Genomic DNA, 144,179 nt, shown 5'->3' with positions numbered 1-144,179 from the left:
ACTAGAAAGTGACTGTCAGTGCCCTTTACCTACAACTCACTGGTCCAAAATGAAGAAAAAACATCAGAAGGGCTGACACTAAATGCTTTTAAAGCTCCATTAGCTCCTGCATACACACATCACGTCTGCAGTCACAAAAATGTCATTTCTACTACGATACAGGTATTTATTAAACTCCACAGTCTTTTTCACCCCTTGCATTAAATGTTTTTAGAGGAAAGGTAATAACATTCCTTTAAAAAAAAAAAAATAAAATCAAGGAAACTGTGGATGCATAGGCAATTGAGAAGGCTACTCGGAGTAGCCAAGTGAATGGAAGAACACATGTGGTCACAGAATCAGCCCCTCGCTCCCCACTGCTTTACATTAACAAAGCACTACCCTGCAAGCCCGGCAGTGTTTTAGTCTCCCTTTGCAGAAGCCCAAGTGATTACTCGAGATTCAAAGCTGCACTCCACAGCTTCTAGAACTGGAACTTAAAACCAGCAGTTTTAGCCCACATGATTAAAATTGCTTCAATAAAATAACAACCAAGACACAATAACTCCAGTCAATAAGACTCCTTTGGGGGAGCCCACAGAAAGCCAGAGCTTACCTGCTCTGCAACTCCACAGCAAGAGGAAAGTAAAGCACCTCTGCAACCTGCAGTGTCTTCATCCACCCCATGTTTTTCTAATGATTTCCCAGCTAACTCAAACATCCATAAACTTTTAAAAGCAATTTACTTATCATCAAAGCATCGCTTTCCAAGTCATGCATGCCACTGTAAAAAACATACTAAGATGACAGTACGTGGAGCTGACACTGCATGGAGAGAGTCTCTGTCTGGGAAGGCTAAGTTCTTCTTTGGAGAAGGGACAGAGTCTGTACAAGTACGTTTGTGGTATGGTGATACAGCCACAGAGAAAGTCCGAATTGGAATGGTATATTTATACGAACTAACCCTGAAGTGAATGCAAAATATATGTTATTGGATCTGACCTGCAGTCTGATTTCGTATCAAGAAAGATCCCCAGCACAACAGCTTTTTATATGTAAGAAATAAATACGCATTTGTGAGCTGAAATCAGTGGCAAAGGTGTAGTAGCAAACATCCCTATGGCGAGCTTGCGAGAAAGAGCCGTTCTCAGACAACAAAGACCGAATGCGAGAGGGTACATCAATTATTGCTGCACAAACCAGATCAAAAGAACAGCACACAGCTGATGCGTTCATAGTTGTTCATGCAGCATGACAATGAGAAGGGCTGAGACAATATTAGACAATACAACAGCATGCATTCAATTTTTAACAGATTCATGCACACACTATTTTATTTTTTTTTTCTCACAACCAAGGGAAGTTGCAATGCTACTGACACTGCACAGTTGACTGCTGTTGTTCAATGTGTTAAAAAAAATCTGCTATAATTAAGAAATTGCTTGGCCTCTGTCCATTTTGTTCCACACTGCTGCCTCACACTTGTTTAAAGAACTGAGAAAATTTGTTGAAAATGTGGCAGATAGTGGGAAAAAAAACATGTTAAGCTTGACTGGTTCAAATTGGGCGGTATTTGTACAGATGGAGCACCTGCCGTGACTGGCAAGAAGAACAGTCACGTCGCTTTGCAAGAAAAGTTCTTGGATCAAAAGTTATTGAAATACCATTTGTATCCATCAGGAATCTTTTCTGAGCCAAAGATTTAGGTTTCCTACATGTCTAAATGCTGTCATCTCCTACTCTAGTAAAATAAGTATTTATGCATGAGAGCTGCCAATAAGCATACCATGTAATTGATGAAACTGATGAGCAGAATACATATACAATGTCTTCCGTCAAAGGGCAAAACCCACGAAAGATTCTGGAAAAAGAGAATGACCGACACATTTTCTTAACAGAAATTACTAACCCTTCAATGACAGTCTGCTTAAAACCACGAATGGGATCAGAAATCTGGTCTGTAGGGACATGACATCTCAGCTTTGCAATATGTACCTACTGGGAAGGGATTGCCTGTTCACTGCGTGCTGTCATCCACGTGCTGCTTTTAAGCCAAAGCTGAGATGCTCTTACTCTACTTGAATTGGTGTGCTTCAGTTATTTGCAGTGTGCGAGAAGTGACAGCTGAACTTCTGAGAAATACTGTGATCTGATGTTTTGGAAGTTGTTTTGCTCTAGGTTTGAAAGTCCTAGAAAACAACAATTTCCCATTCATATCCCATTTTATAACGTGATGTAGACCATTTTCTTGGAAACACTTTGGAATCTCTCAGCTTTGAAAAAGAGGAGATATTCTTGCAGCAGCAGAGTGAAGATCGATACTCTTATCTACAGAAAATAGACCAGGCACAACTAGAGAACAGCAAAACCCAAAAATGAGTACTTAAAAGTAGTCCTCCTCCGATACATGCCTTCCCTTTGAGTGCTCGTGCAGATTGGGGCCAATACTATTCATGAACAGTAATACTCTATTATAAACTTTGTTAAAAATAGGCTTTTCAAAAGTCACCAATTCTCATCTCAATGACTTGGTGTCAACAAAGCTGAAAGCAAGGGCAAAAAGGATGTTTAGAAACAGTATCAGACTATTTGAAGGTTGCAATGGCAGTTGTACCCTGTTAACTTCATTTCAGCAGAAAAGAACTAAGGGTTATTCTCTCTTTTGACACTAATAACAATAAATTATGCTTAATAATACAGAGGAATCAAGACAAATTTTAAAGACACAGATGCAGCACATCTAGGAAAAAAACCCAACAACAAAACTCTAGCCACACTTGCTATAAAGACTGTTTCCTGGATTTACAGATTCCCGGTCTTGTGAACAGCCTCCTGCCTTTGAGTACTTTCTCTCTTCTGGAACACCTACATTTGCACATATTGATTTAAGATTTTTGTTCTTGGCAAATACCATTTTTGCCTAGATGGAGGAAAGTATAACAGAACACCACCATTTCAAAATAAAACTTCAGACTAAAAAAAGCATTACAGAATCTGTTTTTAGAAGTGTATGAAAAGGTTTTTTGGTGGGTTGTTTTTTGGGTTTCTTTAAGGTATGTGTATATTGAAAATAATACACAAATGCCACTACCTGAAGAATTCAAAAATAATTTAAAAGGAAGTCTAAATAGACTGTGCCAATTTTCATTACCCAACACAAAATGAAAAGGCATAAAAAAGTCAAGAACTAAAATATCAATACCTTAAACTTATTTTGGTTTTAATGTTCATAAGCTGAAGTTTCATCAATAAGATACATAATCATCGCTTGCTTAACGACATATGACCTCGCAAGCAACTTCATATAAAATTTTGGTGTAGTTCCTCTTATAAGAGGAAGAAGTACTGGCTTCTGTTCTTAAAGAAAGAGCACTTGTGTGAACTCAACGCTGTACACACACTGCTTTTGTTTCTTTTTAATTATAATGCTTTTACAATAGCAAACGGCATAGATTCATTTGAATGTCAAAAGGCTTCAACCTTTTGCTGCTAATTACTCACATGCACATGAAAATGTATACTTTGTAAGTATTAAAAAAATACTTTGTATGAAGCAAAATCTGCCAAAGTGATACACAATTGTAATCTAGATGAGGGAAACAACCCTCACGTGCTTTTTACATGTCCCACTAACTCCCAGTGCAAGCATATTAAATACTCAGTAGTTCAAGGACCCCAATGAAATGTTGAATACTCACAATCTTTATGTATGAAATAGCTTTAGCTAGTATAGTTGCAAAAGTATATAACCCAGTTTTGGTAAACTGAAAAAAAAACACGTCCCTTTAAAATAAATGCTATTATTTATTGGAGGAAGGAGGTAACTTTTAGTGCAACTTTGACAGAAGAGAAAATGATAATGCCATTAAAACTAACAACATCCACAAAGGATACCTCTTAAGACAGCCTGTCACTAAGGCGTTCCACCTTTAAAAACACGTCCTATTAATTGAAGTTGTGCAGGATGAAGCAGGAACATGAAGTGACCCCCCAGGAGGACACTCTGTGTCAGATTTCCACAATTTGAGTAAAATACAGGGTGTTATGTAAGCACTGCGATATGCAGATTTATACAGATAATATTTTCTAATTGAAAACTCCACAGAAATTTTAAATCCATCCCCTACCTCATTTGATCCCTTCCTGTCCGCCTTCTATTTTCTTTATGCATTGTTTCCCTTTCCCAACTTTCTTTTTATTCCGTTTGTCTCTCCTTTTACCGTCACTTTATAAGCAGACTTTTCATTTATTGTTCCTTGAATAATTAAATAGTCTCCATTTGCTTTCCTGCTTCCAAGCCAGAGTAACATCCCATTCATGCGCTATCACACGCTTCTGTCACCTTTCACTTTCTCTTGTTATCTTTAAGGTACTATTTGGCAGGCAGAGATCAACTTTTTTCTTCTTCTTAAAGGGTAAGTCAGCAACTTTATGAAACTGATATGAATGTAGGACAAAATTCATTTAAAACACACACTAAATAATTGAACTGACCCTGAAAAGTGGAGGTAAACATTAACCAAGTATATCAAGATCTGTAGTGCTAATTTTCATCTCTGTTTAAGTAAAAATTCCAATTATCCAGTTCAATGTATCTCTGAAAAGGCCTTTTATCAGCCCCGTTTACTCGAGAGGCATTTTTATCTCCTTTCTATCTGTGGAGCTGAGACACAAAAAGCCAAGTTCAATCCCTCAACAAGACTTCTAGTCCCACTGAAATCAACCAAAACATCTTTCCTCAAGTCCCGTGGCAAGCCCATGGCACAGCAGGGAGCTGAGCCAGAGGGCTATGGTGCAACCCCACCAACCTCTCCATCCTTCAGGAAGTCAAAATCCCCAGTTCAGCCACTACCTTTCTCCTTGCTGTCTTTTACTTCCCCCTATTTCGAGGGCATCTGGCTGTCTTCATCCCTTTCAGTTTCTCTCGCGCGCTTTTTTTCATCCCTATACAAGTTCACACCTTCCAGAAAGAGAAAACCCATTTTAATTCAGCTTTTCCTTGCCGATGGAAAGCAGGACTCGGGAGCTGCGCCGATCCTTACCGCAAAAGGCTTTTCCCATGTCCAGTGTTGAAGTCAGCGCAGAAAGGAGCTAATTTAGGAAAAAAACAAATCTGCTTGCTGAAGGTACTCAACAGAGCACTTAAATATCCATGGGGGAGAGGAAGAAAAGATACTTTCTTGTTCAGTAGCAGTAAGCATTGCGTTTGTTCTTCAAACTAAGTCTCTGTGTAAAACAAGCCAGCGACTGCTACAAATGCTGCTCAGTCTATAGGGGTAAGCAGTGCAAGTCATCAATGGCAAGTATGGACACAGACACCAATTACCCACACAAATCTTCATGAAGCAGGAGCATACGTCTTTAATTGCGAAATAACGAGATCCTCCTCCACAGTGGGTTTGGCAATTGTTCATCTAAACCATGAGCTCAGATGGAGCAGCGAGTAAAACTGACACCACATCATACTGCTTTTTCCCTGGGATGCACCCACATGTCCGTTGTTCATCCAGAAGAACAAACTGCACCGCAACAAGGGAAGCACAGAAACTACTGTATGAAAAGTGCTAGATTAAAACCAGAAGCAGGGATTTAAATTCTCCAGAAAAGAACTCTAAATTTGATGCTACTTCACCCATAGCACATTTGATTTAAGAATAGAAGGCACACCTTGTTCATGCATGTATTTACAGACTGTAATCCATTTTAAAATACTGACTGAATATGCTAAGAAATTCCCATATCCTTATACTGCTTGTAGTTTCTGTAGACATACTGACAATTTGATTCATACCACCACAGAGGTGTTCTCCCAAATCTGTACTTTCTGGAGGTTACTTTTAGAAAATAAAATAGTATTTTTAAAAGGCTGGGCCACACAAGCCAAGGTATATTCTACATATTGCATGAACTCAAAGAATTTATTCTAGGCTCAAAATACCACCATTTTAAAATAAGGTTCCATTTAGCATTATTGTAAGCTTCTGAATTTCATAGCTGCATAAGAGTTCTCTCTATATTTACTAACAAATTTTACTGGATGACAAAAACTATAAAGATTATTTTGCCAGCAACTGAACACTAATCTGCATTCTCAAGTGATCCAAAGACTATTCATGCAGATGACAAGGACGGTAGTTACGTATAAATCCTAGAAGTGAGTGCAGATGCAATATTCTACGCTGAGAAAAAGTACCTTCCTTACTCCGTCTTCTAATGAACTGAAATTGGAACAACAAATATTTCTACACGTTTTCCTGCTTTCTTATTCATTTCATTAAAAAGTTTAAAATCTTCCTGCCAGTGAGCCACATATCCCATGTGTTATCCTCATAAATATTCCTAGTGAAGTGACAGGAAATATCCTTAAAAGCTAAATTCAGAAGTGCCTTATTATTAAACTGAACATCTAAATGTGATTTTGTTATAAAGCAATACATTTTCTCTGGGGTTAGACACCCAGGTCTGCAGTTCTGAGTACGGCTGAATTTTACAAATTTCAGTTCTACAGCTTGGAGGTTATTTCTTGAGCGGAGGGATTATGTGTTGCTCTGAAGTTACTCTGTTTCTAACACGGCTTCAGTGTGTGCAGGAAAAGATTTGTGCCGCACAAAAGATTTGAAATATGGACCCCATAAAACACACGGCAGAGACAAACTACAAATGTACCCTCAGAAATCTTGCTATTCTGTTTTTCTGTGGCAAAGCTCTCATGGAGTTTACTAGCACAGGACTGGATCCAGAGCACGAACATATATCCCTATTAAATGATACTCCTTTTTGGATTAATCTCTCGTTTGCAGCAAAACATGTTGATTCTTGATAGTTTCAGATACAATCCTCCTCCTCATTCTCTCAGGCCATGATCTCCAAGATACTCAGCAGCTTCAACTCACCCTAAGGCAATGGAAAACTCATCTTAATTGGACAGAAGTCCACGCAAATTTTACAGCAGACCTCAGGGACAGCAAGATCAGGGCTCAGTGACCCAACCAGCAATAGCTGGACTTAACCCCAAGTTCTTCTCCTATCAAAGTCAAAGACTTTGTGCCAACAGGCGCATCCCCACATAGTGCCGTACGCTGGAACTAGCTGAAAATGGGCCCAATCCTGCTATCTGGAGTTGTCAGAACATTACATGTAGGAGTAATCCCATAGAAACCCACAGCAACTTGCACAAGTCAGGGCTGCAGAATCAGCCAAGCAATCACAGTTATAATTAATTCCAAGCAATTTTACTATTTAAACTAGAAAATTAGACTCTGAACATAGCAAAGGTTTTACAAATGAGTTCGTCTACAGCTTAAATACTTTCTTTCTCTCTACATCAAACTAGAAGCCCACAGCGCGCCTGTCCTTTTTAATTAAATTACTAAGAATCATATCTACGGGTAAGCCATATGAACACTGTGGTGCTCTATATCAAAGCCTTTAAGCTACTGCTTTCAGTAGGGCGTGACGCACACCTTGCAATTTCAATGTACAAACTATTAGACGGATTACCACAAGCAGAAATTGTTGCCAGTTATTTTTCACCATTCAGAAAAGGCTATCCCAGTCACAGCTTTCAGCTCTAAAAGTACTCATTTCCCTTTCCTTGCCAAATCCGTAACATTTTCTCACGGTTATTCTTTTTTTTAAATAATTGCAACCATCTCAAAAACATTAGCTTATTTTGTCATTTTCATACATAAATACCTCTGTGCTCACTTTTTTGAAAGGAACACTAAATGTTGTTTGCCTGGTTTTCATTCTGACTCTTGAAGTAGTTAGTTTATTCATGCTTCCCAAGTTATTTCGCTGTTTTATTCTGTAATTGCACTAGTTTTGCTGTCTAGGGACATTCAGAAAGATGGGGTGATAAGCTGCAGCCTGAATAACTCGGGGATTTTCTAACAGATACTCCAAAATTTTCTAATTTCTGAAGGCAGATGCCAAGAAGGAAAGGAGAATTCCCGCTGGCGCATCCGAGACGCTTTCCGAATTTTCGGAGGGGGGAATTCTGGACGCGCAGATTGCCAGAAAGGCCAGAGAAGAGCCTGCAGCTTCCACACACGCACTGAGTATCCAGCACCCCGCTCCCTGCAAGCGATCATGCCGTTTTTCCGTGCGGGCTCTGAGGTCGCGGCCGTGCCCTGCTCGGGGCTCGGGGCCGCCGCGGAGCCTCCCGCCGCCGCGGGGACCCCCCAGACTCCCCGCCAAGGCTGCGCCCGCCCAGCTCGCCTCGGGGGGGGGGCTGCACCTGCCACCCGGGGAGCCCCCAGCTCCCCCCGCTACGGTGCCGCTGGGGCAGCGGGGGCGGGCGGCTCGGCTCGGTGCAGCTCACCTGGGCGCAGCAGGCACCGCCGCTGCCCCTGCACGCCCGGCTGCCGCCCGCTGCCATTTGTTGCTGGCGTTCAGAGGGAGCTGCCCTCTCCTCGCCATCACAGCCACCGCCGCCGGCACCGTAGCAACTGGTCCTGGTAGGTCTCAACGTGGAAAAATCCCCCGGCAACGCGCACACACGCGGCGCCTTCCCCGCCGCTCCCTGCCCGCCGCCGCCTCCCGTCTCCCGCCTCCCCCTTCCCCCTTCCCCTGCCAGCCCCGCTCCGCTCCGCGCCCCGGCCACCGCCTGCCTGCTGAGCAGCGCGACCTCCGGGAAATAAGAGACATTTGGGCGGGCGGCTGGCATTTCCCCCCCCCCCCTTCCCCTTTTCTGATGCTTCTCCGGTACGGGATGGTGGGGCGCCGGGCTCAAACCCCTCGCTTGCTCCCAAGCCGGGGGGAGCGGGAGGAGGGAGTGTGTGGCCGCCCCCTCCGCCCCTCGCCACCCGCCCCCTCCGCCTCGTCGGAACCCCGACCCCGTCACCCCCCCCCTCCCCCCCCGCAGCACTCACGGGGCGCCGGGGGCTCCCCAACACGGGCCGGAGGAAGGGGAGTATCCCCCGCTCAGCGCTGGGCAAGGTGGCACGGCACGGCGGTAGCCCCTCGGCAGCGCTGCTCGCCTCCCTCCCTCCCCGTCGAGTTTCCTCCCGTCGCGACGCCCCCCCGCCCCCCTCCGCCGTAGCGCGGCCGCCGTCCCCCTGCAACTCACATGGCGGAGCGGCGCCTTCCCGCAAAACTTCGCGGCGCGTCGGCTCGGCTCGGCGCGGCTCGCCTGGGCTCGGCGCGGCCCCAGCGGCGCAACAGGCAGCGCAGCCTCACCTGGCGCGGGGCCGCCGCGCCATGGGAGCGACGGGCGGAGCCTGGCGGCGGCGCGGCCGGGGCCGGGGCCGGGGCGGCGGGGCCCGGGCGCAGCCACCGCCCGCCCGCCCGCTCGCTCGCTCGCTCGCCCGCCAGCCAGCCAGCCCTGCTGTCTCCGCCGGGCGGCTCTGCTTGCCGCGCCGCCTCTCCCCCCTGCCCCTGCGCTGCGGCTGCGGGCAGGGAGGGAGGAGAGAGCGGGGCGGGGAGGGAAGGAGGGAAGGAGGAGACTCCCCTCTCGCTCTCACGGCACAGCGGGGAGCTGCCTCCCCACCCCCCCCCGGTAGGGGTGATGGTGGCCGTCCCTTCCCCGGGACTGATTTTGGCTGTAGGGGCGGAGGGGGAGCGCTTGCTGCGGGGAGCACCGCCGGACCGCGGTCGGAGGGTGCTGCTGCTCCCTCTCCCCAGTGCCTTCCAGGTCCCCCAGAGAAACATGCGTAAGGTTAATTGTTTTGCCAATCTGAATGAAAAGCTGTTATTGGCAGCGGACAATATTTGATTTGGCAAACTTGCTACTGCACAGGTGGTTTTTTTTTTGCTACGATAGGCGAACTTAACTCTGCACCCAACCTAACCAACCCTTTGAACTGATCTTGCGTAGAACTGCCCTTAGGGTTTACTGTGATTCTCGCCAGGATGACTTTCTTCTCTGAGAGGTGCTTCTGTGAAACGTGCGATGTTGCAGCAATACAGGCTTGAAGGAACGGCACCGGTTGGTTGCCTCTCTCACTCAAACGTGTCTTCTCTGTTGTGCACTTTTCTACTCTGGCTCTGCAAAGTAAACTTTCTATTTACCTCGTGCAGCAGAGGATTCTGTTGCGTGTCTCCAGTTGAGTGCACCAAGGTAGAAGGGTTTTAGAAAGATGCATCTTTGCTTGGTAGCTGGTTTGCTTTAAGGTGAAAGCCACCTAAGATGCTACGTGGAACAGAAAATGAATTGGTTTGTGTTTCTTCAAGGCTTTTTTTTGCATTCTAACTATACAAAACTCATCTCCATATAGGCCATTGTTAAAAAGAAACTGCTGGGTCAGAGGGACCACTACTAGATAGGTGGTCTTGGGGAAGAGGGGGGGGAGCAGAGAAGGAAAAACGTGCAACTAATACACTGCTAAATGCCATTCTCTCATTAAACCTCAGTCCTGGGAGTCTTTACCCAAGTAAATACTTACCTCCCTGAGTAATCTCCCTGAATCATATTAGCAAGATGTGATATATATACCAGGCCTTTGTATTAGATCAAAACTAGCTTTTTTGCTCCTAAGAATATTTGCAGATTGGCTCATGAACACTTTTTTGTAGGCCTATAATTTTAAATTCTTATTAGTATAAGAGGAAATAGCAAATATGAAGAAACTTGATAAAAATCACTTTCGTCAATTCCTTACACGTTCTTCACGCTGCCTGACTCAACCCAGCTTTGAAGACATGATCAGTTAAAAAATAAAAACTTAGTACATGAGCATGCATTCCTGTTTACAAGGTGTTGGATCGTGTCACAAAGTCAGTGACCAGAAGCAGCCATGGCTGGACCGCCAGCCCTGTATTATTTGCAATGGGAAATGATTTTCAGGCTTTGTGAGTTTTATTCCTTTAACTGAAACCGACTCAGATTCATTTTAAGGCAGTAGAAAGATATTAATCATTGCTGAGAACCCAAAATCTAACGTGCGGGAGCTATTTCTTCAAATTCAGCTTGTGTTTATATTTTCACTGTTCAGTATATAGGTATCTGACAACTGAGTACAGCACCCAGGATGGATGCACTTGGTTGCTCATACCCACAATACTAATATTCATATGATAAGCATTGCAAACCTCTTTGGAGTGACTTGCTGCTGTTAAATATTTTTTTTAACAAAAAAGAGTAGCAGATCTGCTTTTCATCTGGCTCAACAGTAAAAGAAAAAAAAAGTTTATTGGATTAGATAAAAATGGATGTCTTTCATGCAGTAATTTCCCTTTAAAATTGAACCCCTAGTTGTACTTTGTGGAATGACCCATTTGCATAGTTAAATATCAAAATGATATAAGGGAAGACTGATCTTACCTTGCATAACTGAACTTACCGCATTATCCATGATGTTATTCATCCTATTGATTTAAATGTGATTGTTTGTGTTAAGGAAAAAAGAACGTCACAAAAAATAGAAATACTTATTTTTGTTGTTGCAATTGCAGCTTATAAAAAGTTTTTTGACCATCTGCACATGAGTAGCTGGTTTGCGGGTTTGTATTCAAAGACTCACTCCTGAGAGCATCTAGGCATTTATAACTTCGGTTGAAATTAATGGATGTTTAGTATATCTTTGAAAAAGAGAAGAAAGTAATTTTTCTGGGGAAGATCACTGCGAAGGGATGCACAGCTACTTGCTGTTAAAAAGGTCACGGATTTTTAAGAACTGAAATACAGCTGATGTCATGCCCTTCCTCAGTTGGCTGCATGTGAAGTAGAAAGAATATATTATTATTCTAGGTGAAAGAAACTTCTTAGCTTCGTGAACAAACACACTAGCAGATTTGCTCAGTAGCTTATTGGCGTTGCATGTCCATTTTACATGATAAGTGGAAGTGAAAGGATTAGTCCTCTGTTAGGAAAGAGTATAAGTTTAAAGGGTAAGGAGAAGGTCATTTGGCTGCCCTCAGATAAGAAAGGAACTGCTAATACTTGCTGACTTCTACATATAGTTATGAAAATTAGGGAGCATAAAATAATAGGTGACACCAGATGGTTCTTAGGTTTACCTCATAAAATAATTTTGGTAAGTCTTTATAAATACTTAAGGGCCCAGTACTACCAACCTTTACACAAATTATTCTTTCTAATGCAAAAAATGCTACATAATTCAGCGAGACTGTTTTTGAGTAAGGGTTATTCGTACGAATAAGACTTTACAGGATTGGATCCTTAAAAATTTATAAACATTAACAAAGTATTTCAATGGCTAAATTAAAGAATCATCTGGTACCATCTATTCCTTTAAGCTTCCCAGATATTCATAACTTTGTACAAAAATCAGCAAAGAATATGGCTTTTTCCAGTGCTGAGATAAATTGAGTGACCACCTTCTTATCCATTTACTAGTATTCCTTTTATTAGAGGATTAATTCTTTTCATAGCCAACAATGGTATGAAATCCATATTCTAGATGGAGATACATTAAAGAACTAAATCTCACTATGGTCTTACCTTTAGCGACACATGCTTAGGAGTTTAGAGGGAATATTTCTCCTGTTTGTGGGCCAGAGTTTGATTTTCTTTTGTAGAGGAAAGTGCAAAGATGTGTCAGTAGCACATTCTCCTTGGGATTACTCCATGCTCAAAGGGAGGACACGCACAGAGCAGTAGTCTGCACTGAGTCCCAAGAGCAGCAAAAAGCATGAAATGTCACATCCTGGGAACACTAAAAGCAACACAAACTATAGTGTTCACAGTATGGCTGTAGTACTAAACTGGACAGCTGCTCCTGCTCTCTCCCTAGGTTGATGATGCCGAGAGTCTTCATGCTCCTCTCAGCCCATGGGCACTGCCACTGCATTTATAGGTGCTGAGGTTTTGCCCCATGAACATTAGTAATGGAGGAAAGCCATCTTTGCAGAGGGCTAGTCCAAATCTTTTGTGTTCTTTAATCTCACTTAAACCCTGTGCTGGCAATGGGCATACTTCTGGAAACCATCTTGATTTCTAAGCACTGCTACTCTCTCAAGGATTTGAGGACTGGGCCTGAAACCATCTCTTCAAGAAATACCAGTAGCTTCTGTTTTCTTGTATTTGGCAGGGTCTGTCATTTTGAAAGATCTCGCTAGTTTTGCACGTACTCCCTTTTCTGCATACGAGGAGTTGCACTGTTTTATGGAAGAGAGTTTCTGTTTTAAATAACAGAAAATCCTTAGCCTGTCAATAATTCATTAGCTCTGAAAGAGAAACAGCAGTTGTAAATAAGCTCAACTCGTTCAGCTCATACTCCACCTAGCTCTGATTTAGAGAAAAATTGAAGAAGGGAAGTATATTTTTCTGTTATGTGACATCCATTACTTGAAATTGGTGGTTTGGGCTGCTCACAAAATAGCCTGCATTTCTGAGATACTTAAATATTAGAAAAAGAACTGGAGAACAAATATATTTAATGCTAGTCAAAATAGGTTAGCGGAAGCTAGGTCCTGTCAGACGCACTTGCAGAATTTTTGGTTATTTAGAAGCTTTCTGTAAAAGATTACAGGTCTGCATGAGAACAGCAGCTGTATTGATAGGATGTAGTTGGATTTCTGCAAGGCAGTTGACTTAATGCCACATGACATTTTGATTTCAAGTCTTACATTACACAGAATTAACAGGTCACCCATTACGAGGATTAAGAAGTGTCTCACTGACAAATTTCAAAATGTAGTCTTTTAACGGGGAGGTTTTGTTCAATATGGGGAGCTTTCCCAGCAGAATCAGAAACAGTCTTCACCTAATACTATTTAATACTGTTTTCAGCAGTCCAGGCCATGAGATAAAATCTTTGCTTTAAAGGCTTGCGTATGACACAAGGTATTTTAGCACAGTAAATAAAGAAGATATATTACTTCTGCAGTGATTTGATTTGGCTAAATGATCACTGTCCAGCAAGCAGCACACTAAATTCATTTTACTACAGTCAAATGCAAATTAATACCTCTGGGAACCAAAAGCTTGTAGGAATGGACACTGTCTCAGAGAGCGGAGACTCAGGGAATGATAAAAAGCGATTACCCTAGATAATCACCCCGAACATGAGATCTCAGTGCAATGCTGTGGAAAGGACTCAGCACAGTCCTTGCGTGTTTCCAAAATATCAAGCACAGTTCTGGTGCCTGCACTTTAAAGAAGATGAGAAAACATTGGAGAAAATCCAAATATTTTGCGAGTCAAGTACAAGTCTTGAGATGGGAGGCTTAAGGAGCCAGAAGTATTCCACTTACTCAAGAAAAAGTTGAGAGGATACAGGAAAAGATAACAGATAGCAGTGAGCTTTTCCACTCTTGCTGACAAAAGCACAACTAAATCCAGTGACTGGAAGTTTAAGGTTAGATGTAATCAACCTTGAAATCAGATGCAATTTCCTAGCGGTAAAGGTAATTAAACTCTGTAAGAGCTTACAAAGGGAGGTGGTGCACTCACCATTGCTTGATCTTGTCCTAAAAACTGGCTGTCTTTCTTAAATACGGGCTTTGCTTTGGCTTCTGGGAGAACTTCTAATGGACAGAGCAGCCTCAAACCGGGAGGGAAGGAGGGTCACGTCAGTCCAGATCCCCTGGTGATTGCTCTAACCCTACATCCATTAGAATGCTGCGTCTGTGCGACTTCTTCCATTATGGCTGAAACAAGATGGCTTGAATTACACCCTGCCCGCTCAGACGTTTGCAGGTTGGCATTAAGGTAATGAGTATAATCAAATCCCATACTTGAGAGCTCCAGTTGGCTGCCTACAGCAGAGAGGAAGAATCCCTTCTCCACTCTTCCCAGAGGATATTTGGCCTCATATACTCTGCAGTAGAAGTTTTTGCTTCCCCTTGAAGCATGTATTATTTATTTTGCCAGGAAGAGAGTAAACCAGTGCAGAAAATTCTTTTAGACATCTGATGCTTGGGTCTGAATTAAGCCGAGTCCAGCAGCCCTAGAGATTTTTCTAGCACACATTGGCAAGGATGGGGGATTTTTTTCTGTGGATTGTTTCTGTGATTGTCTGGGCATGTCATGCCTTATCAGTTCTCAAGTATTGCAGAGATCTCAGGTACTGCTTTAGAGACATAACAGCTTGGTTTCTCAAGGACTGAAATACCATGGGCTAATGAAAGTAGTTGTCTCAGGCTTGAGGTACATGTACCATATTTAATAGCCACCAATATACAGGATATCAGACTAGACAATCTGATGATCTCTCTTGGCCTTAAATCATGAGAAAATGTAAATCTTGAACATAATGTAATAACAGCCTCTACTTTTCCAGGGCTTCCAGGAGTGCAGGTGGTTATGCCATGAGTTAGGAGCACCTAACAGTCTCCAGTACCACTGGTCAGGGAGCAACAAATTCATGGAGAATTCAAAAACAAAGCAACTCACGCCAAAATTTCACAAAATTTGTGTGCCAACACAAAATATTGTCATTTGCTTGCAGGTCTTTGCCTTGCACACGTGGGAAGAGCTTCTCAGAGGTACCTGCCTTTAGTAGGAGAGATCTGGCCTCGGAGCTTCCACCATCTGTAGTCCCTCCCTGCTTGCACTCGTAGGACAGGACTGCAGGACATCCAGACAGCTTGGTCATGGAGAATCCCTGTTCAAAGCAGGTTTCAGAAGGCTTCCAGCCCAAAGCTGTGAGATGTTTCATCTTTGTGACAGATGAGGGTGCTCAGCGTCCCTGCATGACAACTCAGATATTTAACACCCTCTCTGGCAAAACATTCACAAAGGCACCATGGTGTTTTACCGGGGTTGCAAGGCACAAGTGGCTCCATTTGGAAAGCCGTTACTGAATAAACATAGATTAGCTGTTCCTCTATGTAGACTAACATTACTAACGGTAACTTGTTTTTAACCTCTTACCCAGAGAGTCAGCGAAAGGAACGAAAGAAACCCAACTCTGACTGGTGAAACAAGACAGAAAACAAATGTACTTGTGTCGTACCAGTACCGATGCACATCTCCATGACTTATTGCCTCTGAATAATATACTTAGAAAATGCGAGTGTTGTATTAATCACTAATAAGTATAATGAATAGTGTGACAGTGCAAATGATCCATAAACAAAATGAATAAACCATGGTATTATAGATCCCTCAAATGTTTGCATCTGGCAGCCTGCAAGAGCACAGTAGGCATAACTTCATATAATGCTTATCATCGCAAAACTGTGGATACTTTTTGTTGCTGGCGGATGGGAGGAAAGGACACATTATAGCTTCAGCTCATCAAGATATTCTCGGTTTAGATTTATCACAGGCTTCTCTTAAAACTACAGTTTTATTTAAGAAATGACCTTGTCTCGTTGACTGTATGTACAGATTGCAAATGAGGTTTTCCAAACAAATCCGCTATTGCACAATTCTTGTTGTCATGTTTAATAGCTAGATGGAAAAAAAAAAAGTTAGCATAAAGAATCATTGTTTATGATGGGACATATAAGAAGCAAACAGCACTGTCCCAGAAGCAGTTTGAAGGGTATCTGGGCAGAAAATGAGAAACTTTGGTGGATTTATTATGTTTCTGAAACAGAAGAAAAAGAGATTTTAAAAAAACCATCCAGCAACAACTAACAATAACATAAAAGGTATCCATTCCAGACATCTGAGACTTGGACATCTGAGACACTGTTCAGAGGATATTGAAGATGTTTCTTACTTTATAGACAGAATTGTGAGGACTTACAAAAACTTGATTGTTCTGGAAGAACTACATGGTATCCAAGGTCTGTTATCTTGAGTTTTTCAAAATAATCAGTGCGATTAAATTTTCTGTTGATTTGTTTTAATTATGTCTATTTTTGTTATGTAGAAAACCATTAGCCAAATTCATAGAATCGTTATGGCTGGAAAAGACCTTTGAGATCATCAAGTCCAACCGTTATCTAACTCTACCGGGCCCACTTCTAAACCATGTCCCTGAGCACCATATCTTCACGGCTTTTAAATACATCCAAAGATGGTGATTCAACCACTTCCCTGGCCAGCCTGGTCCAGCCTTTGATAACCCTTTCAGTGTAGAATTTTTTCCTAGTATCTAAACTAAACCTCCCCTGGCATGACTTGACACCATTTCCTCTTGTCCTATTGGTTGTAACTTGTGAGAAGAGTCCAACACCTTTCAGGTTTCAGCCTCCTTTCAGGTAGTTGTAGAGAGCAAAAAGGTCTCCCCTCAGCCTCCTTTTCTTCAAACTAAACAACCCCAAGTCCCTCAGCTGCTCCTCATAAGACTTATTCTCAAGACCCTTCACCAGCTTCATTGCCCTTCTCTGGACCCTCTCCAGCACATGAATGTCCTTCTTACACTGCAGTGCCCAAAACTCAACGCAATACTCAAGGTGCGGCCTCACCAGTGCCGAGTACAGTGTGACAATCACTTCTCTAACCCTGCTGGCTACACTATTCCTGACGCAGGCCAGGATGCTGTTGGCCTTCTTGGCCACCTGGGCACACTACTGGCTCATGTTCAGCCGGCTGTCAATCAACACTCCCAGGTCCTTTTCTGCTGGGCAGCTTTCCAGCCGCCCCTCCCCAAGCCTGTAGTGTTGCATGGGGTAAATTAATTGGCGTAGTGTGCGTATTTACTGAACACGTATATTTTGCCACAAATTAACATGGTATTTTACATTAAAAAATGAGAACTATGATGTGCCCCAGAGAAGGTGCCAATATAAGATCCTGATCCTGCAGGATCTTATGCAGGAGTAGATTATATATCTATTCAATATTATACACCGAGAGTACTGCCATTGACTGAGCCTTTTAGAGGATTTAAAGTTAACTACGTGTTTAATTTTTCTGCTGACTGACACTTTTAACAATACCTGTGGACAAACCAGGAGAACAAAATATATAGGTTAAATAATCCCTCATGCTTAGACAGTTTCCACCTAGATAAACCAGAAAGGTATATGCAATTTACTTGCAAAGTAAATCTTGCTCATAACATGAAAAGTGCTATATAAAAGCTGTTATTTCTATAAAATCACTGTTTTTTTCCTGCAGCCAGTTTGTTAAAAAAATGTACTTACATCTTCCATGCAAGGCAATTATGTTATGGTGTAGTAACAGATATGTTATGTTATGATCATATATTATGGTGTCATGACAGGTATTACAGGGGAGATTACGTGATCTGTAGTACCGTATATACACATATATTTTCTATGTGTGAAGATTTCCTTCTCTTCACATATATCAGATATCAGATGTCCCTTGTTATTACTGTTCTTCAGTCCTGGACATCAGGGAGGACCAAGATTGAAATACTAAGATGTGCATTTTTCCCCCCTCATATATTAAGCTCTGAAGAGAAGCTGACAGAGATTTAACATACTCTGGGATTCTTATAACTGTTCTTCAACATTCTCCTTTTCAGGAAAATTCCATAGAAGACAGTCCAATGTGAACCCCAGGCTGAATTAAGCTTTGCCAGTGCAACCTGGATGGAGAAGCACCATGAAGGAACCAGAGGTCCTGGGAAAAAGAGAAGCGCGAACAGTGTCTCTGTGGTTTTTATGAATTAAGACAAGTATGACCTTCAGCAAAGCAGTCCACTAAGGGATTTTGTTACAAGGCACTGATATTAGGCAAATTGCCAAAGCTGAAGTTACAGACTCTTGATAGATACAGAATGATCCACAAGAACGACTATAAAACAAAAGAAAAGAAGAGGATCGACTAAGCAGAAACATTGGAAGCATAATTGCCTCCTTTCTTCTGGCTGTCAATAAAACAAGACTTTTTTTGCTCTTGTTTAACTAGTTGAGTGCACAAATTCTGACTCTTGTTAGCTGTTGTGCTGAAAGGCACTAATGGCTGTCATTCAAACAGTGTTTAACCTGAGTAAACATTAAACTCCACTTAAAATCAGTGGTCTGCTAAGAACTCTTTCTGGCTCAGTAGAGTATCTGAAACTGATCACTAATCAGAGGGGAGTAGTAGCCCCAGATGCCAACAAACCAGAGCAAATTCATCATGGGTGCGGGATTTTTCTGGTTGCAGGGAATGAGCCTGGTCACAGGCTTTGTTGCTGGAAGGACCAAATGATCCACGTTGTCTCCCTCTCTGAAAAACAGCTTGGAGCTCAGACCTTCTTTATTTTGGTATTGTATTTTAAGGGACCCAATTATCCTGTGGCATATTCATTTAAATTAATTTAAATTGTAAATAAGTACACAGGATTAGACCAAGGATTTGGCCTGACTCTTTTCAGCTTGGAGGAAACAATGAGATGAGGTCCCCAAATAATACTGCTGCCAGCTAACGACTTGGTTCACTGAGAGAACAGTCTTGTGGTGGTAATCATACTAAAAGCGCCTAAAATAATTAGAATTCATTTTAAAATGGTCTCTGGGAAGCAGCTGAGCAGGGAGTTAGAGGAAGAGAACGAAAAACAGAAAAGTGAGGACATTAAAATGGACTGATTAATAAAATATGAATGCAGACAAAGGTGTGCAGCTGGGGTTTTACACTAGCTTTTAAAAATAGCTATACATATTATTCTGCCTCTGGACCCCTATCACTTTAAATCTTTTAGAAACATATTAAAATTACTCAAAGAGAGACCATTTTGAAAAGCTCCCTAGAGTTAACACATGATAATTAAAAAGCGGTTCATTGTAAATCCTTCTGTCTACTTCAACAGTATTATCTGCTTACAGACAACCCTCAGAGAGCAAAGTTGCAGCCTTGATCTGGCAAAATTATTGTCCAGTGATGATGCATTGTTTGTGCTTACAGAAATGCAGCATGAGCACAGTAACAACAGATCTTATGTGTGGATGCTACAGTGTCAGGAGACAAACATCAACTACATCATTATTTATACTAATGAGACATTTATGAAACAGCATTATTTGTCTAAAACTGAAAACAGATCAATCTCAAAAGTCAAGGAGAACAGGAAAGGGAAGAGTCACCTGTACTTCAATTTGCCATTTTAGGACAAATATCATTCCCTAGATCATACAGAAGCATTGTGAAAATAAGCGTAAAAATTAATTTGAGGGAGATGAGTGGTTGAAAACATTTGCTTGGTAGGATCTCTGAATGCATATGAGTTCAGAAGATCATAATCTTAGAAATAATATGATTCAGGAAAAAACAATGTGGAAAGAAATCATTTGATTCATCTGGGACTGTATACTGGAAAAAAAAAAAAAAGAGAACTGAATTTGAAATTCTTATTAGTCATCACTGAGGCAAGAAGTGTATCTGTATCTGACCTACAAAGAAGCACATTTTTTAAGCAGCGTACCACTTTTCCTTGTTGGACATGCAAAACTGCACTGAATTTTGGAGTAGTATCTGCCCTGATGCAGAGGGTTGGGACAGGCCTCTGCAATTTTCTTCCATTTAATCCTTCAAGACAGAACTGAAGTGAGATCTTGACCTTTTCTTCACCCTAAAGTCAAGGAGCAATTTTCATCCTATTCCTTTTTTCCTTGTTCCGTATATTCACGTGCAAGAAGGGGTTGGGCAGCGCTTCCAAAAAATCTCTTTGTGGAGAGGCTGTGTACACAGATATCGTGCGCGCTTTCAGGGGTGAGTACAAATGCGACCTCTGTTACCACAGAACAGTAATGAAACAACATATTCATTTTTGTGAGAAATGCATAGGCACTTCCATGCTTCTTACAGTTTAGTTTGAATTGTTGCTTTCATTATGAACCTATTAGTTCAGGGTTTTAACAGCGCCAAGCAGCTCTGCTTCAGGCTACTATTTGGCACACAACACCACCAGTAGAGGAATAATGGTTTATTTGGACAGTTTAATAAAATTCAATATCTCAACTATTGCTGGGCTCGAAGACAAGCAAAAATGCATGTGGAGGTTTTCAGATTTTACAAACCCTATTCAGATCCTACAAGGCACCTTAGCCTTTAAAAACTAACTACACAAAAAGATGGGAGTTCCTAATTTGAGGTAACTGCCTTAAGCCAAATTAGGCAAAAAACGTATTACAATATTGGCTGACATACTAATAGGCAAAAATAACGTTCAGAGATAGCACAGTAAACAATTGAAATTCCATGGAATTTGGTTTTAAATATTTGTTGATGAATGAATTACAACAATGTGAGTCATGGTGGGTGATGACTTGCACGCTGTGCTCCTTTGTAAGGTGTTTTGAGATGTGTCAAAGAACACATACTTCACTCCTAAGTACGTGTAACTGTTATTGATTAAAAAAGATGTAATTCAGTAACAAACTAAATATTTTTTGGTCATTACAGATCTTCAAAACCAAACCTTCTAAAGTACTAATTAAGTCTAAAATTATTTCAAGAAAGAAGAGTTTGAAAACTGTTGCAATACATATGTAAGAAGCATCACATATTGCATACACTTGGTTGGAAATGCATTTTCCCTTCTTTTTTTTTTTTTTTTTTTTTTTTTTTCCTGTGCCAGTTATTCCCTACATTTTCAGAAGTGAGAATGAAGTATATTGGGAGTTGTAATGCTAAAAGCCTTGCAACTGAAAATTTTAGAGTCTTTGAATCAAATGAATGGATGACTCGGGCAGCTGGCAACAGGCTGTATAATCCTTAACCACAAGATCGCTTGTTCAGAGTTGGTCTGGGCCTCAGGTGACCAAACAGGCCCTTATGGGGATTCACCCACCTGGGCTCTAGGTGGCCACTTCTCCACACTGCTTGGGGCTGTTGCACAATTCATTTTCACAGCCTCAGCAAAGCAGAGTGGCGAAGGACACCAAGTAACCCTCTCATAAGCTATGCATTATACCATTGCTCATTTATGCAGCCCTTCAGACTACGTCATTTGTGGCTACTACAAAGTATGCATGTGCTAACTACCTAAGTATTCCTGGGCAGACGTTCCACTACAGCTGTCCTGGCTCCCATGCTGTCAGCAGCGCCCAGCAGCGCTATTTTAGAGCTGAAGTGGCTCTGTCTAAGTGAACTACAGCCACTGTGAACAACCCTATGCCCTCACTAATGCCCAGGGTCTAGCGCGTCCTGCTTGATGCCCCTAAGTCATCAGGAGCTGCTCGTCCGCAGGGACAGCAGGCACAGAGAGACAAGGGAAGCATTTTAGTTGTCTTTCTGGAACCTAATGGTGACTCATCAAGATCAGGATCATGTTGGAGCAAAAGAAGGTGGCAGGGCTTTGCACATTTTCTTCCTCTTCTTTGGAACAAATAGAGAACTATAAAACTGTCTTAGTTCCACTGACTTCAGGAAAGCTGTGAGAGTCTATACTAGTATCTGCAACTGGTAGCTATCATAAGCGTTGAAACGCAGGCACAAAACCACTGCATTTGCATTTCAGAGGAAAATTCTGTTTTGAAAAAGGCAGCATATGTTTTATGAAACAGCACCGTTTCTGCTGGCTGCATACCTTACAGTCCCTTTTGCTGCAGATTGCCAACCGGGCTGCACCGCGCCGTGCGTGGACTTGCGCTCTGCTCTCGCATCCCCCCAACAACACGTGGGATGGAGGAAAAGAAACTATTCCAGCTCAACTTTTTCAAAATGTATCTACCTTCAAATCTCTTTGGCATTCACAAACCGTCTCCTTTATAAATGCCTGGCAATTACACTCATACCTATTTTTAGAGTTGTCTAACACACTTCAAAAAGCAGCAAGGAATGCAAAAAAAACAGGACTACCATGTGTCACTTTCTTTAAAAAACAACATTTTAGTTGCCGTGTCTTACTACTTCACTGCTTGCAAGATGGGTAGTATCATCCTTGAGATTTTTCCAGGCACTGATTCTAGTGATATTTAGTCACTCAAACTATATTTATTTCAGTTTCTTGGGAATGGGAAACCAGGAAATGGTGGGACAAGAAAAACACATGGTTGGACAGAAGATGGAATATTTGAGAAATGTTAGCACTGTGATACACTTGCCTGGGGCGAGTGTATGACCTGGGGAGAAATACCTTGTGCTGTAATGTCTTACACAACATGAAGCCCAAAAAGCCTGATGAAAGATTGTGACACTGCACCACAGTTTAATAAGGATTATTGCTTTTTGATTATTTCTCCTACAGGGATGGAGGCTCCCCATATTTAACACACTAAGTGTTGTGCTCTCTGTGGACTTCTTGATAATTGTAAACATGGTTTCATAGGTACCCCCAAAAGTGCTTGTAGCCTGATCATTAATATTTGGTTTTGTATACACCATATTTTCAAAGCCTGCATTTTAGTATAAACAGCAGAAGTGAAAGAACACTTGGAATTACCTGTGGCAACCTCAGTCGTCTTTGGCCCTGTTGAAAACTATGTTGGGATAGTCCAGATAGTCTTCCCCTCTAAGTGAGCATAGGGTGAGGAATAGCTGTTCTGCATCTGTGGAAATTCATGGGATTTTGATCATATGAGAGAAAAGGACTAACTAGGAAGTGAAAATGGGTCTGTAATGCAGAGGAGGTACTTGGAAGAAATCCTTAATTTTCATGCTATCCAGGATGATAACAGAGCTTGGCCATCATTTGCAGCTGTTCTGGGATATATCACAATGAACAGAGATTAGCCGTTATTATTCAGCGTCTGCTTCGGTGTCCTCAATATCCTATAAAATTCTGAGCTTTACCTAATTGGGCTAGAAGGAGAAACAAACCAATAAATCTATTTTTATTATGATTATGTTATGCCAGTCTGGGAGTAGATTAATGTTAAATATAATGCTTGGGAATACTAGCTAATCTTCTTCCAATCACAGGAGTAGGCATTAAGAAGCAGACTGGAGTACAGGATTGTTCAAAAAGACTCTTTTTCTTAGTCTTACAGCAATTAGACTAGCCATTTATTATTAGTCATTAGTGCCCCCTGTCACCACCAGGGCCAGAGGTTGCCAGTGTAGTTGGAGCAATGCTTAGCCCCAATTGCTTAGGAGCAATTGAAAATGCATTATACCAATGCTCAAAACCAGTGTTAGTTTCTGATAAGCTTCCTGATGGGACTAAAGGGGTCAGCTTTAACCTGGTACACCCTAAACAGTATAGGATTGAGAAAAGCCCTTCACTTCCACATCCTGGTGCCCCTGGGGAGACCAGCAGAGATTCTTCATAAAGGGAAGCACTGGCTGAAATCCTCTGTAGTAGGTTTAGATCTTGCTCTCAGCCATGAGCTTTGTTAATGTTTGAGGCCTCCCGCTCTGCCCTCACTTTCTCCCTCGCACTTAAGGCAGAGTGGGCTGCAAGATGTGCATTTATGGGCAGCTTTCTTCTATGCTTACCCTGTGAATATTTTTCACTAATGCTGGGATAGGTGCTTTGACCTGCTTTTGGAACTGGACACGCAGAGATGTATTTTGAAACTGTTAATCTAAATAATAACCATGCACGATTAGGAGAAAGACTGAGGACTGCAGAAGGAAAAGAAGAAAGCCAGAACAGCTGCTGTTTAGTAAACTCCTTGTCTCCATCCTCACTGATCCAAACTGAATCGCCTGGCAGGAGACCTACGCTGTGTAAAGCTGTGCTGGCACGTAGACAGCTGTACGGCAAGATGCCTGGCATCCTGCAATTGGGCTGTCCTTGCTACCAACTGCATCCATGAACTATCCTCGGCCCGGGGGTGGGAAGGAACAGGCTCACTGCCAAAATCATAGAATCATAGAATCATAGAATGGTTTAGATTGGAAAGGACCTTGAAGATCATTGAGTTCCAACCCCCCTGCCATAGGCAGGGACACCTCCCACTAGACCAGGTTGCCCAAGGCCACATCCAGCCTGGCCTTAAACACCTCCAGGGATGGGGCCTCAACAATTTCTCCGGGAAAAAAAAAATCCAATCCAACAGAAGCCTGTGGTCTAGCAATAACCAACCTTTGTCAACTTTATACCATGTACTAGTGACAGAGGCACAACTCTTCATTTTTGGCTGGGTCACTGTCTTATTTGACACGTCTCTTCACAGGTAAAGACATGTTCTGGCCAAATTAGGCAGATGCAGGAGGCCTGGGATCATCTTTGCACCTTCCCTCACTCTTTCTCCACAATAATTTTTTGGGGGTAGGGTTCTGTAAGACATTATTACTACTTATAAGTAGCACCATAAGTAGAACAGATACTGGGATACCAGCTACATAAAGAGCGGTCCTGAACAACCATTTTAGGTTTATAGTAGAGAAGAAAGAAGGTTTTAAAATTTATTTGTCACAGCATATTGAGATCTCTCTTTTCCAAAGGCTAATCGTGGCATAATATAGAACAAGCCTTCCTTGGAAATGCTGCTTGGGAGACAGCTGAGGATGGATGCCTCTCTGTGCATACTGTTATAATAGCTGCATACAAAACCATAAACACATCACAGCTTGCATATTTACAACCTTTAAATTCACTGACCTTGCACTTCTAGGAAAAAAAAAAAGTGAGGGAAGAAATTGTGGGCTTCCAATATTGAGCTTTCAAGATCACTATTTTCCAATGGTGACGTGATTATCAATTGTTTAACACAGATATAAGGCGAGTTGCCTGATAGCATTCTAGGCTAAGCTGTATGGAAGAGAAGTATATTCATCCCTAACATTGATGGCTGCCAGCTCGGTTCTGTATATTCACTGTATGTTCAGTAAATTATTGCATGAAACAATTTTAAAAGAGGCAGGTTGATGACAATTAATTGTTTTAACATCATATTTTATACTGTATACTCAAATATAGTGTACATTTTATAATATATACTCAAAGCTCAGAATTAAAAATCAATGTTCTGTCTTAACTGTACATGACTGAGAATTTGGGGATTTTTTTCAGGGCTGCTTTAATTATCACATGTTTTTTCTTCTTCCATACAGCTATTCTAATAACTGGAGGGGAAAAGACCTTAATACTCAGCCTCTCAGGATTGTCAGAATTTATGGGCTGATGCTAAGCCTGTAGTAGTTTTATAAAACATTGGGCATATTCTCAGATATAGAAAGAGGTGAAGTAAAATATGTTAATAACCTGAAAAAGTAAGCGTATCAAATGGGTTTTATCTTGCTTGATATATGTAAAATGTAACTATTTGGTAGCAGTTCAGGCACTAAACTTTATTTTTTGCAAGCTGTAAGAATAAAGGGATAAATTTCAGTTTGAACCCCCCAAAAACCTCTCATTCATAATATAAATAGGTTCTCTGAGTGAGAATCTTTGCGGAGTGACTGTTAGAAATGATCAGTCATCAAAATGAGGTCATGAAACACAAACCTTCAGGGAAGGCATCGGTATGCTTCACTCTTGCAACAGCCTCCCAGAAAACCACGCTGCTCGGAGTATTTATGTCTGAAATGATATCTGTTTGCAGGCTCCAGATCAGTGAGGAGGAACTATAGTGCCTTCTCTTTTTTCCCAGCCCTATCTGGCTGCCACCACGCCTGAGCTGTCAAGGAACAAATGCTCTGACTTCATCTTGTGTGCTCATTCCTCCGGATTCTGACAACGCCTCTCAGGTTCGTAGACGTGTCAACCCCATTGTAATGACTGATGCTAAAGTGGATGCACTGAGGAATTAAACGTGGAGATATATGTTAAAATTGCCTTTCTTATTCATTAGAGGTGCCAAGCCCCTGAAAGAAATTTCAAAGGAATAAGTGCATCTGTAATGGTAGGGTTTGGGGATTTTTTTGCTTCTACAGATAATATTTTATATAAAGCAAGTCCTCTTCACTCTGGTTTTCTTATCTGAGAGAGAGAGAGAGGGCGCAAAAAGCCCGAACTTGAAAACTGACAGAAAAGCGGTTGCAATCAGAAATCTAATTGCCTTGCAGAGGAGCAGTGGGATTGCATAAAACAGGATCACTCCATTTCTACTTCATCACCCTGTACAAACATCTTCAACATTACTGTATTATTTTCTAGGTGTTTGAATCACCTATGTTAATAAAGATTATTATGTCACAGTCAGCAAGCAAACACCAATGTCTTCAGAGGAATGGTTTCTTATGAACTGAAAATGTTTAATACATATACAATCATCCCAGGGGTCCAACACCTTTCCTAAGGAAGAGCTTGTAATTGGTTTCATTCAGGAAAGCCTTTGGGATCTCTATTAAATTAGTTTTAGTGGGTAGGCTCTGTCAATCCAACAGTTTCCCTAAAGTAAAAATTTTTTAACCCCTCCATTGCTCTCAAGGGTCTTTTTTTAAAATAACCAAATACAAAAGAGAGAGAAAAGGGATAACTCTTTAAACTCATGCCTTTTAAATAAATGTCAGCTCCAGCTGACTTGACCTACACCGCAGGGATGATTCTTTTCAGAAGGCTACTTTGCAAATTTCAGAACCTAATTTCATGAGCTCATATTTGAAAAGATTTCCATAAAATTTTCTATGCTGTCCTTCACCATCCACAGTTCATCTGTTGTCATATCCCTCCTTAGCTGCTCCTGACTGAAAGTCCATTCAATCTCATGCCTGTCCAGCAATGTAGACAAATGCTGTTATGAAAGGGCATGGCATGGGGCTCGGTCTAAGCTCTTGATGAGTTACTGCTTTTGGAAGACAATTTATCCGAGACGTGTTTTAAGCTCATGACTTTGTCTTTCCAGCAGTTCAGTAGTAGTCTGCCATGGGCTCTAGGCAGTGATTTGAGCAAGTCTCACTCTGGTCCAGAGGAGTCTGTGTATGAGCTGAAAACTTCCCTTGTGCTGCATCCACAGCCTAAACTCCCTCTGACATAGCTCAGCCCAAACTCCAGTGCTCTTTGGAGAAGAGCCTATGTGTGCCTTGCTGCCTGGTCAGCATCGCCCAAGCTGGCAAGACATGCTCCAGCCCAGTCTGCCAGGAAATATCATGAGTTAAGCAGAGCATGGCTGCTCCAAGCCAAGGCTGGGCTACAACCAGCAGCAAGGAAAGAAAGAGCAGGGGTAACAGGGCTCACTGGGATTATCTCTCCTCTCAAATCCTGCCCTCTGTGAGGACTACATAGCTATTCTTGTTGGAACCAGAATTTTGTCTTAACATAGGAAAAGGACAAGAAGCAGTTGGTACTGTTTGTTACCCAGAGACAATGTTGCAGTGGGGACTCTTAATCCTTTGTCCACTACCAAGCTAGAAGTTCTTCACCAGCTAGAGGCTGAAACAACACTGACCTCTATTGTACCCAGACACAGCAGACAACTTTGAATTAATGTTTCAAAATACATGCAGTACTTTACATTCTTGCATTTAGTCTTGCTGAAGTCAGTGAAACCTGAATTAGCTCACGTACTTTCAAAATGACTCATCACTCATGCATTTGCTCCATGAAGTGCATCTCCTACTGCTCGATTCCATGGAGGCACAGCACAATGAGGGCAGTACTCAGAAAAGAAGGCAAGTGTCCAAACTTCCCAGGCCCCTTTCTCACTGCTGAATATATCTGGGCTAGGATCGTGCCCATGCAAGTTACTGCAGTGTCACTGATTGAAGCTAGTCTATGGTGAGTTACCGAAGACTGAGATATATGGAACCTCAGGATAAATGAGCAATTGTCTGCATGTAATTTTTAATTGAAATGTTAACTTAATCTCCTATGCAGCAGACAACATTTAAATCAGATTTTCTTCAAATTTGCTGTTGCTGGAAACATATAAAAAAAAAAACAAAACCAACCCACAAATAAGATCTTGAATCTTAACTCAGATGGGAAAATTCACAGGCCGTTCTCTTTAATTAATTTAAACATCACTAATTTAAACCTCTAAGCTCTCTTGAGTAATTCCAGTAACAGCACTTAAAAATAATGCTCTTGTGAAAAGCTCTGCTAATTCAGAAAATGATCAGAATTAATGTTGCTCATTTCACAAAGAAGAAAAAAGATTGTCTCTGCTGTGGCACATGCAGGAAGTTCTAGTCTATTAGCAAACAAGATCAAAAATGACATCATTAATACTAGCTGAAACAAACAAGATTTTTATATTTAAATATTGAATAGTAGGTCTTATGAGACCTTGAAGAGAAAAAGGAAAAAGAAAAAAGCAAAGCAAAAAAGATGTTACCCGCAATGGGAGGGAAAACTGTCCTTCATGATACTAGTAGACAACTAGTTAAGTAACAACGACTTTCACATTTTATCATTGCTATAAATACTTCTCTAGTTTTGATTTAATTGATGTCACAATGGCCAAAATTCTCTTCCCATCATGACAAGCAGCTGCTGGTCAACTTGCGTTTTTAGTTTATTCCTCAAATTTCTCAGATCAGCTTCCAGGCTGCTCTGATTTAATCCCACACACTGTAAATGCCTCTGGCTTTGGTCCAGTAAATAGAAATTTTTTTATTTAACCTGCTGATTTTTTTATTTCCTATCAAATGCCATAGTGTGGCTGTACTTCAGTGAGCCCTTACAGGAGTACAGTTTCTGCAAGAGCAATGCCATGCAAAGGGAAGCTAAAGCATTAGAAATTTTTCCTGTGGTGATTGATGAGATATTGAAAACACATCTTTCAACAGAAAGTCTGTACTCTTGCCTTTACATGAGTTCAGCACATCCAGTGCAACTGAGTTGGTGATGTTTTGGATTCTCTTATCAAGGGTCTGTTGTTTTTCTCAGAGTGTAATTCGATTTCGCTGGTGCAGCAGGGAGAGCCATTCATGCAAGGAACCAGCCTGTAGGCATGTATCATTAGATGGTCTTGGCTGACTGTCAATGGCATTTGTTTGTGGGATAAAATATATAGATTTGCGTCTGTAAGAAGGGTTGGTCTATAAGTGGACTTAATAAATGCAACCAGCTAGTTATGTGACATTTCAGTTGCACACACTCAAAACACTGAGTATGCTATCAAAATATTCCTTAACTAGATTCATAGTAAAAAGTCAAATCCATTGTTTCACAAGCTAGTTTGCTATGAAACAAGAAGGCACATAAAAAAATTCATGCAGTATTGTAACTACCTGTTGCCCGCTATGACCATGCAAACTCAACCAAGCACAGGTAGGGTCCTGCCTTCTTGCCCATTTTTTTATCCAGTCTTTTGGGGGTTGGTAAAATGGGGTTATTAATCAGTTTTACTTAGAGGTTATCAATGCCACAACCATGATTAGGCCTGTTTATTTATTCTCTATTTCTGTTCATGGGCTCCTGGTATTTATTAGCGTCCTTGAAAGAGCCTAGACTACACAGTGGAGTATCACAGACAGGAAGAAAGTATGTGGGGTTCTGAAGGGAAGAGCAAGATGGCTAATTTTACTTCTATCATTAAACATGTAAATATTATATACAGGCTGCCTGTCTGGCACTTCTTCCATAACTAACAAATCAAAAGAAAATTCGGACAGTTATTTGTTTCTGCAGAAGTCATCAAGAGGTTATAAAGGCATGTGTGTGAGCATGTGGGACTTTCTTTTTTCAGTTAATATTGAAATCTATGTAGTGTTGAAAATATAGCATTTGGAAAGACAAGGAAGTTTGGGGTTGTTATTGTCTTAACATATTGCAATATTCCTTTCACTTTCTGATATCAACTAGAAAAGTAGATGCTATGGGGGAAGCAAGATAAATGGGAAGAAGTCTGATCTTTTCATCATTTAGACAACTGAGATTACATTTCTATTGGTTTGCACTTGAGATGTGTTGGTTCTCAAGTGTTTCTCAGAGCAAAGAAAAAAACCCTAAAAAGTAAATATCTTTCCAAAGCACTTTCTTGCAAATTGGATTGCAGTACAAGATTTCTACATTAAACTTAGACTCAAGTATCAGAAAGAAAAAGTAATATAAAAACATTTCTCTTTTAAGTATGTTTATATTTAGATCTTGCCAGGAACTTCATACCAATTAAACAAATTCTGACACTAGATTCCCACTTGACTTAGACTGACGTTGATCTATTGCCCTTTATTTAAAGAAAAACCAAGTGAGGTGCTGGAAAGATGAACAGTATATCCTTGCCTTGTTGTATTAGAGTATGTGGGACTAAGCACTCACAAAGAAAGTTTAGATATTAATTTTTGGAAGGATTATCTAGAACCTCGCCTTTCCTGGTTTGCACCTGATTAATTCCAAGGCTGAATACTGAAGTGCTTTCTTTGGCAAAACTCTCCTTAACACTTTCACTATGTTCTGAGATAGCATTTAAAAGTTTGAATCCAGATTTGCAAAGACATTTAGATACTTAAAGATGCAGATAGGCATCAGATAGGATTTGCAAGGAAGCCTATGCAGGATCTGGGCCTAATTCCCTATGAGAAGTAATGGGTATTAGACATCAAACAGATCTGGTTTTTTGGAAATCCCATTGGGCACTTCCATGCAATGTTAGGTGCCAAACGGTCTTCACAGTTTTTATTTTGGCATTCTGTCTGGAATTACTTTAAAATCTGGCTCCTGGATTAAGAAAGAAGAAAGAGCGGGTTGTCATTTTACATTAACAGATAAAAGAAATGAACATGTAAAATAATTAAAAAAAAATATTAGATGTGCCAAACTGTAAATATCTGCTCTGTAAGTTCTGGATGTTCACATTTTAAACTACTATCTAAGCATATCTCATGAGTTAGGAGGCCAGGAGGGTGTAATATGTAACCACCAGAGAATAGATTACCTACCTTTACAAGACTGTTTATAAGAACACATCTGATTTGTCTTGGCATTTGAAATATCTTTATAGCACATGAGCTCCTTTTTCATTGCAAGCCGAGTACAACTATGTGAACTATTACATTTTTCTCCCGCTGAAATCCAGAGAAATGAAATTGCTGCCTCAAGCCATGTTTTGAACTACTAACTACTGTCATGCGAACCAAGCAAAGCTTTAAAACTTACATTGCAAGACTTCTCTAGAAGCTACAACGTCCCCCTCCAAGCCTCTGAGTCAGCTGCTGACGGGAACAGACTTTTTTTCAGATTGCCCCACAAGGTATTTACCTTTCAAGTCAATCACTGCTGAGTTCATTGTGTGTTGATCTTACCCGAGTGCAACAGTAGGTCCCTAATAAGTATTTACAAGAAGTGCTAGTGTGCCTAAAATGTTAGTGTGCCATGACCATGCACGTGACACAGCCCTGGGCGTAAAGACCCGACAGATGAATCTTGCTGTGTCCCTGTGCAATGAGATAAACAAATCTTTGCCTTTCAGGTTTTTTTAATCAAACAAATAAAACCAAGAGAGATTTCTTTTGTTCTGTAATTGTATGTGTGTCAGTGCCGTGCCTTTTCCAGTTCATTTGTTGTGATTTATATTTTCAGAAAGCGTATGGTTGTGCTGCATGAGAAATGTCTCTGTTGAATTGAATTCTCTGACTGCAGTAGCTCTAGATGAGCTCAGTGTCTTAATCTGATGATGATTTCTTGTTTTTGTAAAATCACTATGTACAGTGGCTGCATTACTTATAGCAATTAATTTTGGTCTCATCCTTCAAATTCTTCACCACGTGGCAATTGCCGGAAAGGATTTTTTTTCTTGCATGTAACAAACCAAAATAATAAACTACAGGCAAGTTTCTATTTAAATATTGTGCCATAGGTCAAACTCTGCTTTAGTTGTATAAGTTCAGATAAAGCATCAAGAAGTTCAAAGGGAACAGGAAGATTTTCTAAAACTTCAGCAGGACTCTTGTAAGCACTGGCATTAATGCACCAAAATATGACTGCATATCCAAGGTGGCTGGAAGACCACTGGTTTTATCTGCAGATCTCTCTGGTGAAGGTGGAGGAAGGACATCCACAGAGAACATGAGAAAAGTAGAGCACAAGGACTAAGAGACCAGAGATGGCCTGAATTCCTTTGGCTGGGAATCTGGAGAAGCTGGGCTCTGGGAAAGCATGCTATAACCGTGGTGTTAATACTAAATGCCAGCAGCAAATGGCCAGCAGACAGTACTTGTGTAGCAGAGCAGGGAAAAAACCCTAAACTCATGTGTGGCCAGGTCATAACTACAAATGTGTCCTCAGCACTGTGCCTTTTGTACCAGGGGACTTGTCACCACCTGACATCAGAAGACTTCTCCAAATTACCTAAACTGGGGTTAAGGCCTTCAGGATTAGGGCAATTGTAGGCAATGTGTTAGTAGCAGAATATATCCCAAGAACAGCATGTTATACATTAATTTTCCCTGTGGACTTCAAGAAGCAAGAGGAGCAAAAGAACTTACAAACCACAGAATCATAGAACGGTTTGGGTTGGAAGGGAACTTACAGACTGTCTAGTTCCAACACCCTTGCCGTAGGCAGGGACATCTTCCACTAGACCAGATTGCTCAAAGCCCCATCCAACCTGGCCTTGAACACCTCCAGGAATGGGGCATCCACCACCTCCCTGGGCAACCTGTTCCAGTGTCTCACTACCCTCACAGTAAAGAATTTCTTCCTAATATCTAATCTAAATCTACCCTCTTCCAGTTTAAAACTGCTACCCCTCACCCTATCACTACATTCCCTGAGGAAGAGTCCCTCCCCATCTTTCCTGTAGGCCCCCTTTAGGTACTGGAAGGCTGCTGTCAGGTCTCCCCAGAGCCTTCTTTTCTCCAGGCTGAGCAAGCCCAGGTCCCTCAGCCTGAATTCATAGGAAAGGTGCTCCAGCCCTCTGATCATCTTTGTGGCCCTTCTCTGGACTTGCTTTAACAGATCTGTGTCATTCTTATGTTGGATGCTCCAGAGCTGGACACAGTACTCCAGGTGGGGTCTCATGAGAGCAGAGTAGAGGGGGGGAATCACCTCCCTCGACCTGCTGGCCACACTTCTTTTGACACAGCCGAGATCGGACAGTCTGCTTCCCTCCGATGACGGGGTTTGCTCTTCACTCGCCCTTCCCAGTGTTTGGTACTGGAGGGTCAGCCGTATTTTAAGCACATCAAGAAATGACACACTTAGCCTTTCCCTTGCAGGATTCCATTCCTAACCCTCCAGTCCTCTATAAAAGGAAACTTTTTAATATACATGCTGAACTAATGGAGCATGTGATTTTGGGAGTGTGCCATTTGTTTCTCAAATTGGCAAGAATCACTTTTAAATTCAAAATAAAAAAAAAAAGAAAGAAAATCTTTCCAATTTGAAGGCAAGATTTTACCTAAGGGAAAACTCATCTTACAGCCCAGTACAACAAAGAGATCTGCTGCCTTCCCCAGGTACTAAGTTGGAATTGGAAGGACTGCCTTCCCACAGCTTTGAATTTTTGAAGGTGATACAAAAGTGAACAAAGTGACCCAGTTTATACATTTAGCTTTAGCATCCTCATGTTGCTGAAAGTGAAGAAATTCTGACTTTGGCAGCAGGAGGTTGGAGGCACAGCCCATTCTGTTAGCTAAACTCTGTTGGGAGATTTTTGGTTTAGCTGATGAGATCTTACATTCATCTTACTGGTCGTCCCCAGGCTGGCTGTGTGGGTGGTGGGTTGGGGTTTCCTGAATGGGAGGAAGAAGAAATGAGGCACAACAGGAGACCCTGAGTGGAAACTGGGAGACCACTGTCCAGACATGATGAAAGGGAGGAAGAAACTGTGTGTTTATACCCTTTGTCATGGAGGAGAGCGGCTGACACTGACTCAGCAGGGAAGAGCAGGGGTACCTGAAGGCCTGGCACCAGGAGAATGTGCTATTGCAGCAAGTGCTGAAAATGGGGACAGAGAAGCACAGCACACCAGCTTTGGGGTGGGAGGCGAGTCTCTGGTCGCTACAGGGGGAACAAGGTCCTCTCAGATCTGCTTTGTGTGAAACGCTTGCTTGTTTCCCAGCAGTTCACTTCTGGTTTCATACAGTCCACTCTGAACAATCTGCATGGTCACCGATGGTCACGTTAGAAAGGGAGCCACGTGCTGCGTACAGAAGCTCTCTCAGCACATGCACACAGCAGTGCAAGCCAAGCAGTCTTGCCATTTTCCATACAGCTACTGTTACAAGCTCCCAAAACATGTGAGACATTTACTCATTATTGGCTGCTCAGTCCCAGGCGTGGTGCTTTCCAAATAACACGAAGACACAAAGCTCTCCCTACAGAACACAATCCAAAATAGGAAAGATCTTGTTGAAACAGTGGTAAGGGACACCAGATACAAGCAAAGGGCTCAAGGCGATTAGCAGTGATCACCCTCTTAAAATACTTTTGCTACTGTTGTCATGACACAGCAACTTTCTGTTCTCCCCTTGCCTTCATATCACATCACCATTCAGTTCAGCTATTCTCCCCTTCTGTCTGCTGGAAATCCCAACCACAGTTTTCCAAAGAGCTTAGACAATACTTTTACTTCTCATCCAGGTAAACACAAAAATCCTGCAGTAATAGCATGTCTTTTCCAGGAAAGCTCATGTATAATATCAGCTGGATGATAACTTCAGAACTCCTGGACGAGGTGGTCTTCTTAACCTTTTATGGGGCCACAAACTTTCTAAAGGACAGAAGAGATTTCTTATTTGATTATATACCTTTCTTATGAATAAGCCTCTGACTTAAGAGGAAAGTCTCTCCTTTCTGCCCATCAGGAGTTGCTACATAGCTGTGGCACGAGCAGGTTCCATCCCACACTGGCCAATGAGCGAACTGCCTAATGTGTCGGGCAGTGCTCAGCATATTCACAGGGAATTGCCTCTTGGAAAAGCTAAAGGGCCTCACTGTCTGAAATATGACTATTTTCTCACTAGTGGTAGAAAAATGTGCTGCAAAATATCTCAGTAAACAGACTGACCTATTCTCCTGGGCAAGATGCTGAGAAAGTGAGTTAAACACCATGGCTTGTCAGACCTGTTAATAGATGAGCTGTGTTCTCAGTGCTGATCCTAAGAAGAATACACAGAGCAAATGTCACTTTTACAGCCACTAACTGAACATGACTACGGCTGATAGCACTTTCCTACCTCCTTTGCCTACCCTCAAAGACCATGTCCCATTTGTTTATTGAAAGTATTCATGCTTCCCCAAAGATTCACCAGGGACTGCATCTCTTTGCCAGTGGGGTCTTGTGTGTGGAGTTATTCTCCATTTGCCTCTCATACTTGCCTGATACAGCCAATTTGAATCATCATGTTCATGCAGCATTTCTGCCAGCAGAGGAGGGAATGCAAATCACGCCTGACTTTGCATTTGGTTATGCCACTCCTCAGGGTCATCAAAAGCAACACCAGGGAGGTCTGCATTCAAACTAGGTGACATTAGGTAACTTTTAGTTTTGCGTATGCTTTCAAAGCAACAAACAACCCTGGGTAAACTGTTGAACAAGTAGTGTTCACGAGGACAGAATGAAGGAGACGGCAAGGAAAAATAGCATTGGTCCTTCCTTGTGAAGCATCCCTTCACAAGGCCTGATAACATGAAACGAGGATCTGCATGTTGGGTTATGACTTCCATATACCTTTGTACATGGACCTGCCCAGACCCAAGCTCATGTGTCAAGACACCACTCAGCTCTCAGTGGCAGCCATCAGAAGCACAGAAGTTAGTCCTAGCAGAAGCTAGGCTCAAATTTAACAGTCTAGTTTAAATGCATCTCTGGAAATGAAAGATGAAATTTGCTTCTAACTGCAGACAGCTTTTTTCTAGCCTGCTGGAAACTGGCCGACAATTATTCCTGTGAGGTTTTGGTACTCCAAGTGGAGCCAGAAACCACATTTCAGCAAGATGGCTGCCACCAGCAGTAGGTCTGTAATGCCAGCTGCAATTAAAACCTTGAAAAATAGCATGCAGTACCTCACAGTTTTTGAATAACGATGAGTATGTTATTGCTCATAGACCCTTGAGCTTAGCACAGACCTCAGGTAATTTTTCATTATCCTGCAAACCTCTGCACCTTCAAATCAGTCACAGTTCTGCCATGGACTTCTAAAAAGACAGGGTAAGATACCTCAGGACATGCAAAAACCCACCTGCTCTGAATACACAACAAGGAAAGCACAGTTCATGCTGTAGCAGCAGCGCTAGCGTAAAGCAACACAACCTACATCAGTCCAGCTAAAATACACCCACTGTTGCATGATTTATAACAAAGTATTCTCAATGGCACAGTTGGAAGAAATTAATTCTGGAAGGTAAGACACAGATTCAAAGAAGCTGTTTTTCTGTTAAAAAAAAAATAAAAGGCTACAATTCCTCTCTTATTTAAAAATTAAAAAAAAAAAAAAAAGGCAAAGCCAGCTGGGAAGGGCATCAAAAATTTCCCTTATGCACAAGCAAAGCCAGCATCTTCAGGCCGTATGAAGCAGCCAGAGAGAAGTGGTAGTAGCGCATGGCCAGATCCTTTTTACCAACTGGTACCTGAGATCTGTCTCCCTAAACAAGCCCAAGTCCCTCTTACTTCTATATGAAATTAATAGGAGTTACATATTTACATTTAGAGAAACTAACCCCATGTACGTATTCTTCCCGGTATGTTTTGAACAGGGTGTTATTCTGTAAATACCTATTAGTCAGAGGGATGGCTTCAGGCCCTGCTAAGGCTATACTGTAGCATCGGGGACTCGGTAGCTGGCTGGTGAGACCTGGGTGGTGCAGAGCACCCAGCCGGATGGTTGAGTATCTTCTGTCCATCTTCTGGGGGATTCCCACAAGCACACCCACAGTGTCCTGGAAGAGATGCCACAGGACTGCCGCAAGCAGGGAGTGTGATATCCTGGCAGCAATGGATGAAATCCTGACTCCCCTTCGTGATGTTGCACTCCTTAATTTCCCTGTTTCGATGAGTGATCACAGTGAGGATCAAATGCCACCTGTGTCTAAAACAGCCTCCAAAGGCAGTTCAATGTACGTGGTTAAAAGCAACAGAATGATGTAACCCCCTCAGTCTACTCTTTGGCCTTCAGCTTGCAAGTACTGCTGGCACCCTACCAGGCTGTGTGTGCATGCAGTCCTCGAGCCTCCAGCCCCAGCTCGGAGGTGACCGTAGCACTGGCCTCCCTCTGTGACAGCCCCTTGGCTGCCACCTCCACCTCTCTGTCCTCACTCACACACAGCTGCTTCTGCTTGCCCGCCTCAGGCAATGGTTCTTTCCCTTCCTTCTGCTCCGAGGATTAGCAAGTTGAGTTGGATACTAATCCAGGAGGCAACATAGTGCCCCATAAAACGCTGACAGTGCATGACAGTCCGCTGCGCCGTGTCCCAGCTGTGCACTTACTGACCCCGTGGCTGAAACAACACAGGAGGTGCCAAGCCCACTGCCCCTGGTATCTGACTTGGATCCATGTAAATGAATGATTAATAACTATGTAAAAAAACGAACCTGAACCATACAAAATGTTTTAGCTCTGTATTTCTGGAAAAGAGAGTTTTAACACTCACATTTGTACCTTTTATTGCAAAGCCTCAGTTCACCACTTCAAGTCGAAGTTATGGGCAAAGATACGCTACGTAGGACCACAAAACATGGATATTTGGGGGTTCAGTTTGCTTGCATGCTATGAGATGGACATTTTAGCAAACGTAGTGCATAGCAGGTAATACTGCTTATCTTTCTTCCCACCCACAACGTGTTTGGGTCCAACAGCAGCAGTATGTTCTTCAGGCTGCTGGCCAGCTTTAATAAGCTGGATCCATATCTCAGGAAGAACAAGGTGGTCTCTGAAAGTGTTCTTTTTCTGAGACTGCCTCTGGACTCGGTAACTATTACAGCTACTAGGACTGAAATACAGAAGGCATTTGTGGTACTAAAAGGCTGTTAGATTAATGACTTTAGATGCATGGTTTAACAGACAGGAAAATTTAACAGTAATTGTTTGTGTTTATAATGGAGGGAAGGTCTGGGACCAGTTCTCTAAAGAGTTAACATCCCTCAGGGCCTTAGATGCTTATTCTGCTACTTGCAGAGACATGTTTGAGACTGCAGGATGGATAAGAAGTACAAACCCTTCTCTGGGTCTCTGGCTAGGGGAGGACGACTTACTTACATATGGGGATGACGTTTTTTTCTGCAGCTGAACTACCAGGGTTTTGAGGCATTGTCAAACCCTGATGGCGATGAGGGTGTCTGTCCCCTAATTCAATGTTATTACAGGCTGGACTGAGGCCACTAACTCATTTCACATGACCAACACAATGCGGACATCACATCTGGTTACACGAGTAATATGATGAGTTGCCTCCTCAGCAGGAGCCTAAAAGGTAAAAGGTTCTGTGACATTTTATTTTCTGAGTTCCTGGAAAGATAAAATGAAACTAGGAAGCAAATATCTGAATGAAAGGAATCCAAGTGGTATTTATGGATTATTTTTTTTTTTTTGCTAGGCAAATGCCATTACTAAAACAGACTGTCGAATACATTCAGTGCTCTTAGGGCACTCCTTATTCCCCCAAGACTGGTGTATGTCTGTGTGCGCTTATCTTGTTAAAACCACCCCAGCAGTGTGTCGTTGAGCTATGGAAAATTTAAGACTACAGCAAGCATTCTGCTCTGACTCATTATCTGTGTCTAACCACAGGATCATGAGCTCAGAAACAGTGAGCAACTTCTACATCAGCACAGTAGCCTCCAGCATTCTTTTCCTCAGTAATTTTGGCATGCGGCACATAGTTTTGTTTGGTTTTTCATCCCAAACATGGTTAAAGTAACACTATAAAGTAACCCTGTTGCTCCACATTTCTGCACAGAAGTCATGAATGAGCAAGAGAGCATGGATGAGAGAGGTGGGCTTTTTGGCAATGTCCTTGTTAAGCTGCTGGCAAATTGCCTCGCTCAGGATGAGGAACAACAGCTGCAAACAACCAAACACCAAGTCTCCATCATGATGCCTCAAGACTGCAGTGCTGTTGCTAGGGTACCTGTTTGCAAAGTGCCATGGTTGAATAAAGTGGGTCAAGAAAATTACTATTATAATGAGACTCTCCTTGCTGTTCTCTAGCCTGCCCTCCACCTGGCCCTGCACTGCTGTAGGACCTTCCCCATTGCTTGATCTTGCCTTTCTGCATGGTGGCCCATCTGCACAGAAATGGCAAGAAACTCCATTTCAGCCTAGCCTTCAGCCTGGTGGGAGAGAATCACAGCTTAAAAAAGAAGGGGAGCTGTTAGGTGGAATCCCCCAGGTCAAGGAGAGCCCACACTTTCTACGTGAGCCTTGCAGGCTATTGCTGTCTCTTCCCCTTCTGTCAGGCAGCTGGTCTCTGGTATAGACTCAGTAACGAAAGGGTGGATTTAAGGATGGATGTATTTAATGTGAAGCCCTGATTTAGATGGCCATTTAGATATACACCTGTCTTGCTGTTTCTCTTTGGCTGACCAAGCATCTCCTTCTTCACTCCCTGGGAGCAAGGAATATTTTCTGTGGAGGTGTCTGGTCTTGTTACACCACCCACCAGAAAGACAGGCACATATTTCTGTGAAAATATACTCATTTAATGAGTATATTCTCACTAAGCATCTAACCTAGGAGGCCCCAGATGCCACATATCTGCCCTATTACACTCCTACTAGTACAAACTTGCTTTATGACTTAGGTCAATTTGCTTAGGGGCTGCTTTATGAATCAGGCAGGGTTCAGACCAAGACAATGTACCCAAAAAGTACCAACCAAGAAAACCCTCTGAAGGGCTCTGTTAGCCAGGAACAAGGCAGTTCCTCCTCTGCTCCCTCCTGGGAGTAGACTTGTTAGCTGGCCTGTATCATCACTGCAGTGTTCTCTCAGTAGTCCAGGCGATAACAAGTATTTTGGAGAGCAAGATGGAGAGTGGCAGCCAGGTTGGGATCATTTCTGCTCTTCCCATTTGGAGAACAAAGATATGTTCTCTCTGCTCCTGCGCTACTACTCAGGAAGACTAAGATTGGGTTGTTCAGTGAATGGCACAAGTCAGCCTTTAACCCTACCTTCCTAGCCAGCCATGCCTGAGTATTGCTAAGCAAATAACCCAATCCATGACATTAAGAAATCACTCCTGTCTCCATTCTGTCACTGAAATGAAAATATTAATAGCTACTTACTTAATAACTATGAATTAGATAATATTTGTACAGTGCTTACCTATCAAGAAGAGCTAGGAAGTGTTAAGGTTTGGTTGTGTTTTTTTTTTTTAAAAAGCTAAATTGGAAATTGTATTAAAATTAACTCCTATGAAAACAATAAGCCTTTTATGCTTTAACAATGACTTTTTATTCTGCAGCAGTTTTGCTGTTGTTGAGCTTTTTCGTTTCCTTCACAAATGCCAACTGTCTGATGAGAAGGCTATTTACTATGAGTGCTGGTGATACATAATCTCTGTCTTTACCTCGGAAAGGTCTTGGAGGGAGGGAGAGGCAGTTGTATGCCCTCTGATAATAGCAAAGCCCGAAGTGAGGAATATAATTACACATGTATTTTTATCATCCTTTTGCCTGAGGGCATAGATAATATTTTGAATCTAGCTCTCTTGTTTTCATGTCAGAGAAACACATTGTGCTAGTCAAGTACTTTCTTTGGTACCCTCATCTTTATTTACAAAGACTGCAGGAGAAGTGCTATTTCCACAAAAGCAGTAGAAGCAAAACAGAGTCAATCACCATCTTCGTGCTAAATATCACTGCTTCCGTTTCCTCTAATGGAGATTCTCGCTCTTTTGTTTTCCTTATCGGTTCTGTTTTTCTCGTCACACAACCATTTTGGAGAGCAATTCGCAAAACTTTGCCTTTTCCACCTCCCTCAGGGAACCCTCCTCAGACCCTCAGCTTCATTGCTGCTGGGATGCCTGGTGAGCAGTGATTTCCCAGCACGCCTTATCATGGCATAAAGGTCTCTCTAACTGCTCCGTTTGATTAGCTCAAAACCCCAGGATATGGTACAGCTGTTCCCTATAAGCAGGTACATAATTGTAACCAAAGATCTGGGTCAGAGCAACCATAATAAGCTTTCAGCATAAAAAGAGAACTCCAGGAAAGAAGAAAAAGGCTGTGAGTTTCAAAGCACCAAGTTTACAGCTAGAACAAGAGTCAGATGGTGTCTGTTGTGCTCTGAGACTTTGTCATCTTGTTTTATTTTATCTCACAGCAGCTGCAATTGTCCATTGATTCTGACAGGCTATTGTGCCATTTTCCCATGAATTCTATTTGGATTTGTATAAAGGGTTTCATTGGACCAGATTTCTTGTATATGTTAACGTGTTCCTTGGTCCTGCTGTTATTTATATATTTCTTCCCTAAGGTTTTTAAGTACCTGACAAGAGGACTCCAGGTACTGTTAACTGTCTTTTAAGATACTTCTTTGACAGAAATGCCAGTTCCAATCAGATCAAACAACCCAATAGTGAAATCATCCTTGTACACATTCCCCGTTTCAACCCTGCCCAATGCTGCTCTCCTCATGAACTATGTATGCCCTGTGCTCATCTCCTGAGGATGAGGAGAATTTCTTTAGGACCTGCAGGAAAACAGCACCAGACACCCACGCTTTCGCGTTTCAGAATGCTCCACCACAGGTACTGCTGCTGGCTACAGCTGTTGCAATGGCAAGGACAGCGGGAGAATATAGAGGGTGCAATTGTAATGTGTAATTTCCTTTGGCACCCTACGCTTTCTTGCTGTTCTTTTCAAAGCTAGGGCTTTGAACACAACACAACCACTTTGTACAATGCTGGCAAGAAACCTCCATATTCAACAGTCGTTACGGGTCATCAGTTCTGATCCAGCTGCTGGCAAAAGATTTTGGGGACAGAAGACAATGGTCCTATACTAATAAGGGATTTTACTAATGAAAATCAACCACCAAAAGTGCAGTCGCTACCAGTGATAGGAAGTAGCACTTCCCACTGCTCCCAGCCATTCTGCTCCATCACAGCTATCAGTGCAAAATATTCTTCAGAAATGCCAGTGAAAACAGGGAATTAGTGCTTCTAGCCACAGACTCTCCACAGGAGACAAACCAGGCCAGGAGACTTGTCGGAGGCAGGAGGCAGGGCAGGCCTTTGCTGCTGTAAGTCCAGAGGAACTGCTGGATCAGGATGCAAATTAGAACATCTTCAGGCTGGAAATCAAACCAGCCTTAAATGGCCTCTACATATAAACACCTTCTTAGCATTAGCTAGGGCAGGAATAAGACCAACATCCATAAAGAGGAGAGCCTCTTGGCTTGGTCAAAGTCCTCCTTGCCGCGTCTGGTGTTTCACCAGAGAAACAACTCTAATCCACTAACTCTGAAGTCACCACGTGTAAGGGTTGCCATGGGGACATGCTGAGATTGTGCCATTTTAACATTTCTCTTCCAGATTCCTCAGTAAAGTGACTATGTAGGCTTCTAGGCAATAAATATGCATATAAGAAAGTGGATATACAAACCAACCCATCCAGCAACTTCAAAGCTGCAATATACCCTCATCCTGGCAGATTTGAATATTAGCTGCTATTTGCACAGTAGCTGTGGGAACGTTCACTGTCCCCAGACTCCTCTCTGCCATGAATGCAAACAGGAAAAATGTTTGGGGGAATTGCTCATAAACGTAGCTCTCTTTCACTGTATGCCAAGACAGGGAAGGAGGGAGCTGTGAAATGTTTAGGAGACGCTTCTGAACATCATCCGTAAAGTTCTACTTGTACTTTACTTATGACGCCTTTTCAGCAGACTCAAATTCTTTAGTCTATAGTAAGGTGGCTGAATTGATGTAAAGAGCAGTAATCTAAACATCCTGCTGAACGGGTGGGAGGAAGGGGAGACAAGCCTGAGAGCTTACCCAGAAATGCTTGTGGATTCTCAGTATTCAGCCTTTTTTTCCTTGCCAGGCTTTACCTGGGAGAGGATTTACTGAAAAAAAAAAAAAAAAAAAAAAAAAGGGAGATCAGGGTGTAGGAAACAAGGGAGAAAGGAGAGAAAGATGGCAAAGGGGCAAGGAAAAGGGAGAAGAGTGCTGCAGTTAACATTGGCTGATGCAGCATATGATCCATGTCCTGTGACAGGAATAAGGCTGAGTGACAGTACAGCAAGTGGCTCTCCCCCAGCACCCATGTCACTGCTAAATATGAGTCTGCCAGGACTTTAGGTATGAAGAATGGAGGAGTCTTCTGTGGAAAATTAATGTCAGTGAAATTTCTCCAGGGATACTGTAAGGCAAAACGGTGCCTGATGGGGGTGTCCTAGCTAAGTGGAGAATGGCCTATGTTGATCCTCAAGCCCAGAAACTGAGGATATGTTCAGATGGCAGGCTGCGCTGTGGCACAGAGCTAGCACAAGCTCAAATCTTCGTGGCAGCTTTCAGTGCCCTGCATCTGCCCTCCAGCACAAAGTCTTGGACTTTCCGTGTCTTCCTAGCCTTGAAGCATGGGTGGCAGCACCTTGAGAACATCTCTGAAGGGAAACCTTATGCATGTCCCCCTTCCCACCGCTACCCAGTGCCCTCTGACCTATGGCCACTCTGAGTTACGCATTGAGGCAGTTCTGCTGACAGCAGAAGCTGGTGTAAACCTGACTTTAAGTCTAGAGGTCAAGGCAAGGTGACTTTAGGAAATGCTTTCTGACTGTCCTTCCCAAGGGATGGTTCTGAGAATGAAATTGAGAAAAACCTCCAAGCCAGAAGGAAGCAGGATATATAACTATGTTACTTCACGCACCCTGCTTATCAGCACTCATATAACGTAGTCTTGTAGACCCACTTCAATTTTTAATACATAGATGTTTTTAAAGAGGTATTTAAGCTGTTAAGGTGAGCCTGAGTCAGGTGAATAAATATTTGGCAGGGTTTTGGTGGTTGAATGGGATTAGAATACAAAATGCTCTAGATAAATTGGAGAAGCCTCCTGGAAAAAATCAAGATCGTGCTCAGCAGGGATGAGTGCAGTGTACTGCACCCAGACAGGCACAATCAACTAGGCAAATGAGTATACACTGAGCTGGACGGCAAGTTCTACAATAACATCTAATAATTACAATGGATGATAATGTTTGCATGAGTCAACGCTATTGGGAAGGGAAAACATCACCCTGGATTATAAAAACAGGAGTAAAACCTGAAAGACACTCTCCTGGTAAGACCTCAGCTGTCCAGTTTTGGGTAAAACACTTCAAGAATGCTCTGGAGCAGCTGGAGAGTATGGAAAAGAACACCACAATATTCGAAGTCTAAGAAACATCACCAGTGGATAGTCATTGAGCAAATTTATGCTTATCCCAAAGGAAGCCTTAAAATATATACAAGGCAATGGAAAAGGGGAAGGGAACAACTTGTTATGGCCTGTTTAGATAAGACATAAATTACAACAAAGAAGATTCAGAGGTAAAATTAAGAACTATTCTATGTCACTAAGGATAATGGGGCACGGGAATAGATAGGATGGATCTCCATCACTGGAAACTGACTAGGAGTTATGGAGTCTTTTGGAGTGTGGGATAGGAAGGGAAGACATGTAAATAGGTTTGATATGCTTTTTAAGCCTAGATAATACTCATCAGTATATTTTATTGGGCAATATTTGGCAATATTTTTGGGCAATAATTCTCTCTAAAAGGGTATTCCTTTTGTTTTTTTAAGCAGCAATTTGACATAGAAAAATGAGGAAACCAGAGACTCAAGAGGTTTTCAGCTTAAATGTAGGTTGGTGCCTATAGGTGTTCTATGAAGACAAAAGAGGAGCAATTATTGCTAGCTGAGTCTTGCAACTCACTAGGGGAACTGTGTAACAGTGCAATTATAGCAAGGAGTGAAATACCAGCATGACCTGAACAGGCTCATTATCAACGAAATCCCAAAATGGCAACGTCAATTAATAAAATACACCATGCAGTATGAAATTCTAGCATGAATTTTAGCTAGCTAGAAGGGGGAAATAGAAAATACGTAGGGTTCTTTAATTCACTTTATCCAAGGAGCCAGCATAATCTTTTGATATATGATAAAGCAAAGACTCTACCATTTGAAAAATTTTTTACTGTCTTGTGTGTGTGGTGTGTTTCTTAAGACATTGGGATGGTTCAGGTAATAAAGTAATTCAACAGATGCAGTTATATTAAAGCAACTTCCTTATCAATCAGAATTGATCCTCCACATCCAACATTTGCAGCTAAGGTGTACAAGGAGGTAGCGTGATATGGCAATGAGAAAACACACTGGCTGGAGTTAAAATACCAGAATGCGCTCTTGAAAGTCAGCTCTGAGATGAACAAATTACCCTTTCCGTGAAGTGAGAGGCATATATTTGACTATCAAACGTAATATTGAGTATTTGGTACTGCAGAAAATCCAGATGTTGCTAATAATACATATTTTTTTCTCCATGAACTCTAGTACTGCATAGGTAGAAAGGTTAACAGTCAGTACAGTGAAAAGATTCCTACTGGCTCCAGTGCCTAACAGCATCAAAGGCCAGGTCAGTGAAACAGCACTAATTCATGCTAGATACAGCAGCTGGGATCAAGACTTCAGCACGCCAAACTCTTTCTAGTTTAGAGATCGTGAATCAAGGAATGACAGTACAAGCAGTATCCGTAATGCCTCACTGAGCTTTCCAGGGTTTACAAGTCAGCTTGATCTAGTAGGAAAAATACATCATGGCTTTATCCATAAAAGCAAAAACATCAGTGTATGGTTCACTGCCCTCCCAGCTACCTTAGCAAGGGAAATTAGTTGCATCCATGTACCCCTTTAGTGTTTCCCAATAGCGTATCATGTTAGACCACATAGGCACCAAACAACATATTGGCTCAACAACAATTTGCTCAAGACCAAAGCGCTGTGCTGATGGCATGTCGTGGTTTTACCCCTGCCAGCAACCAGGACCACTCGCTCACTCCCCCAGCTGTGATGGGGGAGAGAATCAGAAGAGTGAAAAAGTGAGAAAAAGTGAGAAAATTCATGGGTTGAGATGAAGACAGTTTAATAGGTAAAGCAAAAGCCGCGCACACAAGCAAAGCAAAACAAGGAATTCATTCACCACTTATCAGCAGGCCCTCTCCAGGAAAGCAGGGCTTCATTATATGTAATGGTTACTTGGGAAGACAAATGCCATAACTCCAAACATCCCCCCTTTCCTCCTTCTTCCCCCAGATTTATATGCTGAGCATGACATCACACAGCATGGAATAGTTCTTTGGTCAGTTGGGCTCAGCTGTCCCAGTTGTGTCTCCTCCCAACTTCTTGTGCCCCCCCAGCCTACTCACTGGTGAGGCAGTATGAGGAGCAGAAAAGGCTTTGATTGCTTAGCAACAATCAAAAAAACCAGTGCACTATCACACTATTCCCACCCCAAATCCAAAACGTAACACTATACCAGCTGCCAGCAAGAAAGTTAACTCCATCCCAGCTGAAACCATAACAAGGCAGAAGGGCTGAGCTGCTGGGAACACCACTGCTGGGTAGGAGCACCACGCACGACTCCTGAACAGAAGCCTATGCAGGGCAGCACGTCCTGGTTAAGCGTCGTTTGGACTGCGAGCCCTGCGGATCTGATATTCCCCTTTCTTCGGTGACTCGCTTTGTGCAGCAGCTGTAGGAAGGGAAGTCCAGGCAGCTGCAGTGCTGCCAGCTCTCACAACACATCGCACTTTCCTCGTCACCAAGCTGCTGTAAATTGATTCCTGTTTCCTCTTTTTAACATAAAATGCAATTTATCTCTCAGAGGAGGAGATTTGTGAAAAAGAAGAAAACAGTTCCAAAATTAACTTTGGTCACAGAAAGCAAAATTTTAATTTGCAGTTCAAAGCTACCTATTAGTGAATGGTACCCAGAGGAGGGAAAGCATGCAGCTGTCTGAAAGGAGTCCAGAATTCAAATAAAATATTTCCAGGTAAGCTAGCCAAATTCATCATAATTATGCTTGAGTGATCAGACCAAAGCCTATAATTTGGGGACAGCATCCTACAACTATTATGTGTGTAATCAGATAAATACTGTAGGCCTAGACTGAGGCTCACTTTTCAATAAGTGCCATAAGTAAATAAATAAATAAGGCAAAACATTGTGGCTTTTTTTTTTTAACACTTTTTTTTCCCATCCAGAAATGCAATTTCATTGAAATTCAGACATGCAGAAGCTCCATTTTTAACAGCAGCAATGCTTCCTTTTATAAGTCCTTTTAGAAAATACTTGTGTGTCCTAGATGCGTAAAATACATTTTCAAAAGCAATTTATGCCACTGGGAATTGGCTGTCTAAAGACCTTTGAGGATTTGGGGTTTAAGGCCAGATTTTTGAAGCCTCAGGGCTTAGGTCATATTTTTAAAGGTAAAAACTCCAACACCAGTCATTGAAACATTTCTACATTTTACTTCCTAAATCACTTCTGTCTCCTTAAAGGAGTTGCACAATAGTGATGTTCAGGTTATGATTAGACACGTTACTTCCAGGAAATCATTAGCTGAGGTTTCCCCTGTGGGTAGAGGGCCCTCAACTCTCCTCGCAGAGGAGCCGGCAGGGGCTGGCTCGCACTGCGGGCAGTTGGCAAGTGCCTCTGGCCCCGACAGGCTGAGAGAGGAGGACGCCGGTTTGGCCCTGCAACGTGCCAGAGCCTCAGGAAGCCGTGCTGCGGTTCTCCTGTCAGTTGTAATTCCGCCCTACCAACGTACTGTCAATGCATCTTTTCAGCTCCACGGACGCGTTGCTAACACACAGAACTCCTCTGCTTCTCCCCCAAACGGGTTATCAGGGCCCCACAGGGAAGAGATCTCACGAGAAGACTCAGCCGTAGCACACGGGAGAGCAGCCCCTACCTTCTCATGGACAGTTTTTGTTCCCTCATCCTGTCATTTAGACCACGGTACGTGCGTGTCAATAGTGAATCCACGGCGCGGAGTACGATAACGAAACGCACGTGCTAGATGGCAGCACAGAGAGCCCCCTTCCTTACAGCATGTCCTTCTGACATCGGGAACAACCGTACCGCAGCAGAGGGAGCAAACCTGCACCGCTTTATTTTGTGCTTATCAAAACCTGAATCAACAGAAATCCACAGTCACTGTTGAATATGAAATTACATTTGAAGGAGTAAGATGAATGTAGGTTACCCCCTTGGCCACGGCAAATTTGTTTTATTCAGATTGTCCAGTTGTGCAAGGCGGATTTATTGGATTATCTAGTTTCACAGAATTCACCCCATTTAATTTTGTTATAAATATTAAGAGGGACGATACCTAAAGTCCTGAGGGCAGGGCAATGGGAGTTTTCATTTGTTCGTCCAGCTTTGATGACCACTGAGTAGCTGCATTTTCATACTGCAGTGATAACACTTCAGCCAGCATTACAACCAGGAGAGGTGATTGGCAGGCATTTAAAATGAAGGATTATCTTGTGGTTGAGGCCGAGGAGCAGGACTCTGGAGACCTGATTTCTGTTCTTTGATCAGTCACGCAAACCCTGCACGACACTGGGCAAGCCAATTAATGGCTCTGTGCCTCTGTTCTTCAGCAAAAATTGAGGGGAGGAATGGTTTTTTTTCTTTCACTTTTCCTTTCTTTCCCGCACACAGACAGCCAGCTCTGCAAATTCTTATTGATTGGTACAGTAAGGACCTGATTTTTATTGTACCCTTCAGTGTTTCCAAAGTACAAAACAAAAAATCCTTTTACATTTTCAAGATATGTTTTTACACAAATACTGAACAGTGACCGACTTCTCTTCTATTTTAATTTGGCTTAGGGATTTCATCACCGTTTCTCATTATTATAATTTGCTAATACTTATACTCCAAATACTGCCAGTGGTTGTAAGCGTCAGAAAACACACGAGAAAACGATTTTGCAAACGTGATCTGTAAAAATGAACCATATGTGTGGGGGGGTGAGAGATTGTTTTCATGGATCAAAGTAATAGTAGTAGTTTTGCTGCAGCCGTGATGGTCAAAGGATGTAAGCAAAGCAAGTTTTCTAGAGAGGCAGTGCCTATTACTAGCACACCTATATGAACTATACAGCCCAGGTAGGGTGCCAAATACACAAGCCCCAGTTCAAGTATACGCAGGTACACGCAGTGCTCAGGTTAAGCATTCTGAAGTACCTGTGGAAAATTCAGAGGTCCAACCTTCTGCTCTCCTACCCTCTTCTCCCTCCACAAAAAGTGCCAGCATCTATGCTGAAATACCAGCGAACGGGCAGATACCAGCCCCCTTCAAACATTGCATCTGTGCACATAACATTAATATATGAATAGCTATTCCAGTGGTCAGAAGAAGAGTTTGTTCTCATTTTCCCAGCCCCACACCACAGCTGACAGCTCAGCACTCGAGCTGCAGTGATGGACTGTGACTGCGCCACAGTTTCCTTTCAACTTTGCTTATCCAAGAGGATGATTATTTAGACAGCTCAACATCAGAGAAGAATAATTTACTGCTGTGCTCCTCGCTGTACCGTATCAGTCCTCCTTTAGCTGCAGCTTACACTACTGAAAAGAAAATCTATTCTTATTTTAATTTTCTGCATGCTTACAGGAGAGAAGCATTGTTGTGGTTATGATTTAATAAACACCAACTTGGACCTGGGCCAGGTTAATAGATGGGTACGAGGCGTAACAGCAGGAGAGGCATAAGAACTTCTATTTTTCAGTCTTAGAAAAAAAGCTTAATATAGCAGGACATCAAACAACATGTTCACTTGTTCCTAGTTTGCTTGTGATGAAATAACCCAACTCTAGATTTGCATCTGGAGTCGTACAGATGCTCAGGTTATCCTACCTGTCATCACACACCTGGCCCCTGTTAGGAGACATCACAGCCCATTTGCTGTTCTTCCCAACAGTCTTTCAGAGGAGCAAGCCATCTACAGAGCGTTTTACTAACGGAAAAGAAACCAAGCCATTACTAATTGGTGTGAACCTGTGGCCACTATTCATGATTAGATTTCAGCCTAATTTGACAATGACCTTTTGCCTAATGTTGTTAATTTTGCTTTCTGTAGTTTTTCATTAAAGGAAGCTAATGAAGATACCAGCTCCTTGGTGTAAATCATTAGACTCCGACTGGCAATGCAATAACAAAAGGCAGATCCTTCCTCTCCTATTTTTTTCTTTTTATTTTGATGTATCCTTAAAGATTCATATTTTTGCAAGTGGAAGAATCAGTGGCCTGCAAAACTAAAGAAGTCTTCATCAGACATCATTCTGTGTTTCATGAGAAGCCCCCGTTCTATTGCCACTGGCAAAATTCAGAAAGAGAAGTCTGTAAAACAATTTCTGAATGAAGACAGCATGTGCAAACAGAATGGCACTCTGTGTCTGGAAAACCCGTACTGTCAAGCCAGGACTGAACTGTCCCAGCAGTGCTGGGCGTGCATGAGATCTTTACTCACCAGAAAGCTCCAAGACGATCTTCACTGCTAGCTTTTTATAACACCATTGCTGAAATAGAGAGTGTAGGGTGTACCGCTAATTAAGGATTCATGTATCTGCACCCCTTAAAGCACTGCAGCCTAGCCTGCTGTTCAAACAAATGCATTTCACAGGAGTGCCTCATAAGCAATCTGTACACACATTACATGGGGAAAGGTTTCAAAACTGAAGCAGTTTCATGCTGCATTATCACTGTCAGATATGCTTTAAAGACCAGATTCCTCTTTGGCAATGCCAGAAAAAGTGAGTTTTCTCACTTACATTTTTCACTTGGAAAGTAAGTTATCGGAGTCTCTGCTTCTCTTTTGCGCAGGATCAGCTTTTGTCTATTTTCTAGACTAGAGAGTACTTTTTCTGTGCTTCCGCAAGAGCTAGGCTGCTCCTCAGTAAAGCAGCAAGGGATGTGGACTGCTTAGGCAATTTGACTAGAACAGTTCTATTGGGGCTAAACTGAAATGTTTCAGCTGTCCAACTAGTTTGCTCACTCTATCTAACTCCTTCTAAATGTAGAAACCTAAACCGAAAAGAATAACACCAAAAAAGAGGAAATGGAAAAGCTGATTAATGTTCTTATCAGTTCATTAAAAAAAGAGAAATGTTATTTCAGAGTTCTGATTCCCTATAGCAATTGAAGGAGTGCCTCAGATACCCTGCTGTGAGCCAAGTGGGCTAACCTGAGCACACTGCAAGAAATAAATGAATAAAACTTTAACAGTAACTTTAAGCTGTCCTCCACCAACATGCTAAAGTTCCCATTCCAAATGTATTTGTAAACATCTCATATCTGTAAGGCAATTTTACTGAATAATCACAATCATAAAATTCTTACATATTTACAAGAAAACAACAGATCTAAAGATCATTGACGCTTCCAGTTTTGCCAGAAACCTGGATACTGCCTTGAAATTTAGCAAAACCACAATGGGTTAGAAGTGGCCGAAGGTCTGCAAACTGGGCATGAAGATACAGGGTTGTCCTTCAAGAATTTTGTTAAATGATGAAGGTGAGTCAGTACTCAAACTTGCACCATAAAACCTTTCAGGATGTGGACTGCAGAAGCATTTCGAGTGTCCTAACTATGCCCACTGCAGCAAGCAGTAACGCTGACAAGCTTGGAGCAAAATTTCAGGGGTTGTTGCCAACACCTAAGGCACTGACAATAGCTCTGGACCTTGCCTACCCGATTCCTAAGGCCCATTATTGATTTTGTGGGTTTTGTTTTCTGTATGGAAGGTCTTAAGTTTATGATACAATGTTGGAAAGGGTTTTGAGGCTTCTGTTGCCTACAGGGTCATCGTAAGGTACGTGTCTGTTACACGGTTGTCAGTGAAGTAAGAGACTGGACCCCCTGACACAGCACATATTTCCAGCCCTGCTCCTAGATACCCAGGGCAATGCCAATATTTTTTAAAATCCTCTCCGCAGATGCTATGAGCAGAAAGTAATAAACAACACAGATGTCTGTCATTTCTTAAATATTGTGCAGGCAAAGTGCTAGATCTTCTTTCCTGATCTTCACACCCTACTTAGGCAATGCTTTTGCTGAAATATGTGGCAGTTTTGATTGAATAAGGGCATCAGGATTTTATCCCATGATAATAATATAAAAATCTGAATTCCAAACAAGGTGTATGCCAAGAAAACTCACAAAACTCCCTTGTATGAGGAGTTTATCATCTTTTTTGTAAAGGAAGAACAACATGGCAGAGAAACAGAAACAGACATACTTTCACAGTCAGTGTTTCTAGTACAACAAATATTCATTGTATGCAATGGAGTACAAAGCTATGAATCATCTTGTATGTGAAGTGCAAAATCAAGAAAAAGTCATGAATATAGACAGTTACATGTCGTAATCTCAACCTTCCACCAATTCTATTCAGATTCACTACTGGAACTAATGCCAGGTTAATTTCAGCTTCAATGGACTAACTTTTTTTTATCATACAAGGGATTTTTAGTGAGATAACACAATTCTATTTTGGGTTTATTAGCTATGATTTCTTTATTTCTATCTGACTTCAAGTATGGCAGCGGTTACAAGCCACACAAAGCAAGAATGAAGGCATTGCTATAACTGATCAAAGCCCAGTGCTCCATCTGCTCCGTTACCTTATCACCAGTAACTAGTAGTTGCTGCGACAGGGAAAGGCACAAGAAGCCCTGATTATTAAACAACTAGGGAAAGATTCTCTCAGTTTTGATTGGGATAAGACAATATTTTGTAGGCTGCATGGGCTGTCGGGAAGAAGCAAGTGACAGAGGCCACAATCAAGACAGGTAAAGATGAAGAACTAAAAAAGTCACAAAGGCATCTGTCCATAGGGTAAAACAGGAATGCGGTCCAGGATCATCAAAACAGGCATCAGAGCAACAGGGTGGGCTCCAGGAAATGAGTGAGCAGGATCACACAAGTAAAGACTTCTCATGCACTGCCACTTAATTGGTTTCTAACAATGAGATCCAGACCTGGGCAGAGTAACCCCCAAGTAACTGCTGCCTATGGGACAATTCAGTTCCTGCAAGCTCATATTTTCTCACCCTCTAGAGAGGCTGGTCTGTAACCAGAAGCCTCGTGAAACTTTCAATATTTTTTTTATCCTCTGCCACCCTTTTTTTTCTTTTCTTTTTCTTTTTTTTTTTTTTTTTAAGTCCTATAATTCTCTCTGGCATTTCCTATAGGAAGTTAGCATGCTGTGAGGGTTTTTTTCTTAAAAGGAAACTATATTGCTGACATCTCCCTGACATTTAAAATGAGCCATCTGACCACAAGGCGTTCCTGCATGGAGACCCCACAGCGGGAGGCAAAGGAGTAGAGCTCTCGGCTCCTCTCCTGCAGTGGCACCAAAGCTGGGCTGCCAGTCCCATGCCGTCTCCCCAGTAACATGCATAACGGCACCTCATACACACTCAAAGACGCAAGAAGGCAGATTCTCTGAGACTTCACAGACAGGTAACACACATCAAGATCTCATGGCTGTGACAGAAACAGGTGTTTTTAATATTATAATCCAAATGAAATTTTTAGGATGAAATCTTGCTTTTCTATTGATTGCAGCATTAAAACCTCAGTCGAGCACCAGTGTGGGTTCCTGAGACTGCTGAAATCATTGCAGGGGATGGGCTACACAGAGGTGCAGGAGGTGCTGAATCAGGATCAGCGGTTTAGTCTTTAATTACTAAGGAATGACAAATAATATAGTAAATTTTTCTTCTCTGTGCACGGGTCTGCACGCATACGCATTTCCCTTCTGGTGAGTAAATATCACACCCTGACTTTGGGCCATCATTTGCCATATGATGTGTGAGAACATTTTGCTGCTCTCTTTTAGGATTTATTCCTATTTGGAAGAAAATGGAGGTTAGCTGTGAGCAGTGCAGCGCTGCTGACAAATCTGCTAAGCCAAGTGCTTTGTTCCTCATGAGCAAGTAAGATGAAGTAAGCTGTGCAGAGTGGGTGCTGCAGGCTGAGGCCCTGAATAGATGGCTGTTAAGAAAACTATTCATCTGAGCTTTTGGAGGCATTTCTAACAGGGGCTGCCCCTGTGATTCATTGCTTCTCTTCTAGTCTCTCTCACCTGCAAGTCACCAATCCATCTGGCTGGCGGCAAACTGAAGTGTAAATCTCATAAGTAGCCCAGCTTTTGCATTCCCTGGTTTGCCCTGAAGTTGGAGATGCTTTAAAACCAATTTTTAAAGCATTTTGGAAAGCACTAGATATGACATACTAAATAATCAGTGGAAAACTGAAAAATAAAAAACAACCAAAAAACAACCCAAACCCCCAGTCCCCAGAAAACTTTTCTTTTTTTTTTTTTTTAAAAAAAAGCGCTCTTGTTAAATTTAGTGTAAAACATGTGAGAAAATCTTTTTTGTCATAGGCATGCTGAGCATCAGCCAAAAAGTGAAGCTAGTGGACTGGGAAGAGTAGCTATGGAGATTTCCACCTCTAGAAAGGCAGCGTAAAGAATTAAGGCCTATGGTTATGAGTAGAGCTAACCAGAAATTGCCTCATAAAACATACTCTGGTATGTTTATTTGTAAATTTTTCCCCCAAACCAGAAAGTTTCTAGAGAACCACTCAGTTTTGATGAATTTTGACTCTGGTGGGCAGGTTTTCTTAGTCCCCGTTAGCTCGCTCAGGTGGTGCTCAAGGCTTGGTACAGGAACCACAGGGACTGTGGACTTCACAGATTTCTCCGGTGTCTGTGGCACCACTGCATTGCTCCAGTGCTGCCTCATCTGGAAGCCCTGAGAGCCTGGCTGGATGCAGTGTTTGCTTTAGGAGAGCTTCACAGGTCTCCTGTGCTTCTGCCGAGGGTGAGCACCACAGGCTTCCTGCAGATACCCATGTCATTCCACCCAAAGACTACCAGGGGAAAACAGGTCATCGGACAGGTCCTGTTTGAGCGTTTCCAAAACCACGGCTTTGGCATGTCAGTACATCCTGCAAACTGTGGACTCGGTTTCAGCCAGGCTGACCAGTAAGCTGCCACATTTTCTGATCTTCAGGCAAATCAGTCACACCTATAGGGAGCCCACCTGTATACCTAGATCATCCCGAAACAAGATTTAACAAACTACCTTTTATTCCTGCAATGCAGAAGATGCTGCTTCATTACAAACCAGAGCCAGAAGCCTAAGAGAACAAACATTTCTGGTGAAGAATCTCATCACTACAGTTTGTGAAATGTTACACAACAAAGTAATAATCACGGCCTTCCTTGAAGGACAGTTAGGTAACACATTCATTAAAGCTTAGTTGAAGGAGCCTCTCAGAGATCAAAGACTTCATCTGTAGGATTCAACGATTCTTGCAAAAGTGACATTCAAGACCTCTGGATATTTTTAAATATCATGTTTACTATTTTTGCTCACAGAAAAGGAAGAAAATGTATGCAACACTACCCATTACTGCTTCACTACGTCTCCTTTTCAGTGATCTCAAGTTGAAAATGCAAACATTCATATAAAAAAACCCATGAAACTATGTACACAGATTGAACAAGTGGAAAAAATTATAAGCAACAATATTGAAGTGTGTGGCCGACACCTGACACCCCAGCAAGGATTTGCTATAAAATTCAAAGACCTGTGAGACTGCACACCTCGGCTCTTTTCAAAGGAACCTAATGTCACTGGATGCCAACTTCACTGATCCTCTTCCTACGGCTTTCATCTACCCCTGCCTGAGTAGCAGCAAAAGAACTCATTTTTTCTTCTGAAATAGCTCATTTTCTGCTGAAACTTAAAAGACTGCATGTGGTACAGGATTGATAACGCCCATTCAGCAGTGAATAGGTCTCCCACTGCTGGCGATGCTGTGGGAATACTTTATAGGTATGGCAAATGTAATTTATCAACAGCGATACCCACTTGTCATAGGAAAAGGGCGTGAGCACACGTGTGAGGGAGAGGACTGCGAGCCAGTTCGGCTCTCCCTCTGTCTTACTGTCCTCCCCCTGCCACATAGCCAGGGCAGCATGAAGGAGTCCGCAGGGAGAGAGGCGGCCACCCCACCGCTGGTTCCGCCTTCTCCAACTAGTCAGATGGTGAGGACAAAAAGCTCTCGTTAACTTTTTCTCTCTCATATTCAGGGGGACAAAGAGGATCAAACAGTGAAAGGGCGGCCTCTTTCCAGTTTTCAAAGGACTGCAGGTGCAGGAGCTATGCCAGGCTATCACTTGTCAGCCTTTTCTGCCTGATAACAGCAGGATTTATGAACGCAGCCCTTGGAGGAGAAACCCAGGAGGGCTATGTCTGTTATTCAACAATATTTTTCAGAGACCAAAGATATTTTTTTAAATAAAACAATCTGTATATGCCACAGCACCAAACACAGACAGCACAAGGGGACTCAATAGCTAGCAGTCTAATGAACTCCCTGAAGGTTACCGGACTGGTTAGGTTATCAGGTGCAGGAACGTCCTGGTAGCTCCATCAGCGCTACTCAGACTGGGGAAGGGAACGGAAAGAGGAGAAAAAATGAATGGGAATAAGAGAATGAGAACATAGCCTGAGGCTTGGAAAACGACCTTTAACAACCTGGTCATTATATTAGAAATCTAGAAGCTGCTTTAGGCAGCACTTCAACAACTCATAATAGCAAAAAAAGTAATATAAAAGAAAGATAAAGCCTTTTGAACAACACAAGTCTTTTCTTTCCATTCCTTGAATGGACAAAATAATGTCTGTCTGGTAGTTTTCCTGCTGGGTGAAATCATATCCTTTCCTTGCAATACACATAGCTTATTGCAGTTCAATTTTTCCCAGAAACTATGAGACAGATCAGCATCCCATTATTCTAGGTGCAGCAAAAACACAAAGCAGAGAAATATTGTTGCCCCACAGTGTTAATAATCTGAGGAGATAAGATAGGATAAAGAGTGGGAGAAAAGAATTATCACTTATGAGAGAGAAAAGAGGGAAGGCTATATGCTCAGCTCGCCATGACTGCAGGCGATAGGTGTATGTAGTATTCTGTCTGGTGCTGCCTGGGGAGAAAGACAGCAGTGAATCCAGACCTTTGATTAGCCCATCTTAACAGAGACACAAAAATGCTGGAAGTAAATAAGACCTTCCTGAAATCACACATGCAAGACTGGAGTTTATCCTCCAAAGCAATACTAAAAGTAAAATGAAATGCCTTGGAGCACACTGCATAAGTTGGGCGATAAAACAAAACAAAGCAAAACAAACCCCAAACAACAACAAAAAAACCCACAACACACAAATGGAATCTGAGAGTTAATCAGGAAATTATTTTTGTATGCTGATTTGTTTTTCCCTGGAAGCCACTTCATCAGTTTTTAAAATCTGTTTTATCTACACAGAAAATATCTAACAAACCAGAGGAATAATTTTTCATCTCCTGACCTGGGGGCGCTTACCTCAAAAAAACGTTCACAACCAATTTATCTTCACAGGTGCCTGAAAACATAATATGCCTCAGCACTTTGATGCCTGGTGGCTCTTCCAGCAATATGAGAGCTATCCAAGGGAAGAACATTGCCAGAAATAACTCTCCAAGGAAGTTGTTTGCTGCTCTGTTTGCTGCTCATTTTCTCTAGGGTAATGCCTCCAAGGTACTACCGTTCTTAGCTTGAGAGAAGACCACATTGCAAAAATCACAACCACTACCCTCCAACAATACTGGTCAAAAAGCCCATAACCACTCTGTTTCTCTTGCCATCTTCCAGAACGTAAGGCAGTAGTAATAACATGCTCAAAGCGCCACAGGCACTGCCGTCATTGTATTGCAACACTGACTCCTTGTCTCTCTAAAGCCATCCCTACAGGACATTTCATTACCAGTACTTTTTTAAAGTAGCGGAACGAAAAACATCCAGCACATGTTCTTCAGGGCCTTCAGGGTTCTTTCAGAATAAAATAAAGCTTGAAGAACCCGTCCTCTTGTATGCGAATACTTCTGTGAGGGTAAAGAAGTAGTTTGCACTGCAGCTCACAGAAAATGCATATGTGCCTGAATATCTGGTGAATAAGAGTAGGAAGACTCTAAAGACAGAGAATAACACAGAGCAATAAAAGCTGTTGAGGAAGGTGGGAATGGAAATGCTGGCTGAGAAGATACAGGGTATACAAGTAAACTGAAGAAACACACTTCTGTTTCTTGTCAGACAAGCAAAAACAGGATGAAGGAATAACCCCATCCTGCTTGAGATGCGCTGAGTATATTCTTATGCCAAACACCCATTCAATGTTAGCAGGATTCAGCCTCAGGCTGCACACTAGGAATAAGGACAAAGAAAAGTACGTTTTAGATCATTTTCTGTATACGTATTCTTTTTCAAAAGGCAGAGCTTTTCAGTAGTTTCTTCTCACCTAACTTTAGACGTTTGCTTGAATAGTCCCTGTTGGAAATATACTTGGTCCTAGCTTCCTTCATCATCAAAGGAAAGACATTGGCTTGCCCAGAGTATGGTTAAGCTCTGCAGACACCTATAGGGATTATCAAGGAAACCTAAGCCAGATATGACTGCATCTCAAAGGCAAACGGAGACATTGGGCACTGCATGGCACGCCTGGTCATTCTCACTATCCAGATGAGAAGACCTGTTTGGTGGCTTATATTGGTTTCCCATCCATGTATCAATACACCAGGACAGAGAGGAAGAGAGGGCGGTGCACACCTGAGCAAACAGGGATGCAGCCTGGTTTCTTCCTGATCCACAGACACATCCTACGCACCTAACATGAATCTAGGGTAAACACCAAGACTTAGGCAGCCAAAACTGAGCCTTTACGTCTAATCTGTATCTAGAGTAGCACCACACCACTCCCACTGACACCCATTTCGCCCGCCTTAGGTAAGGATCTGTACCTACACCCACGTAAAGAGGCAGAGATTGAAGGGATTAGATGTGTACATGGTGGAAAAAACACAGTATTATACATAAATAAAGTAGATTGCCTTTCAAAATCTATTTTAAAACCTGTGTGGGTTTCCTCTGATCTTCTCTCCCCCTCACCTTTTTCCCCTGTTAGCGCAACTGAATGAAGAATAAAAAAACAGCGCAAAATTTCACATGTGTCATTTTCGCTGCCTGAAGCACTTATAACTTACTGTGTTTATGGTACAGCTAAACCAGAATCTGATAATGCCAAGCAGTCTATCATTGTAAGTTGCACCAAAGGATTAATTGAAGGTTTATGCTGCAGAGTGCTATGCTATTCTTATAAACAAAAACCCGTTACCTCAGTTACTGAGGCTGTAAGTTTTTCAGTTCAGTGATTTGCATTTTTCATACACTTTTAGTGACTAAGAAGGGGGGCTTGAAGCAAGCTTTAGGGAACTGTATGCTGGAATCACTTAGTTTACATTTCATGGCAGATTATTTATATCCTTAAAAAAAAAAAAAGTAGAGGTAAGACTGAAGAACAAAACTCAAAGCAGTATCGATGCTGTGTTCAATGCTGTGTTCGTTTTGTTCTCCTCCATCTCTATTTCTTCGTCCCACACAGACCTCCTGGCAGCCTTTCTTATCTGGAGTCACAAAATAGACTCCCTTTTATCACTTTCAATTTTTGCTTGAAGACTTGTTTTACCTGCAGTGTCCACTATGTGTTAATCAACAAAGCCGGTGGAAGAGAGAGCTTCTCTCCACTCTGACTGCAGCTTTCGTGCTTCTTCATACAGAGCCTTAGCTTCTTCTCTTCCAGTAACGAGCCTGAAAACTCTTAAAGATGGAATTTTCTTATCCTGGGAAGTTACACTAGGCTGAAAATACTGCCATCAGTGAACACACCCTGATTATGGAGGTTATCAGTGAATGTTGTTCAGAAAACTACTGAAATCATGTTGAAATGTAATTCTGCATTCACTGTTAGGCAACAAGTTTGGAGAAGTCTGAACCATTTGTTGTTACTGTTGCTGTGGTTGATTTCTTCCTTATTTGAGTGCAGATACAAGTCTAAGAAGAGAGAATAAGCCCAATAGGGTATTTGTACTTTTGTCCATGACAGACCCAGACTATAGCAAGTCAAATAAAAATGATTTTGTATGAGGAGGTGCAAATCAGTGTTATTGTGTGCATTTGTAAGCATACAGTTCCATTTCTTAACTTTTGATCTAGGACAAGTTTGTCAACTTTTGAGTAAATTTAATTTGGGGCACACTTCAGGAGAGGGAGGGAAAAATACACTCTGGATTTTGTAGTATTTTGGCCCCAACCCCTGCACCATTCTGTTCTTCTGCCTGGTTTGGGATTGTGACAGCCGAAGTAACATGGCTTAACACAGAATGCTTAGTGTATGAAGGTATTTTCAAGAAATGAGAGACTAACCTGCTGGATTCTGAAGTAACCTACCAAAGTCCTGATGTGGGGAGACCTACACACTAGCTCATGGGATAGCAGAATGTGATGTGCTGCCAGACTGGCTGAAGTACCCTGGGAAAGCTGAGTCAGCTCATGCCAGGCTGGACGGCCTCTCCCTTCCTCCAAGCCCAAGTTTGCCTGCAGAGAGGCCCACTCGCACTGGATCGCCAGATTAACTCTGGAGGACCCATCCGGAGACCTGCTAAGCCATTGCAGCAGTGCTTGACATTGCGGGAGTTGTGTTTGTGAAGCACCTCAGCTTATGCCCTGACCACTGCAGATCTTCTGACTTTGCCTCTACTCCTGCCATGCAGCGGAAGCAAGTGGCGGGACCAACCTTCAGCTGGTAAAAAGCAGCAACGTCCCATTCATTGTTTCAGAGCAGTACTAAGCCACAGAATACAGCCCTGCTCCTGCCAGTCTGGCACTAGCAATCACCTTGCTAAGGAAAACATCATTTTATATTGTTCAGGGTTTTCCAAATAAAACATATGCCATTCTGTTAAAAGAAATTACATCAGTGATTAAATAAAACCTGAACTGCATGGTTATAATCGTGTCACTACTGTATAGAAAAACGGAGCACAAGTGCCTGCCGTAAGGTTATTGTGTAAGTCAAGAGCAGTAGAGATTTCTTAACCATTTAGTGTACCACAGAGGCAGTTTCCTGGCTATATAGCAATAGGTCATGGGAAAGGCCTGCCTCTTGGGCACAATAAACCTGGCAGATATAGTTCAGATTTTTCTAATAAAGCCTGCATTGAGGACTGCCACCTGCCCGGTGCGCTGTATTAGCGATGATGGAGCTAGCAATGCTGGTCATCATTTCTGTGGCTTTTCTCCTGCAGAGTCAGTATCAGAGATAGGGGAAAAAAAGCAATGTGAGTTTCTGCAAATTTGAGAGTTACCTCCAGAGCATAACAAAATTCATGAGAGCCACAGCCTCGGTTATCCATGGCTACTCTGACATTGGTGCACTTCATTGTGAGGAAGATCATCAGACCTAAGGAAGTTTGGGTCTGGGAGGATAAAAACTAGTTATAAAATCTCATGGTGTGGATAAATGTGACTGGACTCAGCCCCACAGAAGCTGATTTGACTGTTACAGCATATTGGGATTAAGTATTGCTCACTAGTTCTGGCTGATGTGAAGAAAGGAAATGAAAATTTTAATGACTTTAAAATAATGGGAGGCCAGGAGCAATATAAGTAAAAAGGAGGAATAGTAAATAGAAGTAGGGAAAAGGAAAACTCACAACACCCTGGCCAGACTAGCAGAATTGTGTAGATAAGTGAGTCAGGCAATTAAACATAACAAAATAATGAAATAGGGAGAGAATATGAAATAAGAAAGCTGAAAGTTAAGTTGGTTTTGTTTGTTTGTTTGTTTTTTCAAAAAAAAGAGGGATTATGATAAGTGCTGCTTCCTTTCAGGCTAGCACAAGCCAGGAGTAACTCTATTGCCATTAGTGAGCAATATGAATGCCAGCAAAGAATTCAGATTTTATACCAGTGCAACCTGTGAGTACATTTTGATTACCGTAACCCTAAGGAAATTATTCCAACAGAGTGGAATGAAAATTGATTTCAACCACTCTCTATATTTGTGGTTGCTTATATTATAAAAAGAAACACAAGTTCGTTACAGATGTGGAAAAGAGAGAACTGAGAAAATTGATGGATTTGAAATTGCTAATTACTTGAAACCCAAAATCATGCCAAGGAGAGCAGAGGTGGATGCAGAGGAGATCGATGGTAAAGGCATGTGATTCTGTTTTGTACTTACAAGATTTTAATCTTTTTAAACTAATACAATGGATAATAATGATGCTAAGACAAGATATTCTTCATACAAGCTCGTTACATGAAAAGAAGCTGACATTAAGCACGTGGGTCCAGGGAGAAAAGAGGGAAAGGCGTAAGAAGGTAAAACAGTTATGCAGAGGCCAAAAGCATTTTGATATTTATGTAGACAATGAAAGTGTTGGGACTCCTTAGAAAAGCATTATATAGCAAACAAGTTATGGCACTCCACATGAGGACACAATACCATTGGGCAGCCCAAAGAGAAGAGGGGGAATGTCATGTTTTCGTACTGTTCCTAGGAGAAGGGAAAGGACAAATCAGAGCCGGTAGAATTCATCAGGTCCTGGAAAGTAAAGCCTCCTAACCAAAATCAGGGCAGATTATCATAATGCCTCCTGTCTGCTACTCCCCTCAGTAAAATCTGATGAATAACAAAAAAAAAAAAAAAAATATCTGAAGACTTTTCATGCTATCCATTCTCAGACTGAGGGCAACTGAAAGAGGTATGAGTTGATATGAAATGTGGTTGCTCTGATTAATTTACCATGTAATATTGTCTTTTCCTCAGCTTTGAATTTACTAATAACATAATTAAAGGCAATAGTAAATAATTAATATACTGAATAGCCACGAAAGTAATATTTTTAGCTAGATGATCATCTAGTACCAAAATAATCTTTAATGTATTCTGCAATTGTATTTGAAAGGTTGAAGACTAATGAGGTGAATTGAGCAATTCTTTGATGTTTAAAGTTGAAGATTCTTTCCAGCATCCCATTATTACTTTAAGGGCAAAATGACATGTCAATCAATGTATTCAAAACAAGACTGAAGTCATCTGGCAGGCTGGCTAATTCCAGTATAATGCCATAGTTTATGTTCAGAGCAGCATTATGGAATAGACAATAGCTACTGTAAAGCTGTTTGAGCTTTATTGAGCCAATTCACAAAAACCTTGCTGAATACATATAAAACCCTTTTTCATAAATCTCCAATAAGATTAAGTCAGAGTAACTTTTGCCCAAATATGAGTTTGAGAACAGAAAAAGAAATCATAGGTTTAGGATATAAGAATTAGAGAGAGAAAATAGAGTTATAAGCATGAAAGCCAGTCAAAGTCACCCCGAATTTGAAAGTGTTGGCTCCTGCTACAGTGTCAGATTGAAGAATGGTAGGATGGAAGAGAAACCAAATACTTTTTTTCTCTGGGAAGACCCTAAAGCTAATGTACCAGGTATGAAGATTTATTTAGGCAGTGTACTTATAAAGATGTTAAATGAAAAAATATCTCCATCCGTTTATGTAACTTCTTTGCAACAGGAAATGTCATTCAGACATCTTATGGTTCTCGTAGTTTCAAATGGCCAGAGGTGTCATCTGCAGAAGTCTAGGAGAAGGCCAATACTGTTGTCTTTATCCTCTGGCCAGACCCATTGAGAATCATATGTATGTAGTGACTTTGTACAAGTTCCCTGCTCTGCTTCAAATTTCTCCCACACTAAATAAATCACACAAAGCATTACTCCGAGATAATTCCTCCCTGTGTTTTTTCACTTTCTAATGAAAGCTTCAAAAGGGTGCCAACGTTTTCATATTTAGCCTTTTAAATACCTGTATAAAGCTAATTTATCCATTGCTTAAAAATGCTGTATCTTATCTTTTTTTGTGATCTGAAAGTCTACACAAAATTAATATTTAAAGAATATGGCTGGTCCTCCCTGTTTGTGCTTAAATCTTTATCTGTTATTTTCAAGATGACACGTAAAACTTGAGGAAATAAGCAGTAGAGTCACTCCCTCTTAGTCAGACCTGCTGATGATAATTCATCCTTATCTCAAATGCTGTAGCACCCTTGCAATTAGCTGAGCGTAATCCTTCTTTCTGCAAGCCAGTCTCTGTCCCAAAAAAGTTTATGGTCTAAATGGTCAAGGTAAACAGAAGCTGATAAAAATACTCCTTATATACAGCACAAATAATCCAGTCGTGCCAAATATCATTTGACTCCATGCTATTTTTCTCTTTTTGCTTGTATGTATTAACATGACTGTATCAGGGACAGCTTGTTCAGGGAGAGGATAGCAGATCAAGAATGAAGGTTTTGGGAGAAGCTGGATCAAAAAGCCCATGGGCACAAGGGATGTAATGTTGAGGGTGAATGGCCCAGGAAAAACCCAGGCAACGTTGGCATTATCATTGCTGATAATTGTGCCACATCTCATTGGCTTCTTCTTGCAGTTTCTGCTCATGAAAAAACATTTTGACTGCTAAAATAATAACAGAAGCTATAGCTCTGCAATCTGGATTTATTCAGCTCTTCACAAGCCCGGCATCAAAAAGGTAAAGAATTACTGAAAATTCCCGTCAAGAACCTGCTCTTGTCTCCACCAACAAAACATCTACATGTCTGCAGAAGGGCTTTTGCACTCTTCAGTATTACAAAGTGGGAGATGGCAGATTGCAGAGTTTGCCCCCAGAGAGGATTGTTTCCTCTGCAGTGACACTGTAGAAGTAGTTTCTCTCATCATGACAGTACAGGGAGCATGCCCCACTCCCAAAAGGGCTGGTGCAGCACGCCAGCTTGGTGCACTGGGAAGAATTTTCTGAAGGGGACAAGCAAGTAAATTTTTCAGAGTATATTACATTGGCACATTTTGCAAGAACTGCTGGTAATCACAACTAAGGAGGCAGAGGCTAAACTCTTCTTATAAAATAAAAAGTGAACAAATGAAAAATCAGGTTTGACTCTTCTGAGAACGCACTTTTCTTCCATTTTGTAATAGAATCTGTGGACACTAGTGGACATAAGTAGTGCCTTGCTAGACTATGAAAAATAGCAAATTCCCTCACACCACGTATGTAGAACAGTATTCAAGTGTCTGCAGTTATTTTTCTTTATGCTTTTACCAGACTGAGCATACTGTATCAACAGAATATCACAGCAAGCAGAAAGAGTACAAAGTAGTTTTGTATAGACCTGCTAATGTGTGAGAATCTGTTCCTTTTTCCCTATTAAATAACAGTCCTGATGATTACGCTTGGCAAGATTCTTTTTCTTTTACACTTTAAACTCATTAAATTTAGTGAATGTATTAAAGGTCAGAGGCACAAAGGGAGCATTTACCACTACAGCACAATGTGAGAAAGCTGAAAAATATCAGCAATAATGAACACAGGCAAGAGACCTCTAATGACAATGCATTATTTCGGGCCATTTCTCCACAATTTGAACTGTGTGTTTTGCTGAAAGTACAGCTAAGAAAAGTCTAAAACAAGGACACACAGCATACGTTGCAACTAACCCATTATTAGAGGAAATCTAGAAGGAATAATTCAAATTTCTAGAATAAAAACTACCAGTATCAAGCAGTAAGAGAAATAAGAAAGTGACTGTGAGTACATATTTCTACACAATTCTTTTTTTATATTGTGTCCTAATCATGACTCCTAACATATTATGCTGTTAAAGACAAAAGAAAGTTAAGTTCAGAATACTAAAATGCCTTTTCTTTCAAAAAAAAAAAAAATCTTTAACACCTTGGGGAATTTGTTTGAGCTTACGAATTTGACCCAGCATGGTCTTTCAGGGTGTTTACATAAAATTGCACTCTTCAGTTTGAATGGGGAGCTAGTTATCTTCTCTGCTGTGCTTTGCTCTTCTGTAGAACTTGACCTCTGTAAGGAAAGATGTGAAAAATACTTTTGCATAGCATAAGATTAGCTAAAATGTAAAACTCATCATCTCTTAGCTAGACAGAATAGTTACCTGATGGCAAATCAGGTTCTCAATGGGAACATCAAGGCTAGTGATAACTGAGCAGTGGACTACACGGTGGGGATGCTGATCATCTGAAGAGACTAACTTGATGAGAATTTAATAACACAACTGAAAAGATATTTGGGGAACACAGAGGTAGAAAGCTTTCCTTTTTAACTCTGGGGCAGGCAAGGAAAAAAGTTCTCAGCAGAAAGGAGGAGAAATTCATGATTTGGGGAAGAAATTATGTGCAGGAAAGGACTTAGGCATATCTAGTACCTCCACTGTGGGGACCAGGATCCTGACCCAGGTCCAAAGAACACTCAAGAGTGTGAGGAAAGTGGTAACAATGAAAGAAAAGGATGTCTCTTATCTCACTCTGGAATACACAGAAAAGGCCTTATTAAAACACAACCTACTCAGGCCAAGGAAAGCTTATGGGCACGAGTTTAACATGGCAGAACTATGACCCAGTGGCCCAATAAGAGATCAGATAAGGAAAATTTTACCAAGGGTGGAATACCATCCAAGTCACAACAATAAAAGCCAGTGACTTGTAAGCAGAAAAAAATGTTGTGACTGTCTCTTATGCCCTGCCAGAATAAAGCCCACAACAGCTTCTGTGGTTCCCTCCTTGCTTTGTGTTTCCCCCACCTAGGATGCCAAGCACAACCACCACCAATCAACATACTCAACCCTCGTCTTTGAGAAGGGAACACCCTAAATGATTGTGTGAAACTTCTATCAACACCTTATTGATATTACAGCCTCTTCCCTGCCCTGCTATGTTGTGAACACACTACAGAACACAATGAGAGAAGATGGATGGAGCACGCGGACACACCAAGAGTTGTAATGGCAGAAAACTTTGTTTAGTCCATAAACACAGGATTGACCTTGCCTATCTTTAGTCAGGTAAAAATCAGGTGGCTAATCTAAGACAGTCACTGAAGTTGACCATAACTCAATGCAGCAGTCCTTAGTACATTAAATAGCATAAGGTATAATAGTATACAGTAACACTAGAAATAGTTTAAATCAATAGAAACGCAAGTTTAACAGAGCCAAAATAAAATGTATACCACAACATGGCTTTAGATGAGATAGGCAATAAGATGTTTGGAAAATTTTTGAGAAAATAAATTAGGAGCAAAAACTGAACTAGGTTTTCCTGTGCAGAAAGCCATAAGCCAGACTGCAAGGCTGCCTGGAAGCTCCTAACAGATATATTTATGTCATTATACGGATTAGGGTAACCTGATGTCAGAAATAGCCATTAGTTTTATTTAAATGACTCTATATTAGAAATAAGAAGAATAAAAGAAACGCTTTGCTCTGCAGCGCCGTTTCTTTTGCACAGATGTTAAGTCTGTACAAACCTCCCCATCTGCACATGCCCCATAGCTTTCCCTGGCAAATCAGGCTTTGATTTAGGATAGCAGAAGTAAGAAGAGATAGTTAGGTGAGATGAGCCATAAATGAACAAGGTAACTAATTTCCAGTTAATACCCCCTCTAGCAGATTACTAAATTACTGCTGAAATTGTTTTTGAACAATGGGCTTCCATTAGCCACTCTCATAAAGTCAGACTCTTCCTGGTAATAGCAAATAAAACAGATATAATCCTCAGACTGTGATGTCTGAGGCCAAACATCTCTTTTAATCTTCTTGATTCTCCTTAGAGCCAATTCTTTCCTTATTCCTCGCAGAACAGTAAATGCCTTCCTCCCTCATCAGCTCCCACTCTTCCAAAATACTTCTTCCCATCATAAAGTAAGTTTTGATATTTTTTAAAACCTAGCTTCTAACACTGGAACAACTGCAAAAAGCATAATGGCAGGAAGTGATGATGGTAAGCCCATCATTCCTGAAACCTTCAAGACTTAGAAGGGGAACGGCTTTCTTTGTTCATTAAAAATATTTCACATTTGAAACCACTGAAATAAGACAACAGTAAAAATTCCCGCCTGAGATAGTTAAAAATTATACCTACCCCCCCAAAAAACATATACCTATTGTTGTCTGAGAGTGACATCATCACCTCTTTAACCATGCTTGATTATAATCTATGCATGCGAAAAACTCTTAACAGGTTTGAAAGCTGCAAATTAAGAAAATACAAAAAAAAAATATAAATAAATAAAAGAGGATTAATTCATAAAGCATCCTGGACACTGAGTGTGACTTTATTCAGTCTGAGACACTCCAAAGGTCCTCCTTACCCAAAGTTCTTCTGAAGTAGTCAAGGATAAACTGATGTCTCATGAGAAGGGTCTCTGCTAGTCAATGGAGGCAAAGAAGTCCCTGATGTGTCTCCTCCCCTCCAGCTCACATCCTCCAGCTCTGGGGTCTTGGAAGTTGGACTCATTCAAGAGAAAGTTCTTAATACTGATGAGAAACCATTCTGCTGAATTTTTCTTTCTTGAAAAGTAAAAGCTTTGTTCTCTTTTATTTCACAAGTCACCTGTGTTCCGGTTAAGCGAAGCTAACCAGCAGTATAGAAAAAGCATAGCATATATATACATATACATATACATATACATATACATATACATATACATATAGCACCTGGAGCTAAACTGAAGCATTTCCAGAAAAGCTCAAAGCCAGGAAAGTATATTGCAGTCAACGTTAAAACCTACAAGATTCTGTTAGGTACTCAAGGTGACAAATTGCCCCTTACATTGCTTTCATTGTGGTTTTGAAGAATGTATTGCATTTGCAGCAAAGCTATTCTCAGAATTATACTGTGAAAGATCTGAAAGTGCTTGCTTTTTATTATGAATGGGTCTAATATTCAACAAATTACATTTCCTGTTTTCTCTGTACTGTTGCCTATAAGTCAACTTCTTTTGTGGAGACTTCAGAAGTCTTCAGTGACCAGCTTATCTGTGAGAATGACGTAACCTTTGAAACTGATAAAAACACAGAATGAAAAGAATTTAAATGAATTTGAATGTTCTAATTAACTGCATACACAAACGGTTAGAGTTCTCTTGCAGATCTGCCTTTTATGACTTCTCAAAAAGCCAAAAAGTAAAAATGCTGCTGGCATAACAGAGCCCACGCAGAATGTCAGTAGTGTGTTATAAGGGCGGTGTAACATCTATGATACACTTATGATTAACCTGCACAGAATCTTCTTGTTTTCCAGGCAGAAGGTTTTCGGAACAGGCAGGATGCCGTGGATCAGAACCTGCCATTTAGTGCTTCAGCTCTACGGCGAACATTTTGCAGGGAAGCAGCTGTCTTCCTTCTTTCTCAGAGGAGGCGATCCGAAACAAAAAGCAGGTAAGCATCTCTGTCTATGGTTGTTTCCCCATTGGGAGGAAAAGTTATCGCTTTAGTAACTGGATCCAAGTGGCTGCTGCCCCTTCTGCCTCAGAAGGTTGCTGCCCCTGTTACTTCTCTCACGGATTCAGTGTTTCAAATGGAAAGAGTTAAGTCCTTCCTAAAAGCATCTGTTTAGGGATATTCCCCCCACCCCCCCCCGAGGATGACCTCTTTAAATTTGCAGCGAGTCACTGAATATCTGCTAAGCACCCAAGCAGTTGCTATATCTGATTTTTAAAATATTACCACTTCTAGTGTCTCTGCAGATGGAGTGTGGTTGCTGGACCTGGCTGTTTGTCTTAAAGCCTCAGTCTTCCTACACTTCCTTCCTATCTACACGTGTCATGGTTTAACCCCAGCCAGCAACTAAGAACCACACTGCAGCTCATTCACTGCCCTTCCCCCCCCTCCCGCCCCCAGTTGCAATGGGGGAGAGAATCTGAAGAGTAAAAATGAGAAAAAACTCGTGGGTTGAGTTAAAGACAGTTCAATAAGTAAAGCAAAAGCCGCGCACACAAGCAAAGCAAAACAAGGAATTCAGTCACCGCTTCCCATCCGCAGGCAGGGCTCCAGCCATCTCCAGGAAAGCGGGGCTCCATCACGCGTAATGGGTACTTGGGAAGACAAATGCCATAACTCCAAACATCCCCGCCTTCCTTCTTCTTCCCTCAGATTTATATGCTGAGCATGATGTCATGTGGTATGGAATATCTTTTTGGTCACGCAGGGTAAGTTGTCCCAGCTGTGTCCCCTCCCAACTTCTTGTGCCCCCCCAGCCCTCTTGCTGGCAGGGTGGTGTGAGAAGCAGAAAAGTCCTTGAGTCTGTGTAAGCACTGCTCGGCAATAATGAAAACATCTCTGCATTATCAACACTGTTTTCAACACAAATGCAAAACACGGCCTCATATTAGCTACTATGAAGAAAATTAATTCTATCCCAGCCAAAACCAGCACAACGAGGCTTACCGGTGCTGAACTAGTCCTCTGTTACATACACAAACTGAGTAACCTTTCTCATCCACTCAGACACTCCTTTTTGGCAAGATTTGAAATTAAAGAGGGTCCCTAGACTCTCCCGGTGCCAAAAATTTGCCATGAGACAGATTTTCCCAATAAAGAAGATGATGCTACATATGCAGAGCACCAAACCGTGTCACTGCCTATTAAAAAGTATTAACTGAGGAGGTATGGGAATGAGAAAAACTAGATGTAATAACTATTTTCTGGTGGGTTGTTTTTTTTTGTTTTGGTTTGGTTTTTTGGTTGGGGTTTTGTGGGTTTTTTTTGGTGCCTTCGGTGCATGACTGCAGTATAGCTGCACGATTGCACTTCACAGACAGAGTGAAAGCCTGACTCACTAATGAGTCATTAATTTGACAGAATCTGACTCAGGATTTGACCATGTACTGCTTCTAGGCTATTCCAAAATATGGTGAAAAACTGATTGAAAAAAATCTCACAGGAAAGAGAGAGCTTCTCCTTTGCATCCTTCTTTTCCCCTACTCTACAATTTCCTTTAAGATCTCATTTTTTACTTTGTTTTACTTTGGTGTTTCTTTCCTTTGATCTTTCCCCCCTCCAGCAATCCAGGTTTCCACTAAAGCTTTTGACATCTATTGAAATGGCCCATTCACAGCCTCTCTGAAAATTGCCATTTAGCAGGGAATAATGGGAAAAGTTATAGTATGGCTCATGCAGAGAGCTAACGAGCCTCTAATTAGGTGTCAGGAATGATCTCAGGGCATGGGTTTGGATAGGATTTCACGACACAGTGAAAGAAGTGATTCTTCAGCTACATGTGCCTCTTCTATGACTCCACTGGGAACTCCGTATCTATTCCAAGAAATATGATTTGACGTTTCTCGTTAGTAAGTTAAAGGCAAACATTCTGTAGCCGTGAGAGGACATGCACATCCACCGCTGACGGTGTGCTTCTAGTCATCGTGCTTCTGATCAGGCAATGAGACCTGACATTTGATAGATATTGATCATCTATCACAAGTCAGTCTGAAAAACTATGCCTCCTCAAACTTGCATAGTAATATTCATATTTTAATACAGCCTTTATACTTCTGAGCACCTTAAGAAGTAAACACATATCTTCTTTCTCCCCATACCACTACAGTACACCATGAGGAACAGCTGTGTACCCAGTGTAGAAATCCGGGTGCCACTTCCGTGCATCAGTGTTTGTTGTACCGTGACTTAAAGGGCCAGGCAGAACCCAGCTTTCTAATTCAAAACAGGACATGACAAATTGTTCCTCCTACACATAAAAAAACCCCTTGTCCTACAGTCTCTCATGGTCTGAGCCCTCTTCCTTAAGGTCCCTCCTCTCTCACCACTTCTGCCCTGCAGTTGTGGATTACAGACAGGGAGAGAGTCCTTCCGTGAATTAGGGCATTGGTCCACAGTCCAACCCCTTGTTCAATCCACCTTTCTCCCATGCATTTAATGCCAGTCATAGAATCATAGAATGGTTAGAGTTGGAAAGGACCTTAAAGATTATCTAGTTCCAACCCCCCTGCCGCGGACAGGGACACCTCCCACTAGACCAAGTCACTCAAAGCCCCATCCAACCTGGCCTTGAACACCTCCAGGAATGGGGCATCCACAACTCATCTGGACAATTTGTTCCAGTGTCTCACCACCCCCCAGTAAAGAATTTCTTCCTAATATTTAGTCTAAATCTACTGTCTTTCAGTTTAAAACTCTTACCCTTCTTCCTATCGCTACACTCCCTGATAAAGAGTCCCTCCCCATCTTTCCTGTAGGCCCCCTTTAGGTACTGGAAGGCTGCTATAAGGTCTCCCTGGAGCCTTCTCTTCTCCAGGCTGAGCAAGCCCAGGTCCCTCAGTCTGTCTTCGTAGGAGAGGTGCTCCAGCTCTCTGATCATCTTCATGACCCTTCTCTGGACTCGCTCCAACAAGGTCCATGTCCTTCTTGTGTTGGGGGCCCCAGAGTTCCACACAGTTCTCCAATCACACACGAGTTTTTCAGGATTTCTGCCCTTCGTGGAACTTGACAGACTTGGCAGGTCAGAGCTGTTCCTGGGGCCAGAATTTTTTTTTTTTATAGCCATCTTCAGTGGCCTGGGATGGATGGGTGAAAGGAGAGGGATATTTATCATTCCCATCCCAGATTCCCATCAGTCACTTGTCTTAGCACTTCTCCTTCTGTCTCAGTGTATCCGAATGCTAGCAGTGCAACAGAACTAAAATGAAGTGAGAACGTGTCAACAAATACCAGCTCCACACCAGCCTTGGCTTTACAGCCAGACTCTCAGCCCCAGTGGTGTCCGAGCATTTGATCTATGGACCTGGAGGAGATAAATCCGTGTAGGAACTGTACATACTCATCACTCCCCTGCTATCTGGAAGTTCAGTTTCCACTGACTGTTCTATAGAAGCAGTCACTGAAAATGGGAGAGGCTGGGGGCATGGCTTGTGGGACAGACGGAGCGCAGTCAGTGCCCCTGAGCCCTTTGGCTACAAACTAGAAGCACAAGATACTCGTGCTATAGAGGCTAAAATACCTCTACTGTTATTCTACAGCAGAGCAGGCTGAGGGAAGAGATTCACTCTGCCATCATTTTGCACAGAGCTTCTCTATGCGTAGTCCTCCTTACTCTTGCCATGAACAAGAAGCAAACCCCAGGTCTAAGTCCTTTTTCTGAGGATAAAAGGCATCTGAGGGGATGTGGAAAGACTGAAAAGCTCAAGAAAGCCTTATTAATTAATTCAGAGGCATAAAACAAACAAACAAAAAAACAAAACCAAGTTCTAAGAATGAGATACAGCCTCAACATTTCTCATGCTCAATGTAATGCTCAGGAGCACAGCTTTATCTTAGGAAATTTAAAACAGTGTTTCCAAAACCATCCTTCACTTATTGAGGATCAATTTGTTTCCACTAGGGCTGACAAACTTCTGATAGAAGCTCTTCAGAAGTTTTCAGAAGAGCAATGAGTCAAAGGATGTATGCACTCTCAGTGACTCCTACCGCCAGCTTTAACATTTGAAAAAGATAAGATGTCCTACGATACCGAAAAATAAGTCTTATGGATTATTGTTGCTCGTTTCTGATATCTAACACATATCATCTGTTGTCTGTGTAAATTATCTGGGTGAATACTTGGTTTCTTACTACGACATATATGAAAATTTTTTGTCCTAGTACTAGAGAATAGGACTCGGACCTCTTAGATTTTAGCAAAGTAAAATGTAGTCTTTATCCACAAGAAAATGGGCTGTGATTTTTCCCTGTGAAAAATATAGGATTAAAAGTATTACCTTGTGTTTAATTAAATGATTTTGAAAATGTGGGAGGGGAGAGGGCTTGCATCAAAATGTCCACTAAGACCTTCTTAGGCAACTAATACAGGAAAGAATACAGAAATAAAAGTTAGCTGCAGAAAAAAAAAATTAAAAAAGAAAAGCACTACAAGAAATAATTGTAGAACTTAAATAAAAATGGATGGAAGGACATGTACTGAGGTAGTTATAACACTTTACTGCTTCAGACTTCTTACTCAATGAGCCTTGACAAGTACGAAGCTTTGAAAAGTAAAGTCTTATGAAGTATGTTTGAAGAGAAAGAAAATATTCATTTTTAGTGCACCGTAAGGAAAATACTGCTGACATCACTCTGTGAGAAGGTCACCCCACCTTTTTGTCACTATTACAGAAAAAACAATAGTTTCAGATGCTTTTGTTTTCTGTTTCCATAAGAATATGTACTTCCCAGTAACTTCACTTTAATAATACATGATGGGAAACGTCAGCAAATAATTTCTGTGAAATCTTCAGTCTGACAGTCGCCACATATAATTTTTTTAAACCTCCAAGTCATTATACGTAGCAGAATTGAAGAATACCAAAAAATAGTAAACAGGAAGGAATGATGTTAAACATTGAGCAAAATAAGGAAGAATGAAGGACAGTTGAGCAGAAAACTCCAGCCAGCTTCCAGAGTATCCTGTCTTTCTTATTTAGTCAGACTATAAAGTGCAGCCCTCTTCAAAATGCTCTACAGCAGTAAAGGGACAATTCGAGTTGGGTTGAAGTCAGAGGTATTCAACAAATACCTTGGCCCATCTGCCTTCAGAAGCTTTGTATTCCAATAGTATTCCCACTGCTGGATATCAATCCCAGTAGAGGCTAGTTTTTTAAATCAACTAATTAGGCATGCTCCATAAAGACAGGTGTTACCGTCAGCCCCTAAATACACAACACTGGTTGCAATACCTACAAATAACGTTTTAAACATTTAGTAGCTCTCTCGTTTGAGCGCTTCAGTTTTTGCACTTGCTTCACGAGTCTAATTTTTTTCTGTGTAATCATGAGACCTCAACACTATTTTTCCTTTTGAACCCACAGCTAAAGTTCTCGTGTAGATCAGCTTACTGCTGCTGCTTGGACTTTCTGTCTGAAAGCCCATCAAAAGGCAAAAATCTCGCAATAGAAGCACGGGAGTCATCAGTACCCTATGAAACATGAAAATCAATTCTGCACAGTGAGCTTGTCTAGCCAGTGCCAGGCAACATGTTTTTACTCAGGAGAAAGTCAGACAATTACATTTAAAGCAGAATATTTAGGAGTATACTCCCAGGAAGCAATTTCTAAGACACTAGTGGATATACTAACAGTCTAGACATATCTTTTGCCACAAAGAAACTTCGCTTCATGCCATTGGAACTGCGTACGCAGAAATCACAAGGAGGAACCGAACATTTAATTAAAGCCTAAATGTCAACGAGAAGAAAAAGAGAAACGTGGCAGCAGGAATGAGGAGATTAAAACATACCCCTGTTTTTCATCCACAGCTTTTGGTGCTTAATGAGTCCAATAAACACTTCAGATAATGGGGCACCGTTAACTAGCTCAGCGGGCTTTCTGGCATGTATTCGAGATCAGGAGACCTCATTCCTCTTGTTTACTGACAGAAATCTAAGTCACAGCAGGATTTTGGACTAGGTCCTTCCCATTGCATGCTCATTGCAATAAAGCGATTCCTCCACACCAAGGTCTAACCCCCACTGTTCTAGGTTCTGTGTATCCACATAGAGAGCTAGCCCATGCCCTGAATAGTCTATTCTCTAAATAGGTTAGCTAAAGACATTAATATTGTTAAGCAACTTCACAAATGAGGAATTTAAACAGATGAGGAATTTCAGCAGGGAAATTAAGGAATATGACAAAGGCCAAGTAGAAAAATCCAGGATTGAGCCCAAGTACATTGAATCCAGGGCCTTTAATATGAGCTCATTCTTTGTGTCTTTATGTTGGTAAGCGCTCTGCTGCCAGTAGATAGCTTCCATACAGAGCAAATTGACATTTATTTTCAGCACTGTAAACAGAAAGGAAAACCACAGGGAAAGAAAGAAAGAAAGAAAGAAAGAAAAAATATTCTTCTCTATAGAGGGATCACAGTCATATTCGTTAAGATCTTCTGTCTTGAACTTACTCCTGGCAATTTTCTGACTCCTTTTGGCACAGAGATAATCAAAGATGTTAAAGACAGTAAACAGAATTGTATTTCCTATAATCACACCACTACGTGCACTGCTGCTATGCTGTTACATATGCACACGCTCTGTGTGAATTCACAAAGGAGTGAGCAGGGTATTTATGAAAGTTAATAGAAGAATTCTGTTTCTCTTACAAACAGCCTGCCTCTTGAGTGCTTACTAAAACATCATATGCACATAAATCATGTATCTCTATTAATTTGGATTTATAGTCAACACATTAGTAGCCACCCTTCCAAATAGCTATAGGCATTCGCATATTATGAGCAATCTGTAGTGTTAGAATAGTAACAACAAAATAACAAAAGCCTACATATTTTATTTAAATGCGCTTATCGTTGAGAAAAATGAACATTCAACACTGTATAGAACTCCCAGCCCAGGAATATCGAATATCCAACCCCCAAAAATGCTTGCAGGGAAAACCTTACCATACACCACTTCTCATTTAAAACAGAGGTCTTCAGGTAAAATGGCTCAGGTGTGTGGGACAGACAAAATCTCTCAAGTAGATTATTTGAAACATTATGGGTTAAAACTGAGACCCTGAACTCTAACTGAAAACCAAGGAGCAGCCTACTCTGACCATATCCTGAGGATGAAACCCTGTTTCAGGAAATCAGTCTCTGTGGTTTTGTCACCATCAGCTGTAAACAGTATCAAAGTGACCCTACCCATTGCAATGACATTACTATGAGCCAGTCTTCAAATCTATAGCAAAGATGCAAATCTTGAATCAAATGGCTATGGTATTCTTTGCAGATACGTGATAAAAGATGGGGTTTTAGCTGAAGCAACTTCTTGGTTGCCTAACAGTAATTCTGATTCTCCATGAGAGAATTGCGTGTGAATAGTCTGTAAGCAGAAGCTTTTACAATGAAGGCAGACAGATCTTGTCTGGAAATCTTCAGGAAAAAAACGTCTTGTATTCTAAAGAATGTTATTGTTCAGAACAACAAGAAATATTGTTTCTAATTGTCTCACAGCATCCCTAAAGGGGACATCTGACCGTACAACCAGGGCAGCTACTATAATTCATACCTCTTCCTCAGACTGCATTTGCCCTGTCCTGCTTCAGGAAAAGATAACTTTCCACCTTGAAGCATCCCCACCCACCTAAGCTTATATTCCCACCATCACGTATGGGCCCCTCATTCACTGGCTTCCAAAATGTCAGAGCACTTTTTTTCCTAGAGGTTTTGCATTTTGACCTATGCAATCATTTGTGTTTATTCTTCAAAAATGCGACTATATCTCCTGGGAACATACTCAGTATTGCTTTAAGCTAAACCAAGTCTGTCTTAACACTCCAGTGAGAAGTCCATGATGCACAATCAGACCCACACTGCTGAAATGCCCTGTCATTGGTACCCAAAGCTGTTGACAGAAAGCTGGCTTGGATACATCTATAGAAGCTCCAGCCACATCTCACAGTCTGGATGCCTCCCAGTACTGTAGAGCAACCCAGTCTCTTACTAATCCAACGTTTTATCTCTACCAAATCAACAGGATTTGTTAGCCAGGCATACTTGGAAGTATTTCATCCTGTCATGAGTATGCCACATGCTTATATCCTGGTATGCTGCACCACAGGAACGTTACCAGAGAGACGGCTCAGGAAAACTTAGTTTGTGTCCTTGCACAAGGCCAGGCAGCGCCAGTGGTACCCTACAGCTGCCTTCCCCTGTCCAAGCACAAACCCCCTTCTGCCTTCTTGCTGCCTTGTTTTCAGCAACCTTATAGCTCAGCACAGCCTTTTGTACAGCCACAGAACGGACAGGGAAGTCTTCTGGCTCCTGGATATAGGTCCCTTTTTTTCTGTTATTTAAGCTGTGACCCTTGAATAGGTGCCCCTATGAACACTGAAGTCAAATAGGTACCTTCAGCTTAAATCCTGCTGGTTTATATACTCATGTCACCTCATCTAGGTGTTATGTGGAATCTCAACATAAAGACCTTCTTTTGACTTTAGTTTTGGTTACCTTTGGTTATCTTTGGCTCATAGTGACTGGAGGATATCTGCATACTTGCACACTCTATTAGCATCAGGAAGTCTAACACAGCACCTATAATTTCTTAGCATTATCACACACAAAAAAAAAGACAGAAGAACATTGCACTGGAAAGAGATGATCCAGAAAAACCTTACTGTGTTGTATATAACTTTCAACTGTTTATACAGCTCTCCCACAGTTCTTCATAAAATGGGATGCTGTGTTCAACACGATGCCCATGAAAGAAATCTTGCCCCAAAGAGGAGCTTACGCTTGTCCAACTGAAAGCTTCTGCTAGGGCTGATAGCTGGAGTTGGTGTTTGCTGAGTCAAGCTGTAGCCTTGGCAGAACCTGTTCATGATTCTTAAACTCAGCTTTTCTACTCCAAGAAAAATAAAGAAGCAGCATTACGCTGAATACTTATTTTGAATAACACTGATTCAGCCTCTCTGAACTGGTTGTCCCCTCAAGTTTACTTTGCCATTTCCTCCTTCTTGACTTTATTTACTACAGCGCTATTTAAACTGTTTATTGGAACCACTAACATACATTAAACTCCTACTCTATTGCATTGTTATTTTTGTTAAATTCCTAATTCTTTTATTTGTGTTATCTATTTAGGAATTCTTTAACTCTTTTTTAATCCTTGACTTTGTCCAAAAATGGCTCATCTACTCAGCCTGCTAAGTATTTCCCATCCTTCACTCAACTGGATGATTTAACCTTCACTCACAGATCTACCTGCTCTCTTTCTGTTAAAAGGTATATTTCTTTCTGGGTTGTGGAAGTGACCATATTGACTCCTTATTACCTGGGGAGAAAAAAACAACCTTGAAATACTTACATTGAAGTGTTTAGAAACAACTGCAAGAAGAACCAAACGATAGGAGTAGCAGGCAGCCCCTTTTCTGTTCCCAATACTTTTTAATATGTAACTGTTACTACAACCACTGTTTTATTCCCTTTTTGTTAAAGAGAAAATTGATTATCACATCAGTGATAAAAGGAAGACTGGGAAAATGTGGGCCCTCTCTGGAAGGAAACGGGAGACCTGGTCACCCAGGATATGGAGAAGGCTGAGGGACTTAATGAATTTTTTGTCTCAGTTGTCACCAGCAAGTGCTCTAGCCACACTGCCCAAGTCACAGAAGACAAAGGCAGGGACTAGGAGAATGAGGTACTGCCCACTGTAGGAGAAGACCAGGTTTGAGAGCATCTGAGGAACCTGAAAGTGCACAAATCCATGGGACCTGATGGGATACATTCACAGGTCCTGAGGGAACGGGTGGATGAAGTTGCTAAGTCAATATTCATCATATTTAAGAAGTCGTGGCATTTCAGTGAAGTTTCCACTGATTAGAAAAGGGGGGAAATGATCCGCATTTTTAAAAAGGGAAAAAAGAAAGATGCGGGGAACTACAGACCAGTCAGTCTCACCTCTGTGCCTGGCAAGATCATGGAGCAGATCCTCCTGGAAACTATGCTAAGGCACATGGAAAATAAGGAGATGATCGATGACAGCCAACATGGCTTCACTAAAGGTAAATCATGTCTGACAAATTTGATGGCCTTCTACAATTGGGTTACAGCATTGATGGATAAGGGAAGAGCAACTGACATCACCTACCTGGGCTTGTGCAAAGCATTTGACACTGTCCCGCATGACATCCTTGTCTCTAAATTGGAGAGACATGGATTTGATGGATGGACCACTTGGTGGATAAGGAATTGGCTGGAATGTCGCACTCAAAGAGTTGCAGTCAACAGCTCAATGTCCAAGCGGAGACTAGTGATGAGTGGCATTACCCAGGGGTCAGTATTGTGACCAGAGTTGTTTAACATCTTCATCAGTGACATGGATGTTGGGATTGAGTGCACCCTCAGCAAGTTTGCCAATGGCACCAAGCTGTGTTGTACAGTCGATGTGCTGGAGGGAAGGGATGCCATCCGAAGGGACGCCATCCAAAGGGACCTGGGCAACCTGGAGAGGTGGGCCCCATGCGAACCTCAAGAATTTCAACAAGGCCAAGTGCAAGGTCCCATACGTGGGTTGGGGCAATCCCAAGCACAAACCCAGGCTTCGTGGAGAATGGCTTGAGAGCAGCCCTGCTGAGAAAGACTTTGGGTGTTGGTTGATGAGAAGCTCAACATGAGCCAGCAATGCATGCTTGCAGCCCAGAAAAACCAAATCCTGGGCTACATCAAAATAGACATGGCCAGCAGGTGATTCTGCCCCTCTACTCTGGTGAGACCCCACCTGTATTACTGTGTCCAGCTCTGGGGCCTCCAACATAAGAAGGACAGGGACCTGTTGGAGAGAGTCCAGAGGACGGCCACGAAGATGATCAGAGGGCTGAGAGAGTTGGAATTATTCAGCCTGGAGAGGAAAAGGCTCCGGGGAGACCTCATAGCAGCCTTAAAGGGGGCCTACAGGACAGATGGGGAGGGACTTTTTATCAGGGAGTGTAGTGATGGGATGAGGCATAACAGCTTTAAACTGGAAAAGGGTAGATTTAGATTAGGTATTAGGAAGATTCTTTACTGTGAGGTTGGTGATGCACTGGAACACGTTGCCTCGGGAAGTTGGGGATGCCCCATTCCTGGAGGTGTGCAAGGCCAGGTTGGATGGGGCTTTGAGTCACTTGGTCTAGTGGGAGATGTCTCTGCCCATGGCAGAGGGGTTGGAACTACATGATCTTTAACGTCCCTTTCAACCCAAACCATCTATGATTCTATTATTTGAATAAAACTCACAATAAGACATTTCTGGCATCTCATATCAGTCATTTCCCTTCTGAAGGTAAACACAGCAGTGGTAAAACTGTCTAGCCTGTTGTCCCAACAAAAACCAATCTGTTACTCTCTTTTGTTAATAGCTTGGCACCAGCTGCTTCTTATAGGCCAAATACCAAGCAGGTCCCCAACCATCCACTTTGTTAGAGCACATAAAACTTGCACTTCCAAATGGTAATTTATTTGATGGTCATGTGTGGAATTGTCTCATTTTGCTTCTGCACATCTGGCCTCATACATGTAAATAGGAGCAAGAACACTTTTGACAATACAAAATTAGAAATATCTCTGAAGAATGATCACTAGTAATTCAAATTGTTGCCTCCAGAGATGCCACCTCATGTTGCCTAGAATTATTGGCACAGCCTTTGTCAGGGAAGAAAGCATATATTGCCATCCTCCCAAGGCTAGTCTTCACAATAGAAGTACACAGGTATTTAGTAACCCCTTTAAGTGACCTAGCCAATTCTCTACTCCAAAGTAACTTTATAAAGCCCTAATTCTCCAATAATATAACCATCATAATGTACTGCATTTTCTTGGAAGAAAAGAATACAATGAATTTCAGAATTCTTAATTCCCCCATTTTGGAGCCTTACAATAAGAAAACAGTCTGGAATAATAAGATATATAATAGACACATGCTACTGCAAAATCTTGATGGTCTAGAAGAGAATTCATTGTCCAACCTATGTAAAGAAAGAAAAACTGAACTATGCATTGACAAATCACTAATTTCTCATTTTCATTTGCATATTTCTCATTCAGGCCCTGAAAATCTCAGATCTGGGATTAAAGGTCATATCTGAGACATAAAAAGCTCTAGGCATTATTGGTAGGACTCAGATGTTTAGTATCATCTTAGACACACAGAGGAATGGCACCAACCCTCAAGCTGCCTTTCCAACCCCAAGCAGGTGCCCCAAAGTTGTCTAGTGCCAGACACCTGCAAGTAGGCAGCTGAATTCCCTGGTTAGGAATGGGAACTTTGAAGGATGGAGTACCTTGGGTAATTGTTACCCAAGGTACTGTTTCCAGCGAAGTCAACAAAGGTTGCATCCAAGTGCGTGACTCATTACAGACCAGAGCAGAATTAAAATTTTATAAAAACCCCAATGCAAATGTAAGATGAAAATAAGATTTTCTTTCAGGACTCTATCAGTACTTAGCTGAGGCAGAAATGATCACAGTAAGCAATTGTGAACATTTTTTAACACCAAAAAGATACAAAAGGAACGTTTTCACTACACTAATTTTACTCTCTTCAAGAATAATTAGAGTATTGGAGAAGGATATTCTCCGGCAAGTAGAACTTGCTACTATTTATAGTATTGCAGTTTTACATTTCAGTTTGATCACAAACACCTTTTCCAACCACTGCTGGAGGATAAGAAATGACTCAAAGGAAATTTTTGAAGCTGATCCTTTGCAGGCTGTCATTGCATACTGTAGTGTTTTGAAAAGTGCATGTGTGAGCACAAATGGACATGTGGTTGTGGGTGTGAAAATCATTCCTTGCAAAGCCTCTCTCCTGTTTCAAAGCTATCTGACAAAGGACAAGCACCCTTAAAAATAACTCTTGTTGCCAACATCATTTTACACCTCTTCTATTTCAGGGTATGCACGTGTTGCTATTACACTACTTGATGGATTTCAGAGTGGTTCCACTTTGGAAAAGAGGCAAAAGAAACAAAATAATTTTACTACTTTCACTTGGCTGCCAGAGGATATTTTGAGACATTTTGTAACCAGAGATTTCAGTGAAGGGAAGAAAGAAAGTAGATCTTCAATGAAATGTAAGGATTGAAATATCATTCAGGGTACTTTCCTGTGTCGACTGAGCTCATATGCATGGGTGACTAAAAAAAAAGTCATTAAAAAGATGGGCCTCAACTGCCTTATGAAGTCAATAATTTTTTTCTGTCCATATGTTTTTGAAGATAACAACAGGATTTTCACTGTGGTTTCAATTTTCTCCAGCTGGGTAATTTGTGTGACACACTTTCAAGGCACCCACCAGCAAAATAGCTATAACTTCTGGGTTTTAATGCATCTCAGAACACAATTGCATCCATCACAGTTCATGTGCTAGAAAGCAGGAGAAAAATATTTTCATTTGACAAATTAGGCACTGCCTCCTCAAAACAATCTAATATTTATAGACATTCTGACAGACTAATGAATAGATAGCTACATTTGCATAGAAGGACAAGTACGAGTTTCTAGATGAAAGAACAGAGCGATGTGATAAAGCATTAAAGACAAATATGTCATGTAGGTTCTGATTATACCATCTGACTGTCAGGAGAAAAAGAAGTAACTTGCTAGCCACATATTAAGCAGACAACTTAGCAATCAAAAAGCCTTTGAAAGTTTCACCAGAGCTTGAACAATTTGCATTTTGGGACTCTGTTGGTACTAGTCATATTTTGTTGTTGCTATTGGAAAGGCATATTTGAAAGGATCACTGAAAACTCTCTTTATGTCTTCAAGAAATACAGCATCTCTGGGTGAGCTCAAAACATGCCTTAATTTTAAAAACTAGAAAAGAAGGATATCCAATATCTTATCTTTGCTGTGATATTATTATGTAGGAGAAATCTGACCTTATTGTTATTCAGCAGGCTCATTATTCCACCCCCTCTCATGCACATTTGTACTGTCATCATCAACCGGAAAACCAGTATAATGAAAACTGTAAGAAGAGATCATTTAATTAAAAAATTGTCATCTAATCAGTAGTAAATAAATAATGGAATATTTAAAATTCTGGCAGGGTAGTGTGGGAATTAAGGCATCAGTCTGTTTATGTGAGACGTGAGCTAGAGCAACTTTTTTATCAGTAGGTCATTTTACTAGCTCTAACAAAATACAACAAAGTGAAAATAACTTCATAAAGAATATGTCTGTAAGATGCCTTGGAGACCCTGGCTGTGAATAAACAGACTTGCTAGGAAGGATGTAGAGATAGTAGCTTAGGTATTTGGTCTGCAGGGACCATAGAGGGTTTTGATTAGCGCCATAAATAGGAGTTTCTGTCATAGATGTTATTAAGCTGTTTGAGGATTTTAAGGAACCTTGTTTATCAAAGACAGAAATCACAGCTTTATAGAAATAGCTAGCCAATGTTAGGACAGAGATAAAAATATAAGATGAAAGAGTCTTTGAAGGCTATTCTGCAACCCTTACTTGCACTGAATTGCACTTATTCTTTCAAGGAGGTCACAGTGGGACAAACTTAATATGAGAACAGTTGTAGAAATATGCTTAATAATACAATAAAACATAAAGGTGCTTCCCTCTTGGCTTAGGGCAAGCAGGTTGAGTTGCCCACAAAGTGGCGAGAATGAACTCAGAGGGTAACTACCCAGGTGATGCACTGAGCCATTGTTCATTCTCCTTAATTTTGGCTGGGGGACAAAACACTAAACTAAAGCCAGTGCTTAGTTTTTAGCATGTAAGGAGTCCCAAAAGAGAAAAGAGGTAGCCTTTCTGGTAGAAAAGAGGCTACCCTCAGAAGCGTAGCATTTCTTAAACACTTTTTGCCAAATGTGTGGAGGGAGAGATGAAGAGCGTGACAGCAGTGACTGGGCTTGTTAAGGTGATTTGCCTTTACTCCTGCAGTGGAAGGGAGATATATCTGGCCCAGTCAGGTCGCAGAGTAGAACAGCACTTTAACACAGTCCCTATAGAGAAGTCTTTTACTTCCCACAGTAGAAAGTAATTTTATCTTGATAGCAAATAGGGGATTGCTCACATAACACACAGGTTCACAAGAAAATGATATAGCAATTGTTTGCTATCAATTAGCAAGACAGGTATTACACAGACAATGCTTTCCCCATGAGTATCTTAGGCCAGAAGAGCATGGGACATCTCTAGGAGAGATGGGGGAGCTAGCACCAGACTGCCCTTCCACAAGTCTATGGAGCAAGTGTTATGCTTAAGGACCAACCTGTACTTTCTACATTTGATTGCATTAAAATCATCCTGCAGACGTGTTCTCAAAGTATCCCAGAGACTCAGTATCTCTGGAGTCCCCTTTAGTGAAGCCCTCACTTTCCTACACTGGTGACTGGAGAGTTTGTCTGGTTCCTTATCACGGGTTCACCACATGAACACCCCCAGCACAACTTCTAAGCTACTGAAATAATTAGTCTTTCTTATTCCCTTCCCCATAATCTTTTGCACTTTTCAGAAAATAGTGTAAACATCTCTTCAAGAACTGCTATACCAATACCCCATCTTACATTGTCTATCTAGTTATTTTCCCCATACTTTATTCTCTCTTCCTGGTTAATCTCTTATCTTCCTAATATGCCCCTGAGACCTTCTGCCTCCCAAGCACAGGCCCTACCACTGATGCTCTTTTAGGTAGACCTTATCTGTTAAATTAGATAGGACTTCTGGCTGAATATTCTTGAGTAGCTCAAACATCCATAGATCATAAAGGTACGTTACTGGTTTCCACTTCCATTGGCTCTACAGTAGAGTTATCTTGTGAAATTGGAGTTCCAGGACAAGTGAAGTTTGAGATGAGCACCTCTGAGATGTTAGAAATTTGAAACACCACTGAAAGCAAAAGAGAAGGGGAGAAAAAGAAGGTTTTGGAAGGCTGGAAAGGTGCAACCTTACCCAGGGGCAGCACCCCAGCCCAGAGGTACAAGTTTCCAGAAATATAAATTGGTATAAGCATCTTTCTGATTCACTAGGTCTTTGCAGATAATTTGCATATGACATCCAAGAACAGGAATAACCCCCACCCCTTAAATTTTAATTTTCCCAACCACGCTGTTGTTGACATAACTTTGTAGCAAACCAGACTTTAGATCCACATGTAAATATTACACTGAACAAGTTATGAAAGTCACTGTGACTTTCAAGAGTGAAGAGAGCTGAAGGTCTGAAGAGGAGGTAGGACATCATTCTGGACATAATTCAGTCCCACGGCCATACTTAGTCATTACAGAGACACCACAGATGTATTAAAGCAGAACATGACACTAGGTTATGGGCGATAGAGGTTCTGGCTTTGGCAGGGAGGGTTCCTTCCAACTGCAAGAACTGAAAACTCCTCCAAAGTTAGCCTTCCGGCTTCTATTTGATTACTTCTTTACATTTTGAAAATCCTCATCTCTACTATTCTTGTCCAAATAATTTCATTGTTTTCAGCTTGATACTTGTTATTTAGTTTTATTACATCCTTCAAAAGATTGGTAAAGTGATCAGAATTCCATGCCAGAAAAAGGACATGGATACAATGAGTCTTGCTGTTCTGTGTAGGGAAAAGCTGGCCTTACTCCAGAAAAAAAAAAAAAAACAACAAAAAAACCCCCCAAAACATATTTACTTCACCTTCTGAGCTGCACAGGTATCTAAATACCACAGATGTAGGGTCCATGGTAAGCTGTAGTGCTGGTAGGGGAGACACGAAGGAAAGCCTGTCCTTTTTCCCCTCAAAACCTCCTTAGCTCCCAGACTGTCAAGTTGCAGAACTGCCTGTATCAGTCTAAGCAATTGCCTGTCTTAAGCTACTCTTCCAGCCCTGTCAGCTGCTCTCCATCCTCAACTGATGTGAAGGGTATGAATAGATCTGGAGACTAATTGGATAAGTTGTGAATGTTTTCTTTCTCTGTACAGTTGAGGATTTTTGCTTTTTTTTTTTCCCTTCTTTTTCTCTTGAAACCCGGGCGTGGTGGGGGCAAACCTAAAATCAGTAGATAACAAATACAACAGAAAGTTAAATCACTTGACTTGAAATTTGACACATACTAATGTCTTAACGGAAGCTTCATGCAATGGTATAACTCAGGATATAGAAATAAACATGCCACACATACACGCTCCTTGAACACCAGCCAAAACATCAGTTATCTTGTGGACTGAAAAACTTTTGGGAGCAATCCTGCAAATGCTGATTGAGGTCAGTATCCCTAACACATTTACCTATTTACAGAGGGCAGTTTGCAATTCAGCTGAAAACCAGTACGCAAGAAGTTATGGGATTGGACTGAGTTTTTATTTACGCATTATAGGTACCCATTTGAATCCTGAGAGCTGTTTGGCTGTAGTCTCAAAGCACCCCTGGTTGGGGAGGGCCTTTTGGGTCTGCCTGGGCCGTATTTTGGATTTGGGTCTTTGCCTGCTCAGGTGACGTAGGCACAGCCCATGCACACAGTGCTGCGCACAGGCACGAGGTGTGCCTCCAGGCACTTGCCTTCTTCTCACATGGGTGCAGCAACATCCTCAAGAGAAGGGCAGAAGGCCAAGGCAGACTGAGCCTGGGGCCTCCCCCTCTCTCACCACTAAAGGGTGAGTCCTTAGGGAACTGTCTTCTTCCTTTAGTCTTATAGGCAGGGTCTCCTGGATCATCATCTTTGTGATAATGGCCGGGAAAAAACTTAGCTTCCATGTATATGGCTTAGTACCCAAAAGGTATACCCTTTCATCAAAATCTCTCAATTCTCGAGACAAATTGGGTGACTGAGTAGTACCAAGTGAATGTGTTCCTCTAGGACAGGCTGAATGCATGGTCTGTACACTCCCAAGATGATCATCTCGTACTCCATCTCAAACACAATGGGATTGAGACCAAGGTCAAATGCTATGTTCTGATTATAAACACATAGGCAATTACTAACCTAGTAATTAGCCTTTTTATAGCTTAAATTAAATATCTGGCATATAAGGATGAGCTTGTGAACACAGTGTGTTTCAGTCTGTATTTGGGTACAGATTTCTAGAAGGAGCCCCAAGTACAAAAGCCTGCAAGCCTACGTGTCATCAGCTGCTATTCCAATATTGCTGCTGACCCTGAGTAATTCATCTTTTTTGATGATACAAAATACATACAAGCTATGAGCTCCAAGAAAGAATCTGTCTTTATTTCTATAAAAATCTCCAGCAACTGTGCATATGTTTTTAAAAAACTGAATACTCCAAGGGTTTAAAGACACGTCTTTGCAAGTAGGTTGGCGAAAAGCAAGAAAGTTGGCTTTTATGGTTTAAACATAAATATCTCTCAAATTAGTCTCTTCTGTTTCTACATACAATTCTTTTTGTTTGAATAAAGACTGGTTAACTAATCCTGATAACTAATTCAAAGGCCTGCCGTTATCACACATATAAAGTGCTCCACAGCTAAATGAACTATCATTCTGGAGCAAATACTCCCATTGCTTACATGTACATGGTAACCAATTCTGTCCTTATGGGGAGCTGGCAGATCCCAAGGATATTTTATGCCACTTTATTAAACTCTGACGAAAACAAGTTTGCAAAGTGTTCTTTCCCCCATATGAAATAACAATCTCAAGCAAAGAGACAGGCATCTTTACCTTTATTTGCTTCCTTTAAGATAATTTTAATACTTTTTATATAAATTCATCGTTGGTTAAGGATTATGACCACTGCCCTTCAGGGGACAGCTCAGCTGCTGGCAGATCTCTTCCTAGATCTTGACATATTTTTTGAACTGACCTGGTTATTGTAAACTTTCCCCTGACTTTTGCATATTTTGCATGAATTCTTACCACTTAACATTTCTGTTATTTTCTGCAGCTTAAATGAGATGCACTGGAAACTCATGAGACTATGTATATTCTCATTCAATTTCAAGCCAGCAAGCAAGAACAAAAAAAACCATTATGAACAGCACATTATACAGTTATGTATATGGATAAAAATAACACACATCTATGAAGAGAGACTGGTGATGGTTATTAATGATACAGCCAGTTGACACCCAACCTGACTGCCTCCCTTGGTCTTACCAGAATTTGAAAACAACGAGGCAGACTGAAACAAACTCTGTGGATATCTTAAGTATTTGAAATAATTGTTTAACAAAAATGTTAAGCCTTATTGGCCAACTGGATTCAATGTTTGGAATGTCTAGGTTCATTTTCCAGGTTGTACGCTTGCTTTCAAGCCCTATAGGAGCCAAAGTAGTAAGACAGATGGTGGCTGGTGGCGAAAAAAGTAAGGATTCATAGGCAATCTGTCAGAAATAAGACATTTCAAGAGAAAGTCAACTCAGCATTATAGCAGGAAGCAGGTGACAAAAAAAAAAAAAAGGAGGGGAGGTTCATGACAGGGCTGTGAACAGGAAATTTGGTGGAGAATAAGAGGAAATTACGTTGGGTTTCTACTATAGGAGCACAAAAGAATAACTTGATGCTATTGTTAAATGCATTAAAGGTAGCTGTACAGGCAATTAGTAAGAATCCAACCCATAATGCAGACGGATCAGCCAAGCTGACTGCATACAGGATCTTGTTAGTTTGCATAGAGCTACTTATGAAAAGGGAAAGTCAAAGCTATGCAAACGTGGCTCTATTTTAGTATGAAGTTTATAAAAATTGAAAACATAAAACCTCAGCATCTTGGTAGCTCTCTGCTGCTTTTAGAAATAATGTTAAAGTCCCCTTGCATACCTAAAAATGAAAAATAAAGTGACTTTTGGTATGTATGAAAGCACTAACAGAGACAGCAGAAACAAGATGCCCACTGATAACACCGTACAATGTGCACCACACATCAGAAAAATGATGGCAGGCAAATGTTAGATGACAGTAGCTTCCAATATTTTTCATTCCTGAAAATGATATATTGCTGTCTGCTTATATTCCACAGTGGCCTCATACCGACATACACTGCTTGTTTTCCAACTATTTTCAGATCCCATGCATTCCAGCTAACAACATTGATACCCCAATGGACTTACTCAACAGTACCACATTTGCAAAATATATTTTTATTTTCCTTTTTCTTTTTTTTTTCCTCTCTCTCTCCCTTTTTTTTTTTTTTTTTTGCACCCCCCCACCCAAGGCAGATACAAGAGCCTGCATTTTTATATTTTGAATGGAGAACTCAATTTCCACGCTGAAACCATTTCTCAGGCTGAAGTTCTGTATTCGCTTCGATAGCTGCACTAAGTATAAAATAGAAGATCAAAGTGAGAGGGTCAGTAGAGCACACGAAAGCAGTAAGTCTGAGTTCAGTTCACAGAGGTGGCACTACAAGACTCTGACCAACCCACCTAGAAAAGCAGAGTGTTGCTGCCCTATGACCATGACATTCCCGTGAAAGATTTTAGCAAGCCTCTAAGGATATTTCAGAACTGTGTCAGAGTGCACTGATGAAAGATTGAACATACACTGAAAAATAAAAGAATATACTTCTCCAAACAAACAATTAATAGAAAAAAGAAACAGAAAACAAGGTGTAGAGCAAGGTAATTTTGTGCTTTCTTTTGCCCAACTGCACCTATATCTCCTTGACTGGTAGGATGGAGACAGTGATGCTGGACAGCTTTTATGAACCGGTCTGTGAGAAGATGTGCCTGTGCACAATTACTTTCTCATCTTAAAAAAAAAAAAAAAAAAAAAAAATATCACCTCATTTCTCATTGAATGCATCCAGCTTCAGCTTCAAAAACTTAAGGCTTACTGATGCCTTTTTCATGATGAACAAAAGAACAGTCTGTAGTTTGTCATCAATTATTTTTACCTTATTTTGGATAAGCCAAGAGCTTGAAGCCTCTAATCTCCCACTAGATGACTTGTCTGGAGGACAGACATTCTTGTAGCTCTTTGAACCCTTCCTACTTTTCCAAAATCCGTTTTGAAATGAGGCCACAGGTTTCCAACATCATGCTCTATATCCACATTCTAAGATCACCTGTCCACCCCCATCCAAGTTAGCCACCTCCTTGCTGTTGCTGGCATACCTTATGATAACAGAAAACACAATAAGATACTTTACAGCCACTTTGCCAGAGGAACAGATGTTCTGCCACTACCTTTTCTTATGACACCACCTGTAAATCAAGCTCTGTATGCGTTATGGCTCCAGCAGAAGTAAGCAATGGGCTTGATACAGAAATTAACTGAGAGGGGTACATTAGTTGGTGTTTGTCAGGTGAGCTTGACCTTTCATAAAGAGGTATGATGCTGAACTTGAGGTCAGCCCCTAAGAAAGTGATGCAGCCACATTACCTTGCAGTGTACTGCTGCAGCAAAGTCTTCCTTTAGGAAGTCCATGATTCAGTCAGTCACTTAACCTCGCTTCCTCTCAAGTGAAGACGAAACCTCTCGTTATCATCACTTGTACAGGTTAAAGCTGACTCGTGCAGCAGCACAGTTCCCCTGTAGGTGTTGCGAGTGCTGTACCGAGTGACCTGGTGACACAGAGGCATAGCAAACTGCTGCGAGCAGAGTGGGCAGAGCTCACGTGGGAAGGGGTGGAAGAAAGAATGAGAGCTAAATATCGTGTCTCTCCCTCGGGCACAGTTTAACAAAGCAGTGAAGCCTCCAGTCTCCTGGCCCTGGCGATACTTTCAGTACAAGTGGCATTGCTTCCTTTTGTGCCCACCAGCTTTGTGCTTAGATGTTTCTCAGGGTCATCCTTTGCCTCCCCAGTCGGGTGTTACTGTGGTTCCCTGCGAGGCAGCACTGAAGGACTCAGGGGATCAAAGGGAGAAGAGGGGAAGCAGAAAACAATGTCTGCCTTTCCTCTCGCTTTCCTTTCTTTCCAATTTCTTTGTCCTTCTGTACTTTCTTCCGCTCACAGTGCCCTTTATTTCACTTCCCAGTTGGATATTTCCCTTCCCCACTGCCTGACATGAATTCAGGCTGTTAGCCTCCAAAGTAGAAACAAAATTAACGGCTCAAAATTCTAGGGATTATCTTGGTGCTCCTGGGACTGTAGCAAATATCCTTTCCCAAAACAGTTTTCAGTGAGACCCTCAGCCCTCCGTCAGGAATAGTAAATGCCTTAAACTCTGGATAGCGAGTTCACTGTCAGAGGTAATTAAATCTGACTCTCAGCTAAACTCTCTCCATGGATCCGAGATGAATAAATGTAGCATCAAAACGAAATATTTGTTGTGTTTGCTCTCCCTTTGTGCTGCTTCTGTAAAGTAGTAGAAAGAGCCTGGCCTATTCCGTACAGTTTCATAGGACACAAGTAAGACTATGTCATTAACTTTCACCAAAAGACACATATTACAGGGAGCTTTCAGATCTTTCTAATGTTGAAGTTACTGATAAACGCTACACTCATATGCAAAAGTTGTACATAAAATTCAGCATCGAGCCTGAAGTTAAACCAGTCTATTGAGTGGCTCCTCTCTACTGTGCCGCTGCTGCTACAACAGAGAAGGGCAGGGGGGAGAGAAGGTTTTTGTAACTCTTCTTCTGGCTTCAAAAAAATAATTAAGACCCTAGTACAGAATGATCTTATTTGCTAGGAATTATTTCTTGTGAGTGGTGCCAAGTGTACTGTATGGTTGCTTTCCTTTATAGCTGCAGTACTGATGCACTAAAAGAAGCAGTGGAGATTTTGTGCTCCAAAATGAAGGAGTTGATTTTACTTTGATTTCCTTTCTTAAACTGCACAGTTTCAAAAGTTAAGGTTTTGGTTTCCTAGAGAAAATTGGAGAATGAAAATAACACCTAGCTTATTTAAAAAACAAAAAGTCTGTTTCAATCTTGTTTGAATAAAAAGGGCCAGTAGATAAACATTTGAATATATGACTGAAATTTTGCCATATTAATTTTTTCAGTAGCTTTCTGTCCGTGTATCTCTACACAGCTATGGTGGTGCTGACCGAGTTATCAGCAACAGCAGCACCATTCAGTGAATTTTACTTCCTTTTAGGAATGCAAAGCATGTAAAGAAATTGCATGTTTGGATATTTTTTTTTTTTAAACAAATTTTTGGGGGTGAATGTCTTCAGGATGAAGTTAATCTTTAAGCAGATCCCAACAGAAACCACAGATAGAACTTTAATGGTGTTTCTATAGTTGGTCAGCGCTGTAATACATTCATGTGGCAACCAGTTTCATCACTATTCACAGTCCCATACGTAACTCTGCGAATCTAGCACACCGGGGATTAGAATTTTACAGTAAATCATTATACTTCCAATTCAGTCTATGCCTTTAGCTGCGTTAGTCACCCAGGCCAAGAACATGTGCAGTGCTGGGTGATCCGGGACGCTCACCAGCCTTGCACAAACTACAAAATGATAACTACAGCAAGCGACAGAGCGTGGTGTTGAGATCCCTATGCCGGTGCTGTGGGCTCCTTCAAGCTGGAAGATGACGGCTGTGAAATAGGTAATGCGGGTACACGGCTTTGGGGACCTGCTCTAGCCTTGTTTCATGGCATTGTACTGTGCCACACTGACACAGCTGACTGCTTGAAGGCAGCTTGGGGATTTCTAACACAGCACTGCGCTGCACCATGGAGTCATGATTGTACTGTGTAATATGACTCAGAAAGGGCTGGGAGAGAATATTTGCACTGGAATTTGACTTTCTATGGTTATCTATGCTATATATATTTAAAAAAACAAAACCACACAACATCTTAAACTTGGCCATTTAAACGTGAAAAGCAAAAGCAAGCAGATTAAAACTATCAACACCACCAACTCCTGACACAAATAGATTATTTCTTAATTAGAAGTGTATATATTTGTAAATTGCTATCCACTTCAGCTCTGAGAAAACACATAAATATGTTATCATCTGCCTTAGTATTAAGTGGGCTTTCTGGAGAGGTGTTTCATTCATGGCTTAATAACAGCAGCTCTGATTTTTGTACTCACAATAGAACAGACTTAGTGGTTTTGTCAGACATTACTTAGTTATGAATTACTGGACTCCACACTGGTTATTTACAATTGCAGTTTGAAGAAGGTGACCTTTCCCGGGAGATACTCTGTTCCTGCGAGAAGGGCATGAAGAGCTGCTCTCCTTAACAAATCCAGCCACACGTATGTACGAGAGAATCATCCACAGAAGACAATTTATCACCCGCACTTTCATTGACTCAGAAGTCTCCCAGGACCTCAATAAAGGCATGCAATAAATATGTATTTCCCTCAGGTGTTAGAGGAACTTAATCTATGCTTTCAATTAAAATCAGATTAAGACCTTACCATTCAGTATTACTTGTATTATCCAATACATACGTCTGAATCTACGGAATCACCTGTGTTTTTCATTCATGAAAATTGCCTTTATCCTAAAGGAGTATAATTCATCTCTTCTAACTTCAGCACTCTCAGTTTAGGCATCTAGTCTAGCCTAAAGTAATCAAGTTTCTTTGCTCCTACTGTAGTTAAGAGCCAGTGATAGAGCCCTTCAGAAGGCAAACCATTTGAGATGCCCACCGTAGGACAGGATGACTTGACTTTGGGAGGATGCAGGAGGACTGGTTAAAACCAATTGCCCGAACTCAGAAAAGATTAATCCTGCCCAAAGCATTCAGAAACACCATGGAGCCATTTATATGTCATAAGCTATTATTGACACCAACAACATTCAATATTGTGTGATTGCAAGACAAAAAGAAGTGACGATCATGCAAAATGTGACCATAAGGTAAAAATGAAGTCAGGTATAAAAAAGTTGCAAACAAATATTCCTGCATCTAAATTATTTTAAGTGACCATTGATTTCTGATGCCTAATGTGCGAGGGGTGGAAACATTATTTGGCTTTCCAGGATTAAACCCCATTGCAGAGGTATGCTGTTTAGGGTTCATCCTCTCAGGCACTCAAAAGCTAAGTTGCTCAAGAAAAAACAACACTGGTCAGCAAAAGTGCACCAAAGTAATATCTTTGCAACCACGATGGCAAGTAGACAGTAATGACAGACCCCCTTTGCTACCTGCTCAGATGTGGAGCACGCTTACAGCGAAAAATCCACAAGTATGACAGGGCCCTTGACCACATCAGCAGGTTGAACTGCAATCACTGTTCATTTTCCTTTCAGTAAGATATATTCTCACTAGCTTCCTGGCAGACAATCAAAACACTGTGTAAATGATGCTTTAAGGGAGAGATCCGAGGCATCATGATGGAAAAAAGTCATTTGTTCTTCAATGGGGAAGGGAGAAACCCTCTTCTGCTGATCCATGTAGCTACTACGCTTCTTTATATAGAGAAATTCTATTTATATTAAGTCACCCTGCAGGACTTCACAGCTATGGATAACAGAAGACATGCTGTATTTAACCCTATTTTTCATCGCTCTTGCCTTTCACAAGACAAGTGTTTATGGGATAAGATTTCTCACAATTAGTTTCGGCCTTCAGGCTACTTGTTGTTGGGTTGTTGTATTCAAGTTTGAGCCAAACAGTACAAAATATTTTGTTGCCTAGATATTTTTTTCCCCTCTGAGCAAGAGCCAGATATAGCAGTAGGGGCACTGCACTGGGAGTCAATTAACATGAATTCTCCTCAGCAATAAATCCTGATGACTAACAGCAAAGGTTTGGGCTTGCTGACCGAGAGTTTCTCTGTGTTTCCTCCCCCAAGTTGCAATCAATTTAGAATCCAGCAATAAATGGAAGCAGTTACAGTTATTTTTCCAGCAAAACTGTTTTTCAGGACTTACTTTCACTTGTTATAACCTGTCTTTTTACACAGCTGTAAAGTTTGGCTTGGCAAAACAAGACAAAACCAAACAAGTAAACATCAAAAAACCAAAACCCAACCAATCAAATGAAAAACCCCCAAACCCCAACACTTCTCCCCTCAAAAAAACCCAAAAAAAAAAAAAAAAAAAAAGGAGAAGGGAATACCCTTGAGAGGAAAGTTTGTCAGTTGTGTAATTTGCAACAAACGCCCAAAATTTAAAATTGAGGGACGCATTAGTCATTTCCACATTCAACTTCATTATTTCTCTCCAATTTTCCATGGCTAAGACTTTGCTTATCCCTGTACCTGGTGTCCCTCATGGGCCTGTTTTACAAATCATGAATAACAGTTTAGAAGTGGGTTTCATCCAAATTTCCTCCCTGACTTTGCATTTTCAATTTAATCTAAAAATGTTCTTAGTTGAAAGCACCCTATAAAACTCTCAGTCATAGAGTGACTTTCTTAAGTGTAAGATTAGGTTGTTTGAAATTTCCTCCCCCAAGTGTCATCTTTTCCCTTTTGAAAGGGAACAGAAACTGCATCTGTGGGAAATCCATCTTTTAAGTTGTCTTGGAGTCATAACACCGAGAAGCCTGGACTGATACAGTCCTGGATAGGCAAACACAATGGAAAACTAGATTTCATTAAAATATCATCAGTTAAAATTGCCTCAAATTGATATTTTAAGTCTGACAAACTGGAAATTCCTTCTTTAAAAAAAACAACAAACAAACAAAACCAAAAAATCCCTCCCTCTCCCCCACCCCCCAGCAGCTCTAGTAAGTATGTTGGGGCTTTACATATCAGCTCCAGAGCTTCAGTCACATTCAAAACTAGCCATTTATTCAAAGAGTTTTGCACATCAGGATTTTTCTAGTGCCTCATACAGGTTTAGTTCTCATGCTACCACTGCTTAATTTCTTTAATAGCCTCTTATGATGGATATGCCAATGAAATTGAAATCAAGAACTTCAGAGCAGCTTTTGTTGCTATTTTTCCTAAAAGACTCAAGAACATTTGGAGATCCTATGATGTAGCAAAGGGTACAGCTGATTAAAATCAACAATGAAAGATATACGAACACATTTGATTTTCTGATAGCCTGATTTTTATTAAATTTTCTAATCTAGATATCAGATTTAAATCCTAGTCCTTGAATATTCTCCATGCTGACAAGGCAGTAGATGTTACAGTGTATTAAGCTATCCTGTGTACCAAGCACAGGACCCAAAGAGGCAGTTCCTAAACACAGAAGGATGAGTCTATGAAGAGAATAACGTGCAACTAATACCTTCTTTCCCTAATTTTGGGACTCCGAGGACATGAGCACCAACTCATCAAGTTAGGAGGATCTACTTATGTTCTGTCTGTTCTTTAAGAAACTTAAACTTCAACCATTTCGGAGCCAGCTAGTGGTTGATTCCACTGAAGCCAAGACAGACTCTGCACATTTGCTATAGCCATAGCCTTTTGGCTACAGGAACAGCCCAGGAGGGATTTGTTGTACAGACTGACTGTAATTCTCTAACGTGAGCAGCAGCTTTTTTACTCCAACAAGAAAAAGACAGGGATAATAGAGGGGCTGAGGCTTCTCAGGCTTCAGAGAAAGAAATCTCCTTTGTACAGAAAGTACCTCCTGCAGTCATCTATGATCTGGAAGGAAAACCTCCTGCTCGTGTCAGAAGAGCTCAAGTATATTGGTGAATTGTTTTACAAGACATGTATCTCTCGACCTTTGAAATTACAAATAACTGAATCTTGCAATTAGGAAAGACAGTACCACCTCACCTACAACTAAGTGTTTTAGCACACATCAGCTAAAAGTATTTTTAGATCAAATTGCAAGCGCAGTGAAAGTCTGAAGCTGACCAGAATCATAATGCAATGGAAAACCTTACACAGACCCCTGTTCAAAGCAATCCCTCAACTGGGCTCAACTGGGAGATCAAAGAGTGTCAGCTACCGCTGATAAGCTCAGATAAGTCCCTGGAATTCTGGATACTTTGCAGATCCCAAACCTCTTAACATGAGAGGTTCACTCATCACAGTTTCTTTTGGGTCTCCTGAAATTAACTGATGAAATTTCACAGCATGTAAAAGAGGAAAGCTTGGGAATGAGCGCTGCATTCCGTTTCCCCAGGCCAGCATGCTCTCCCTCACAGGTGCATCTCCCAAGTGCTCGGTGACGTAAATTGTACAGTTGTTATTATTTTTATTTCCCCAAGAATTAGTGAAACAACAGCTAGAATAGACACAGACACATATAGCTAGAATGAGTATAACTTATCTGTGAAGTAATTTCTGTGTGTCTCTCTCTCTCTGTGTCACATACACGGACACTACTTCCTTCCTGATGACAAGACTGACCAGAGTGCTGATCAGCCACGTCACCGATATTGACAATGACAAATCCCTTTCACAGCTCAGAAGAACCTTAAATAAATTGTCCCAAGACACTGGCAGGCATTCTCCTCCTTGCTCTGTCACTCATGGTGAAGGCTGAAAGGCTGATGAGAAATTAAGCAGGGGCATTCCGGAATGGAAAAATCTCACCTGATGGGGAATAAGTCAAGACTATAAAGGGTATTTATTTCCTTCTCTTTCCTCCTTCAGTTTTAATTAGGATTAAAATGTCTCTGGCAGATATTTTGGGATTACTTTCATTTTCTCGCACTAGGTATGAGCTCATCTGTTTCACATTATCCTAAATAATACTGGAGAATTAGCTACTGGAAATAAAACTGTTGGAAGGCAAACACGTCCCAACAGAAAAAACCCATGGGTCCCTTCATTTCGTCACCCCTCCAGAACATATGCATATCAAAAGTTTGTGCCAAAAAGACAACCTTAACATCCACATCCTTTCCCACAAGCGTATTTTCATTTGAGCAGAGCCCTGTTTCTGGTGCAAATGGTAAGCAAAAGTGACGGCAAGAAGCAAAAGCCCTCTTCCTCTCAGGTGAAGCCTTGGCTGGTTAGGACCAGTCAGGGACTTACGGGTTGCATTCAGCACTTCTCAGAACTAGGCACATTGCCTCTCAATAACATCTAATGTTTTGTAAATACTACAGAACAAAGAAAAGAAAAAATCAGGTCATCTTGAAGAAGAACCAAGTCCAACCTCACCCCAAAGCTCACAGTGTTTTTACTTGCACAGCCATTCAGATAACTCCTTTCTCCCTGCCACCCTTATGTTTTCTGTTCCTCTCCTAACAGATTCTGCTTGCCCATTGCTGCTCTTCACAGTACGTGGCTCCAGGGCACCATTTAAGACCCAAAAATTTGAGCCACAACCTTGGAGTAGCAAGCAGCAGGACAAAGCCTAGAGAGGCCATGGCATGAGCCACCAGCAGCCAGAAGCACATCTCCACACAGCAAGGCACTAGGGCTACGATGAAATAGAATTGTTGAGCAGCAAAAAGGGAAAGGAATAAGGAAAAGTTTAGAAGCAACAGTCTACGAGAGTGCCACTTTGTTTTAGATCATCTTCACAACTAGGTGTAACTGTCACATGCCGACAGCACCTTGAATTAACTCTAGGAGAGTACAAGGCTGTAAGTGACATCAATATTTACCCTTAGGCGCTTTTAATCTGCCACAATTATACAAAAGGTCCACAGTAGGACCTGTTGTTGTGCTGGTCCCTGTAAGGAAGGTTGGCGCTGGCAAGGCCAGACTGGCCTTGTCTAGCTGCATGGATTGCATGCCTGACCGTAGCGACCCTTCCAAAGCACAGGTGACTCCATACACGCCGGTCAGCTAAGAGGTGTCTGACAGGATATGTTTAGTGGGCAGGACTCAATCAAGGGGTGGAAGTTACATTGAGGCACGTGTTGCTGGTGCATTTCAGCCAGGTGAATGTCTAGAGGCAGTCAGTATAATGATGGCTATGAAGCAGCACAGGCAAAGACAGCTCTTTAGTGTTCTCAAGACAGAGAGGGCCCCAAAGACGTTTGAGACACCTTCACACATGAGGGTATTCAATAAACTTGTTCGGCAAGATGAGGCCGGGCACAACGGGTTTATAGTATCTGATGATATGCTTTGATGCAAGATACTAAACCAAATGGAGAAATGAGTCTACTCCAGTATGACAAGTTCCATGTTCTTCTAGATTTATCATTTTAATAAGAGATTAACTTTTCAAAGCACGTTGTCTAGAATTTGTCATGATGACTGATGATGCTTCTGTTGATTTCATAACAAATTTTGCATTTGAAAACATTTTCTAATCTTCTGTGCCAACTCTGGAGCTATATGCTTACCTATCCAGCTACAGCTAATCTTTGGGCAGCTGCACCCCAAAGAAATAGTTTTCCAAAGGCACTTCTCCAATCGAGTTATTTTGAAAATAAGTCCCCAGTTAAATTATTTTGAAAATATGAACAAGTATTCATTTGTGGGCAAACCAGATCTGCTGGTTGGATTCTCTTCCTTCTTGTGAAGCTCAGGTTGGCCCAACCCTTTCTGTGAGGAACACCTTAGAACAAAGCGAAGGAAAGACGGAGGGAAGATTCAGTGTTTACCTTTACAGGTAAAGAGTAGAAAGCTTTTTCATTGATAAAACTTCCGTTACAAGAACACATAGTATACACTAGTACTGTTGGGTATTAAAACCCAGCTTACTTTTATGCACTAAGATTTTGCTCCTTGACAAACAATCACAACATCTACACCCCACCCCACCCCCCTCCAAAGTACCATTAAAACAGTTCGCAACTGCAGAAATCTGTTTTAAGATTATCGCACTAGACTCAAAAGGTGGAGACTGAAGAGGGAAGAGGAAACAGCAAGACAGTGAAAGAAGGTGTCTGAATTAGGGGAGAGTAGAATCTAGCCACCGCAAAAACATTAGTAATAATTAATGTTTATACAGCAGAGGTGGATTGCCTTGGACATTCTCTTAATTGTAAATTAACCCGCTAAGCAGGAATTTAGATGATGCACTGCTGATCTCATTTGGCCTGAAAAATCCTGGTACAACTACATAACAACTCTTTGGTTGCTCACTATAGCTGATGCTGGCAAAAGCTCAACCACTGAAAAACCCAGACAAGGCGCTTTTTGATCTCTCAACACATGTGTTTGCCACAGGTGTTTGTCTGTGATATGTTCGCAGTAAAAAATCTCATTAACCTAAATGCTAGCAGGAGAGGTCTGTTTGGAAGCTCCTGGCACGTTGGCTGTTTTCCTCAAGATGGAAAATTTCCAGTTGTGAACGTGCAGCCAGTACTACTTAAAAATATCAAAGAGATTATATCATCAGCGTGAGATGGCTGTTTCCCATGTTGAACTCTGTTGTCCCTAGGTCCTCCTCCTAGCCAACGAGGGCATCACGAACAAGATATTTGCTGCAGAAATCGAACGCAGACCTGGAGGAAAGCAACTTGCCAACAGGCTGCTGAATAGAGGAGCTGTTGAATGAACAAAGACTCTCAAGAAATACCCGCCATCAAGCCAAGGCTCCCCAGTGGCACCTCTCTGCTACAGCTATTTATATCCTGTGGCAAGGCCAGATGCAGGATAGTTAAACCAATTTTACTTGAAGCTCTTCTTTAGTCTAGCATCCCACTTTACTTGCCTTAAAATGAAATAAGCTAGTAATCATCTCTTAGGACATTTTTAATCCATTATTCTTAGTATGCTTTAACAGAAGTGTGAAGTTAATTCTCTATAAACAGAGAACAAGCCATGATTTAGAGAGGTCAAGACTTAAATGTTCAATGGCTCCAGGGCTTTTGGTGCCTAATGAAAGATGCTTACAGCTCAGCCTTCAGAGGTTTGGACAGCTGGTACTGCAGGGCATATTCAGGGAAGCAGAGCCAGCCTTCCTAACCCCAGAGCATCATTCAAATTACTCAGTCACATTGTCTTAAAAAATTAGGTGTTATTTTTCTCTCTGCCAGCAGCCCTGACTCCTGCCTCACCAACACATTATTCACTTCAATTTCCATTGCAAATTCATGATGGTATTGACTTTTTCTTCTTATTAGCACAGAAAAATTAAGGTAAAGCACAGACTACCTGAAATGCTTAATAGATTATTAAAGTCAGCAGGCATGCCATGGAAATTTTCAGATTACTTAGCCTCTTTTGTAAACCCAAGGCTAATATATGACCCAAACAATTACAGTCTGTGAACTTTCACAAGCAGCCTGAAGGCAGCTGTAGAAGGTAGGACAGAGCAACAATTTTGAAAGAGCAGCAGGCAGTCAAGCGCTGTCTGTCAGGATAAAGCTTCTCTTAGTTCATTAGCATCAAGAGGGAATCAGATAATTGGAATGCACTTTCACTTATATTCAGCTTTTGAAAACGCATTTAAGCTAGGGTATTTTCTCCTAGGCATGCTATCACGCTGCTTAAATAAATCTTCTTTTTAGTTCTTGATCATAGTGAGGGAGGAGGGAAACAAGGGGAGGTAAGTTTTCCCTGTAACATCAGCCCACCTGCACTGGAAACAGTCCTAAGGAACAGGAATGAGAAGTGTCTGATTTTCATTTACCTCTGCTCAGCATTTTCAAAAGAGGGAGGGGAAAAAAAAAAAAAAACACAATGAAAAAATAATCAAAACCACCAGTGACTAGGGAAGGGCAAAGCAAGCAAATGGAGACTGGAACACAGGAAAGCGTGGGAAAAATCGCTTCAGAATTCAGTAAGTGTTTCTGATGCAGTATTACAGCTTATTTAAATCAAAGCCTTTGAAGCACTTTCTGGCAAATGCACCATGTAATTTCTGTAATAGTGAAACAAAGTTACTTTAAAAAAAAGAAAAATCCCAGAACAAAACAAAAAAATGAAGAGCAGCCACTATGGTCACACGAAGCCAGACCTGAATATACAAATTCAACAACAGAGTGATTCCTTCCAAAGAAAAACAGTTTGTTTTATCTCCTGTGCGCTGTTTAACTCAGGTTTAGGAAAAAAAGGGAAGTTGAATGCTAGCTGACCTGCTGGTCTGGTTGCAGCACAAATCTGTGGGACAAAGAACAGGTTTCTGAACTTATCCTATAAGGGAGGGTGGGGAAGGAAGAGCTATGCAGCAGCTCCCCCAGACAGCTAACAAGGGCGAGACAGATCTTAATCCAGACAAAAACAGTGTACAACGTGTCATGGGAAAACACTTGATAACTCGTTTTAGAACTCTGGTGCTGACAGACAGTGAATGTGTTGACACACACCAAACCAAATGAGGTAAACGGAGGAAGACAATGTAGGGAAGGTAAAAAATAAATAAAAATAAATAAAAGATTAATTCACCCTTTTTTCTTTTTAAATAATATACATAAAATAATACTTTAATCAATATATTGATTTTTATATATATATAATTTTTAAAATAAAAAGAATAAAGTGTTACTGTTTCCCCTTGGGGCCACTCCTCTTGCACATTTATCCTCTTCAGAGGCAGGATTCAAGAACCTAAGATGGAAGTGTCCCAGTGAAAGCCCACAACAGATATTTGTATCTGGAGATGCAGTTAGGCATGCAGAAAACTCACTGGATCAGTCTACAGTCCCAGAACAAAAATCCCAGTTCACTAGAAATATTTCTACTGAATTAAGCCAACCTTCTGAGAGGTCAAAAGAGATTTTATTTTTATAAATATATACATATGTGTGCGAGTGTGTGTATACACACACACATATATACACAGCAGACAGTTTCATCTCTCTGCCTCCTGTCTCTAATGGCATATTTTATAACCAATGCACACATCTTCCTCAGAATATGATTTCAATGACATACTGTGATTAACACCATGATGATCAGAACACAGAATATTAACTGAAGCTCATTTTCAACCAATTTCCCCCACAACTGGAACAAGAGTTATAAGCAATAAATAAATAATTAACATATGCTTATTTGACACTAATGAGTTAAAATACTATTTGCTAAATACTATTTACTATACTTCTCTAACATGAGAACATCCAGGTCCTCTAAAAAACTAAAAAAAATTGTTTCCCCAGTAGCACTAACCAACCAAAATAATGAATTCTTCATTATTTATGCAGTTTATGCAATATAAATTTTTATCATCCTCTGCTAGGTATTTCTGGATAAATAAGTCTCTATTTTTTCAGTCCAGAAAAGCTAAGGCAGTGCAGTATCATTGCATACAAATGCCTACTTATAGCACATAAAGCTGCAAATTTACATCAGTTTAGAATGTCATTACAAAAGGGAGCCATGGGACGCACCCTCTATCAGCTACAGTGGTTCAAAGCTGTAATGGACCCAAATGGAGCTTCTCCAGATTTACACAGGATTAACACGGGCAGAGTATAGCTTATTTTCTTAATATCATTTCCACGTGGTGAAATTAGTATAGGGGAAAAGTTTAGGCAAATATCATGCATATTAAATTGCATTTTTATTTCTTCCATTAAGAGAGATGCTATAAGGAAAAGAGTCTATTTTATATACTGTACTAGCCTGGGTGAAATTAATAATTTAACTGAAGAGTAATTGTATAAAATAACAATAAAATATAGATGTATGCTCTGACAAGAATTTCAACGGGATACAATAGCATAGTCTATGGAGACAACTTGCTCTTATAGCCCTTATGTCCCACAGGACTTGAGGATATTTGCTGAGGGCTGTTTTTCCTAGCTTTTTTACACCCTTGTTGTTGAGATCCTTTAGCTAGATACACAAGGATTCTAACACCACCTAAAAAGGATTGAATATCTGGAGTATAAACGCAGTGAAGGAGGAATCAACAGAGATGGGCTGAGCTTCCCAGCTCTGCCACCAGTAGCCGTGTGATCTTGACCAAGTGACCTCTTTTTCTGTTTCTGATTCCCCTTCCACCTTGACCATCAAGATGGTCAAGAAAATGGGTCCTGGTCACTGTGGGTCCCGATCCTGTTGACACTGACGATTATTCATTAGGTGGTCGAAGCTCACCCTGGGTGCGCACAGTGCAACAGCAATAAGGATCAGCACCGAATAGGGATCTATGAGCATGCTCATGTTCACATCTGGGAAAGCCAGATGTTCATAAGGGATCTAACCATCCAGAAATCTGTATTGCTTCTTTGTATCGTGTAGGTAGTAAGAAGAGAGGTGTGGGAAAGATTTACTCAAGCCAAATGGGAGAACGAGGGAGATGCTAGGCAATAAGACTTTCTTTTTCAAATTCCTCATTTTTTTATTGCAATAAACTAATATCCTTAATCTGCACACATGCAAATAAATTATCTCTCACTACAGCCTGAGGTAACACCTGTTTTCTGTCAAGGAAACGCTAGAGATCTCTGGCTTTTCAGGTTTCTTTTTCTTTGAGCATGGTCATAGATGTCTCCAAACCCCATTGATTTACCTCCTTATTGATTGCTTTTCCTCCAAAAGGCAGCACATACATATCTGCCTCAAGGTCTTTGTACTAGACACAGCTTAAAACACAACCTTTTTACTGCATCAACTGGATTTTAAAAAATGTAAATACTTCTTAAACTGGATATGTTTGCTTGATTGCTAAAGGTTGCTCTGCAATGTCACCTAGATTACATGCACTCACAGAACATATTCAAGGGTAACACTATAGTTGTGTATGATGGCAACACAGACTGTGTTAAATCATACACTCTATCAACAGTGACCCTAAACAATTCAATCCTAAACTCGTTTAACAGTAGGTATTGACTGCCCTTGTTGGAAAATACCATCACTGGCCAACTTCTAGCATCTCATAATAGCTTCAACTGTCTTAGAGTAGGATATAACTATGATAGATGTCTGAAGCCTGGAAGGATGAGTATTAAATGGAGGACTGGTTTAGTTTTCAATCTTCAGACACTTTTGATGAAGTACTAATAAAAATGCTATACTACAGGCTTCGCTTGCAATTCTTCTACTATGGAAATTTGCCTACTGACAGCTTTATTAAGAATATCATGAGTTTTCTTTACAGCCTAGATCAACCTCAAGATGAAAAAGAGAAAGCTGTTTTCTTACCTGGTTATAGACTCAATCTGATTCAGGTAATTAAAAGTGAGGAGTAATTAATCCTGAATTCTTTTGCACAGTTTGAGGAAGGAAAAAAGAAGTGGTAAATTTATTTTTTAAACTCAAGGTAACAGAGCAGTGCAGATGAAAAGTTTAGAAAAAGTTTCATAAACAACAATTATTTTTTGGTCAAGAAGGGTCTAGAATGTGCATTGTGGAAAAAAATCCCTAGGAACTACTAAACTGAGCAATTTCCACGTGATTTAGCTTTTGTGAGTTTCTGCATAATGAACAAGATAATCAAAGCCAAAGATATAAATAAAGTTATTTTTATGCCTGCACCTGGGTCTCCTGAAATATGAAGACTATATTTCTCTTGTACTGCATCTCTGTTTCAACACAGTGCCTTTTGGTCAAGTTATTCTCTCATGGGATCTCCATAGCTGTTTTTGTTCTGCAGTGAACATCACGATTGTTCTCTCGTTTGCATTTGTTCTATTACTCCTGGCAAAATTTAAAACAAACAAATTTTTCTTTCTTTAGGAAAATAAAAAATATTATTAATAAATCTTTGAAATAGTTATATGTGATTATTTGATAATTCATTTTTCAGTATCATTTACCGTGTATTGTGTTATTATTTATACAGTTTTTTAAAAATGAATATTTTAACTGTCTTCTCTTCACAAAACTCGTGCAAAAAGGAAGAAAGATACAGACATTCCTCGTTCTGGGGTAAGACAATTGAAATATATACCTCTTAGCACATTTTAAGAAATACAGATAACTAACAAAATTTCCACATTAGCAAGTAGATTTAGCTAACAGTATTATGACTCCAGACTTATAAAATAGGATTAAACCCAACTATTACAGATTAAAACAGCTATAGCTTGCTTTTTAGCTACTGTGGGATGGTTTATTTTAGTCAACATATGTAGTTATCACTCCCTACTGAACCAAAATGCTCAGGAAGATCCAGTTTGTTCAAAGCTGAATAACACCTGCAACTGTTATTCTGCTGTAGGCCACTATGGAGACAGATCTTCACCAGGGAGCCTGGATCTGGTTGAGAAATTACATTGGCATTACCAAAAACATGACCAACCTGTGTGACGGGCACTGCAGGACCTGGTGAGGGATGGCCCTCCACAAGGCACCTCACTTACATTCTTTTTAAGGTTGCTGGAACAGAGTGAAAATCCAGAGTAGGTAGATTTTAATATCCAAGTAAGTTTACATTTTGCTCATTGGGGGAAAAAAAAACCAAAAATGTTTACAGTAGGGTGGGTTTTTTTTGTAAGCAGGCTCACTTGAACTATGAATATATGAGATATATTTGTTGTACAGTTTTATTATTATCTTTACTGTTAATGCTTCAGGACAAAGACCATGTAAATATGCTTATCATCCATTTAGTAATATAAGTCATTACTACAAAATGTTGCAGTTGTGCTCTGTTAAACCATTTGTTAATGTTTCATGAACATTCTCTTACATGCACTTTAAATCAAGTTGTTGAAAACAGTTGCAATAAATTCCTAAGCCACAAGTGGTCATAAAAACATTTACACACACACAGCCTATTCTACTGTTCCTGGTCCTCTAAATCAGTCAGGTCATATTTCCTGAACCCTAGCAAAAATACTTCTTAGTCCTAAAGTGTGCCCAATGGATAAATGTCATTTAAGCTTTAAAATACTCTAATCCATTATGGTGGCAATATATATTTTATTATTAATGGGCTCAAAGTGAACCTTAAAAAGATTTAATTAATTGGAGACATCTGAATTAAAACAACAGGAGTGTAGTAAGAGACTGAAGGTGACTTTGATTCCCATAAACCCCTGGATAACAATATGGAAAAATTCCTTTATTTGAAACATGAATAGATAATAAGAAAACAGTCTTTGGCCTGTTTGAGAGCCTGGTTGACAGAGTCCCTTGGGAGGCAGTCCTGAAGGGCAAAGGAGTCCAGGAAGGCTGGACTTTCATCAAGAAGGAACTCTTAAAGACACAGGAACATGCCATCCTCATGTGCTGAAAGATGAGACATCAGGGAAGAAGACCAGCCTAGCTGAATGGAAAGCTCTGGTTGGAACTCAGGGAAAAAAAAAAAAAAAAAAGAAAAAAAAAGAGTTTATAATCTTTGGAAGAAGGGAGAAGGGGCAGAACATTCAGGAGGACCACAAGGAGGTCGTGATGTTATGCAGGGAGAAAATTAGAAGGGCCAAAGCCCAGCTAGAAATTTATCTGGCTACTGCCACAAAAGACAATAAAAAAAATTTCCTATAAATACATTAGCAACAAAAGGAGGGCTAAGGAGAATCTCCATCCTTTATTGGATGCAGAGGGAAACATAGTAACAAAGGATGAGGAAAAGGCTGAGGTACTTAATGCTGCCTTTGCCTCAGTCTTTAATAGTAAGACCAGCTGCTGTCTGGGCACTCAGCCCCCTGAGCTGGAAGACAGGGACAGGGAGCAGAACAAAGCCTCCATAATCTAAGGGGAAATGGTTAGCAACCTGGTACACCACTTAGACACACCCAAGTCTATGGGGCTGGATGGGATCCACCCAACGGTACTGAGGAAGCTGGTGAAAGTGCTCACCAAGCCACTTTCCATCACTTAGTCCTGGCTAACCGGGAAGGTCCAGTTGACTGGAAGTTATCAAATGTGATACCCATCTACAAGAAGGGCCAGAAGGAGGATCTGGGGAACTACAGGCCTGTCAGTCTATCCTTGGTGCCGGGGAAGGTTACGGAGCAGATTATCCTGAGTGCCATCACGTGGCATGTACAGGACAGCATAGGTTTATGAAAGGCAGGTCCTGCTTGACTAACCTGATCTACTTCTACAACAAGGTGACCTGCTCAGTGGATGAGGGAAAGGCTGTGAATGTTGTCTACCTAGACTTTAGTAAAGCCTTTGACACCATTTCCCACAGCATTCTCCTGGAGAAACTGGCTGCTCATGGCTTGGATGGGCATACTCTTCACTGGGTAAAAACTGGCTGGATGGCCAGGCCCAAAGAGTTGTGGTGAATGGAGTTAAATCCAGTTGGTGGCCAGTCACAAGTGGTGTTGCCCAGGGCTCAGTACTGGGGCCAGTTCTGTTCAATATCTTTATCAATGATCTGGATGAGGGCATTGAGTGCACCCGTGGTAAGTTTGCAGATGACACCAAGTTGGGCAGGAGTGTTAATCTGCTTGAGGGAACAAAGGCTCTGCGGAGAGATCTGAACAGGCTGGATCAACGGGCCAAGGCCAATAGTATGAGGTTCCAGGTTGTGCACTTGGGTCACAACAACCCCATGCAATGCTACAGGCTTGGGAAAAAGTGTCTGGGAAGCTGCCCAGCAGAATAAGACCTGGGGGTGTTGGTCAACAGCTGGCTGAGTATGAGCCAGCAACGTGCCCAGGTGTCCAAGACGGTCAATAGCATCCTGGTTTGTATCAGGAATAGTGTGGCCAGCAGGACTAGGGAAGCACTTGTCACTGTGTACTCAGCACTGGTGAGGCCGTACCTCAAATATTGTGTTCAGTTTTGGGCCCCTCACTACAAGGCAGACATTGAGGTGCTGGAGTGTGTCCAAAGAAGGGCAATGAAGCTGGTGAGGAGTCTAGAGCACAAGTCATATGAGGAATGGCTGAGGGAAGTGGGGTTGTTTAGCCTGGAGAAAAGGAGGCTCAGGGGAGACCTTATTGCTCTCTACAACTACCTGAAAGGAGGTTGTAGTGAGGTAGGTGTCAGTCTTTTTTGCCCAAGTAACAAATGAACAAGAGAAAATGGCCTTAAGCTGCACCAGGGGAGGTTTAGATTGGATATTAGGAAAAACTTCTTCCCTGGAAGGGTTGTCAAGCATTGGAACAGGCTGCTAGGGAAGTGGTGGAGTTGCCACCCCTGGAGGTATTTAAAATATGTGTAGATCTGGTGCTGAGGGACGTGGTTTAGTGGTGGACTTGGCAATGCTAGGTTAATGGTTGGACTTGATGTTAAAAGTCTTTTCCAACCTAAGCAATTTTATGATTCTATGACTATGAAAGCTTCCCCTGTATGTTTTCAAGCTGTTGCTGAAAGCGTTTCCCAATTAGGATGAAAAGCCAAATTTAATTAAAATTCCATCTAAATGGCCTGTTTATTTTAGCTACAAAGGTTTTGCACTGTAGAGATAAATATAGCCTACCATTACCAAAAACAACTGCTCTAAAATTTATAAATTGAAGGTGAGAATAAGCAGATATACTCAGAACATTGCGTTTCAGATTTGTTGCTATATTTTAAGGCTATAAAAGAATGATATGGCATTCAAGCCATCCAAGAGGTAATTTTCAATTCAGTACATTGTATTTTAATCAATAAATAATCATGAACAGAGGAAGAGATGATTTCTCATGTAACTAGCCACTGCTGGGTTCCAGGGAGCAGCTTCCCTTTGTGGATGTTGAATATCATAAAAAGTAAAACACCAAGAGCTTTGCAGCAGAAATGTGTTATCTCACCATTTCGAGGTAAGGTTTTGATTTGCCAGAAAAAGGAAAAAAAAAAAAAGAATTTATAATGGTTCCTGATAAATTTTAACTTCCTGTCTTAAACAGATTTATTGTAAGCTGTTGGGAAAGAAAAATAAAGCCATAAAGCCCTATTTGTTTTCTCTTACTACACTGTCAGTTTTATGTAGTGTCCCATGCACAAGCTATTTCCAAATTGGTTATCAGGTCAAGGAACTACTTGTTTTTTGGTAAAATAATGGTATTTGACCACTGAATGTATTTTGTGCTATACCCATCTGTGTCTTCAAACACTTACATACCAAGAACAAGTTTGCCTTACCTCACTGGGGTTACATAGAAATAAAATACTCCGGGAAAGAGGGGAACCATCTGTGCATCCAGGTGCAGCCTTGAATATGACATCCTTTAAATGAGAAAAGACCCTCCCAGAGCAAAATTTTCCCCGGGGGGCAAGTACAGCAACCTCCCAGAAAGTTGCTCCGCTTGTTTCATTCAACACAAATCACCTAAAATAGATAGCCCTGCTTCTCCTGGCAGTGTTGCCATGGTAGCCCCACGCTCCCTGCTGTCCTGAAACCTACCCAGAAGGATGGGGAAGTGCTTACACAGGTAACAGGGAGCACAGAGCAGGATGCCATAGCAGCTTTCCTCAGGCTTTGTGCGGAGGCACCCAGTGTAGCAGTACCCAAGCTTGTTTCCGAGAAGATGCTGTGCACCACCTTACTCCAAGCCATATCTGGACTGAGCCTTGGCCACCAAGCCCTCATCAGCCCACCACCCAGCTCCCTGGAAGCTCCAAGCCAGCCAGAGTGGGCTGAAGGGACTGTGTATCACAGAAAGAGTCTTCACACTAAGCTGACATTGGCAAGACTTCAACAGAGCCTGCATTTCACCCATGCTCATGGACAAGAGGTGGGAGGATTGAACAGGACGTGGGGCAGATGAGTGGTTACCAACAGTTACTCTATAGGCCTCCCACACAAAGAAGCAGATTCCATCTGCTCCTGGTAGGGAGCACAAACATAAATAACACAGTATGGCCAACGTTATCCAAGGCAGCTGTTAGATCTAAAAGAATCCTAATATTACAGTATTTGGCAATCTCCACATAATATTTAAGCAGAAAATGATCCTAAAGAATGTCTAAATTTAGTTTTTAAGCCAATGTAAACTTGAATATTTTATCTGCAAACACAGAGTGGGGGAAAAACTACTGCAGCACTTTGGAAAAAAAGCGATGTTTGGTATCACTGTGTAGTAGTATTTTACCAGAATGGATCCACATATCTATAGCCAGGCAGACTGATGGCAGAGGGCATTTCACTCATCCACTTCAGATTCAGCCTCATCACTGAATAACCTGTTTGCCCAGGTTGTTTTGAGTGGCAAGGACTCTAAGTGGTGGCTGAGAATTTAAAATTGGCTTTGTTAGTCTCCAAGCTCCTGAACCCAAAGGTGGGGCAGGGGGGGAAGGAAAAACTGGAGTATGCAAATATTGTTCCCTCAGAACCACACTTACTTAGCTGCTTATGAGCAAGGAGAGAAAGTGTTGTTTCTTCCTGTTTCTTTATGAAGTAGCACAAATCCTGTGCTGCAATTCTTTCCATAGCTCGAGGATTACAGCTGTATCAAGTGACAGGATAACCATTTACCCCAAACACTATGAATGATGCAGTAGGCAAAAACAAAAAACAAAACACCAAAAAACCCACACACAACCAAAAATCACCGACCCAGAAAGAAAAAAGACAGACAGCATTTCCCCATTTTAGAAAGAATAAACCTTCAGATTAGAGTATACAAAAATATCTTAAAACAAAGATTGTTTCTAGAAGATCTTTATGTTTTACGAAAGGCTGATAAATACTGCTTCATGTTTTCCCATCCAGATAAACATAACGTGTCAGTCTCTAAACATCACTTCGAAAAACCTCATAATGCAGGCTTTGATTGAGCAGAGCTGTTAAGCATGCAGGAGCCTATAGGTGTATACATAAGGGGTGGGTTTATTATTGCAGATGAAAAGGACATACAAACAAGCACTTTGCTGAACTGCAGCTGTAGTGAATTCTTTTCAGAAATTGCTGCCTAACAAGAACATTAAGTGAATGATCTTTTTCTTTCCATCATTTCCCCCCCTCCGTTTCATCATGATTTATCACTTTTGATTAGAGCTGAGTGACGAGTGTTTCTTTGATATATTTAAACTTTTGCTTTATGTGACGAATTTGTATATAGCTTTTGCTATTGCTCTCTTCTAAAACGCACACGTTATTTTTTTTAGCCCTGCCCAGGAGGGGAAAGAAAAAAAATAAAACCAGACTCTTCTGATTTCTACTGATCTATTCTTTAACTGCAACAACCAGAAAGAGTTGTTGCTGCCTCCCTGGGGCACAGGTCAAGGACATCACAAAGAGACTCCCTAGCCTGGTTCAGCCCTCGGACTACTACCCACTGCTCCTGTTCCATGTAGGGGGTGACGAATGTGCAGATCAGAATGCGAGGATGATTAATAGAGACATCAGGGCCTTGGGACAATCACTAAGGGGATCCGGAGCACAGGTTATTTTTTCATCCCTACTTCCTGTTGCGGCCAAAGACATTGAAAGGAACAGACGAGCTCAGTCTGTTAATAGGTGGCTCCGTGGCTGGTGTCACCGCCATAATTTTGGGGTTTTCAGCAATGGAATAGACTATGCGGCACCAGGCCTGCTGGCAGCAGATGGGGATTGGCTCACTCAAAGGGGGAGAAGGGTTTTCGCCCAAATATTAGCAGGACTTATTAACAAGGCTTTAAACTAGATTCAATGGGGGAAGGGGGTATTATTGGGTTTGCCCATGACCAACCAAGGGATGTTGTACCAAGGACAGAGGAACGGGCTGCTGGTGAGGGCCTGTAGCCATTCACTCCAATATGTGCTGGCTGCGCTGCAGCATGCTCAAAGACTTACACAGAAAAGCCAGGAGCTCCTGGACCAACAGGAGCCAATGGGGAGGCACTGTTAATACATGGCATAAGAATGCTGCCTGGAGAGCAGTGCAAAGTAATTACAGCTGCTCCAGCCAAGTCAGCCTCAATGAAGACACGGCTGAAGTGCCTCTATGCAAACGCACAGAGCATGGGGAACTAACAGGTGGAGCTAGAGATGTGTGCACGCCTCCAAGGCTATGATCTCATTGGCGTTATAGAAACTTGGTGGGATGACTCCTATGACTGGAGTGTTGCCATGGAGGGCTACAGGCTCTTCAGAAGAGACAGGCAAGGGAAACAAGGAGGTGGTGTTGCCTTATATGTGAAGGAGCAGCTGGAATGCATGGACCTCAGCCTAGGGATGGATAAAGAGCCAACTGAGAGCCTATGGGTCAGGATTAAAGGGAAATCAGGAGCAGGGGACATTACAGTGGGGGTCTGCTACAGGCCACCCGACCAAGAAGACCGAGTGGATGAAGCCCTCTATAGACAGATAGGGGCAGCATCATGCTCACAGACCCTGATTCTCACGGGTGACTTCAACCACCCCAACATCTGCTGGAAGGATAACACAGCCAGGCATAGGTAATCCAGGAGGTTCTTGGATTGAATTGAGGACAACTTCCTTCTCCAAGTGGTTGAGGAGCCAACGAGGAGAGGAGCTATGCTGGACCTTGTTTTTACCAATAAGGAGGAGGTGGTAGACAGCGTCAAACTCAAGGGTAGCCTGGGCTGTAGTGACCATGAAATGGTCGAGTTTGAGATCCTCGAGGCAGCGAGGAAGGTGCGCAGCAGGCTGACCACCCTGGACTTTGGGAGAGCTGACTTTGGCCTCTTGAAGAATCTGCTTGGTGTGGTGCCATGGGATGAAGCGCTGGAGGGAAGGGGGGTCCAAGAAAGTTGGTTAATATTCAAGGACCACCTCCTCCAAGCTCAGGACCGATGCATCCCTACAAAGAAGAAGGCAGGCAGAAAAGCCAGGAGGCCTGCATGGATGAACAAGGAGCTCCTGGACATGACCAAAAGGAAAAAGGAGGCCTATAGGAAGTGGAAACAGGGGCAGGTAGCCTGGGAGGAATACAGAGGAATAGTTCGAGCAGCCAGGGATCGGGTTAGAAAAACTAAAGCCCAGATAGAACTAAATCTGGCCAGGGACATCAAGACAAACAAAAAATCCTTCTTTAAGTATGTCAGCGAGAAAAGAAAGACTAGGGAAACTGTGAGGCGTCTCCAGAAGGAAACGCAAGAACTGGTTATCCAGGAGAGAGACAGAGCTGAGGTACTCAATGACTTTTTTGCCTCAGTCTTCACTGGCAAGGACAAAAGATGCAGCCACACTACCTTTGACGCAGAATGCAAAGGGGAGGATTGGGAAAATGGAGAACCGCCCACTGTAGGTGAAGATCAAGTACGAGACCACCTGAGGAACTTGAAGGTGCACAAGTCTATGGGACCTGATGAGATACATCCGCGGGTCCTTAGGGAACTGGCAGATGAGGTTGCTAATCCACTAGCCATCATATTTGTCTAAGAACAACACAGAGTCTGCAAGTAATGCAGTACAGAGCTGCTGACTTCCCAGGAGAGGGGCTGGGAACCTACCACTGTGGCAGTTTTAGACTCAGAATTCCACATTGGCTTGTATTGACTTTAATTTCCATTATGTGGGATTTCTTTGTTTGTTTGGGTTTTTTTGTGGATTAAAAAAACCCTGAACAACCACACAAAAACCCACACAACAAAAAACCCCAGACAACCACAAACAAAAAAAAACCCACCCCAACAACAGCAAAACAAAAAACCCCAACCAGATTTAAGGTCCATAGGAGTTTTCATCACCCTCCCGATAGAAGTTTTCCATTAAATTTTACCCCAGAACTCCTGCGTCCCTGTATAAAGCTACTGACAGACACATTTAAAAGTGTTTTAGAAGTATATTTGTACTTTGTTTTGAGGTATTTTTGGTTCTGATGCAATGTTTCAGTATTGCCTTCCTTCACCGTTCCTCTTCTGTGATATTCATTCTCTATTGTAATGGCCAAGGATAGCAGTATAGTTTCTTTTGTTCTTTTTCATTTTCTTCCTAGAAATTACCAGCTGAACTGCAGTAATTCACCATGTGAAATGTTTATTTTTAATGCTGACCCCTTTAGGGCAAGAATATTTGCTCAGGTACAATCAAGAAAAAGCAGATGATGATACATTCAAGACCTGTTACGGAAGTACCTGTTTATACTCTGACACATCACAATTTAAAGACACATTGAGAGTAATTTGTGACCCAGGGTCACTTGCTTCAATGATGGAGCTAGTGAAAAGCAAGGACCAAATCTAGACTATGAAGCCACAGAGGAAATGTTCCCAATAATATTGAACGTTAAATCTTCGGTGTCTTCTAAAAAAAGAAGAGTCGTGTTGCCTGATTTGGATCACTAGAATCATTAGAAATGGAGTGAGCACTAATAGAAGTAGCAGACATTTCATCGTCTACAAACACCAGCGTCAGAAAAGGAAGGTACATTTGGAAGGAAACCAGCAACTAATCAGGTGTCTCAATTTAGACAGAACCTCTGAATGAATGCTTGAATGAGAAGACTCAGAATGAACTTCTGGAAGAGACAGCTAAGCTGCCATTAGCATTAACTGCTTTCTGAAATTGTCTAACCTGCTGAAGCAGCTCAGGTATGCCTCAAAGTAAAATACCCCAGTCTTCCCCCAAACCACTTGTCATTCAGTTTCCAAGTTCATTAGCACAAGCAAGGAAAATCTACACTTCATTTCAGCAAGACAACTCTCAGCTTGGCTGAAACATATCAGATGCAGGAGCAGAATCTCACAGCCCCTGAAAGCTCCGCTCAGTATTTATTGCTGAACTGTTTATGCAGTTATGACACACAGGGCTTGGTGAAGTACTTATAGCCACTTGAATATCTTTATAAGTTAAGTAATCCCATGTCATCAGAATGCAAACAAAGGAAATGATGGAAACTCTCACTGAGGGATTTTGTCTTACCTTTTCCTTCATCTCAAACATTAAACAACTTGAAAAATACTTGACAAACTCTGATGTGATACTAAGATTCTTCCTCTTGGGGATGCCATCAAAAAGATTAAAACCCCAAAGTAACTGTCCAATTTTATCTCTTTTAGATTACTAAAGCTGAGATCTATTTTTGGCTTCAGCTGGTTATTTGAAAAGAGACTTTCAGGAAGCTTTCAGTGTGAGCTGCTCCATCTGAAATATTCAATAAGATACTGCTATTTTTATTTCCCTCAATCTCTTTCTTCACCTACAACAATGACTTAGCTAAAGCTAAACGAGTTTCCCAGGAATAATTCCACGTTCACAAGCAGGCTTTCCCCAGCAAGGCTACTGCATGCCCTTTGCTTCCCAGGCACAGACTCTCTTTCCAACCTTTTATCCCGGGTCTGCCTGTTTTCCCAGACAAACGTGGGCAGGAAAAATATTGGTAAGTGTGGTCTGCTGGATCTCAAAGTTGCATCTGCAACTTATTTTGCAAATAAAAGAATAATTAAAAGAAAATGTGACAGAAGAGAAGTTTAATTCCTGGTACGATATGTTCTCATCTTGAGCCAGAGGAAACAAGGTGGTTGTGGTCATGGGTCAAAATACTGATATTTTTTTATTTTTTAAGCAGGTTTCAATAAAAAACTCCAATAAAAAGTTTCAATAAAAACTCCAAAAAGCATAAAATCATTTAATTTCTGGTGTCTAAGCTGAATCAAAAGGGTTTGTTCAGCTCAGTTCCTGGCTGATGGCAATGCCCATGAAAGTGTGGTGTAAAAATATTATTCAGACGTCTTATGCCTCATTTGCTTCTATCTCTCTGGCCCCGAGGTGAGCTGTCAGGTTGCTGGGCATTGCCAAGTCACAGCAGTTGGCATCCTGCACTTTGGGGAGCTGGTCTCTGGTCCATCGAGCCAAGGACTCTGACAGACTCTCAGCACCAAGATGCCGCAGCCTGCAGCCACTGCGTTGGCTCCCTGCCTTACTTCTGCTGCAGGTCACTGCCCTGTCTCATGTCCACCAGCACAGTTCCTCGGGCCCTGCAATTCCCTCTTTCATATTCACCAGAATTGCAAATAAAATCACATGTTCCCTTTAACCAGTTCAACCGTGAATGCAGGAATCTCCAGCGAACGCACAATAAATCACCAGGAGGTGGCAACACTTCAAACCATAACACTTCACCCCATGAACGTGAGTCAAAGCCTACAGAGGTTAATTATAACCAGCCAAACTCGCTCTGGAACATTTCAGCTCATTTTGTCAAACTGAGGTTTTTGGTTTAGGAGAACCTACTCAGAATGACATGTGGACTTCCTGATTTCCAACCACCCAAAACCATCAAATATCTATCTAGTGGGACTTCCCAGCACTGCTTTCTGCAGGAAACATATCCTCCCATGCAGCATCATGGTTCCTCTGCTTCTGTTCTTGGCCAAACCACTTGAAGCACAGAGGGCAAAATGAGATCAATTAAAAGAAAGAAGGTCAAACCTTTTGTCAAGTTCAAGAGTTCAGTTTTGCAGTTGAGTGAAATAAATTCTCATTCCCACTTAAATTTGTTCCTCCAGCACAAAAGCTTATTAAACAATCCTGATGAAGTCTTTTATACTTTAAGAATTAGAACATCAATTCAATTAAACAATTATTGCAGTATACTCATTTTTCTCCATGGTCTTTCTTACCAGAAAAAGAAAAAATGTCTGCTTATTGATGTCAACTTTAAAAATATACTCAGCCAGTTAATTTTTACTGAAAGCCAAAAACCTTCTCCCAGTTATGTTCCTGTGACTCTTACTGGTTTTGTCCCTTTTGCAAAATAGATAAATCATAGGGAAAAAGTCGAAAGAGTCATTTCCATTGATGGAGCCAAAGCCATCTTGGCATGTCTTTCCTCCTTTGTTGACTTAAAGCAAATAAAACACTCATAAGATATAACTACAGAATTACTCAAAAGCCACTAAAATTAACATATTTTGATATTTTCAAACACTACATAAAGTAGATATACTTTTCTGCCTGAGTTGTTGGGGGGGGGGGGGGGGGGGGGGCGTTTGCTTTTTTTTTTAAAGCAGTGAAAAAATGAAAATTAATGAATGCTTATTCAAAGCAAACATTTTCTCTTGCCTCTAGTATCTACATGCAATTGCCTGTGAGACTTCACATTAGACTGGTACAATTTAAGTACTAGCCTCACGTTAATGTGCAAGTGGTAAGTCCAGCATTCAGATCCTCTGCAGAGGACCTATTCAAATGAGGAAAAGCAGGCATTTCTTTATTTCCTTTCTCAGAAGCACTTTATCTAAATAGTAAGTAGGGCATGCCCAAAGAGGATGTCCCCAATTACAAAGCGTTTTACTTGTATCAACAAATTCACAGTCAGAAAACGATCCCAGTCTACCAATATACAAATTCTGCCTAATGTAATTTACGGTAGCAGTTTCAAAGGCACGTTTGCATTAGAGGAGATAGTAGAATAGGTCTTCTAGCTAAATGCACTTCGTTCATCACCCGCTGCAGCACCAAACGTTTAATCCAGTGAGGGATGAGTTTTGCTTTACTCTTGCCAGCCATCACTACAGCAGGCACTTTAAATTACTTGCTCATACACAACTACACAAAAGTGCTAAAGCCATTAATCTAAAGATGCAATTCCTCAGAGCCAGCCATCGCTTACTTCTGGTGGATATTTATGTGGCTAATACACTCACTTCAGATTTAAGATTCCTCATTACGGTGGTTGGACTTGGCCTTCAAGACATGTCTTCTTAACACAGGGAGTTATGTGGACAGACACTGCTGCAGATTTTGCCATTGTTAAATTGTGACTGAAGAATAAGGTGACGCAGAAGAGGGAACAAGTTAGTCTGCAATCAATCAAGTGCCTTTCTAAGGTGCAGTTTGTTAATCTTTCAGGAGAACCTTTTGTATTCCTAAATCCTCTACTCAGAATTGAGTAAATACCACCAAGGAACTCTACAGAGGTATCATAACTTACCCTCATAAGCACAATGAGCCCCCTCTCGTAGCAGAGAGCTAGTTCACCAGGCCAGAAAAGTGGCATTTTAGATCTGTGCAACACTCAACATTTGCAGTGTGATTAGCACATAGCAATCATGGGCCCAGTCTGTGGTATACCAGTGTAGTGCAAGTTTTTCACTAAATTGCCTCAGCTGCAGTTTTGAGGGTGCAGATGAACCGGGGTTGAAACTAACCATTGGATCTGAGTATTTTCTCCTGCAGCAACAAATCTGACCTAGTTTAAACATCCCTTTAATTGACTTTCAAGCCTTATCTATGTTCTGCACCAAAAGAATCATATCCTAGAGAAGGTCATAAAGAATTCCCCACCACCACCCTTTCCCATGCATCTTTTGATTATAAAGTCTCAGCCTCAGAGAGGAGGAACTAAAGTTGCGGATGCACTGCTGCTCAGGGATTACACTCCGCACTCGCAAAGCAAAAGCACCAGAAAAATACTTTAAATTCCAGTCATCATGCACTAAAATTTGAAAACAGCAGAAGCCTCCCTATACTTTTCAGGGATCAGGGGAAAGTAATCTGAATATCAGGTCCCATAAGTTCTTTTGTGTAATCAGAGACAAAAATTATGCATTTGCTCTGCAGCATTCCAATGTGTATCTTGATGCAGAGTAAATTAATTGTCTCTGCTAAGTTACTCCAGTTACTTCACAGCCTTGTTAATTAGGCAGTGCTGTGCAGTATTATTGTTCCAATACCTTTAGAATAACGGCTTCCTTTCCTGTTGTTTTTTCAACTCATTGAGCATATAGATATGTACAACATGTTGAGAAGTAAATCTAGACGTACTTGGGGGAACAAATTCATCAATATCTTATTAAGAGGCAAGATTTACTTCTCGCTTGTACACCGGTATGATTCCACAGATAGCCACCATGGCTACACCAGTGCCCTCTGCTCTTGCAGATGCCTGCCTTAAATGGATCCAGGGCAACGTTTGCCCTTCCTTCTCTCTCCAGGCTGGGGAGAAGGAAAGAGTCCCCATTTCTACATCTGCATCTGAGACAGGAGGGAATGGAAGAGAAGCGGGAGTTCTCCAGCAAGCCAAGCATAGGCAAAACGTGGCTCTGAGCTAGCAAGTGGGAGGTTACCAGGAGGAGCCTGCTGTGATAGTAGTAAGTAGTTGAACTGAGTTGCTTCTAAAACAACCTTCTTTAACTAGCTCAGCAGGGCTCGCAGCTTTACAGATGCTCTCTACAAGTAGGAAGATGCTCTCTATGAGTAGGAACCAAGCTACTCAGTTTAATGTGTGCTTTAGCTGTGTCTGTCGTGCAACCACTGCTGCCCTTGCAGCTTGAATAAGCATACTCCACTTTTACAAGATCTGTACAAGTTAATACAACAAGCACTTTCAAGCCATATTTCTGCAATACACAATAACTGCAAATATTCCAAGGTCTTATTCCAAAACATAGCTGGGAATAAGAAATTGCTTATAAATCTTAGCCTTTGTGCAAGCCAAAGACAAATATATACAAACAAAGATACAGAGCTATTCAATCCAGCCTTGAGCAGACAATGCCAACTGGTCCTCAGGAAAAACTTTAAAGAAAATCCTGCTTTCTCCCCTCCCTTTTAACTGAAGAAACTGGAGAGGAAAGAAACTAAAATAGCCTTTCATGAGCCCCTATTAGTTTCTGTCTGGACACCAGCTCTCCTCACTTGCAAAGCGTAACAAAAAAAGAAAACAGCTTCCCTACCTGGCTCAGCAGCAACATCCCAAGAGCACCCCGTGCAGGAGATGGCTCAATCTGTGAGACCGATTGCCTCCAAGCAGCTGAGCTAAATGAGGGCATGCAAGCCCTAATTAAGGAGATTGGGCTAACTCCTGCTTTACTTAGCATGGGCTAGCAAGCATATTAGCCTATGAATTTTTGTATGGGTAAAAAGCAGCCCTCACAGAAAATAGATGTTTGTCATGTACAAAAGAGTAGAACAGAGTCAAGAAGAATTGAGTTAAAGGGGAATAACTGAAAAGGGAATGTCCTCTAACTACTGAAGCTCAGTCACTTACGCGTGTCTCTTCTCTGCTAACTGTGTGCAAACTTTTCTTGCTCCAGGAAACCTGCGTAAGCTCAAGGCAAGACCCATATGGACCCCAAAAACAGGAAAAAAAAAACTTTCAGGGGGGTTGGCACACTCCTTACATGTCCTCATGTAAAGAGTCTGCAAATATGCTGTGGAGACAACGGTCTCTGACACAGGCAAAGCTTAAAGAACAGATTCCTTACAGAAAGGGTGCACTGAGGGAGAAGGAGTGGTGCCGCACTAAAGAGGAGAATAGCTGGGGCAAACCCAAAGGTCTAGGGGCTTCCAGCAAAAATACCAGCTTTTTAACACTGTAGAGAGACATAAAAGAGGTCCCATGCAAGTATTTGCTGCTCGAGTCCTCCTTCCACCTTCCTTTTACGCACAAGCACAAAAATGCACAGGAATGCTGTAATACATTTAAACACTAGTTTTTCATGGAAACGTGTTACACTTTATGTTTGGACAAAGTTTGTAGTTATCTCTGCTGCGTTATGCCACCTCTGCATGTCACTTCAAGGCAATATAACAAAGCAAAGACTTCATCAAAGTTACAAGATACTTGTGGGGTTGGACCATTCTCCTCCTTGGTGCAGTCATGCTCCTTTTCCAGCTGGAATCATACTGGAAAATTAAATATAAACAAGAAGAAAAGTGTGGAGCGATCTTCCTTCCAATAATATAGAACTACAAATATAAATCATTTATTTCTACCCCAAATGAATATATACTTTGCCATACAAAATATATATATTCCTCTGGTTAGGACTACTTTATAAGACCTAAATTTCATCACATATTTATCTATGTGCTATTCTATGTTGCAGTTGTGGCAAATATGCTATGTACTTAGCAGGGAAAAAGCTTGCATTGTACACCTGATTTAGAGTTGGTGTTGCAAGTTATAAAATAATTAAATAATTATAAGGTTCGTAAACCAGAAAACATTCTTCTGATTCCCTTATATCTTAGGTCAGAAGTTTGTCAGGATTAGTCCAGAAGTTTGTCAGGATTAGATCCATTAAAACCTGGAAATTCCTTTCCCAAGAGCAGGGGGTAGCTGTGCCATAAGGCCCACGTACAGGACAGGCAGGCTGGCCCAAAACCTGCCCGGCAGACGGGCTACGAGCCGCAGCATCACCGAACATGTGTGGGCAGGTCTGTGCTCGAGGACAGCATATGCGCTTATCTGGGATGGGCAAAAGAAACAGAGCCCAAGCCGACCATCTGTCTGATCCTAGGTACATCAGGAGAAAGAGGAAGCAAAGCCATGACCTCTCCAGCCTGGTTTCTTAGGGCCACGATGGGGACTGGGCAGAGCAGCCTGGGAGAGGTGGTTTCCCAGCCCCACATTGCTCCCAGCTCTGAGGAGACTCAGCACACCTTAGCACATCATCTGAGTTGCACTCCAAACCACCCAGAAAGAAGAAGCAGCCTTTTTTGAACACCTCAAGAAAGTATCACCTCTTTCACCTGAAAAATGTGCTTCTGAAGCTTGCCAGATAATTCACTTCCTCCTGCTTTAGTTTTTTGTTTCAGAGGATGGGCTGGAGGCAGGCAATAATAGCCATGAAGATTAAAATGATCTTAGGATTTAAGGTCTGAATAACAATAGGGAATTGTATTTATATTAGTATTTCCCTCCTAAGAGGTGGAGAATCATCTTTTGGGAGGTTTTCTTCAGCTTGTTGTTCACATATGTTATTTAAAACCATTTTGGGCTAGCAGTCTTTTCAAAGACAGAATTCCCAAAAATACATTGTCCTTCCCTTACTGTTTTGCCTTTCTAATGATGCATCGTGTACATACATGAAGATTCTTGCTCTTCTCCAAAAATATTCTTCTAAGTATTTCTGGCAGTTAGGTTGCGTGAACTAAAACATCAGCATGAACAGATTTTACATTCCCACTGCTTTTTTTGCCCAATAAAGAGCTTGATAGATCCAAGCCCTACTTTAAGGTTATAGAACCATAATAAGGTTGTAATAATACAGTTGTGCAAAAAAATTATTATATGCCAAACAGAACTGCATAGGCTGCTGTATCAAATACAGCCCCATTTAAAGAGATTTGAATAAATACCCAAAAAACAAAAGCAGAGTTAGGCTTTACTGTTTTATGCTGAACATGTTTTAATGCTTTAGAATAACCAATGCAATACTGCTTAAAAAAAAAAAAAATGACCCTGCAGACATCTTATCCTTCCTATTTTGTTGAGAGAGACAGGACATTTATTTGGACAGAAGGATTAACAATACACTTTCTCAGGTCAGCACTGCTGACCATTCATGCTGTCTTTGCCCGCGAGGATCTTCATCTCCCCCTGAAGTCAACAAGGGTCTGTCAGTATGTTTATTTGTGCATTGAGTCTCCCTAACAGTCAGTGCCTCCTGGTAAAAGAGAAGTAAGTTAAATTCCTGCCTAGACCAGGGGCCAGGGTCAGCATTAGGGTAGAATGCATTGCCTCAATACTCTTGTTATGGTGCCAGACTACTTTCAGAATGCAGTCTCTAAGTCAAGTGTCTGTATGGGTGGCTCTGTTGACAGATCATCGGTAGTCCAAAGTAGCGATGTTGTTGGTGTGTACATCCTAAAACTATATTGGCATGTAGGGAAGAGTCAAGGAGAGGCTAGAGAAAGCATAAGGAAGAAAGATTTAGAAAGTGTCACGGAAGACAACCTCTAAATAAAGAAACACAGCCCTTGCAAATATCTTTGGCCTAGCATGAGTGCACTGGGACACAGTCCCATTCCAAACAGTGATGCTTATGCTGCTACTGAATGTATCCCTTCCCACATCCATTTGTCAGGCCGCAGGTTCTGTCACTGCTCAGAGCTTAGGATGAGAATTCTCTACAAGATTATTTCAGCCATCGAAACTCACTGTAGTATCAGAAATTATGGTAGTTCCATGTATTTATGATCTCCAGCTCTATGGCAACCTAAGTAAAGTCATTGCATTGATATGTGAATATGTCATTTTATAATTACTCTAATTTTATTTTAGAAAGTAAAGTTCCTCATTATGCACTAATCAGACGTCTAATCCCTCAGCGTTCCCTTCTTTCCCCTCCTTAGGGAAGCCATAGAGACTTATCAAATATGCCACCTTCTTTTTTTAATGTGCTCATAAGGAGTCATCAGATAAGAGGCACTCTGGCATCAGAAAAATGATTAAGCTATTTACAGTGAATATATCCACAAATGAATATACTATTAATTCGATAAAATCTATATTAAAATATCTATTTTTGAACAACAAAGCCTCCTTCTCAGTTATTTTAAAGTCTAGGCCTTACGCATTAACTATAAAAGTTACACTCACATTACTTCCTTGGCATGTAATAAACACAGAGCAGAATTACTCTTTCCTGATGAATATAACAGCCATGATGGGTAGAATCAAAGACGTTCTCTCTATGGCACTGAAAAGAGTGTATGGTCCCAAATGTACCATCCAGCTTTTAGCAATCAGTAGCTCAGGAGCATGGTAAGCTGTTAGCTTTGTCAAGCCTTATAAGCCACAGATGACTCAAAAATAACCCCAGAACAGTCACACCAGCCCTGACCACCCATCCATATTAACTACAGTCTTTAGCCAAAGATAGACGCTTGTGGTGAGGCACATAAAACCTAGATTGAGGCAACTGGTAGCTGGTAACATCTGGCTCGTCTACCTAAGATTCAGGAAAACATTTGAATATATGTACAAGTCCATCTCTCCTGGAAGCTGTTGGTTATCATAATGCTGAGTGAAGTGTGTAGCAAAATGCTGACCTGATAAGGGATGTCATTCAAAACAAACCCAAAAATTGTTTTTCTCTCTGACTGAAATATGGATTTCTTTTCTTTCTTCTTCTTTTGTCTTTTTTTATGTTCATATTCAGGTCAATGCAATAAAAATTTCTTCAGGTGTTTGTAGCTATGGGTCTCCAAATTATTGGTCAAAGAGGAATCCCTCTTTGGATTTGCAGCTTTTTAATTTCATTGGATAACTGTTACTTGTTCCTGCATCCTCTGGAGGGTGAACAGAAATGGAAACATGTCCCCTGTTGTTTATTGATTGTGTCCCAGAGGTGTTTTTTGTTACTTTTAATCTTTTCTTCTTTTCTTTCTGTTCATCTAAGGAATTGTCACATGCTACTAAGCTTGCTTGCTTCTCTGAGTGTCTTTTATTTTAGAGAAATCCTTTCTGAGACACAGCAGTAGAACATTACATGTTGTTCCAGGTGAGGCTATCAGTGACATGCCTTATTTGCCTGATGGCCTTCTCATTTTCACTATTATTTCTCACTTTATTCCCCTTCATCATCCAGCAGTTAAAACTTCCTTGTGACTATTTAATTATTTGCTTGCTTTTGCTACTGCTGAAAAATATTGAGCAAGGATGCTTTTTCTGAAACATTCATTATTCCACCAAGGTCTTTGTATGAGCTTTTATAGTTAACTTGGTGACCACTATGGACTTTCCTGTTACCCTTCCTAAAGTGTCTACCTCAAGCAGATGAAGATTTTTTCCTACATGAACGCAATATTTCTATCTTTCGGAAGACAGTACAACTTAAACTTGCCACAAATCAAATACAAACTATAATTCATTCCATATTTCAGACCACTGTAATTTCTTGATTATGTAGGTTTGAAGAGGGAATGTAAGAAGAAACTTTTCTTATTATTTTTCGTGTAATTATCAAGGATGGTGGAGTGCCCACGCCCTCAGATTTAACATGCAAACAATTACCACAGGAATCATTTACTGACCTCACCTCATTTTTGCTGGGTAAGAAGTTCATAATACCTTAGTTTACACATTTTCTAACTCTTTATCATGTCCCTTTCTCCACAGGAATGCAAACATAGTCACCCAGAAACTACTCTCAGCCCCACAAAGCAGAGCACGTTCCTCATAAGAACTGCTGTAAATACAACCAAAAGACAGTGAGAAGTTAGAAAACCCTTTAAAGACTGTTTTTCTTGGACTTCCTGCTGCTCTACCCCAAGACAACAAACATTTTACCTTTCCTGTGTGGAATGACAGAGAAGACATTATGCTGGGATTGAAATAATACAAAGCTCTCCAGGGCAAAATAATCACCTCAACCTTCCCCATGGACCCTATTCAAGGCGGCAAAGTTTCTGTATTGCACAGTCCCGGTAAGACAGCCTGCAATGGTTTGGGTTTACTTCAACCTCTGATGGTCCAAGGATTGACTTTCAAACAGGATTTTATAGTACTCAGTAAATACATAATGTAGCAGTGGTTCTTGTCCCTCACCACCTTCCATTAAGAATGCAGCTATTCATCTAATTAATCTGAAAAATATGAGCGTGGATCACAACATTCATGCAAGTCCAAGATAGTTAATTCAATCTGCCTTTAGCACTGGCTGACAAAAATTACTGACCAGCCAAGAGGGAGGTCCCTTTCATCTCGTATTGATCATGCTGGTGTGGAGAGCACTGAGCATCTTAACCAGTCAGGCATGGAAAGAAGAGTAAGGTTTAGTTCTGGCAGAAACCAGTGAATCATGGATATATTTAAGCTTTTCTGGTTAATTATAGAAAGTGTCAGGCAATGTTATATGAGGGAAGAAAGCAAAGGGTAAGAACAATAACTACCATGAAATTCATTGCATAAATTGTCAGACAAAGTAATAACTAGGATTCTTCATGTTAGGAGAACAGGTAAAATTGGCAGCATGAGCAAATACTTTATGAGAGTTCTAAGGTCCAAGTGAAAATATATTAGACCGATGTAAAACTTTAGTGTTTCAACATAGAGAATTTGTTATGAACTCTGGGTTTTACTGCACCATTTTCAGCTAAGAGGCATATTGAAGCTTAGAGCAGGGCAGTTTAGAAGTCAAATCCTGTTCATACATACCTGGGCAGACAGCACCATGAAATAAAGCAGAGCGGGACAGTTATGTATTAAAAGCAAATAGCAAAACTAAATCACATCTTGCACCTTTAAAGGCTAAATCATGTAAATTAGCCAGTCTCTGGAGCAAGTCCTCAAGGGCAGAATAGGCCTGCCTCTCTTCAGCCTACTCAGCAGCATTAGTAAGGGGGCTGTAATACTGCAGAGCAAGTGACCGTACTGAGGGTCCCAAATTTCTTCTCAGAACTGCTCTAAAGCTTTCATGAAGACCACAGCAACAGTCAGTTTGCTCCCTGACATACCTGGGCTCAAGCACTGTTTTGGGTCCCCACTCTAAACACCTCTAATGGACCAGACCTGCTGATTCTCTCCACAACAGACGTTGTCCAGCTCCGGGTAAACCCACTGCAGATACCCACAGAGAGGATGGTCAAGGTACAAAGAGGTGGGCTAGCTCCTGACAGCAGGGGACAAGACAGCTTTAAGAGGTGAGATCATTAATATGATGACCCTCATCTCCAGAATGGCCAGAAGAAACACACCTACTTCCTTGGGATGGGAGAGGGATTTGACACTCACAGTTTTGAGACTTTTATTTTCAAACATTCTGTCCTCTGATTGCTCTGGTTGTCTCCAGAAAGCCAATAGTTACAGGTAATGAACACAATCACCTTCAAGATTAAAAGATGACATGCTTTAACAGGTATCAGAAGATTTCCCTTAGACGTGATGAAGTTGTTTTCACTTCAGAAAATATTTTTTCCAAAGTCACATGCTCGAGGTTAATAACAAAATCTGAGGTGTGGGAATCATTAAATGAGTGGAGAGATGGCCTAGAAAATTTAACACAGAGTTACATGAAGCACAGGGAAAGACCAAAAAAACAGCTGCATCTTGCATGAGTGATAGGAACACGGAAAGAATGGGTAACAAAGGGAAACAGATGCAGCAGAGAGATGTTGAAAGGCTTTGATCATTCAAAGGCTTATACCTGACAGTATTTAATGCTGATGGACAGATACGAAATGAGGATGATAAAAAGAAAGAGACGCTAAGCAATAACATTCAGCTTCATGAAGAATGAAAAGTGAAAAGGGACAAAAGAGTCAGAATAGTAAAGACAAAACAATCAAGCAAAACTATTCCTATCTGGTACAAACACCTGATGGAAATGGGCTCTGTAAAGGAAAATACAGCATGGAGAAGGTCCTAACTAAAACCCCCCAACATTTGCATCATACACCATCAGGAAACTGCAGAATAAACCCCAGTGGGATGAAAACCACTCCTGAAGATGCACCCAGATCATTGCAGAGCTAAAGAATTTGCTTCTTAGCTGTCCCCTGCCTAAAGCACACTAAGATTTTTATTGCTCTTCTCAACCACACCGCAAGGGAGCTGCCTTGGAAACCAGCCTTGGAGATGTAATATTATTGCTGTGTTGCATTTGCTTTCACATTATTCCTATACTTGCATGAAATTTGTCGCACTGATAATAAGTTTCAGGTGTTGTCAGATTTATAACAACAGGGATTTTTGAAAATAAGAATTTCCTGAAGGACAGGCATGCTATTTTTTTTTTGTTTGTTTTTTACAATTCAGTGATTCTTTTTCTAAAGGATCTTAGTGAAAAAAATTCAAAACAGAATTTTTGTCTGTTTCTTAATACTCTTGCAAGGAATCATTCCTCCTCCATGCCCAGATGGAGGTAACTCCCATGGTCATATTCTTGGAGCATTGCAAGTTAGTGTATCGTTTGCTAGTTTATGAACATTCCTGCCAGTAGACTCATTTCTTTGAATATTCATGGACAGGAAAAAACAAAGGAGTGCAAACAAATGCAAAAATATGCAATTTTTAAAATGTAACCAGGGCCTCAGAAGCTAGAACACATCCATGAGCTATGCTTAACAAGGAATGTTAGCATGTTGCAGAGGGAACATATTAACGGTATAAAACTGTTATCTTGTGTCACATATCACATCTGGTGACATTGCACTCACAAGCTGCTGAAAAATCAGCTTGCCTGAATTACATAAAAGTTTACCACTAAAAAAGTCTGTATAACAGCTTGTAATGCACTATTTTCCATATCATTACAGTGCAAGACTGCCTCTGATTTTGGGCATTGGACTGACTCTGAATCAGATAAATCATTGTTTCAGCACCTTGAAGTTAATTGCCAAAATTTAGTTCTGCCAAATAATCAAAATGCATCTTCTTAAAGCAGCAGCAGGCATCACTGCTCCCATTCTGGCCTGACAGTTTAAGCCTATTTTACCAAAGTTCAAAAGAATTAGCCCGTTTAAGATTTTGATGAGTGTGAACGTAAACAATAATGAGACCTGGAGCTTAATTACTGGCCTGCTTACTCAGCAGCTGAGCTACAACTCTCTGAAGGCTGCTCTCAGCAGAAATGCCTCCACAGAGGTGGGATAGCCATGCCGGTGAGGTTCTCCTCTTCCAAAATTCAGCAGCCTGTGCTTCAATCTAGGCTTCGTCTCATCAAATTTGTGCAGGGGGCAGCTGCAGAGAAGAAGCCTTCTTCAACAACTGCTTTGAAATTGCATGATTTCAAGAAGTCAGATTTTGTTTAACTTTTTTAACTCTAATGTGAGCCTGCCAACCAAAATTGTAAATTAGTACCTAGAGGTCACTTGCTATGGTCACAACCCAAGCATTCCCTTTCAGGTATGAATCTCAAGCCTTTTTACTGCTTAAGGCAAATTCACTGGAGCTGAAAATACTTTAACTAATCTTTTTATTGTTGTTGCTGTGTTCAGAACTTTCCCATTTCACTAAGGTTAATCTAAAAAAAAAAAAAAACCAAACACACAAAATTTGAGATGGAGAAAAAATTGCTGCTGTTTGGCAACATTTAGGGTTATTCATTTCTGTAGCCAAGAAACAGGAAGAGTACTCTAAGTCATCCAATGAGAAAACTGTGCTCTATAGCAGCAATAAAAAAGTAAAATAAGCCAATTCTTAAGCCATTTTGGGGGGGGGGGGAGGTGGGATGGGAAGATTCACATTTATTTTGCTGTTTTGAAATTTACTTACCAGCAGCTGAAAAAAGGTTTGTCCCTGCATAAAAACTCTGATATTTTACTTGTTAATTTCCCTGGTTATTTTGTGGAACAGAAAGCCAGAGGTGAAATATTAATATAATTTAAAATCCCACCAACAAGGGCAATGTGTAAGCAACATTTTCCCATGCACGCACAGAGACACACACACCACAAAGAATGTATTGATTCCCTCCTATAAATGAACGCTCCAATTAACAGTCCTTTTGGGATACTAACAGGGATCTCAGCTTAACCACAGACTGTAACAGGCTCACAATATACAAAAGCTATGGGAAAATATCCTAGACTACTCTTAATTTAATCCCCAGCAACAACAACAACAAAGAAATTCATTTTTGCACATTGACCAATTTCAGACCTACTGATTACCTTCCAAATGGCTCAGCTTCTTTTTGGTCTAACAACCATACTGTACTGTAAGGGCTGAGGAGAGAGGAATCCTCTTTGTAACCTAGCAATAGAACAGTGTGTTTACAGGAAAACTAAATGAGGCTGATAGACTTGTTAATAGATCAAAAAAATTTTGGGGCAGAGTGCCCCAAGAGTAAATTGTTATAGCTGTACCAGCTCTTGGAAACGTCAGATATTTCTGGGAGTGCTGTTATGAACTTCCTTGGAGATCATGTGTGTTCCCTGACACTGCCTGCACGTCTGCTAACTTTGGCCACCAAAAGGTACATTTCCCTCCCTAGACTTTGTATAAGCAGCTCTCAGGTCAGCTTGCACAATTAAGCAGAAATCCCTCTTCTCACTCTTCAGACTCTGGGAGAAAATGGATTATAGTACTGGTCACTGCCACTATATTTTAACATCTTGATTTAAGGATTGCTGCTCCCACAGAGAGAGGGAAGGCTTTCTTGCATTGTGTTGCCAAGACTCAGCTTTATAACTAGGAAAGAAATGTGAGGATAAACTGATACCTAGATTTGCTATAATGATATACATACTCAAAAGGCAGAATAACGAATGCACTATAAAGACTTTTAAGAAAGTGGAATATCCTTACATGCTCTGGCATCTCAGCTAGTTTCTGAGGTCAGTTCGATAGTTCAATAGGGCTTCTCCTTTTTAACTTATGATCCCTTCCCCTTCTATTTTTTTCTGTTTCAGTTTACTTGCCTGTACTTCCCTGCAATTTGGCACTGAGAAACCAGGACCTTCAGAGGTTTGCAGAATGCGTCTTTCTCCCCACCCCATGGTATTTTTCTTTTCCATGCCTTTATTCCTAGAGACTTCAAGCTGTCTTCTCTGGCTTCTGGCCACCTGAAAACACAGCAGTGCAGCCGTATGAATCGCATCTCTTGGGAAGTAGGAGTGGTATGACTGGAGTGATCATGTTTACTCTGTTATGTTTTTCATTTACAGCCTGCCTTGACATGCAAACATTAAAAAGCTGTTGTGTAGATGGGGCACAGGTCCTACCTTACATCTTACTAAATACTGGGGAATCGTATCACAGGCTTTTTTTTCAGGCTCTGATGATCCATTTCACATGAGAAACAGGAAAACTGCTTGTTACATTACCTTTCCATGTTTATTTACAAAGACAGACAAGGTTTCCACAGAAAATCTCAGCACTGGTCTGAGCTCATGTGAGCAAGTTCCCCATTGCCGCAGGCTGTGCATTGTAAAGTGCACAGAAGAACTGTAACATGGGAGCTATGAAGACAGCAGGTATCTGTCTTGCTACCCGACATCAGTCCTGCCTGCCGCTTGCCCTTACCTCTGTAGCTCTTTCTCCTTTCCCTCTCTCCACATGTAGTGCGTATATATCACTGCACAGACAGGCCATACACACACGTATGTCCATCTGAGCATTTGAGTTCAACAATCTAAATGAAAGCTATGAATAATAAAGCCTTAACCATACTTACTTTTCAGAAGCCCCTTAATAGCTTATTTTATTCAAGAAGGTGAGCCTTGTGAGAATATATTTGTTTTTAAGCATCTTTTTGGTGTGTTCATTTTTATTGTAATTATGGATTTGAAAATGAAATTACGGTTCCATTGCCATCAGAAGCCATTCTGTGTGAAGAGGCTCAGGAATCCTGCCCCAGCTTGTGATCTTACACAAACAGTTCAAAGTTTGATCCAGTGTCCACTTCTGCCTGAAGAAACGCAGTGATTTCAAAACCAGGTACTTTCAGATAACTGCAAGTTGTTATCCCACCGGTATGTGGGCCAGATGAATGCAAGTTACTCAAGGGTAGCCAAGAAAATTACACAGTGATTGAATGGATGGAAGTATGCAAGGTCACACTAGTAATAAGTCATCGTTTAAAGATACTGTGGGTCATTATCAAAGATTGTGGTAGCTTCTCCATAGCAATAAATGTCTTAGTTCAGATGCATTTTCTACAAGACATGTCATTGCACTCAAAGCAGTAAGAGACAAAAAGGTTTGTGTTACTCCAGAGGACAGAAATTATCACAAATAACTCCTCCTATTAGGATAGAAATTATCACAAATAGATCTTCTTACCTCCAGATCCAAGTAAGGGATTATAGGTCTTTTCTACTGCTACACAAGTGAAAAGGAGTTAATTAGCTGGGTTGGGCCAAGGAACTTGGAAAGGGCAGTGGGATCTCTGAGGAAACCTGAAAACAAATCCCACATGCATCAGGCAGATCTCCACTGGGACCTCCTGCAACCTGCCTGCCACGCTTTCCGTGCATACCACAATTTCAAAAGTTCTCCACTCTGCTGCTTCTTCTGTCATGCTGTACATGGGGCATGGCAGCTAAATACCTATTTCTTTGATGATGCCAGCTGGCTACCAGTTGGTTATACACTGATTATTAATGCAGTGCAGAAGCAAAACATACATAAATCCACATTTACCATTATTTCTGTATCCAGTATGTGGCATCTAGTTTGATTTCAATGAAATATGTTTTCCAGCTTTGAGGAATTCTAGCAAAGAATACAATTAATGTCTTTCACATAGCTTGAGAATCTTGACCCACCAGTGTCATTGGATAACATCCCACTAACATCAAGGAGATCATGATTTCCTCTTCCACCAGTGATGTAACCTGTTAAAAAGCACAGATGCCTTCAGCAAAATTAAAAAGCAGGGAGGGTTATCCACCTCTACATGCTGCATGCCTCCACCATCCTCAAGGCCATCACGGTGGAAACATCACATATTTACTTTCATTGTAATCTGTGCATTTGTAAATGAATAAGCACAAACTGATTTGTTGTCCGGGACAGAAAAGGTGTGATTCTGTTTCCAAAGTCATTACACAATCAATGTGTGAGACTTTTTCTATATAAAGTTTTGACCAGATTTAGCAAAATACCCTGGGATAAAAGAACTATAAAAATGCAAATTTAAATTTGCTGTTGCAAAATTCATGAGTGGACCTTTTTAAGGGAATATCTCCAAATTGCTACATTCAATTGTTAAAAATGGCACTTACAGCTGTCTATATCCTTGGGACAAGGGACCGCAAACATAAAGGGAAATTGGCAAACCCATAAGTGCATTGCCCTTGTCTGTCCTTCCCTAGAAGAACTAGGCTAAGACATTCTGATACTTAAAGGAGGTTGTAGGAACACTTAATGGCTCAGTTAGAGTTCTCTGCCTCATAGTTATGCATTGGCAGACCACATCAAATCACCGGCACAATGTAAATACTCCTATAGAGGATCACTAAAATAAGCCAGGCATCGCTGCGCCGTTAGTGCACAAGCCAAGGAACAGCTTCTTTCACAAGAGGTCACTGAAAAATACACATTTAGGATATTGCTAAACTATCTACCAAGAAGGGGAGCTCGGAAGCAACATCATATCAGCTTTTCAGTTATCGTTTTCCTGGTGTTTCAAAAATTATGTGTTAAAATAAACCAGGCACAAAAGCAATTTGATAAATGATACTTCAAAAGCACACAACTGTAAAACTCATTATCTTTTGAAGGAAGATCATATTAAAAGTATTAACTGTTCAACAGTTGATATAAAAGTTGGTAGGAACCACAATGTAGAAGGAATATGTGTGGCAGGCATGAAGTTGGAACCCTCCATGGAACTAAGCCAAGAAACAAGACACTTCCCTGGGAAAACCAAGCAATTTCTTGTTATGGCCAATAACAAATCGTGAGCGACATAAAACAGCAAAAGTTTTATAGTAGAAGAGATCTAAGTTTTAGTCAATAGATGTGCAACTCAAAGCTGTTCTTCGCAGATAAAACTCCATCTTATAAAAACTACAGTTCTCAAAAACACTTTGTAAAACTAAACGGAGGGTTGTTTGTGTCATCCACAGTGTAACAGTAACATAATTCTTCTCTGTGGATATACTCTAAATATATATCCTGTGGCAAATAAATCCCTGACTCAAAATATCAGGCCTGTATTTTCAAAAATGACTAGCTCTTTTTGAGTCCTCACCTTCTGATGCCTCAAAATAACATGATTTTCAGAAATGTCGGTACTTAAACCTCTATAGAATAGGTTCCCCCAAGGCATCCTAAAAGGACATCTCAAAAATGGCATCTTTTAAAAGTTGAGATTTAAATTTAGGAAGTCCATGAAAGGTCCAGACACAAGGACTGAAATCTCCACTTTTTTTTCACAGAAGACTTAACAGTACAGGTAACTACAGAACTAGTTTTACAACTGTACATTTTTTACAGTCATGCAGACTGATATGACAGGATCAGTTATAAGGATCAGGAGATCAGTTAACCTTCAACCACTTTTAATTCATGGCTTCTAGCTACAGTTGCAGGAGGAAGAATACTTAAATTCTAAACTTGGAGTTGTTAATGATTTTTAGTAGTTTTTATTTCTCACATTTTCGGGCCTCTGTTTCCAGTATGGTTTAGTGATCATACCATGTCAAAAAATTCCTTCCACAGGAGGTGAGTAGTAGCATTTACTTGAGCAACTAAATTGTATTTTATTTAACTGAATCATACTGTGTTCAAATTAAATTAAGTGCATTGCAAAAGAACCAGAACACACATGCACTACTTTGCACCTCTGGAAAGACTTCTAGCTCTTTCTTCATTATTGTCTTGGGTTCCAGTCTGACTCCTTCTGAAAGCACAGCTAGTCCTTCAGTGGAATTGAGCTGAACTCTGACTTATGTGTAGGCAGAAAAAAATGCAGCTTTCTAAACATTATTTTAGGCTTCACATTTATATGAAATAATAGCCTTCTGCTTTTAGAATACTCAGTTCAAACACCAATTTTATTGTAAATTATAGATTTTTTCTCTAGAAATAGCCCATGTAATTCAGTGATTTTTTTTTCTCCTGACTTCTGAATAGTTTTTAGTAAGTGGAATATTTTTGGATACAAGAACATCCATAAAGTCTTCATCGCAACTCCTCCATCACTTTGTGATTAATAGGTCGAAGAGGTCTGCAGTGTCAAACCAACAGCCTGTGATTGTGAAACTGATAGAAAGACTTCTCTCTTATCTAGAGTCAACAAGCTTAAAAGGCTGGAACTGTACACTTTATTACTACAGATCTAGAAGAAATTCAAAGCCAAAAGGCTGTTTGGAGCTTATTTCATCTTAGATGTAATATTTGACTTTCCTTGACTCTTCAGTTGTGATATTTAAGTGAGAATTGCAAGGAGAAAATCTGAGTTTAGCTCTCATTCTTAGTTTACAGTTCAAGGGAAAAAGAACTCAGTATCTTTCACATCTACAATAATTATTTTAAGGGTGAAATCTTATAGAAAAAAATTATGATAGTCTCACGAGTGATTTATTCTTCTATTTCAAGTGTATCCATGCAGTTTGCAGAATAACTGAATTTGCTAGGGAAATGGTGAGCACATTTCATCCTTTAACTGTTTTTATTTGGTTCTGCATTTTTGCCATGAAAAATTAATCCTCTGTTTATCCTCAGATATCTCTCTCTCTCTAGTGATGTCTTGAAAATGAGCATCTTATCTATGATGCATGTTTATTGATGTGCTCTCAAATATGAAAGGGAATACAAGATCTTCACATCAAGGTTCGTTTGCCTACAGTTCATTATGCTGCTTTTAGTGACCCCTACTTTCCACAGTGCCAGAGGTGCCATGACCATGAAGTCTCTCAAAGATGGTGTAACGTGGGGATGCACTACCGAAGCATCATTCACATAAAACCCTTACGGGCGGTGTGCGGTGAACGTTGTACCAGAAGAATATTGTAGAAGCTGAAAAGAGTGCTGTTATGGTGAGATGGCTTATGAGCTACACTGACAGTTTTATGGAAGGATTTACCTTCCAGATCGCAGCACGTAATTTAACATACTAAACTATTGTCCCCAGCACAAGGAAAATGTTTTATTTTTAAGGGAAAAACACGGTACTACACATACAGATTGACTTACTTTCTGTCAGTTGACACATGTCTGGGGGTGCTTTTTCCTCCCTACTGCTTTTCTGCAAATAAAATACTCTGAGCAAATGATGTTTGAGACCAGCATGCCAAACCCAAATACCTCAGATGTTTTTTTAGTTTTCTCTATGAAGAGCAATATCCGGGTAGCTTTAGAAAACTGCCAGATTATTTTTAAAACCAGACTCCTGGCTCACTCCCTCCTCTTGTGCTTAGATATACGTGATTCAGTGGAAAATATGTCCTGAATAATATGATTTTTGCAGTAAATACACTACATGGGAGTAATGGATGTGATAATCATTATATTGAAAGGTTAGGTCAAAAGGTCAGTCAGATAAGCGTTACCTTCCTCCCAAACTCAGAAGAATTTTGTTGTCAGTCAGGAAGCAGCTGCTATGCGGCAGTGACTGGTACTTATTTTGCTCCATCCTCTTCAGGGCTGTAGACCTCAAGTCCTTTAAACAGTACAGTACAGGGGTACAGGAGGAAAAAAGCTGTGAACCACAGGCAAGAAGGAGCACACAGTCTTTGCTCGCTGCCTAGCCAGCATTGCTGATGCGGCCAGTGGGTGCCCTGGAAAAGGCAGCAGCCCCCAGGCTGCCCCAGGGTGACTGCAGGAGCTGCAGGGCAGGATGCCACACATCCCTGGCAGCAGAGCCAGCCACCCCACAGCCCCAGCCGGGAGCCGAGCAGCGTGGGTACATGGCCCTGGAAGAGCAGAGTGGCCACTGACTTCAGCGCCATACCCATGCTTCTTCTGCCGCTTCAAACACACTCACTCTTGACCGTATTTCCCAGGAATTCAGGGGGAGAAACCCTGACACAGGTGGATCTTGAAGTTGTCTCCCAAGAAGGTATCTTCACTTCCACTGATCTGTACATGACAAGTTTATATGCTGAACTACGTCAACTGAGATCTAATCAGTCATTCATTGTTGTCCTGAATTGTTCTTGAAAAGAAGGCCTATTGCATTAAAGTGACAGGGATGTTGTTTCTATATGCAACTAATTTATACTATTATGAAGTTCCCCTGTACCTTATCCTTTCACCAGCCTTCTGGCAGCTCTCTTGCTACAAAATCCTTTTTTCTGTCAGATAGGGCTCTGAGGTCAAAGGTACATGCACAACTTTGATATTTTTTTTTGTCAATTTTTGTAACAAAAATATTTTAAGTTTAATAGGAGACAAATAACCCCTTCCATCACGTTGCTCATTCCTAACCCTTGGCTTTCAGCATCTTAGTTACAATAGTATGTCAAAACTTCTCCAGTGGATTCCAATTCCTACAACTGGAAATGTTCCCACTTCCCAGATGGCTGATTATTTGGATTGGACAGATTATTAATGTAGTCATTTCTCTCTCTGTTACTAATAAGTGTATAAAATAATCTTGCTGCACTGTCAGAAAATTCCATCCCCACCTGCTATTACTTCTTGTGAACTGAGGAGAGGGAAAAAAAAACAATCCTTTTTTTGGTTACCTAACGATCTTTTCATTTCAAGTAAAGAAGAGAATACATTACCTTCACCCCCTGCCAAGTCACTGAAAAAAGTTAAGATTATCTTTTTACCACCTCTTTGCATAAAAGCTCATAAGTATGAGATTTGGTTTGATTTATTTGAGGCTGAATTTGGTACAAGTACACAAAATGATAAAGACGGGAGAACGTGAAAAAAAGACAAATCGGTCCCTCCATCCCCATACATCTTTTCACCATGAAAGCTTTTTTTCCCCCCCTCTCATTTCTATGGCCTCTTTTTCCAGAAAGAGGAATTTTAAGATGGATAGCTTAAATTTTAAGATGGGTATCTTAAAATTATCCATCTTAAAATTCACATGAAACAAGAGGGAAAAACACCATAGCACTCCCCCTCTACAAGGTGAATAAAACACTTCAGAATAATTTTGGCAGCACTCCCTGGATTTAGTTCCCCATATGCCAATATGGGGATGCCAATATATATTACACAAATGTCTTTCTATCATATCAGTTCCCACTTATTACTTTGTGAAATGGTTTTATGGCACTGAACAAGACAGGACTCAAAAACATGTCAAGTGTTTCACGGGCATTCCCTAACTCTGTCAAAACGTACTCCTCCAGTAAGTTTGCCCTTCTCCTATCCTCAGCAGCTTTAGCAAAGCCCTGTCAGCTAACATAAGAATTCCTTCGAAGAACTAAAACCCATAACAGGAAAGAAATTGCACCAAATGGCCAAAACTTAACCACAGAGAAAAGGCCCTTTTCCCCCTTCTCTCTCTCAGTTCTGGTCTGGGAGCACATATGGGCATAACAACTCCTGAGAAGTAAATTGAGGACTTCTCAGTATACACAGGAAAACGCTCTCTCTAGCAATACTTTTCTCACCTGTAGAGTGAGAAGATGACACCATTGTGCTGGAAGAAAACAGAGCTGTTGTCCACCAGGAACTCTAGATGACCAGGCCCATGATCTCCTTCCCCTACTCCCTGCAAGATGGAAGCACCAACCTCCTTTTCTCAAGGGAATTTTTTCCGAACCTCCCTGTAGAACAGGTCCAGCCTGCTCTGAGGTTTGTCTGGCCTCCAGGATGGGACCAAAGCTAGCACTAAGAGTGGGACAGGAATCCTGAGGAAGAAAGGAGGAGTACTGATATGTGCAGAAGTATTCCTGTCACCAATGGGCTGCTACATCTCTCACTGCAGTTTCAAGCTATTGGGACCAGTCTCCTTTTCCTGGCAGCAGCAGCCTCGGGACAGTTGTGTTTCCCTGCTCCAAGGAGATTCTCTGGTGGCAGTAGCTGGGAAGGGGTCTTGGTTAGGGCCACAGGTTGAAGCAGGCAGCAGAAGGAAAGGGGAAGCTAAGGGGGAAGCATCTATCTGTCTTCAGTCTGGTCTCATCACAGCAGACCACACACTAACATGCAGCTGGGCTCCGAGCTGCATTTAGATGCTGTCTTTCATCCAGACTGCAAACTCTGTCCTCCCAGTCCTCTGCAACTGGTCACCTGCATGAACCAACAGGCGAGCTGTGGTTCAGACAAGCATTTGCTTCTCTTTTACAACTGTCGTGAAAGATGGTGCATAAGCAGAGAGAGGGCGGTGAGAGGCTCAGGAGCAGCACTAGGAGGTCAGGCAGGATCACAAGCAACAGATGTGATGCTATTGTGGAAAAGCAAATACCACACTGCGATGTATAAACCAGAATATATTCTGAGATACACATTAAGGAACACCTCTAATTTACTCTGATAAAACTACAATAGAACCATGTCCAGTTATGGGCAATACACACCAGGAAGTGCATGGGCTAAATTGGAGAGAGTCTGGAAAAAAAAGATTAATCATAAAACTAGAAAACAATACCTGTGGCAACATAGCAAATTGGAATTGCATAGCTTAACAAAGAAATAACTAAAGGGAGGTGCAGTAACAGACTTCAGAAGGTGCTTATAATCTTTTGTCTATATTGACAGTGGAAAAAATAAAAAGTAAAGCATTTAAATTTCCACAAAAAAAGATTTAAACATGGGGCAAACCAGACTAACAATAGGGGCAAGAAAACACTGGAATAGCTTGCTTAGGAGGTTGTGGGATCTCCCTCACTGGGAACTGCCAGAAAAATTAGTGTGGCTCATCTCATATTAATGCAGGGGTATGGGATACATGCCGTAGCCAAGTCTCTTCCAACCTGCACCATCCCAGAGGATGCCAAACAGAGGGGTCAGAATGAGCACATTTTCCTCTTGAAATATGGTATCTGAAGACAGAAAAGGTACATTTATAATATTCATTGCAATCTCACAATGACTGTTCCCTTTTACTATTTGGAAATGTCAGATTAAATGACACAAGATTTTCCTCAGGGAGGAAAAAGATAGGGAAAGGTCCCCCCCCAAGGTCTAAAATAAAGCATCTACTTCAAATACCTCAAAATCTGTGGGCAGAAGGGCGGTTCATCCAGAAGGCAGCAGAGAGCAGCCCAGTCAGGAGCCTTCCTCTTGCCACTGTCCGTACAGGCAGCCTGAAGCGAGATGGGGAGAGCACCCCTCTCTGCACACATGAAGCAGAGATTTCTCCTGGGCTTGGCTGAACCTGAGAGGGCCTGGAGAGCAGGGGCTTGTCACCCAGGGCAGAGCGCCATATACAAGGGCAGTTGCTGACAAATCACAACGCCAAGTGTTTTGAAACTATGTTGGACACAACATTGTCTTCTTAGCACTCTCTCCAGAGCTGGTCCTGGTTAAAATAGAAGTGGAAAACCTACTTTGAGTCAGTATTTAGGGGAAAACAATACCTACTTGCTGTAGAGTCATAGGACATGAGCATTTCCTAAATTTCCTATGTCAAGTGGGGTATTCGTCAATATTTCAGGATTTGATTCATCATACCTATACCCTCAGAGGGTTCAGAATAAGGTGGTTCCTGGTGCTCACCCCTATCAGGCCAGAAGATCAAATGGTCTGATACTTTTTTGATTCAGAAACATCAGTAGAAAATATGTCAACAAGGAAAATCAAAACTACTGTTCTAGAAAAAAGGCTACATAGTAAGTCTATCATGGCTGAGGCTCTGGGCTTCTTAGTGGCAGTTTTAACCTAAATCCTCACTTTGGGCTTTTCAGCAGTGAAAATTCAAAGGCGTCTTCAGTAAATTTTGAAGTGAAGAGAGTTATTGAATAAAATAAAAACGAATAATACAATCACCACAGCATCTTCTGTGTTATTTAATTTGATATTTATTTCAATTATTTTATACTACTGCTACATTTTTAATGTTTCTGAAATACTGTGAAATTTTACATCACATTATGGAATTTATCAGAGAGGGAGAGAGGCAATTTTAAGAATGAGATTTAGGAAAACTGTGACTTTTATGAGTATTGGAAGTCATTTCGATCTGTGAAATTATGCATATTACATCAGCTCTTAAACCATCAGTACTGGAATTATTTGGCACAGAAATTAACATTATTATATTTCAGAACCAACCTCTCCCCTGCTGATGAATGGAGCAATTCACCCCTTCCCCAGTGCTGTTGGCTTAGGCTGTGTTTCTTGAAAAAATTACAGCCTTGCTTAACTCAATCCTTGATTTAAGTAGGTAAATAACCTACTTAATTAAACATACATGGAAGCATTAGGGGTCTTGCACAGATGACAGTGCTGATTTGAACATTGTTCACTTTCGTTAGCAACTCTTAGCGCTAGGACCCTCATGGAAATGAAAGCTGAACCTCGTGAGAAAAGAGCTGCAGCCAAGAGGTGGCCTTGGTGGCCAAGTCCTCACCAGTGGGTGAGAGAAACACAGAAGGGTTGAGGTTAGTGTTTAAAAATCTTTAGATTTTGGCATAGAAAAACAAAATCCAGAACACCTAGACAGCAATTCCTACCAGTAGGATAACAATTATCCCACTTCTTAGGCAATTTTAGTCAAAAATGTTACTTTGTCAGGAGAGCAGTAATACCTACCACGCATGAGCCAAAGTCTTTAAATGAGTTTGATTCCATTAACTCTACTAATATTTGCTTTACATAATAATAAACAAAGGGAAATATTTTCATCTTGTTGATGAGGCAATTGTGTAACTCTTTCTGTCTAATGCTCGTTGAATGACACAAGACAGCAATAAGAATTTAGTCAGGTAAAAAGAAATTTGCTGTTTAAAATAATCTTTAAACTTTAATTTTCAGCAACAGATAGTTTGTCACCCCCGTTTGACGCTGAAGAGGAATTATTCTCCTGTCTTTCTGGAGGTTTGCAAGCTGAGCACGGCTATTTTGCTGTCTGGCACATCAAAGCTCCAGGCTACCAGGTAGTACTTATAAATGTACAGTGCACCAGGGATTGCTGGAGCAAATATTATACGTCTCTCTCTCCCTCTTTGTTTTCTTTCACTCATATTCGGGGCTCAGGATTGCTGCAGAGGGAGCTTATCCATACCTTCTTTTCGGCCTTTTCTGTTGCAACATTGACTGGGCTACAAAGGGGCAATTTGTCTGTAGCCACCATTCTACTGGGAAATAAAGGGGTCAGACCTGGTGTATTCTGCCAAGTTCAAATGGTGTCTTTCTCCATTAAGTGGAACCCGAAAAAAAATAGCTGCTAGAGCTTGTTTCTTTCAGACATTCACAAGTGGAAACAACTGCTTATAAGTAGGAAAAGAATCAACACCACCAGAAAAAAAAAAAAAAAAAAGATGCTCTTTCTGCATCTGCCTTAAATTTTCTCTTTTATATTGACTGGTTTTGTGTCCATACTTATACATGTTAAATATAATTGATATCACAATACTCCAAACAGGAGTTGTCCCCTACAAAGACAGCTGTGACGTACCTATGCCACAAATCTTTTGCTGCAGTCTTACCTGCATTTCCATGCCTGATGCATATGAAATTATATGACTCCACATGTTAAATATTTGCTGGCAGAGCTTCCCATTTCTGCCTTGCAGGATCTATCCTGTACACCATATACGTCACCTTGTCACAAATGCTGAGAAATAAAAAGCCCAAACAGTACTCAAGTATCTGAAGAGTTTTTTATCTCTGATCCTCTTCTACTAAACAAGAAAGCCCCTCATAACAAAAAAAAAAAAAAAAAAAAAGCCTAATAGATAGCAGTCACACATACCTGGACATCAGGGAAGGGGTTTTTTTGATGCAGAGGCCAGCCCATACCCTCAAGAGTGAGGGGTTTTATACAATTCCCAAAGTCTTGGCTGTATTTCCTAACCCACAAAATTACTTTGAAATATTGCATTTATCTTTTCTTCTGTCTTTATCAATTGCCAGCCTGCTCTGCTTGAATTCATAAAAATGTAATATTCCTTGAGGTAAGATTCCACTTCTTAGAGGGAGAAGCCCAGAAAAGGAAGAGGTAGCACGGCTAACAGTGCTATTACATTTCTTATTTTGATCAGTCTGCATGATTTATGGCAGACAATTGGTCTTGGAACAATATATTAAATAATTCTTAAGAACAAGAGGAAAATAAGTTCAAATGAGAGAGACAGCAAGTATAGTCAACAGAGGTAATGTCTGGATTGTTAGGGTGGGAATTTCAGTTTTGCTTTTCTCAACTTTTTTCTATTTGTTCTTTTTAGCGTTAGTTATGTGTTGCTTGGGAATTGCATACATAACAACAGCTAAGTTAACTCTTTTACTTCCATGATATTTTAATAATGTTGAAAGTTTAGATTATTATTATGCATTTAAGGCTCACTGGAGGCTAAGGTTGATTCACAGCTCCAACATAGGAGATGGCTCATTTTCTCAGTGGCACTAATGGTTTAATCATTCCTACTATTCCCTGAGCACATTTATATTCTTTGAACTTTCTTTGAAGCTCAGATTTCGCACTTTTCTCTGATCTCGTTTATTTATATCCCCCTCATACTTTACTTCTAAGCAGATCTTTTACTGTACTTGAACCCCAGGGAGCATATACTGCATAGCATTACAGTCCCAATATTGAAAACACAGTGATGTGAGTGATATAAGATAGGATTATAATAGGCATAAAAAATGGAACCTTAATCACACTTGTGAGAATTCCCATATGGAGGGGTAGATTCATTCAAAAGTGTCAAGTCTTATGAATGAAATCTGACAATGATATACAACCTCAGGAACAGGGATTTCACCCTAATATATTATTTCACCCACCCACCTAAACCAAACATAATTGATGTGGGATATGCACAGTACGGATACTTTCTCAGAAGACTTAATCTATCCTTTTGGAAGTCTAGGAAAGGAAAAACTTTCAGGAGTGTAGTCATCTCACTTAAATCTAGCCAACTAAAAGTTAGACAACTAATCTACACAAATCGTCTAGCCTCTGTCTCAACAGCATATGTTAGACCCTTCTAAACGGTAATTCATCTTGTCCTTAGATGGGTAG

This window comes from Vanellus vanellus, assembly GCF_965231255.1.
Source record: "Vanellus vanellus genome assembly, chromosome: 2".
Classification (NCBI taxonomy): domain Eukaryota; kingdom Metazoa; phylum Chordata; class Aves; order Charadriiformes; family Charadriidae; genus Vanellus; species Vanellus vanellus.
The sequence above is the reverse complement of the archived record's forward strand: the minus strand, read 5'-3'. Positions refer to the sequence as shown.